This window comes from Thamnophis elegans, chromosome 3 (assembly GCF_009769535.1).
Source record: "Thamnophis elegans isolate rThaEle1 chromosome 3, rThaEle1.pri, whole genome shotgun sequence".
NCBI lineage: Eukaryota > Metazoa > Chordata > Lepidosauria > Squamata > Colubridae > Thamnophis > Thamnophis elegans.
Genome location: NC_045543.1, coordinates 96749569 through 96893747, shown reverse-complemented (window position 1 = coordinate 96893747; position 144179 = coordinate 96749569). Strand labels below are relative to the sequence as shown.

At 38.5% G+C, this 144179-nt stretch overlaps 3 protein-coding genes across 3 annotated transcripts; all 3 read left to right on the top strand.

Annotated features, from left to right (window-relative positions):
• The first annotated feature begins 383 nt into the window (after window positions 1-383).
• LVRN (laeverin) lies at window positions 384-56257 on the top strand. Its single transcript, XM_032212738.1, has 20 exons — window positions 384-1454; window positions 8415-8557; window positions 10296-10471; window positions 13388-13514; window positions 15732-15880; window positions 19514-19627; window positions 20827-20964; window positions 21575-21640; window positions 21735-21800; window positions 25838-25998; window positions 27659-27732; window positions 31191-31330; window positions 32346-32401; window positions 37750-37903; window positions 38729-38823; window positions 41541-41648; window positions 49352-49522; window positions 51913-52053; window positions 52682-52736; window positions 55868-56257. Exons 1-20 carry the CDS (start codon window positions 826-828, stop codon window positions 55970-55972), a joined length of 2868 nt encoding a protein of 955 aa, XP_032068629.1. The 5' UTR covers window positions 384-825; the 3' UTR covers window positions 55973-56257.
• Window positions 56258-65902: 9645 nt separating this feature from the next.
• ARL14EPL (ADP ribosylation factor like GTPase 14 effector protein like) lies at window positions 65903-72782 on the top strand. The gene is made up of 4 exons (XM_032213861.1): window positions 65903-66016; window positions 67049-67099; window positions 70264-70406; window positions 72566-72782. The coding sequence occupies exons 1-4, from the start codon at window positions 65903-65905 to the stop codon at window positions 72780-72782; spliced, it is 525 nt and encodes a 174-aa protein (XP_032069752.1).
• Window positions 72783-81756: 8974 nt separating this feature from the next.
• Window positions 81757-143368, top strand: COMMD10 (COMM domain containing 10). The gene is made up of 7 exons (XM_032214337.1): window positions 81757-81867; window positions 83893-83983; window positions 86815-86925; window positions 88133-88288; window positions 96296-96406; window positions 141016-141075; window positions 141696-143368. Exons 1-7 carry the CDS (start codon window positions 81833-81835, stop codon window positions 141732-141734), a joined length of 603 nt encoding a protein of 200 aa, XP_032070228.1. The 5' UTR covers window positions 81757-81832; the 3' UTR covers window positions 141735-143368.
• Window positions 143369-144179: the final 811 nt, after the last annotated feature.

Sequence of the window (144179 nt, the reverse complement as noted above, 5' to 3'; positions counted from 1 at the left end):
CTTCTCTTGCAGTTATGAAGCATTTTTTGAAAATACTTCACCTCTTCTTGATAAGCTTTCTTCATTCAAAGTTTTTGGATTTTTGTTTTACCACTGCTACCCCCATAAAGCAGAAGTTCTCAAATGTTTGGGTTACAGAAGCTGTCTTATGTGCCGAAGAGCTGGTTTAGTTTAGACCTCCATGGACCAAAACTTCTCCAGCATCTCTTTCTCTTTCTGTGAAGACTCCCAGCTGACCCGTTAAGTACATTCTCTACTCGCGTCCGCCCACTTCGCCCTCCAGTTTAGGGCGTCGTTCTTCCAAAGGAAAGGAAGGATGGCCGATGACAAGCCTCCCCCGCCGCTGCTGGGTCACAAGCCGAGGAAAGCAATCCCAAGGCTTCCCCGGTCTTCCGGAGAAATAGGATAGCCGGGGACCGGGGGTGGGGGGAGGGTTGGTACTACAGAGAGGTTGGGATGGGACTATGGGCGCGGCAGGACTTGGGGCGTTGAGCGCTTAGCCAAGAGCGCCCTGCTTCCAGCGGATCTCGGGCTTGAAGCGGGATGCAGCCTTTCGGCTGGCCATTTCGGGAGTCCGCTTACGTCTTGAACTGCACCGAACTGGATACTTTATTAGCCCAAGTGTGATCGCCGATACCTTCGGTCCTGAGTTACTAAAGAGGCCCCGAGGCGCCCGTCCCACTTCTCGGCTGTTTCGCAAACGGGGCGCCCCACCTCTACCCCTCTTCCTTCCCCCTCCCGCTTTTATTTAGCCCTCCACCCCAGTCTTCAGGAGCAGCTCTTCGCCCCCTCCCCCTTTCGCGGAGAGGAAAGCCGGGCATCGATATGAGCGCCAAATTGCGCTCGGGCTTCTACCTGGGCAAGAAATCCGCGCTGCTGCTGGCGCTGCTCCCAGCCGCCTTGCTGCTGGCGCTCGTGGTGCTGGCGATCCTCTACGGGCGTTGCGCGCGGGGACCGAAAGAATCCGAGCGGCTGACTCCAAGTGTTGCGACGACGCCCTGGGCCAACGTCAGCGCGGAGCCCACTGCGCGGCCCCCGGGACCTTGGGACCAGCAACGCTTGCCCCGGCAGGTCGCGCCCATCCACTACTCGCTCCTGCTCTGGCCTCACCTGGCGCCCGGCCTGCCCGAGCCCCGCACGCACTCGGGACAGGTGAACATCACGGTGCGCTGCCGGGAAGCCACGTCCGTGGTGCTCCTGCACAGCGCCGAGATGACTTACCAGGGCGCTTCAGTATGGGGCCCGCTGGAGGAGGCGGACAACTCCATCCGCAGCATCCCGCTGGGGGAGGTGTGGACGGCCCCTGGGAACCAGTACCTGGTGCTCGAACTGCTGGAGAACCTGACAGCGGGCAGCCTCTATGAGCTGCGGTTCGCCTTCCAAGGGAAGATTCAGCCGGGGCCGGACTACTTCGGGCTCTTCCTGAATACCTACAAGGACGAAGGCGAGAACAGGTAGGTTTTGTTCTCAAGGATGCCGCTTGGCACCCTTATTAGGGCTGATGATGATAGGACTTAATAGGGATGATGAGAAGTCACTACGTGGAATCCTATCCGAGGAAAGAAAGGCACAATGCACATCTAGGGAGCTATTTTAAGGCCACCATACCATTATCATCATGCAGATAAATATAAGATAAAAAGGATGCTCTGCTTCCAAAATAGAAGGAAATGAATTTCGGTGACAGTGCATCCAGCTGATTGACCCAGATTATTACATGTTTTTAAATTATAAAGGGTATTAAGTAACACTTCTGTGATCAGCTGATACTCCCTGGAGTTGCCCAAGATCTTTTATAACTGCTGCACAGTTGGTTACTTTTTGTTCCTTCCTGGGAGAAAAAGATACAGGATGGGACAATGGTGCAGCTTGATCATGCGGGCCCTGAATTTAATGTGTGTGTGGTTCCAGCCAGTTGTATTGATTTTGCTGTGAAGCACCCAATTTAGAATGTAGAGAACATAGAATAATAGAGTTTGAAGGGACCTCAAGGGTCTTCTAGTTTGACTCCCTGTTCCAGCCGGAGACTCTATATCATTTCAGACAAATAGTTGTCTCATTTCTTTTTGAAAGCCTTTAATGATGGAGCACCCACAACTTCTGAAGGCAAGCTATTGCACTGGTGGTTTGGTCTCACCCTTAGGAAATTTCTCCTTAGTCCTAGGTTCTTTCTTTGGTTAGTTAACATGCATTGTTTTTTGTTGTGTATTTTGGTGCTTTGGAAAATAGGTTGACTCCTTCATTTTTGTAGGAGCCCCTCAAGTATTTTATTGTGAGTTGTGATTGTTAGTTGGGGAGATGTTTGTCAAAATTGATTAAACGGAAAAATGGGCCTGCTTGAATTTGCTTTTTAAATCCTGTCAGTACTTCTCTACATAAAAAGTGAAAGATCATCAAAAAGGCCATCAGTATTGTAGAGCTGGGGCAATTTTTGCACTGTCAGTTTGAAACAACCTCAAAATTTCCAATGGGAAGAGCCCACCAAAGAGGCATGGATGACTTTCCTACCTTTCTGTAGTTGACTAGGTTGCCAGTAGGATGAAAGGTGGATGTCTCAGCTCTCTTCTCCCTGAGATCCTCAGCTTTTTGCACCCTGGTGTCCCCACCTTTCTGTCCTTATGTAGCTGCTTACTGATTTCTGCTGCCATTGCCTGTCAGTCGCATGTATGAATTTACCTGATGTTTTCCCACATAACCCTGGCATGTGAGACAGGTACAAATTTTACAGGCTATGCCATTGTTGAAGAATAAACCAAAAAGTAGAGAAAAATAAAGTGGATAAAAATGAAATAAATTCAGTAGTGTAAGGCATGTGACAAGGCAGTCAGCACTCCTTCTCCTTCATTCTCACAAATAATTTATTTATTTTGTTAGATTTTTATCCTGTCTTCATTACTTTATAAGGAACTCAAGGTGAAGAACTTATCTAATATTCCTTCCTCCTCTTAGTTTCCCCACAACCACAATCTAAGAAGTGGTTTGTGCTGAGAGAGAGAGAGAGACTGGTCACTCAGCCACTTTTGCAAGCCAGAATGGGACTACTCTCTTGGTTTCTAGGTCCACACCTTAACCACTACTTTGTTTAAAAAGGAGGAAGGAATGTCAAAATCACTTGTAAGAATTGCATGCAAAAACAGGGCTGGAGGAAACAAACTTGTAAGGCTGCAAACATTGCAGATAACGAACGTTTCAGAATAATCTCCCATAGAATGTTTCAAAAGACAAGAGATGTTGTAGCAAATTATAATCTGGGATGGACCTGTTAGTAGGAAAGGAGACCAGAATAAGTGGTAACACTTTGCAAGATGCACCAAATCTGTAGTCAAGTTGTTTGTTATTTTTTGCACAAGCCGAGCATTTTTTTTATTTGAAAACTTGTTGAAATTAAAATAAATTGGCTTTCTTGTTCTGTAATGCCCTTGACAATCCATGTTGTTTTATCTTCTGAACAAGTGAGACCTAAGGTCAACTCCTCTCCTCATTTGGCAGTATGTTTGCTGTTCAAATAGCAGCGTGTTTTGAAACATGCTAATAATGAATCCACTCTTTCCTATCCTGGCGCTCTCTCTGACTTGTGTGGCTATTCTTTCCTGGAATTGTCATCTGGCACATCTGGAAAACACTAGGTTGGACCAGACTCATCCTTTACTTCCTTGAACAAATAGAAATTGTGAAGTATTATAGGTGGGGCTCATATATTCTGCTAAGTACTAATGCATTGAGCATGGTGTGTTGACTAATCTGCAGTTGACTGGATTCCTATGTACCATAGTGCTAATACATAAAATAGAACTGAGTAACTTTTTTGCAACCAAAGGTAGTACAGGTACTCTCTATTTAACAACTGTCCTGTTTGTCCTGTTTGACAACTGCTTGTGATGGTGCTGAAAAAGTTACAATTGTTGCAGCATTCCTATAGTGATTGAGCTTTGAATACTTCACAGCTGGCAGGCATTTAGCACCATTGCAGCATCTTGCAGTTATGATTGCCATTTGGGACCTTCACAGCTTCTCAGAAGCAAAATCAATGAAGATGCTGTCAGTAAAATTGCAAGTTATGTTCATGCAATGTTTCACTTAAGAATCATGTCACCAAGCAATGGACTTGCTGGTCCCAAATGTGGCAGTTAAGGGAGGACTACCTGCACTAATATTTTCCCCCCTGAAACTGAGAATCACAATGTAGTTCAAATAACACTGCATATAGTACGTGGAAAAGGAGTTGGTGTTTTGAAGGAACTTTTGGGAATTCCTTAGAAAGAAAGAAGGAAGAGGGGACAAAGAAGAAGAGGGAGGGAGGGGAAGGGAGGGAGGGGAAGGGAGGGAGGGAGGGGAAGGGAGGGAGGGGAAGGGAGGGAGGGGAAGGGAGGGAGGGAGAGAGGGAAGGAGAGAATATGAATGAGCCTGTCTACACCACAGTTTGATGATGTTGCCTACCTCAAGATGGTGGGAAATTGTACCTTTACTTTTCAACAGTCAGAGTAGGATGGGTTGTGGTGGTTTCTAGGGCTACAGCTTACCCACTCCTCTCATAAATCATGGTTTACCAACTACACTTTCTGGGTTTATACAATGTTACACCAAAATCAAACACAGCATGGGAGTTTCCTGCCTGGGAACATTCAGCATAATATTTATAGCATAATACTTATAAACTTAAAGCTGCTCTGAAAAGAGCTTAACCATGTAAAATATAATCGTCATGGTGTGTGGCATGTAAAATATGATTTATAGTTCATTGACATGTATTTTCTACTGTAATTTAATCAGTGAACCCCCCATGCATTACTACGTAAAGCTTCAGAACTCCACATGAATACAAGTAACTTCCTACATGCGAAATTGTCAGGCAGCCCATTAAAGTACATTTAAAACTGGGTAAGTTGCAACTATAGCACGAACCATAAGGCATGTGGAATATATTGTAGTGGACAAATAATGAATTGAGGCTACAAATTCTCTCTCCCTCCCCCCTGGCTTTCCCACTTGCACAGATAAAATAAGATCAGTTTGAGTGCTGCAAGAACAGTGAAGTTTCTGCTGCCCCCAAATCCCTTTTAATGCTGTTGCAGCAAAAACCATGAGGAAGCCCTAATCTCTTCACATACAGATTGGTGTGTGTGTGGGGGGGGGCAGCCTCAATGAGAAAACTTTCTTAATAAATTGAGAAACCACAGGCATTCCGTGCTAATCCAGCACTCCAGTTGCCTGCTTATCTTCATGTTCCATCCTCCTCTTTAACAATGGAACCCTCAGCTGGTCTGTCTTGTTGTGAGGTGTGGTCTTGGTTTTACAATAGCAAAATAACTTTTTTTTAACTTCGTTTAACATGAAGCTTCTCCAAATCTTGTTCATGAATCAGATCCCTTAGATTTCCCACCTCTCAACCCCAAAGAATCTTTTTTATTGGTCGGTGGTGGTGGTGGAAAGAATAAAGAGTTGCAATCGGTGTACACCTTTCTTTGGCAAATTTCCACAATAACTTTACCCATAAATTTGTGTGTGTGTGTGTGTGTGTGTGTGTGTGTGTGTAATTTATGACTAAAGAGAAAGTAAAAATAAGAATGAAAAACTGGGGCAAGTTTAAAAGACTGAATATGTATATATATATATATATATATATTTAAAAACTTTTGTCCTTGATTACATTTTCCCATTTTTTGTATTGGAATTAAGATTGAAAACTGAGGATTTGGACCTAAACAAAACAAAGAGGTATTTTTAGCCTGAATCCATATGCTTTAAAGCACCTCAGATTTCCATTCATCTAAAGAGAAGTAGCATTTCTGAAACCAAGAAGGATTCTTCATTTCTTTAGAAGAATTTTACTTACGCGAGGAGCTAACAAATATGCTTTGAAAAATAGCATTCATAATGCCAAATACAATGGCATGTGCATTGTATGTTATAGTGTTTTAGCATCCTGGATGGTAACTGCCCTGGGACTTTACTTGCATAATGTTTCATGCCATCTGCCATTAGAGTCTTCAAAATTATGGAGTATGAAACCTTTGTATGGAACATGTTCATTTCTTTGGGTGGTAAATTAGACTTGAAGTGGCAAGTCGGGGGAGAAGGTGCATTCACATCTCCAACCAGGACAGAATAGAACAGACTGAAGCTGAGTGCCAAGTTAGATGCACTGTTTGACCACCAGTTTTCTCCATCAATTCCTATGAGATTTCCTACTCTAGATAGGCAGAAAGAGAAGCAGGAAAGCAGCACCCCTGAAGGAATAGAGTTATGATTTGAGGGTCTTTGTGGATTCATGGTTTCTGATACAACAGGTAAAAGTCTATATAAAAGGACCTTTGTTTTGTATAACATTTAAATCAGTGGTGGGATTCACTTACCTTTCCTACCTGTTCACAAATGTAAGAGTGCGCTCACACTTGCTTCACTTGTACGCACTGTGACTGCACATGCACAGTGCCTTCTTCGCATGCACAGAGCTCATGCATTATGTCGGGGTGGATTGGTGCCTCCTGCAGCCGCCACTACCAGTTCGCCCAAACCGGAGAGAACTGGCTGAATACACCTCTGATTTAAACCTTACCTGGTTCCCATCATTGAAATATATTGTACCTATACTATTGCCCTGTGTTTATAGTTATTTATAGTTTTGACCAATAAACTATACTTACACAACTACCTGCTCCATCCTGAATCGCTCCAAGGTACTGGATCATATATGAATAAATACTTCTAGTGGCCACCATTCATCAATCAATGAAATCCCAGAGGAAGATATAGATAATGGAGCTGATTCAAAGAAATTTTAACCTGCTCAGGGCCATGTTGTTTTATTTATTTTTTCTTATTTCACTGTTATAAAGTTTTGTTTTATGTTTTTAAATTTATCGTGGCTCTTTCAAATTTTCTACTGTGTAAGCCTCAGACAGTGGCATTATTTGTAGCAGTGAAGAAATGCATTCCATAATTATTAGAATAATCTAATATTGCTTTCTTTCATACCTCAAAAGATCTTAAGTATATGTGTATCTTATTTTGGGGGATTGTAGGAGAAGAGCTATATTGGTCTAGGATGACAAAAATTTGGAAATCCAGTAGCATCATTTCTGACTAATGCTTTCTATTAAAAAGGCATAAGCTTTTGTGACCTGCTGTTCACTTCATCACATACACAGAATAGCTAGATTAGGATTCATTTGAGGTGAAGTGGGGAATTAAGGGAACAGAAGGGAAAATAGGTTGGTTAAGCATATGCAGGGTACATGCGAGACAGATTACAAATACCTTATCAATTAATAATTGTGTAAAAATATCCATTGTGTTTGTTGAGACCTTCTGAGATATCCTGAACTCCCATACCTTTTGAATTTCTTGCTTAACAATATTGTTAAAGACTCACTTTTCTAGACTTTGAGATCTGCTATGAAGTATCCTGGAAAGTTGAAATATTCCAATTTTTCTTTCATTAGATCTTTTGTGCAAAATCTGGTCTGTTTGTCTTATGTTGAATCTAGAGGAACATTGCTGGCAGATGATAGCAATGTATCACATTGGAGGAAGAAAATATGAAGGAACCTCTAACCTTGTGTATATGGTTGCTGGGACTGTGATTATGCTGTTGGTGTAGATATAGGGGCAAATTAGATATCTGGGTTTCTTGCAGTCTTTGGTTCCCACCCTAGTATCATTCTCCTGTTGTTCCTTGTTGCTTCTGAGATTCTGCTTCAAGCACGGTCCTGCCACCCATTGCCTAAGAAAGCTGTCAGTATTGCCTGTAGCTTAATCATGCACTTCAATGCCTGGAGTTATAATCAGTGGTGTTTTGCTGTTCTGTTTCTTTGATCTGTCTTTTAATATCAAGGTTGACTCAGCCTCCCATCCTTCCAAGGTTGGTGAAATGAGGGTCCAGATTGTTGGGGACAATATCCTGATTCTGCAAAAACCGCTTAGAGAAGGTTGTAAAGCTCTATGAAGTGGTATATAAGTCTAAGTGCTATTGCTATTGCTATCTCCTCCCTGGGAATGATCTGGCTTGATTGTTTTGTCTATTGGAATTGATGGTGGGTGACTTGGTCTATTGAATGCTTGATTTAATTTCATCACTGATCATCTGGGTTAAGTGATTCAGAACAAATGTGGTTGTAGTGTAAAGGCTGATTATAGATGGTAGATTAGGTGATTTGTGCTGAATGGAAGGTGGAAGTAAGTAGGTATGGATGGCAATCTGTAAGTTTCTTGCATATTGTGATGTTAATGTCCCATGTATCATTTTAAGATCATTTTAAAATCATTTAAGATTTAAGGCTATGTCTTTATAACTTCATTGGCTATTGTGTTGGATTAGAGCAGCATCACCTTGAAGGTATCTATGTAAATGTCTGGTTTTGCTTGTACGACTGTTTTAAAATGATTCAAATGATTTCTATTTGTATTCAAATTAGGTGGATTATTGTTTCACAGCTACAACCAACAGCCGCAAGACATGTTTACCCGTGTTTTGATGAACCTGCAATGAAAGCTACTTTTAATATCAGCATTATTCACCATCCCAGCTACATTGCACTTTCCAATATGCCAGTTTTAGGTAAGTAAAGATTTAATATAAATAAAGTCTTATTTGAAACTGCTGCTGGTTTCATGAACATACAATTTTGTAGCTTTCTTAGTAGCAATAGGGAAGTGGTAACACTGTACAGTAATTCTTCTCCTTAATGTTTTTTCCACTTCCAGGTTTGGACTATAGTTATGGAAAATCCTGATCATCTCCCATCCAAGTACTAATCAAGCCCATCCCTGTTTAGCTTCCGAAGCCTAACTATTATGTTACCCAGGTTGTAGCAACAACAGTACCATAGCTGAACAGTAAGATGTTCTGGATATAGAATAGAATAACAGAGTTGGAAGGGACCTTGAAGGTCTTCTAGTCCAACCCTCTGCTTAGGCAGAAAACCCTACACCACTTCAGACATATGTAAAATCTGAATGGCAGCACATTGAAAACTGAACTCTTTGCTCAGCTTTGATCTCCCCCCCTTTTTTTCCATTTGTTTTGCTTGGCCATTGTTTAACAGCAATCACATGTGGAGCAAATTCTGTCTCAATGAGTTCAGCTACAAATACCAAAGAAACTGTGTGGCTTGATAATCAAATAGCACCAGATTGGAAAATTAAATATCCTTCCAACTTGATGTTGCTTATAACAAGTGTTTCCTGCTGCTATGCTAGAAATATAAATTGATAAGTGCAATAATATTTATTCTCTTTTGGTGGAAAATAGAAGCTAGATTCACACACTACCTACAACACAGGAAGCACTTTCATATATGATTTTGAATTCACTCACATCTTTTGCAGATGCTTCAAGTTGTCTGGGTATTCCAGAAAACTTTGCCCCCCCCCCCCAGAAGATGAAAGTTGATTTCATGAGAGATGGAGATAGGGGAGTCTGCTTTCATGTTCTCACCACGTCAACCATGAGGTTGGGCATAATAAGAAGAGTGATTGATCCAGAATCACCTGAAGTTCCATGGCTGATGGTGGATTGCAATGTTACTACCTATGTAACCTTTATATCACAGTGGCTATCTTGGAGAAATGTGTTTATGAAGAAGATTATGATTTGCATGGCAGAGTTTGAAGAGGCTATGAATTATCCTAAGGAGTGGATTTCAATTTTAAATCTTCTCTGCTCTGAAAAAAAGAATATTGATGTATTATTGGTAGAAGCAAATATATTGTGCCTATCTTTCCCATCAATATGCAGTATGATAGAAGCAAACCAGTTTTGTAGTTGCATTACAGGACTTTTGAAATTTTAAGGTATTTCAGGCTTAGCTCATTACTTTTGACTGACTTTATTTTAAAAAGATGATGTTTTATTTGCCCCCTCCCATAACATTTGAAAATCTCTGTTGCTGAACTTGATAACTATAATTGTTAGAAGTGGAGACTTGACATGGGCTATAGATTCCACAATTCTGCAATGTAATATGAAGTATATGGAAAGTAATAAACTACACCATTTAGTTATGAAGTACAGTATTTTATGTATGGTATGTAGCTAACATAAGAATCACTTTGGCGTAAAGATTGACATCAGATTCTAAACTAAAAGACAAATTCTAGATGTACAACCAGCTGGCTAACTTTGGGTGAGTTACTTTTTTTCAGCCCTGAGAAGAAGGCAATGGTAAACCATTTCTGAAAAACCTTGCAAAGTAGTTGGGGACTTATGCAGGCAATCACCAAAATCAAAAAGTGACTGGAAGGTACCAAAACAAAAAGCTAACATATATTTGGGTTGCTTCTTTATTTTTAAATAGATGTATCTGAGTATAAAGATGTGAATGACAGTGCACTGAGTGCTCTGATGAATGAAACAACACCAATTAACTGGACTATCACAACATTTGAAACAACCCTGAAAATGTCTACGTATATCACTGCTTTTGTGGTCTGTAATTTTGATTATGTCACCACAACTGAAAGAGGCAAACAGGTAAATAAAGTTCTTGAAATTATATTATACTATCAGTGTGTATTTGCATTTGTGATTAGGTTTTGTGTTACAGCAGACATTCCTAAATTTAATGGATTAGTAACATTAGTGTGTTTGTTTGTGTGTGTGTGTGTGTATGTTTGTGTGTGTGTGTTTTGTGTCACAACCCCTGGTATGCCCAAATATGGGAGGAAGCATACTGCTTCCTTTCTCTGTCTATTGGCTCGTCACAAGAGACCATCCAGACAGAAAGCCATTATTTTTACTTTTGCCTTTGTTATCTTTGTGTTGCATTTTGTGCTGATAAATAAATAAAGGGAGACTAGTATAGATCTATTTCAAGCTATTTAGCTCTCATCAGCTAGCCATAGCCTTACTGGAATTTGAACCTGTGTTGTATTACATATTAGGTAGTTGTGTTAGCCACTCAGCCACAGGTGATCTCCTCCTTGATCAGCTGGGCCAGGGAAATAGGTATGTGTTTTGTGTCACAATCCCTGATATTCCCAAATATGGGAGGAAGCATACTGCTCATCACAAGAGACCATCCAGACAGAAAGCCATTATTTTTACTGTTGCCTTTGTTACACCCCCATGCAAATGTATACACGAAAGTATTCCTGAGATTTCCCTTTTATACAAAACATTATAGTAAATGAATAGGTAGATAACATGTTGTAAAACAAAGCCCCAGCCCCTAATTGGGGTTTGGTAACTATGGCAGTTTCATGACTTGTGGATTTCAACTCCCAGAATTCCTAAACCAGCCAAAAGTCCACAGATTGTAAAATTGCCATAGTTGCCCACCCCTGCTCTAAATTCATCTTTATTTACAGCAATTACTTTGATGCCTAGAAAAGTTTCACTTGAGTGATAGAATTCTGAATAGTTTACCTGTGATAAACAAATTTGCATGTTTGCTTTGGGCTCAGCCATGTCTCAGATTAAGACCAGATGATGCCCTAATCCAGTGGCTCAACAATGTTGCCCCTTTAAGCCAAGAGATGGAAACAAATGTATGATCAGACAACACCTTCAAAACAAGTGTTTAAACTTTTCTTTATTCCCTGGGTGAAGGAAATATTTTATAACAATGCAGATTAAGGTTGCACACAGCAGATAAGGACAATTACCAGTACATTTTTTAAAAACTGAACTTGAATGTGACAGTGAAAGAGTTAATAATATCATAGCCAGAGGAAAAACTGTAATGCCTCCCCTTCCCTTGGTGCTCTGAGCAAGTGCTTATTTTTCTTAATGATTAATTCAGGGTTGTCTTGCCAGTTTAAATATGATTGGATGCAAACTTGATTTTTACTTATGCTTAAACTAGAATCATACTTTGTGTTAAACTAACATTTAGTTTGATACAATTGCCCTATCTCCAGGATCATGTTTTTACAGTTTTATAAAGAAAAAGTGCGCTTCCTGGGTCCTGTAAGATGACTCAGTTTAATGAATGGCACTTGCAGTTCACCTATCTCATTTGATTGTACTAGGTGGGAAAAACAGTTGAAGTAGGCCTTACACCAGGCCTTACACCATGAAGAACTGTTGTTGTATTTCAACCCTTTGTAAAAGGTCTTTATGGTTCAGAGAGTTGGCTGGCAGCCACTACTGCCGGTTTGCTCAGGGGTGCACCTTGCGCATGCACACACGCACACTTGATATTTGCTTGATACATGCGCAGAAGAAAAAAACAAGATGGCGGTGCCTATGGCGCCAATGGGAAAACCAGTTCAGGGATGTGGCAGGCCTGGGTTGCTGCCAGTTCCAGTGACCCAGGCTGCCAAGTTACTACCGGTTCGGCCAAACCGGTCTGAACCGGTAGGAACCCACCTCTGGGCTGAACCCACTTTCTTATAGTTCATTCAGTAAATATAATTACTTATGCCTTAGTCACAATTCAGTTGGGCTACTGCAATTTGCTATACTTGAGATTGTGTTTGAAGAATCTGTTAGAAGCTGTAGTTGGTCCAAATGGAACAGCCTGAGTAGTTAATTAGAAATGCCTCTTGGTTTCACTGAATGAGACCATCATCCCATTGGTTGTCATTTAGTTTCCAGTGCAATTCAAGCAGCATCAGAGCTTATCTTAAAAGCCCTACATTGTTTGAGACCTACTGTATATACTTGCAAGACTGCTGTCTCCTAGGAGTTTCTTTCTATGCAATAAAGTCTAGTGGAAAGAGCACTTTTTGAACCCCATCGATGTGGGGTTGCCATCACCAAGGACCATGAGGTCATACCTTTTCTGTTGCTGTCCTCTTCTTTGGAAGAGTGAAGGTAAGCTCCAAACTAATTGGCATTCAGGAAAACCACTAAGGCCTGATTGTTCCAGAATGCTTTGGGGTTTGATAGTTTAGTAAATCTCTCTGTAGAAGGCAGTAATAGTTGTTACTGATTTGGGGATATTTTATTTAAATTTCCTTGTTATTATTTTTGTATTATTTGTGAGCCACTAAGAACTTTTTTGCAATTGAGCAACATAAAATCACAGTCGACATAATCAGCTACATATCGTTCAAGCTAAAATTGAGTATCCTAATTTTAAATTAAATACTGCATGAAGTCAGCTATTGTGGTTTGCAAACCTTAATATGTAACTTCCTATGTTATGTGAAACCTATCAACGGTTGTCTTTATTCATTTACATTTGTATATTTATCAAATTTGCATGCTTTCTGACTCCCAACAATTCTGGGTACCTCACAATAGTTAAGGAAACTGCAATGCTAACCAAATAATAATAATAGGTTGATAAAAATGCTAAATCCATTCTGTATGACTGTATGACAAAGCTAAAAGGTATTATAAGACATGTGTACACTATAAAACAGACAGATACACTACAGATGAGCTAATTATGGACTTGATTCTGACTATCTGAAATAATACTTCCGTTTTTTCTAATAGATACGTATTTGGGCTCGGAAGGATTCAATTAAAAAAGGATTGGCTAATTATGCTTTAAATATCACAGGGCCAATATTTTCATATATGGAAGACTTACTAAACATCAGTTATCCTCTTTCAAAAACAGGTATGCTAGCTTGTTAATGTTTTAAAAGACTATTATGACTTGCAAACACAGTAGCTTCAAAATACTGTTGTATCTTATTTCTGGTCTTAGTTTAATAATTTGTAATGTAACTATTAAAAGCCTGCATTACTATTGTTCAGAAAGTCATTGGTTCTCTTTGACAATTAACATTTTGATGCATATCATATATTTATTATATTGTATTTGGAATATTTATTACCTTGCTTTTCTGTTTAAAAAATGGCTAGAATGACTTACAATAGATCATACTTTTTTTTTCAAACAGACAGTACACAATTGTCTATGGCAATTGTCTTTGACAATTGTCCCCAACCCCAGTCTGTGGCTCATTTCCAGGGTGCAGCCTGTTGGGAACTGGGCTGTAGAAGTGGTGGGTGGGCTAGTGCATACATTAGCTGCATTTGTGAAAGCGGTACATGTGCGAAACCATCCCCACCCCCACACCTCTACCACTCCACTGAACCAGAAAGGTTGGAGACTGCTGACCTATAGGGTATCACCAAATTTGTGGGAGTTTTATATTTCTGGATTATCAGAATGTTTAAAAGATGGCCAGGTGGAGCAGCAACTATTGTTCTGCTCATCAAGAAAGTCCCTGATGAAAGATGGGGGTGAAATTCCAGGCCTTCCTGTAGTTGTCTCCATTTCATGGAGTACTGTACTCTTATCCAGGGTTTCCAATGTTGGCAATTTTAAGATGCATGGACTTTTAACTTCCAGAATTTCCCAGCCAGCCTCCATGCAGCTCTCATTTTGCTACAATTACTGTTACATTTCAATGCAGTTTAGTTCCAGCTGATTGAATGTTAACACCTTTCTTAGACTTTATTTGGGGATTTTAAAAATACTGCTTTGGATTTAGTTATTTATTATTAAGGGAATATTTTGTTTGGTTTTTGTTCGATATTGCAAACTGTCCAGAATCCTTTGGGGTTGGGTTATAAATAAAACAAGCAAGCAAACAAGCAAGCAAACAAGCAAGCAAGCAAGCAAACAAGCAAGCAAACAAATTGCCCATTTTGGGGGGGATTCATGTTGTCGATGTCTTTAGGGGTTTACGGAAACTCATGATAATACATATCAAATTATTACATGAAGCTTCTTGTAGGTGCTATATATTGTTTATAATATCAGCCCTTTGAGCTAAGCTACGTCAAGAAAAATACACAACAGGATTTCAGGAATCTAGTAAGGTAGAATAAAAGAAGTTTGTAAGTTTGTCCCATTTTATACAAAACAAAATCAAGGCATTATTTTTGGTGTCTTTCTCATGCTTTCCTGTTTCTTAGAGCTGTAAACCTTTTTGAAAGTTGCCTCTTAATGGTTTTCTAATTAGCACTTAGCAGTAGCACTAGCACTTAGACTTACATATATTGCTCCATGGTGCTTTGCAGCACTCTCTAAGCAGTTTAACATGTCAGCATATTGCCCTCAACAATTTGGATCCTCATTTTACTGACCTTGGAAGGATGGAAGGCTGAGTCAACCTTGAGCCAGTCAGGACCAGACTCCTGGCAATGGGCAGAGTTAGCCTTCAATCCTGCATTCTAACCACTGCACCACCACGGCTATTCTCTTTTCTTATCCATAAAGTCAGCTCTGTATTTCTTCCCATAGATTTACTGCCTGAATTTGTACTATGAGAAGATTCTGAATTTGGTATTCCCTGTATTCATTCAACAGGGGTCATTTTAGATCGTCATGAACGAATAATTCTCTATTATCAGATGTAGAGCTTTATATACTTTATATACTGTATATACTTTATGGATATGTAAGTTTCAATCCCAGATTGAATCTTTGGCAACCCTGAAAAGGCCTGGGGAGGTTTTGGGTTGAAACACTGTTGAGAGAATCAGTAATTTCAGGCTCTTGTGTGAATGCATGTAAGACATTCGTCTAAGTTCCTGTGTAATTCTTAATGTGACTATGTGTGTGAACCTAGCATTGTGGTTTATAAATCTTTCTTTGTGGTTTATCTCTATGTCTGATGAGCCCTCGAGACATTGTTGAACAACTCACTCATACTCACTTAGCATAATATGAGAATCTGGCCAGAGATAATAAAATAAACATATTTGAAATACCCTGTTTTCCCAAAAATAAGACCTCTCCGTATAACAAGCCCAATTGGGCTTTTGAGTGCATGCACTAAAATAATTGTTAAAGTGATTCATTTTATTAAAATTCCATTAGATTTGGTTGCGGTACCTCTTATGGATCATGGTGCAATGGAAAACTGGGGACTAATGACTTTCCATGAAACATCTTTATTGAATGAGCCAGAGGATTATATATCTAAAATGCAGATTTGCCAAGTTGTTGCTCATGAGGTAGCACACCAGGTATGCAGTAAAATATCTTGTATAGTATTTTCATTTATCATTACAATCTAAATGCTACTTCCTAATTACAGGCCTGCCTTGATTTACAGCTATTCATTTAGTGACTGTTTGAAGTTACAACAGCACCGAAAAAAGTGGCATGACTGTTTCCCCCCACATTTATCGTTGTTGCAGCATCCCCATGCTTGCATGATCAAAACTTGGGTGCTTGGCAACTGGCATGTATTTATGTCAGTTACATTGTCCTGGAGTCATGTGATCACCATATGTAACCTTCCCAGAGGGCTTCTGATAAGCAAACTCAATGGGGGAAGCTTAAGATCAACTGATTCACTTAACTGTTAAGTGATTTATTTAACAACTGGGGGGGGGGAGGAATCGTTGAATGCAGATCACTTACCGCATTTTTTGGAGTATAAGACACACCAAGGTTTTGAAGAGGCAAATTAAAAAAAAGTAAGTAGGTAGATGGAGGGAGGGGGGGGGAGAGAGAGAGAGAGAGAGAGAAATACAATAGGTACTGTAGGTAGGGAGAGAGAGTAGTTAGGTAGTTAGATAGATAAAGGATAGAGAGAGAGAGAAAGAGAGAGAGAGAAATAGAGTAGGTAGGGAGGGATTGACTCAGCCTTCCATCCTTCCGAGGTGGGTAAAATGAGGGCCCAGATTGTTGGGGGCAATATGCTGACTCTCTGTAAACCGCTTAGAGAGGGCTGAAAGCCCTATGAAGCGGTATATAAGTCTACTGCTATTGCTATATATATATATATATATATATATATATATATATATATATATATATATATATATATATATATATATATATATATATATATATATATATATAGTGGGTAGGAAGAGAGAGAGAGTAGGTAGGTTGGTAGATAGAGGGATAGAGAGAGAGAGAAAGAGAGAAATACAGTAGATAGGTAGGGAGAAAGAGAGTGAGTAGGTAGATAGGTACGTAGGTAGATAGAGGGGAAAGATAGAGAAATACAGTAGAGATGGAGGGAGAGAGAGAGTAGGTAGGTAGTTAGATGTTTCCAGGTATATTTATCCATGTGCTGGAGAAGGAAATCACTGTATAATCTGCAGCATCTAAGACTTTGTTTCTGCTAGCACAGCACTTGATCAATCTAATTGTCATCAATCATTCTACTAAAGAGCTTTCCGAAAGGAGAAAAAAAAAGTTTTTGCACTCTGCAAACCTCCCCAAAACAAGCTGTTTTTTGTGAAAATTAGCCCATTTTTTTTAAAAAAAGGCATGAATAGCCTTAGGGGGGCTTACAGAGTGCTCCTGGGGGGGGGGGACAAACATGAGGAAAAAAACAGCCTGTTTTTCGTGAAAACGGGCCCATATTTTTGTCAAGAAAATTCCATGGATAGCCTTATGGAGGCTTATAGAATGCTCCTGGGGGCTGGGGGGGGGGGAAGAGAAATTGAGCAAAAAACACCCTGTTTTTTGCTCATTTCTGTCCTCCCCAGCCCCCAGGAGCTCCTACAACCTATGCAGGGCCATTTTGATGAACAGACGGGGCTTCAGGAGGCAAAAAATGCTGTATTTGATGTATAAGACGCATCCAGATTCTCAGCCTCTTTTTTGAGGGAAAAAGGTTTGTCTTATACTCTGAAAAATATGGTAACTGCTGTGTTCCTTAGCAACAGAAATTTTGGGTGCAACAGATCTGGAGCAAGCATGAAATCCGCTTACCTTCACTACCAGTTCAAAGCTGAGAGTGTGCACACTCGCTTCGCTCACGCATGGCACTTCTGCGCATGCTCAGAGAGTTTGTGATGATGTCTGGGCAGGTAGGCAGAGCCTCCCACTGCCACCGCTACCGGTTTGCTTGAACTGGCAGAATACCACCTTTGATCTGGAGAGTAACAAATTGGGAATGTTGATCAAGCGCTGTAAACTAGTGTTTCGCCTCTTCAGCAATTTTTCGATGTGTGGATGCCCTGATTTTCTAGTATGCTGGGGAATCCTGGGAGTTGAAGTCCACATGTCTTAAAAGTGGCTCACATTAAGAAAGTGAGCCTTAAACATTAATCAGGAAAAAAACAAACATTATGCTTGAAGTAGAGAAGAATTCTACAAGAATGAGAGAAGCAGTTTCAAAGCTAGTTTTAAAAATATTTGCTTGTATTAACAGCCTCATAATAAATTGTATTACCTATTATGTATCATACAATGAAGGTTCAAAGTATATTAAATGAGAGGCCAGAACAGAAAGAAATATAATATTAACCTTCAAAATAATAATATAAAACTAAAATAAAAGAAATAAAAAAACTGATTGTCAGTAAATAATTGAAAAATACCTCCACATGATTATTATTGCATAGAATTAATGAAACTACAAGCAATGTATTGTCTTGATACAGATACACCAAATGAAATAGTCTGGTATTTTCAGTGAGATAATTTTGACATTCTTTATTGTTTCCTGGAAAAGGATCATTGATATGTGGTAAATTACAGTAAACAAAATTTTGCTGTCTGTGAAGCACAGAAAATTAGTATGTAGGCAACAATCATTAGAAAAGTGGAAGGTCTGTTTACATTAAAAGAGGGAGTCTTTGTTCCTTTGGTGACTTCTTCATCCCAAACTCATTAAGAAGCTGTAGCAAGTACAGGGTACTAAAATGAATCTGATTTTTAAAAAGCTATATAATTGAATGATATATGAAATAGATCACCACTGCTTTTGTAGGACCAAAAGAATGAAACATTACCATATGGAAATTAAGTCTTAAATCTTAAGAAATTAGTGTCTTTCTTCAAGAAAATAATAACTAAAATAATCACTAAAAATAATTAATATATAAATTCTAATCTTATTATTATATAAAAAAACCAAAATAATTTCCAGTTCTTTCAGATTAAGCAAACAAGATCTTGGATAAAATTAAATACAGGATTAATTCCTTGAGTTCTGTTAATGTATGTCTGTGTGTGTGTGTGTGTGTGTATGTGTGTGTGTACACAAAGACACACACAGCACCTGGAGTAGCATTTGAAGAGCTTTATATAGGATTATAGAAACAGCAACTTGAGTGGCGTGGTGGCCTAATGGTGACGTCACTTGCCTTCTATCCAGAAGGTTGACAGTTCAATCCTCAGTAGCAAAGAAAAAAAAATGTGCTGAGAGCATCATGTGATATCAGGAAATGCTCAGCTCCATCCGGTCACCCTGATTCTATCCTGAATTAACAGATTACAGGGCCCTAAAAGGGAGACTTGGAATAGCAGCTTGGGGAAGATGGGGAAGCAATTTTTGCCCTGACTGTAATTAAATTTATCTTGTCAGTCATGGTTTAGAAACTGATAATTACATTACAGAAAATGAGCATATTCATTGACACCCTAGTTTTGCATTTATGGGACCCTTTAAAATAGTTACATTGGATTATGTAATAAAAACCTAGTTTCTTTTCCTTTAACTCCCTATTTTAATCCTTGTGGCATATTTAATGTATTTTCTAAAACTCCTATCAACCTATAGATATTGCACTCCTTTGTGACACATTGTGCCCATTAAGTAAAATCGTGAACTGCTCTCTTGCCAGATGAATGAGAACAGCAATTGAAAGAATTCATTTAAACACTCTCCCCCGCTCCTTTCCTATTTTAAGTGGTTTGGAAACCTAGTTACCATGGATTGGTGGAACGACCTATGGCTTAATGAGGGATTTGCAACTTACTTTGGACATCTAGGTCTAAACTACATTGAACATATTATGCCACTGGTAAGTGTAAATTAAACCAACCTTTCCTGTGTATCTTTCATTCAAACTCTGCTTTTACTTTTAAGTGCTTTTAAGTTAAGGAAAACTATGTAATAGAGGCTCTAAGCTCGGAGAGATCTCGGTATTCAGGCTACTTTATTTACTATGATATGAAATGATGAATTCTTCCTCATGAGAAGTTTTCAAACAGCAGCTGGATGGTCATCATTTATATCTATATTGATCAGAGAATTGGATTAACTTCCTTCCAACTTTATAATTCTGTAAGTATGAGCTTTGTCTCCCTGCTTCTGTCATTGCTGAGTTGCTAGTGTTGTGTGTGACTTTATCTGCAGCCTGGTACAATTCAAATATAAGTTTACTATGCCTAATCTAGTTTTGTAAACTTTACCAATTTGCACATGCATTTTTGCATCAAGTACCATAATTGATTGCTTATTGAGTAATTTATAGTCATGGTGTTTTCCTACTCCTCCTTGTCTTAAATCACATATATTCTTTCTGTATACACTGCTATTTATTAAGTGCTGTAAAGAGGCACTTAATAGTTTAGAACTAATGTATGCTTCTTATTACAGGTGAATATGAAGTCTTTACTAGATTGTATAATAGGTTAGGAACATGGTGGCTCAGCAGCTAAGACGCTGAGCTTCTTGATAAGAAAGTTCTGCAGTTCGGTGGTTCAAATCCTAGTGCCGCATAATGGAGTGAGTTTCCGTTACTTGTCCCAGCTTCTGCCAACCTAGCAGTTCGAAAGCATGTAAAAATGCAAGTGGAAAAAATAGGAACCACCTTTGGTGGGAAGGTAACAGCATTTTGTGTGCCTTCGGCGTTTAGTCATGCCGGCCACATGACCACGGAGAAGTCTTCAGTCAATACTGGCTTTTCGGCTTTGAAACAGAGATAAGCACCGCCCCGAGAGTCAGGAATGACTAGCACATGCATGCGAGGGGAACCTCTACCTTTACCTGTAATAGCGTCAGTGAATAAGTGGATTGATTGAGATAGATAGAATTAACATTTAAGCTTCCTTTCTGTGTAGATTTTCAGTTTAAGCAAGTTTTTTTGAGTTTGATATGAACAAGATTAATGATGTTAGAAAGGAATGCGGAAAGAAGTAAATACATTTATAAATATTACCATTGAATTGTAAATTTGAGTTTGCATGAGTAAAATTAACATTTTATGTTTATTTGCAGGATAAACTCATTGGCGAGCAGCTTACACTACCTACGTTGGCTAAAGATAATCCAGGATTAAATCAGTCTCTATCAAATACAGAAACCCGTCAAACAGATTCAATATTAGAACTGTTCAATACAATCACTTACCATAAGGTAAATCATATATTATTGTAAATTTCATATATGATTCATAAATAGATGTGATTGAAGAATATTTTTATAGTGCATGAGAAAATTAAATTATTCTCTCGATGTTATAAGACAGAGTTCCCCAACCTTTCTGGGTTGGTAGCCCGGGGGGGGGGGAGAGGGGATTATTTTGTGGGAGAGGCAAATGCATGTGCACATGCACATGAAAGCACTCATGACAGTCATGGTGAGGTGTGCGTGAGTGGGGCTGCGAGCGTTCATGATGAGACTTACACAAGTGGGCCATGAACATCCGTAATGAGACTCAGGAGAGTTGGGCTGTGGGCGCTCATGACGTTTGCATGAGTGGAAATGTGCATGGACGAAATGGCATATGCACTGGCCAGCCATTCACATGGCCCGGTGGCAATTAGCCCGTGGCCCGGTAGTGGGCTGTGGCCCACAAGTGGGGGACCCATCTTATCAGATCTCATAATCTGTATGAAAGTGAAACAATTTTGAATTTAATACATACCATTTTCATTCAGTGTATGTATTTAAAATATTCTGAATGTAATGGAAATAAACATCTTCCTAAATTTATTAATCTTTCCTCTCTGTATGTCTATTTTAGGGGGCTGTTGTCATCCGGATGCTTTCCAACTTTATGACTGAGGGATTATTTTTCAAAGCATTGAATGTAAGTTTAGAAAATATTATAAATACCTTACAATACATTACATTATATTGAAAATTTACAACTAACCAGTACTTATATTCTTGTTTTACTACAGTCATATCTGAGTGCATTTTCCTTTTCCAATGCTGCCCAAGATGATCTGTGGACTCACATTCAAAAGGTGGTTAAATTTACAATGCATTTGCTAGACTTTTGATTTTAATAAATTGGGAATTGTTGACTGTAAGTAAAAGGGGTATAAATTTCAGTCGTGACCATTGGATGCTCTATTCTCTGAAGTCAGCATCACCAATTGTTGCTGACAATTCTCCTTGAATCCCTTGGTTTTCAGATCTGACCTAATGTCTGGACAGTTGTTGTTTGTGGTCTTTTTAATGTGGCAATTAATGTATACCTAACTTAAAACAAGTTTGTCAGTATTTGTATATTTTAACACATTTATTTCTCTTTGGAATAATCCCCACCTTCTGTAGGCAACCATGTGCTCCATCCAGAAAGCAAAAGTACATTATAAAAAATGTATGAAGTACATATCAACCCTGTGGCAGATTTCTTCTATAACTTAAGATATAGGAGATAAAATACCTATAGGAAGAAAAATGCTCATTTGCACCAGATATTAGTTGCTATGCCCATGTGACTGAAAATAGATACATAACTTTTGCTACCTAACATGGATAGGACAAAAATGGTATTAGAGAAAATTAGAAGTACCTTAATAATATCTGGGGAAGTTAATTCTGTCAGGGTGTAATGAAAAGTTTAGTCCCACAGAGGAAACCTGTGACTCTAAGAGCCAACATTGGCTCATTATTGATAATCACATTATCCAGACTCAACGCCTCTCCCCAATGAGGAGAGGGGGAGATTATGGCTGATTTTAGTAGGGCTTTGTAGAAAGCAAAATTTGAATTTGAACTTGAATAGATTTGTATGCCGCCCAATCCCGAAGGATTCCGGGCGGCTTACATAAAAGCAATTAAAATATTAAAAAGATTAAAAACACAAAACAATACAGTTTAAAACAGAAAAAAAAACACACAACATGCACTCAGTTATAATGGGGCTGAAGTTCAATCAAGCTCAACAGCCCCAGGCCTGCCAAAACAGCCAGGTCTTAACAGACTTACGGAAGGCCAGGAGAGTGGGGAGGATCCGGATCTCAGGGGGTAGCTCGTTCCAGAGGGCTGGGGCAGCAACAGAGAAAGCTCACCCCCGGGGAACCACCAGATGGCATTGTGTGGCTGACGGCACCCGGAGAAGGCCCGCCCTGTGTGATCTTATTGGATGCTGGGAGGTATGTTGCAGGAAGCGGTCATGAAGATATCCAGGTCCTAGGCCATGTAGGGCTTTATAGATAATGACCAGCACCTTGAAGTGTGTCTGGAGACCGATGGGAAGCCAGTGCAGCTCACAGAGGATAGGTGTAACATGGGTGTACCTAGGTACACCCAGTATCGCTCACGCGGCTGCATTCTGGACCAGTTGTAGTCTCCGAACATTCTTCAGGGGCAGCCCCATGTAGAGCGCGTTACAGTAGTCAAGCCTTGAGGTGACAAGGGCATGAGTGATCATTTGGAGTGCCTCCCGGTCCAGGTAGGGCTGCAACTGGTGCACCAGGCGAACCTGTGCAAAAGCTCCACTGGTCACAGCCGACAAGTGATGTTCTAATGTCAGCTGTGGATCCAGGAGAACGCCCAAGTTGCAGGCCCTCTCTGAGGGGTGTAAGATTTCACCCCCCAGGATTAAAGGTGGAATATCTGGACTATTTTTTGGGGGGGCAACATCCAAAGCCACTCAGTCTTGTCAGGGTTGAGCGCAAGCTTGTTCACCCCCATCCACACCCTGACAGCTTCCAGGCACTGGCACATTACTTCCACCGCTTCACTGAGTTGGCACGGGGCGGACAGATACAGAAACAAAAGTTTCTGGATTTCCTTCTTAGCCATTTCTTCATCTTCTAAGTCCCAGATGAATTTTAGAAAAATGGTCCTTCAAGCTTAATTTTCTCTGACTTTTATATACTGCCTCTCAGATTGTATTAATTCTAGTTTCCATTTAGCCTCTTGTTAAAATGGTCCCTTTTGTAAGAGTAAGAAACACATGTCTGTTGTGTGGCAGTAAGATTTATGTTCCTCCTTATGATGGGCAGTGCCATGTATTCATTGTTGGGTTAGTATGGGGACTGGAGCAAATTATACTGACTTTATCCATGTTTTGCTCTCCCAGCCTTAATATTGCACACATATTAGCACTTGGAGTGTTTCTATTGTATTGGATATGAACAATAACATGGAAAGCTTTTTAAGTTTTGAGGCTCACAAAAATCCTTAATCATTTTTCTAGGATTTCTTACGTTGGTGTAGCAATAAAGGAGAATATTTGTAGGTTGGGGTTAAAATGAGGGATTGCTTGGTAGTCTCTGAGCTTGGTTGTTTTGTTACAGACATTTCATTACTCAAACTAAGTAACATTATCAGTGTTTCATCACAAGAAAGCAATCAAGCTCAGAGAGCACCAAGGACCCCACATTTTGTAGGTGTAGCAGATAGGGAAATGCACATAATTTTGATAAGTTGAATAATGTTCTAAATGGAAGAGTTAAAGTATTTAATAGAGCATAAATATACCTTTGACCTGCACAACAATGACTGAAAATTTATAGAGCTTGAATAGTGTTTGAGAGTGGTTTGTCATTGGATTAATCCTTGTTTCTGATTAGTGGTTAGTAACTATAATAATATTTTTCTATAGTGACTACAAGGAACAACTTTAATCTGAAACACAGGTTAAACATAGTAACTTTAAACTGAGTTACATAAATATTCCATTAGTTTATTCATGTTTAACTGATTTGTATACTGCTTTTCGAAGTGTCAGAATCCTTTCCCAAATATCTGTCCTAACACTATCAACCTTATGTTGTAGCCTGAGTAGACAGAAGGTGCTACATCACCCAATGATTTCTGCAACTAAGTATAGAATTTAATCGGTTCACCGACAAAACCGCGAAGCCCTTTTCCGCAATGACATAACCGCGGAGGGCAAATCCGCGCCTTCGGAAGCGCTCAGCACCCTAACCCTAACCCTAAACCTAACCCTAAACCTAACCCTAAACCTAACCCTAAACCTAACCCTAAACCTAACCCTAAACCTAACCCTAAACCTAACCCTAAACCTAACCCTAAACCTAACCCTAAACCTAACCCTAAACCTAACCCTAAACCTAACCCTAAACCTAACCCTAAACCTAACCCTAAACCTAACCCTAAACCTAACCCTAAACCTAACCCTAAACCTAACCCTAACCTAACCCTAAACCTAACCCTAAACCTAACCCTAAACCTAACCCTAACCCTAACCCTAACCCTTACCTTAATTTAAATCGGCTTTCTGTCGTTGCACTGTTTTAAAGAGCCCTTCTGTCGCCGCGCTGTTGTCGCTGCGGTGATGATGTCGCGGTAATGACGTTGCAGTTTTAGCGACACGGTTTTGTCGGTGCGCTTTTGTCGTGCGTACTTTTGTCGGGTCATGAATTTAACCCCACACAATACAGTCATACTGAAGCATATAATTTGGCTGCATCGCAGCCAAATATACCCTTTTATATACCTTTTTGTTCCACTAATAAATTGGTACCAGTTCATTTGACTGGTACCAAATGAAGAATATGCCTTTGTAACTATGCATTACAATTAACACAGAGCTTGGCTTTTTATTAAACAAGATAGAAGTCTGAGTCATAATGGAATTTCAGTACCTTGGATAGTTCCAATAATCAACTATCCTCTGATAATCTATTGAGCTGATTTAGATTACCGTATCAAGATTATGTTCCTTTTTTGAAGATCAAAGTGTTGATCTTCTAATATGGAGATTAGCCTTTTATCAATTTTCCAACAGTATCTTGTTGATGTTGCAGTTCTGCAGAAAGTCTGAATCTCTACAAGTATTTAAGGAGATTCTTGCTTAAGGGTGCTTTCTTTGACCAAAATCCAACTCACAGCCATTGATTCAGCATCTATTTCAACACTTTCACTGCTTTCATATTGCAGGAGACATGGTTGATGAAAATTGATTTACAACATGGACTTGATCTCAAAACTGCTGGGATCTGAATGATTCATGTTTCTTGAAAATTTCTGTATATGTATTTAACATAAAAACTATATTTTAATCCTGAACATTTTTTGGAAGGTAATAGATGAGCAAAATGACTTCCAGTTGCCAACATCAGTAAAAACAATAATGGATTCTTGGACCTGCCAGAAGGGCTATCCACTCCTGACAGTAGATTTCTCAACTGGCAATATTAGCCAGATACCAGCTTTTGCTGAAAAGGGAGAACACAACTCAGAGTACGTGTTTTTTTTAAAGTAATAATAAGACCAATGTAAAGACTTTAAATAGAGATTGAGTGAATGTGTAAAAATAGGGCACAAATACCAGTTGATGTGTTTGGTGCCATTCCCAAAAAATTGGAAAATTATTTGAACACAATAGGAATGGATAGAATCTCAGTTCTCATCAGTTACAAAGGTTGCATTACTTGAAACAGTGGGCACGGGGTGTGTGTGTGCATGAGTGCATGTGTGTGTGTAGGCAGGCAGGCAGGCAGACAGACAGACAGACAGACAGACAGACAGACAGACATTAACTTTCGTAGATCCTTAAGAAAGATTCAGTAGTCAAAATTAATAAATCAGCTATAACTGTGTGGTAAACCATATGTAAATACAGATGATTGTAATAAGTTTTGTGTGATTTTTTAAAATATATAATCTGCAGATTTTCAACAATAGAAATAAGTTCAGTTGGCACACTTTCCCAATACAAACTATTTTTTCTTTGAACATAATTTGTTATTTTCTGCAATTCCCAAATCTGCAAACTATGATTTTGGAAATTTGTTTCTCAGACATTACTTATAAATGCCAAAATGAATCTTATATTGCATCTGAGCAGGAATATGGGATATTTGGCCATTCAGCTGATTTTTTAAATTGTACAAACCATAAATTTGAGAATCACCCAAACTGAGTTGATTCATTATGCTTTAATCTGTATTAAATTGTTAGAGGGAATGTGAATTAGAAATAAAGTAAACAATGGAATTAAGAGCCAGGACTTAATCTGAGGCTAATAGTGTCTATAGTACCATTTTTTAAAAAAGAAATGTAAGTGTAAATATACTTCAGCTGTTAGGCCATGTTCTGGAATGTGTATTACTACCACAGTCCTTATTTTCAGCAGCTTGCATTGAATGTGTAAATATTTATATGAGAATGAAATCAAATACCAGTCATTGACTATGCTAGATGCCCTTAAGGAAATTACAAAAGAAGCTTTCTAACATTCTAGCTGAAAATATACATTTTTAAACAAACACACTACAGAAATATAAAGCAGCTTATGCTGTTAGGTTGAAACCTGGAAAAAGCTGCCATTAATAGATTTGTTTCAGCTGTGTCATTGGAATGCAGCATGTACTCATCTGAACAAGAGTTAAAATTACATAGTAGAACTTTCTTATCTTTGTAATGGGCCTGTTCCATGAGAACAGGTTCTGTTGAATCAGGACTATTTATTTCCATACAAGGAGTATGACTTAGAAAATAAACTTTTGAAAAGAGAAATCTATGAGTATAATTGTGCATTCAATTGTCAGGTATAGAAAGTGAAGGTTTTTTATACACTTATAGATATTACCTTACTAAAGGTAAGAAAGCCTCATGCATATGTATTTACATTATATGGGCTTAAATGTAGATGAAATCCATTGAATTCAAGTACACACAAAAGTTCTAGTTCACAATTGCACAGTGGAGTGTGAGTTATGCAGCTTTTAGGTATAAACAGAAATTGCATTGCACATTTGAACTATAAAATCCCCCCCCCCCCCGCAAAAGAGAGGTTTTTTTTTCTCAGAATTTTTTTTCTTAATTTATGTAATAGCATTTGAATGGTATTTTACTTTGGTTTGTGGATTAATGATCAATTGTTATTTTTATTAAATAGCACATGGATTATTCCTATTTCTTGGATACGAAATGGAACATTACAACCTTTAGTATGGCTTGATAAACGTAGTAGTAAGTATGTTTTCCTAAATTTAAGAAAGTCTTTACTGTCTGGAATATATGATTCTGAACTTTTTAAAAAAGCAAATTACAGCCAAAATATCGATCATGAGTTATTGTACTTATCTCTGCTTTCCGCTGCCTCCACTGAGTCGCGCCCAGCCGCCCTGTTCAGGATAAATAGGAGGGATACGGATGATCCTTTGCAGGGCAGGGCTGAGGATTACGTCCAATTCCTCGCGGATAAAGTTGCTCGGTTTCGGGCGGACCTGGACTCCAATCCTGCAGAACCAGCCGAGGCACTAAGGGATAATCTGGTAGGTCATCACTGGATTGATTTTCAAGCTGTTACCCCTGAGGACATGGACAAGGCTATGAGAGCTGTAGGTGCCTCCACATGTGTGCTGGACCCGTGCCCCTCCTGGCTGGTTGTTAACAGCAGGGAGGTGACACAGGGCTGGATCCAGGCGGTTGTTGCCGCCTCCCTACGGGAGGGGGTCTTTCCCCCCGCTTTAAAGGCGGCAGTGGTGAGACCCCTCCTGAAGAAACCATCTTTGGATCCAGCCGTTCTAAACAACTATCGTCCAGTCTCCAACCTCCCCTTTGTGGGGAAGGTTGTTGAGAAGGTGGTGGCCTTTCAGCTCCAGCGGTCCTTGGAGGAAGCCAGTTATCTTGATCCATTCCAGTCAGGCTTCAGGCCTGGCTACAGCACAGAAACCGCTTTGGTCGCATTGACCGATGATCTCTGGAGAGCCAGGGATGGAGGCCATGCCTCCATCCTGGTACTCCTTGACCTCTCTGCGGCTTTCGATACCATCGACCATGGTATCCTTCTGCGACGACTGCGGGAGGTGGGGGTGGGAGCCCCTGTCTTACGGTGGTTCTCCTCTTACATCTCGGACAGGTCGCAGTCGGTGTTAGTCGGAGGGCAGAGATTAACCCCTAGGCCCCTAACATATGGGGTGCCGCAGGGTTCGGTCCTGTCCCCCCTTCTTTTTAATATCTACATGAAACCGCTGGGCGAGATCATTCGACGGCATGGGATAAAATACCACCAGTATGCGGACGATACACAGTTGTATCTGTCCGCCCCGTGCCAACTCAATGAAGCGATGGACATGATGAGCCAGGGCCTTGAAGCTGTTAGAGACTGGATGGGGGTTAACAAGCTTGTTCTCAATCCAGATAAGACCGAGTGGCTGCTGTGCTTCCCTCCCACTAATTGGCCAAGTGTTCCATCTCTCAGGCTGGGGGGTCAAATACTACGCCCCTCAGATAGGGTACGCAACTTGGGAGTCCTCCTGGACCCACAGCTGACTTTTGAACATCATTTGTCAGCTGTGACCAGGGGGGCATTTGCCCAGGTTCGCCTGGTGCACCAGTTGCGTCCCTACCTGAGCCGGGAGGCTCTCACAACAGTCACTCGTGCCCTTGTGACCTCTAGGCTGGAGTACTGCAATGTGCTCTACATGGGGCTGCCCTTGAAGAGTATTCGGCGGCTTCAGCTGGTCCAGAATGCAGCTGCGCGAGCGATCGTGGGTGCACCTCGTTTCACCCACGTAACACCTATCCTCCGCGAGCTGCATGGCTGCCTGTTGATCTCCGGGTGCGCTTCAAGGTGCTAGTTGTCACCTACAAAGCCCTTCATGGTATTGGATCTGGGTACTTGAGAGACCGCCTACTACCAATTACCTCCACTAGGCCAATAAGATCCCATAGATTAGGCCTCCTCCGAATCCCATCAGCCGGCCAATGTCGACTGGCAACTACCCGGAGGAGAGCCTTCTCGGTGGCTGCTCCGACCCTTTGGAATGAACTCCCCGTGGAGATTCGTACCCTCACCACCCTCCAGAACTTCCGCGTAGCCCTTAAAACCTGGCTGTCCCGACAGGCCTGGGGCTAAAGACTTCAACCCCACTCGAATAGTATGACTGTTGCGCTTTTTAACGATGTATTGTCTTCATGTTCGTAACTTGTTTGTCCTTCCCTCCCCTTGAATTGTGAGCCGCCCTGAGTCCCCTCAGGGAAAAGGGCGGCATACAAATAAAGTAATCTAATCTAATCTAATCTAATTTCCACACAGGTTCTTTAACAGAAGAATTGGGGAGGGGGGGCAGGGAGAGCAGGAATAATGAACAATATGGGCATGTTTGAGAATGGCAACAAGAGTTTGAGACTCCTGGGAGAAAAGAAACTGGAAAGCAACTGAAAAGAGAATTAAATTGGTTATTAAAATTTAATTTTAATATTTTTAATATTAAAATATTAAATTGGCAACTGAGCTGTGGTGGCGCAATGGTTAGAGTGCAGAACTGTAGGCTACTTTTGCTGCACCGGCTGCAAGCAGTTTGGCAGTTAAATCCCACCAGGCTCAAGGTCGAGTCAGCCTTCCATCCTTCTGAGGGTTCCACCACAAAACCACGCTCGATTAAACCGTGCCCGACTAAACCACGTCGCTGACATCATCAACAGGGCGACAACAGCGCGGAGACAGAAGCACGCTGTAAACCCTAAACCTAAAATTAACCCCTAAACCTAAACCTAACCCCCTAAACCTAATCCTAAACCTAACCCTAAACCTAACCCTAAACCTAACCCTTAACCTAACCCTAAACCTAACCCTTAACCTAACCCTAAACCTAATCCTAACCCTTAACCTAACCCTAACCCTTAACCTAACCCTAAAGCTAACCCTAAACCTAACCCTAAACCTAACCCTTACCTTAAGTTGAATCGGCTTGCTTTCAAAGCGCTATTTAAAGCGCCCTTCTTTCTCCGCGCTGGCTCTTGTCACCCTGTTGATGATGTCAGCGATGCGGTTTAATCGGGCGTGGTTTAGTCGAGCGCGGTTTTGACGGGTCACGCTTCTGAGGTGGGTAAAATGAGGACCCAGATTGTTGAGGACAATATGCTGACTCTGTAAATCGCTTAGAGAGGACTGTAAAGCACTGTAAAGTGATGTATATGCCTAAGTGCTATTGCTATTAGAAAGGTACTTTAAGAGAGTAAAGCTTAGTTTAGGACAGATATAGTGAATCTCTGTCCTATGGTGTTGGTATAACCAAGGAACTGTGCCAGTTCTGCCCTTCTCTTACCAAAAGCCAATTCTACTATCTTTGGCTAGGAAAAGGGAAAATGGGAAAAATGGATGCTGCAATAAAGCAATCCATTTATTACACTTTTACATCTTTCAAAAGATGGAAAAAGAATTCCAATATTCTAAACAGATCCAAATATTTTAATGTGATATGATTATGAAAAAAAATCCTACCAATGACTTTCATCAATGTTATGGTTTTGAGAACTATACAGTACATGTGTGGGCAATGTGATAAGATGCACTCGGTCTATTTGCTTCTTTTTCTTATATTAGAAATTATGCAACATGTTATTATGAGCATACATACATTTTCACAAGGGCAGTATTAAAAATATATATACTAAGTTTTCTTCCTTTCATGTGCTTACAGAAATATTTCCTGAAATGAAAATATCAGATTCAGCACAAGATTGGATTGTTTTAAATGTGAATATAAGTGCTTACTATAGAATCAACTATGATCAAAACTATTGTAGAAAATTGGCCAAAGTGCTTGAAGATGATCCAAAGGTATGATAGTTTTTAATCATGAGTATGTAGATGATTATTATAAGAATGATTATGCTATTCTACAGTACAGCATTTTCTCAAGGCACATTAGATCATGATTTTCCTTCATGGTGTTCCATCCATAACGAGGTTTTAAAAAAGTAATTGGACAACCACTTGTCTGAATAAGAATAGGGTCTCTTGCTTGAGTAGGGGGTTGGACTAGAAGACCTGCAAGGTCCTTTCCAATTTTGGTATTCTGTTATTGGCTGATTCTGGTTATAGAGAAAGCCATATTTCTAAAGTAGATGAGCCTAGGGATAATTCTTGGAATGTCTGGGAATTTTAGCAGTCAAAGAACTCAAACATTTGCAAGGTTTAAGGTATCGATTTTACTCTTAGTCTCCATTCCGACACAAAAATGTCAACTTTTGGTATGTATTAAATCTATATTCTAAAAGGCAATAAAGAATATAATCTCTTCCAAAATGTCTTAAGTGAAAGGAAAGTTCAGAAGGATGTAGTCCTGATAAAGCTCACTGAATATAATTTAGAGATTAAGGACATGAATGAAACTAGTATATTGTTTTACATAACCATGGATTTGGCTTCCTACATGTCTATGGGAGGAAGGAAACAGAAATGAATCAGGAAAAAAAAACCATACAAATATACTGATGGGTTTAATACACCTATTTTAATTACATTGTTCTAGCAGGCATGTCAAGGTCTCAGCAGTCTGGCACGTTTATCATACAGGAATGAGGAAATGGGTAGCCTATATTCTTTGTGCATGTATGTAATTTAGAGAGTCCATCAATTGGTAAAGTTTAGGAGATATTTGTGAATGACTAGCAATATTACAATTTCAAATTGGGACATGTCGCATATTTTTTTTTAAATTCACATTGAATTGCAGATCCATATAATAAATGTTTTAGGAATCTGAAATATTGCAGATACTTTGAACTACTACTGTATAAAGACTTGAAGATAACAATTTTAAATAAACTATAATACATGGGTATCTTTACAGGTTATTCCTTCTGTCAGCAGATTACAGTTAATAGCAGATGCCACTCATTTGACTTGGTAAGTTATACACTATAGTTGTTTTTTCTGCATTTATAATTGAGTTCTGGATTCATTCTGCATCTGATCTCCTTTTTTAAAAAAAAATTGATAATTTTTTTCCTACAGTTTCTTTTTGCATCATCTCTGAATTTCACGTGCAGGTAGCACAATGTACCACATTCCATGGATCCTTTGATCAACTGGATTAATCAACAAGAGTTTAAGAAAGAAATAGGCATGGATTTTGAACTAATGGATCTCTAATACATATTGCAGTGTCCATAACACTTTTGAAATACCTTTCCTAGCCTTGGTGACTAGAGAACTCAGCACTATGAAAGGATCTCTTGATCCATGCACTTTCCCTTAACTTAGTCCCTGAACCAGTGTGAATCCACAATCAGAAGGGATGCGTGGTAATGTGAACCAACTTCTGTAGCCATATGAGATTTCTTTCTTACTGTTCTGACCTAGGCTTCGCCAAAAAGCACAAGGCTGAGTCCTGATACTGACAAAATCCCTTTTATTAAATGAATGTGAATTCCTCTCATTCACATTCAGCAAGGCCTGGTAAGCAGTCTTTCAAAGGAATATTTATGACTACAGACCTTATCTATTTTGGAAAGCTGCCATGTAAATATTTTCCAAATGAGGTGCTGTGCAAGGAAAGACTGGGCACAGAGTCTCTGAGATTCACTCAGAGATCTTCACATTCCTGAAACTAATCTAATGACCGAATGAACGAATTGTTTCCTGCAAAAGCTCACTCCCCTTTCGCTCCTCTTTTATTTCCTATGGTAGGGGCTAATCATCTTCCACCTGTGACTTTACTGTCAAGTCTACCCCAATTTCTGAGTTATTCTTTTCTTCTGGCAGTTCTGCACATGCATACACTGGGAATAGGCTCTAGCTGTTCCTCTGCCTCACAGCTGGCTACCTCCGTAGCAGGGGTGGGTTTCAAAAATTGTTCGAACCTACTCTGTGGGCGTGGCCTCCTTTGTGGGAGTGGCTTGCTGCCCATGTGACCGGATGGGAGTGGCCTGCCACCCAAGTGACCTGGTGGTAGTGGCCAAGACGATGTTATTACTAGATATTACTAATTACTAGATATTATTAACTAATTACTAGATCATTATTAATGCATAGATAACTGTGGGACATTACACACCCACCCACACCCACAAACTATGACAGTGCTAGGAAAACACCAAAAAAAATAAAAATCCCCCCCCCCCCAAAAAAAAGACTGCCAATGAAACCAGTTTTTTTTCCTAAGCCTAAGAACAGGAAAGACAAAGTCACTGGAATAAAAACCATCAAGGCAATGTGGAAAATTATAAAGGACAGGCGCTCACAGAACCATCAACCACCTCAGAATTACCTAAACAAGGAGGGTGAAACACACTGCCTTGCAACAAACCTGGCCTGCCCATAGAAAAGCAGCCACTTTGAGACACATAAACCTGGTCTAAACACTTAAAAGCAACATATTGCATCACAAATAAAACATCTGCAAAAAGGAATAACATTTCTTGTAATAAACATTCTATAAACAATAAATAAATAAAAATTCCCTAAACTAATTAAAAACTACCACGTTCAGAGAACACCAAAGGACCCCACAGTCCTCTCCCTCCTTATCTTTTTCTTTTTTGTCCTAACTTTCTCCTCCTTCCCCCCAACCCCACTCCCTTCTAGCACTGATGATGTTACCAAACTAGGAGTGCTGGAGAGGAGCTCTCACAGGGCGAAGAGCTTCCCGCTACAGGCATAATCTATCTGCAGCCGTAAATGACTGCAAGCAGCAGCTTCAGGCACCTGCTCGCAGCTGACAGTTGCGTTTGGGAGCGGAGGTGGTGGCAGCAGAAGTGGGCACAGACGGGATGTCCCCGCTTGCTGAGTAGAACGAGGCGGCGGGGATGCGTTGTTTCAGGGTGCCCCAAGCGCCGGCTCCTCTGAGTGTAGCCCATTCCCCCTCCCAAGAAGACTGTTTTCTTTTTAAAAATGCCTCTGCAGACGATCTTGAAAACCTGCGAGGCATTCCCCCACCCCATTCCTGATTGCCTGTAGCCTTGGAAGCTTCCGAAACTTCACAGTAAAAGCAATTAAGAACTTCTCTCACTCGTGAGATTTTCTTTATTGTGCAAACGCTTGCTTTAAGACTGCAGGCACCCAGGGAGGGGGGCAGGGGGAATATGCCTATCTGTCCCCTTCCAAAGCAACCTTGCAGGTTTTCAAGATCATCCGGAGAGGCTTTTTAAAAAAGAATATCCTGAAAAGCCACAAGATTTGGAGAGATGGGAAGCTGGTCTTTTTTTGGGGGGGGGATCCCCAGAACTAGGAGCGCAGCACATTCCCCCTCCCAAGAAGACTGTTTTCTTTTTAAAAACGCCTCTGCAGACGATCTTGAAAACCTGCGAGGCATTCCCCCACCCCATTCCTGATTGCCTGTAGCCTTGGAAGCTTCCGAAACTTCACAGTAAAAGCAATTAAGAACTTCTCTCACTCGTGAGATTTTCTTTATTGTGCAAACGCTTGCTTTAAGGCTGCAGGAACCCAGGGAGGGGGGCAGGGGGAAATGCTGCCTATCTGTCCCCTTCCAAAGCAACCTTACAGGTTTTCAAGATCATCCGGGGAGGCGTTTTTTTTAAAAGAAAAACCCTGCAGGCACCCAGCGACAGGGGCTAGGAGCTAGGAACCCGGAAGTTAATTACTTCCGGGTTCACTGACGAACAGGTTCGCAAGAACCGGTGCGAGCCGGGAGGAACCCACCCCTGCTCCGTAGGCACCTGATCACTGCCAGACGGCCTCGGCCCCGTCTGACACAGAGCCCTTGTCTGAGCCTTCCCCACCCTCCAGGACTGGCCCATGCTCCGCCCCAACCTCCTCACTGTGTGACTCTGCTGCCAGCTCTGCTGGCTGCTGGCAGGCCACAACACTTTCCACTTAGGAGATTGCACCTGTGCACAGAAAAGGTGGGCATTCTTTGGAAGCTGAGCAACTCCTATAGAATTTTCTGAAAGCAACACAAATCAAGATGATGTATAGGGCTACTCTACAGCACTTATTCACAAAAAAAACAAAACATTTTTGTACAAATATTATGAATGCATAGGAGAAAGGAAAAAAGAAATCTTTAACAAGGTTGCTGGGAACAAGGAAAGTTTATTACTATCCCTTTACCCACTTTTCTGCTACATAGTACAGTTTTTTCCTCCACTATAAATGGGTAGCAAGAGCCTGTAGTTGAAAATAGGTCACAAGCCTTGGGGAAAGTACAGAACTGCTACAGTTCCTAGGCGGAAGTGGGTTGCTCCCAGTTTGGCCTGGATCGGCCGAACTGTTAGTGGCAGCAGTGGGAGGCTCCGCCCACCCGGCTGGCCACTTCTGCGCGTGCACAGAAGCAGCATGCGCAGGCACGAGTATGCACACCACATGAGCGAATCGGTAGCGTCGGGATTTGAAACCCACCTCTGTTCCTTGGGCAGCAGAAAGAGTAATAAATAGCAATGGGTTAGCCAGTTATCTTCACCTTTACATTGAATGGCCTCTTGCCTGATCACACCCAATGTACATGTTCACAGTACATTCCAGGTTGTTTATTGTAGGAACAGATCCCTCATAATTCAGTCGCTTTACTCTTCAGCCTGTGTGGAGTTGATGTTGTGTAATGCAGTCCTAAGTATTTATACTCAGATGTAAATCTCATTTAGGACTTCCTACTAAAAGTATTTAAGACTGCAGCCTTAGCCATGCACATGTCTCTCCTGCCAATCTTTCTTACTGGCATTTTTGAATCTGCATTCCAAATGTGTACTTTCTATCCTGCCTCTATCCTGTTTCTTGCTCCTGCTCCTTTTCTGCTCCAGCTCTGACCCCAGACCACCTGCCTTCTCTGGCCTCAGCCTGCTTCCTGATCCAAATCAAGTTCTCACCATTCATAAGCTTTTGAACTGTGAGTATATCTTGAATTCTGCTAGTGTTTTCTTCTATATGGCTATTGACTCAGAAGCAAAGTAAAGATGAAGTTAGGAGGTATTTCCAGATGGACAACTCCTGAACTAATAAAATACATTGTGTTCTTTTGCTGTCTTTTCTTCTCTAATGGCTTTTATGTTGAATGTCTCAACTTGGAAAAAGTTATGATAGATAATGATACCTGGAATCTCTAAGCTCTGTGTCATTACGGTTTTGAAGAAAGACAATTTAAACCATTTCAGATGCAATGCATATATGAAGTGGTGCTCTGTATAGCATTCTGATGTTGACTGCAATCAAGTAAAGTGCGAAGGTGCATTGCAGAATTTCTTACTTGATTTTATTTACAAAAGATTATTGTGTCAGTAGTAAGGTTATAAACTACAAGCAGTTGTTTTATTTCTGCAATCCCTATATTTTTCATTTGTGCTTTTGTTTTCCTTATTCCAGTGCTGCTGATTTACCCCCAGGTCTTCATCAAATATTTCTATATATCTTCGTGTTTGCAGATCAATAATCTGATTCATCCCAGAAGTTTTCTAATGTAGCAAGCACTGAAAAAACATGTAGAATGGGACAAAATCAATCCCAAAATTGTCAGACCTGTTAGTTTTACAATTCCTTTCCTTTTAAAATATAGTTCTCTGGTATAGGTTTTGATGCAGTGGTGGGACTCAACATTTTTTTTACTACTGGTTCTGTAGGCGTGGCTGGGTGGGCATGGCATGGCTTAGTGGGCATGGCTTGGTGGGTGTGGCAGGGAAGGTTACTGCAAAATCCCCATTTCCTCCCGATCAACTGGGACTCAGGAGGCAGAGAATAGATGGGGGCAGGGCCAGTCAGAGGTGGTATTTACCGATTGTCCAAACTATTCAAAATTTCCTCTACCGGTTCCCCAGAACTGGTCAGCACCTGCTGAATGCCACCTCTCTTTTGATGGCTTTAAAAGTCATGCCCCAGTAAAATCATTCATTTCAGCTTCTTTCAGTTAACATTGCATGGAAAGTTAGCTTTGTATGTGTTTGTGTGTTTTAAAACCTTTTTTCTCAAATGCCATTTCTTTGGTTGATCATAATATTGTTGAAGCTAATTACAAATGCACTATTTTTCAGGATTTAGAAACTCTCCTAAGCTATGGTAGGACTGGCAAATTACTAAAACTTCAGAAAGTACAAATGCTGATACCTTCTAAAGTGAACTATATATATGTTACTCCTACCAAACACCTTTTTGAAATGTCACTGCTCTTATTTATATATTCTTGCATATATATGTATGGATTCTGTTTTACAAACTTTATAAGGCTTTATAATTCGTCTAAAAGAATATTGAGATTTATTGAAAAGTGTTTGAGAACCACACAGTTAAATATGACTTGTTTTAAATAGGTCGAATCACACTGGATATGAAGCTCCGCTGTATTTAACTAAATACCTTGCAAAAGAAGATGACCCAACAGTGTGGACAATGGCTTTGGATGCACTGGGCATTTTAAACAGGGTTTTTCTTCTGAGAGATCCTGAATTATTTCCAGTTGTAAAGGTAACTGAAATGGATACTGAAATTAACTATATTCATTCTAATTATTCTCAACATACTAAGAGAAGAAAGAAACTAAGTAGCAATCTGTGCTGTTCTGGGGCATTTTGCAAAATGTTACAAACTAATATTCAGATTTTGATAAAAATTATACAATCAGAAACTCTGTGTGTGTTTGTGTGTGTGTGTTCTGTCTCTCTCTCTCTCTCTCTCTCTCTCTCTCTCTCTCTCTCTCTCTCTCTCTGTGCGTCTTTCTTTTTTAAAATGACGCTGTAATTCCTTAGTCAGGGCCACTGAGTGAGCTGAGCATTTACTGGTTGGATTCCCTTCCTGATTCCTATGTGGAGATTGCAGCAAGTATGTTTCTTTGTGCCCTAAGAGAGAAACATCTGCCACTACCTAGGATTGAACTCTCAACCTTCTGAATGGGAGACAAGCATCTTCACCACTAGGCTACTCCCTCAACACAAATATTCTCCTTAATTCAAGTACAGGGAAATGGAGGCACATTTGGAGAATATATTGGAGGTGGCGACCTTTTGAGAACTGTATACAACTAAATTTCATTTTTAATGTATGCCAATTCAAAGTGAAAATTAAGTTTATTCTATTCTATTCTATTAGAATAATTTTTATTTCAGAGGAATAGAATAGGAAAATGTCTATATAATAAGAAATATCAAACCTACAGTTGGGTGATAAGTTTAATAGGACTGATCATAATTCCTCAAAAAATGTATTCTTTCCATATTTTAGGATTTGATTTGCCACTGGTTAAGTGTCTTTTCCCAATTATAAAATAATTATGTCTTCTTATTTTCTTTAAAGCAATATTTATTACCACGAATAAGACCGATATTTCATTACTATGCAAATCTTTTTCGCGAGAGCCCTGAAGCATTGCAGATGAACCCATACATCAAGTAAGGTCTTAAATATGATTAAAATGTCCAAAATCTTGTTGTTAAATACAAAGTAATAATGAGTTTCAGTGATATCAATAAAATTATTTTCCATGTTCAAATAAATATAATTTATATACTACATACTATATATTATCTACACACTGTTCTCTCTCTCTCCCCTCCCTCTCTCCCTCTCTCCCTCCCTTCCCCCTTTCCCTCCCTCCCCTCCCCCACTCTCTCTTTAAGAAAATATCCACATAGGGTTGTCATCAAATTGTCTTCAAAAATGTTTTTATTTCTTGGAAAATGTTGCTTAGATCAGGGATTAGCATTTCTTTTATTTACTTATATTTTAGTGCTTTTAAAATAACAATAGAAAAAGAAAAGGAATAAAACACAAAAATAATTATAATGCGAACATTCTCAAAAAAGAAAAAGTGCAGAAAAATCACTTTTAAAAAAAGAAAGAAAAAAATACAACAGAAAAAAACCTGATGTATAATATGTCATTATAACAGTTACAGTTCTATATATTCTTATCTAATGTAGGCATCAGGGGTGGTTTCCGGCTGGCTTTACTGCCGGTTTGCTCGTGCGAGCACTTTGCACGCTCACTGCGCCCATGTGTCCACCCTGGATGCAAGCTGCGCACACATGCACACTTCAATTAAAATTGTTCTGCGCATGTGCAGAACTTAAAAAACAAGATAGTGGCGTCAATGGTGCCGACCGGGGAACCGGTTTGGGGGTGTGGCAGGCCTGGGTCATTCAGCTAGTAGGAACCCACCTCTGGTAGGCATTATTTAAGTACATGTATATTTATTTCTAAAACATTAGCATAAACTATCGTTTGTGTTTAAACTATTGCACTTGTGTAAATGAGTTCCAGATTTTATTATATAAATAAAGTTATCTCTACATTTATAGGCAATCCACTCAGAGATGGCAAGTGTAATCATGTCTTCAATCCACTGCGTAAATGGGGCCATACATTTATCATTCAAATGTTGCAATATCAGTTTTTTGACCATGTAAGGCACAGAGAATCCATTTACATTATACATTATTGTCCAATTATACATAATATGTACAGTATGTAATTGAAGAGAATATTTCTTCTGAAAAATTTAACTTATGTCAGGGTCATATTTATATAATCCACTACTTTCTCCCCAAATGTAGTAAGTGTAAAACATTGTAAAAACATGTACCATATTTTTTTTCGGACTATAAGATGCACTGGAGTATAAGACGCACCAAGGTTTTGAAGAGGCAAATTTAAATAAAAAAGTTTTTGCACTCTGCAAACCTCCCCAAAATGACCTATTTTCCGCTAAAACAGGCCCATTTCCCCCCCCAAAGGGGCATGAATAGCTCTTAGGAGGCTTGTAGAGTGCTTCGGGGGGGGGGGGGGGGCGGAATGAGCAAAAAAATGGCCCATTTTTTGCTCATTTCTGCCCTCCCCAGCCCCCAGGAGCTCTCTGAAAGTCTCCTACAAGCTATGCACAGCCATTTTGGTGAAGGCGACAGGGTTTTGGGTGGCAAAAAATGCTGTATTCAATGTATAAGATGCACCCTGATTTTCAGGCTCTTTTTTGAGGGAAAAGGTGTGTCTTATATTCCAAAAAATACGGTATTTTTAAAAAGCATTGTTCATATAACATTTCCAACAAACCTGTCTATCCAAGTGTAATGGGGTTAATAGTTTTTTGATGGACAGAGGGTCTGACACATTTTTTTTTTTAAAAAATCAGAATTGTACACATTGGTAGAATCTGTAATTTATAGTTCCCCACTTTCCAGGTTTTTGGTGTATGTTTTTTTTTCTTTTTAATTTTGCAGGGTTAGCGGTATTCTTGTTTTTCTTTTTAACCAAACATATCCTTGTGTCAAAATGGCAGGAAATTATATTTGCCAGTAATGGTTGGAGAGAGGTTCAGGGAGAGAGCAAAGAACATTTAGGTTTCGGGCCACCCACTGTTTATATCTTACAGCTGTGTGTATATGTGTGTTGACTGTGTGTAATAGTATATTGCAATGTTGTAGGGGCGCGGTGGGTCAGTGGCTAAGACGCTGAGTTTGTCATTTAGAAAGGTTGGCAGTTTAGTGGTTCGACTCCCTAGCGCCACATAACGGAGTGAGCTCCTGTTACTTCTCCTAGTTTCTGCCAACCTAGCAGTTTGAAAGCATGTAAAAAATGCAAGTAGAAAAATGCAAGTTCCCTTTGGTGGGAAGGTAACAGCATTCCATGCACCTCAGGCGTTTAGTCATGCCGGCCATGTGACCACGGAGACGTCTTCGGACAGAAAAGTAAATGAAGAAAGAAAGTGAAATGTTTTATTTATTTTGTATTGCTTTGAAAATGACAAAAAAGAAAAGAAAAACAAAACACAAAGATAATTATGATAAAACATTTCTTTACTTTTTTCAAAAAGCACTTTCTCTGTATTTTTCCTTTCCTTGACACTGTCTTTATTTTTGTCTATTTTAATAAAAAGTTAATGAAGGAGGAGAAAAACCTATAAAATTCATCTTCATGATGAAAGGCAAAAATATTAACTCATCAATTTTCCAAGTTATTTATTTGATCAAGACCAGAGGAGATGGACTACACAATATGACCTTGCAAAGAAGTTCCGGTGCTAGAAATATGCATTAAATAGTATTGATTTTTGATGTAATGCATTCAATTTAATATATTTCTCTTTGTTTCTCACTTTTATTTTTCTTTGGAGACATGATATAGAGGGAATTCTTAGAACAGCATGCTGGTTTGGACTTCGCGACTGTTTAGACCTAGCTTCTGAATTCTTCAACAAGTGGATGAACAATTCCAAACATGAGTGAATACAATTTATATCCTTATTTTTATTATAAAATGTGCTCTTTTTCCACAAAACAAGTTCTAAAGCTGTGCAAATACCAGACAATTATTGTAAAATTAAGCACAAAATGTTCAGAGTAGGAAAAAAACAACAACAAAGCATTGGGACAGAACAGAAGTAATAAATCCTAAATGAAATCCTAATTAAACCATTGGATAGAAGCCGAAAAACAACACTGCATGCTTTAGGGAGTCTATCATTTACACCACACAGGGACAGAAAATGCAACTTATAATGCATATCCGTGCAAATTTATTTTGTGCCAGAAGGGTCTAATTGCGTATGGTAGAGACGACTACTGTAGGAATAACTGAAAATATGTATTTGTGAAAAAGACCATTGGCTTACCTGAAGGGTCCTTCTCTGTGCACCGCGGGAGAGTCCAAGTATGGGTTATTACAGTCTGCTTGCCCTGGACTGAGAAGTTTTTTCCCTGGCCACGCCCCCTTGCGTGGCCACGTCCTCCAGAAAAAATAGAATAGTCAAGGATCAAGTCCGTGAGGATGTCACAGGAAGATCAAGATCAAGTCCGTGAGGATGTCAAGTCATCAGATGATGCCACCACCAATCCTGGGACAACTGGGCAGGTTGGACTCTCCCGCGGTGCACAGAGAAGGACCCTTCAGGTTAGCCAATGGTCTTTCTCCTGTGCACCGCTTGGAGAGTCCAAGTATGGGACATACCCAAGTTACTGTCCATCGGGGTGGGCAGAACGATTGTCCCGGGGCTCATTCACATGAACAACTACCTGGAGCACTCTTCTGCCGAAGGCCGCCTCAGCAGAGACAAAGGCATCAAGCTTGTAGTGTCTGACAAAAGGAGAAGGTGAAGACCACGCTGCCACCCGACAGATCTCCTCAATCGAAGCCTGTGAGGTGGTGGCGCTCCTTGTCGAGTGGGCAGTGATGTTACGAGGAACCGCCCGAGCCTGACTTTCGTAGGCGGAGGCAATGCAAGCCCTCAGCCATCTTCCCACAGTGGCGTTTTTTTGCCCAGGGAACCAGGCTAGAAAGATATGAACAATGCCTCGGACTGTCGACATTCTGAGGTTCGGTGAAGGTAAGCCTTCAGGGCTCGCCGAACGTCCAGTGTGTGCCACGAGCGCTCATGCGCATGAGAAGGATGCGAGCAGAAGCTTGGTAAGATGACTTCCTGCGCTGTATGAAAACGGGTGTTAACCTTCGGAATGAAGGACGGATCGAGCCGCAGAACGACCCTGTCGGGATGAACAATGCAAAGGTCCTGATGCACCGACAGGGCCGCCAGCTCGGAGATACGGCGAGCGGAGGTGATGGCTATCAGGAAGGCCGTCTTCAGCGTGAGATGGCGAAGGGAAATGGAACGTAGTGGCTTGAAAGGTGGAGTGGTGAGGTGGGATATCAATGGATGGTGGGCGGGTGTAGATTTGAGGCGCCCTTCAGGAAAACGTGCACTCCAGGAACCTTGCTGAGAGGGAGGGAAGGGTCTCCAGTAGTTAGTAGCCAGTAGTGGCTGTTGTGTTTCCCTCCCAAAAATCTGGTTAGTGTTTCATCACTCAGGCTGGGGGGTGAAATTTTACGCCCCTCAGACAGGGCTCGCAACTTGGGAGTCCTCCTGGACCCATAGCTGACTTTAGAACATAATTTGTCGGCTGTGACCAGGGGGGCATTTGCCCAGGTTTGCCTGGTGCACCAGTTGCATCCCTACCTGAACCGGGAGGCACTCGCAACAGTCACTCACGCCCTCGTGACCTCAAGACTGGACTACTGCAATGCACTCTACATAGGGCAGCCCTTGAAGAGCATTCGGAGACTTCAACTTGTCCAGAATGCAGCTGCGTGAGCAATTGTGGGTGTACCTCGATACACCCACGTTACACCTATCCTCCGCGAGCTGCACTGGCTTCCAATCGGTCTCCAGATACGCTTCAAGGTGCTTGTTATTACTTATAAAGCCCTTCATGGTATTGGACCTGGGTACTTGAGAGACCGCCTGCTGCCAATTACCTCCCAAAGACCCATTAGATCGCACAGGGTCGGCATCCTCTGGGTTCCATCCACCAGCCAATGCCATCTGGCTACGACCCGGGGGAGGGCCTTCTCTGTGGCAGCTCCGGCCCTTTGGAACGAACTCCCCGCGGAGATTTGGACCCTCACCTCTCTCCCGGCTTTCCGAAAAGCCGTTAAAACCTGGCTATGTCGGCAGGCCTGGGGTTGATGAGCTCCCTTCCCCTCTCGACAGGTGTGGTTGTTGGTCATTTTAAATGTCTGTCTTGTATTTGTATGTGCCCCTTCCCATTTGAGTTGTTCACCGCCCTGAGTCCCTTTAGAGAACAGGGCGGGATATAAATAAAATAAAACTTCAAACTTCAAACTTCAAACTTAAAGCGGCCACCTGGTGACACAAGGTATTGGGGGACAACCCCTTCTCAAGGCCCCCTTGCAAGAAGTCCAAGACGTGGCCCACGGGTGCAGTGACAGGATCCAACAGCCGTTCCTCACACCACCTGGCAAAGGAGGCCCACGTGGCATCGTAAATTCTCGTCGTGGAAGGGCGACGAGCAGCTTGCATGGTACGTACCACTTCCTCCGAGAAACCCTCGCTCCTACACAGGTCCTCTTCAAATGCCAATGCAGCCACTGCAACCACCAGGGGTCCGGATGGACAAACTGCCTCCTAGCGAAGAGAGACCTGACTCGGAGGGATCCGCCATGGAGGGGACACCGACAGGCTGACCAGGTCGGCGAACCACGATCTCCGGGGGCCAATGAGGAAGCCACGAGGATCTCCTCCGCCATGATCTGGCGATGAATTGCGGCAGAGAGGAAGCGGAGGAAAAGCGTAGAGAGCAGACCCCGTGGCCACGGGCACCGCAAAGCGTCCGTACCTTCTGCTCCCGGGGGTCTGGAATAGGGAGAGGAACCTCTTCAGTTGTGCGGTTCCTCCCTGGTGGCGAACAGGTCCATCAGAGGTAGGCCGAATTTGAAGGTCGGCGGCGGAGAAGGGTCGGGTTGAGTTGCACTCAGCGGGGTTGATGGTAGTCCTGCTGAGCCAGTCTGCACGGGTGTTGTCTACCGCCCGAGATGTGGTCTGAGCGGATTGGACTCCAGATGACGCTCTGCCCAGCGCCCGAGGGCTTCTGCTTCCCGCCATCAGGCGCTTGGATCTGGTGCCCCACCCTGGCGGTTGATGTGCACCTAGGTGGCCACTTTGTCCGTCATCAGAAGGATGTGCCGTCGACAAACCGTCAGAATGGAAGTGACGGAGGGCCAACCTCGCCGCCTCTCAGCTCCAGGAGGTTGATACTGCAGCGGGATTCTGACGCGGACCACTTTCCTTGACCACGAGGTGGCCCAGGTGCGCTCCCCAGCCGGAGGAGACTGGCGTCGGTGGTGACGACCACCCTGTTGGGCTCCTTGAGAGGTGACCCTTGAGTATCGCTGGCGACGTCCACCATAGGAGAACCTCTTCACAGACGGAGGACCGGTGATCAGCATGCTTGAGTTGCTCCTGTTGGCCCCTCTGGGTGGGCAGAAGTAGCCACTGCAGGGCCCTTGAGTGCAGCCTGGCCAGGAACAATCGACAGGCACGAGATCATCTTCCTCAGTAACTGCGACAGAGGATCACCTGAGTCTGCCTTACACGGATCACCTTGTGTGTCAAGGAACGGAGAGCCTCTACCCTGTCTGGGGATAGGAAAACCCTGCAAGAGGATGAAATCTATCACCGCCCCCAGGTGGTTGATTCTGGTGGAAGGGGGAAAGGTGGCTCTTCTCCAGGTTTAGAGAACCCGTGGTTCCTGAGGGTCCTCATGGTGATGCGCAGATCCTGCACGGCCTTCGTGAAGGTTCTGGGGGCCGATGACAGGCCGAATGGGGAGGGCCCGAGTATTGGAAGTGTCGGCCGACATAAAAAAAAACCGCAGAAACCTCATGTGCTGCGGGACGGATGGGGATATGGAGATACGCCTCCTTTAGATCTATAGACGTCAGGAAGTCCCCCTGGCGGACCCCCCGCCAGGATGGATTGGAGGGACTGCTCTTGAACTTCTGGCAGGCAATGAACCAATTGAGGTTCTTGAGTTCCAAGATGGCCCGCCACCCCCCCGAGCTCTTGGGCACCAGAAAGAGGATGGAGCAGTAAACCCCTCCCTTCCTGCCCGGGGGCAACTGTTTCGATAGCGTTTATCTCAGGAGATGAAGGACCTCCAGGTCCATCTGCTCCTTTTTTACGGGGCCAGAGGGAGTTGGGCACCTGATGAAGTTCCTGGGGGGAGGGGAAAGAAACTCAGTGAGAGGCCCTCCCTGATGGTCTGAAGTACTGCCAAGCATCCTCCGCTGTTGTGCCCAATGGGAGGCAAACAGCTGGAGTCGGCCCCCTATGGGAGATGACATCGGGGAGTCACTTGGACTTGCGAACAAGGCCTATTGGAGGCCCCACACGGTTGAACTTGCGGAACCCGTATTGCTGCCCCCCCCCTGTCGCAAAAGGAGGATCTCTCCTGTGGCCCTTCTCCCCTGACTGGCCCAAGGACCTGTTGGAAGGGTTGAAGGCGGTAGAAGTGGAGGGCTCTGAGGCATGAAAGGACTGCCTCCTATGATAGCGGAAGGGCTTGCGGTCCTGCTTCTTGGAAGTTGAGGGCAAAACTTTCCTCTTGTCCTTAGACTCCTATGAGGAAGGGGTCCAACACCTCCCCAAATAACTTGGCACCCTTGAAGGGAGGCACAGCTAACTTCCACTAGTTTTTTGATCCGCCGGCCAGTGCGGAGCCAAATAAGGCGACGGGATGTAACGTTCGAGCTAGGGCCCTGGACGCAACTTGGTAGCATTAAGTGAGGCGTCCGCAGCATACTGGCGGCCGAATAGTCTTAGACCACGTCCTGGTGAAGACGGCGTTTTCAACCGGAAGCTTACGTTGGAGTTCCCTCAGCCAGATCACGACAGCCCGATTAAAAAAGGAGGAGGAGGAGGCCGCTCGAATGGCCCAGGCTGCCGCAAGATGTGTCTTGTGGCAGGCCTTCTCCGCCTTTTTGTCCTCTGCTTTGAGACCCTCTAAGAGGTCTGCGGGGAAGGGTGTGTTAAGGTCAGAGCCGTGATAGGAGGATCCACCTCTGGCAGGATCAGGAGGTTCTCCAGGGCAGGCTCCATCATATAAATTGTTATCCACCCTACTGGGGGAGGAAAAAGGTGATGGCTGATCCCATTAATGGCTGTATAAGGTCAAGGAAGAGTTCGGGAATTGGTACCAACTGCTGGTGAGAGGGAGGGAGCTTGAACATGGCTGCATTGGGATTCACCGGGCGGCCCCTGCAGGGGCAGGGACTGGAGTGGGTTTAAACCCCCTCTCCGGTAGCCACTTTCACCTTTTGTAGGACCGATTAAAAAGGCTAGGGCTGAAAAGCCCCGAAAATGACGGGGCGTCAGAAGTGAGATCCTCATCATCAGACAATTGAAAAAGATCCTGGCCAGGGTCCTCAAGAGCAGAGGTCTCACTGACCAAGAAGACTCAAGTGAAGGTTGGCGCACACGCTTTGGCGGTGGCGGACCAGCCTGGGCGAGCTGAGGGGGATCTGAGGACAGAAGCTCACACTTCCACATGGCAGCCTTGACAGCCTTAGCATGGCCCTGTCCATCACCCTTTGCATGCTAGGGGAAAGCTCGGCAATCAAAGTCAGAATCCGAATCCATATCCAGATCAGCAGGATCCCCCTTGGAGAGAAGGGAGCTTGCAGGGGGAATAGATCCGAAGGTCCCACAGGGTCCTGTCTCTGGTCATAGGACCAGGAGGGGGTAGGTGAAGATGGAGCCAAGGATTTGCCAGGAGATAGTTCCTGCGATCCAACCTCCTCGGCCAACAAGGCTGCGGGATCCTCCCTGGAAGGGAGCGGGGCTGAGGATCCCCCAGGGTAGAGGAGAGGGGAACATCCCTCTCCGCCAGGCGCCTGGCCCTCTCAAACTGCTTGTCAAGGGCCCTCTGGCGCCTTTCAGCGTCCCTAGCCTCGGCCACAGAGGGGGTCGTAGGGTGTTTACCCTGGCTGACCACCCGAAACCTGCCTGAACCTTCCTTCACAGCGGGGGTGTGACCCTCGCTTGAAACCTGCGGGGTACCCTGTCTACCAGGGAAGGAACCTGAATTAGAGGGATCCATGGTGAAGGAGCCCACAAGGCAGATCAGGCAATAGGCAGGATAACAGACAACTCTGACTGGCAACTCTGCAAATGAAAGACAGACAGAAACTGTAAGTTGAGGTACTTATGTCCAAAAAAACAACAATAAATATGAATTCATGGAGACAGAGATAGAGTGCCAGAGACAGAGTAGATAGGGAGGAAGCCAAGGACTCTGCTGTATAACAGCTAGCCTTATCGGGAAAACCAGAGAGATACCCAGAGCCTGCGAAACAAAAAATTGAGGGGATTCAGACATGCCAATCATGCAGGCCCTGGGCCTCTCCATGCCAGGGTGCAGGCCGCAGGCAGACACTGGCGCTAGCGCCGCTTAATGATCAAGAAGGATGGCAGAGAGGCAGTTGAGGGATGGTAGAAGCCCCTGCTGCGCCCCCTGTTCACCCAGCGGCTGCCCGATGCGACGGAGCTGAAGCGGTGGGCCTGGGTTTGAAAGGGCACGAAAGGCCTATTGCCCAAAATGGCCACCGCAACAGCATGGAGGGAAGGGAGAGCGAGCGTGGAGCCAAGGTGGCAAAAACCATCAGCTTCGCTCGTCTCCACGGCAGGCAGAACCTCCCCTGGGGCCAGAAACAAAAAAACTGCGTAAAAACAAGAAAAAATGGCAAGTGCAGTCTTGCTGCGCTTCCTAAGAGCCTTGCCGATCGCTGGGCCTTCAAAGGCAAGCGGCGGGCCTCCGAAGCCGGCTGCAAACACGCAGCCTGGAGAGCCCTCCCCCACTCACCCGTCTGCCTCCCAGCCTCTGAGAGGCTTAAATGCAGCAATTCAGGCTGCTCTGAGACGAGGAAGAAGAAAGGAAGAAAGGCAAAGTAGTTTAAATGGGGAAAAGACCAGAATTGGAGAGTCCAAGCCAAGGGAAAAAAAAACAACCCAAAGCTGGAGCTCACAGAATTCAATCTGATCGGGCTGGACTGAGAATTTCTTCTGGAGGACGTGGCCATGCAAGGGGGCGTGGCCAGGGAAAAGACTTCTCAGTCCAGGGCAAGCAGACTGTAATAACCCATACTTGGACTCTCCAAGCAGTGCACAGGAGAATACAATACAAATACAATTTATCTCCTTATTTTTATTATAAAATGTGCTCTTTTTCCACAAAACAAGTTCTAAAGCCGTGCAAATACCAGACAATTATTGTAAAATTAAGCACAAAATGTTCAGAGTAGAAAAAAAACCCAAAGCATTGGGACAGAATAGAAGTAATAAATCCTAAATATAATCCTAATTAAACCATTGGATAGAAGCCGAAAAACAACACTGCATGCTTTAGGGAGTCTATCATTTACACCACACAGGGACAGAAAATGCAACTTATAATGCATATCCGTGCAAATTTATTTTGTGCCAGAATGGTCTAATTGCGTATGGTAGAGACGACTACTGTAGGAATAACTGAAAATATGTATTTGTGAAAACATGCTCTCTGTTTAGGACCTTGTTGATCACAATGATCAATTTCATCTTTTTATATTAATGGGTTGTTTTATTTATAATTGCAGGGCTCCTGTTTGTTTTAGCTCAACTATTTGTTGCTATGGTGTTTCATTGGGGAATGAGGAAGAATGGGAATTTTTATGGAACATTTTTCAAAAGAATGAGACTGAAGATGAGTACAAAACCAATATATTATTTGCCTTGAGTTGCACTCGCATTCCATGGTTACTTCAAAGGTGATTTAATTAATTCTTGTACTGACTGAAAAAATAATTAATGATTTCAGAAGCCAAAGGCAATAACAACGTTACATAGTTCATTCACTTCTTGCTAGATATGGACTTAGTGATTCCTTAAGTTTTGATCGTATAATTATCTATTCTTTTTTTAAAAAAAATAGTTGTAAACATGAATGTCTGCTTAATAGTTGAATGGTGTCTATGCTAACATTTCTTTCTTTTGATAAAACATAAAACCACAAAAAATGCTGCACGTTAAAGCTGCAGTTCAATTTTTCAAATTCCTTTGTTTATTTCTTTGATAGTAACATCACTTTTCTGAATAAAGTTACTTTATGCATACCTGGAAATTCTCACTTTGGCACATTCTTCAAGAATTTATTTTTAAAATCATGTCTCCAAGATAAATGTAACAAAAATGAACAAATTCATGTAACAAATGTCACCATTGGTCTTATCTGCATCCTCCTGTGCATGTCTTTGATTGTCCTTACAGAAAACTTCATCTTATTGTTTGACTGAAAATAGAAATCTGACTATAGCAGTATTTTTCAACCTTGGGAGCTTTAAGGATGCTGACTGGAGGATTCTGGGAATTGAAGTCCATACATCTTAAAATTGCCAAGGTTGAGAAACACTAGAGCAGTGATGGCGAACCTTTTAAAGACCGAGTGCCCAAACACCAACCCAAAAACCACTTATTTATCACAGAGTGCCAACACAGCAATTTAGCCTGAATAATGAGGTTTTACTACCTAAAATAATGATAAACAATGCAGAGTTCAGCTAATTGTTCTAAGAAAAATGTGATAAATGCACTTTTATGCCCCTTCAATTTTTTTTCTGTTTTTGAAATATTCTATTTAGCAACAATAAAAAAGAAAAACTTTTGTAATATAATTTCTTTTTCCCTCCCCTTCTCTTCCCCTCTCTCTTCCCCTCCCTCCCACTCTCCCTCTGTTTCTCTTTCTCTCTCTCTCCCTCCCTCTCTTTCTTTCTGTTTTTCCCTCTCTACCTCCTTCTCCCTCTCTCTGCCTCTCTCTGTTTCTTTCTCTCTTTCCCCCCTCCCTCTCTTTATATCTCTCTGTCTTCTATCTATATCTATCTATCTATCTATCTATCTATCTATCTATCTATCTATCTATCTATCTATCTATCTATCCATGCTCTCCTGTCCAGCTTCATGTGTCATGTGAATCCAACCACTTGGGCTGTGGAGGGGAGTGGAGGCTGGCAAGTAAAGCCAATCATTAGACACAACTTCAACCTGGATCCTGTTGGGAATATGCCACCTTCCTTCTCTCTCTCTCCCCCATGGCGGGGGCCCAGGCAGCCAGAGTGCAGTTTCCTCCCTGAAAACAACCGGCAAGTAAACAAGCAAACATGGCACTCTGGCTGGGAGATGGTGGCGTGGAACCCCATCTCTTGCCAGCAAGAGCTAAGCAAGCAGGGTGCGCACCTTCCCCGTCGCTGCTGCAGCTCTGGCGCTGGCTGGAAGGGATGCGCAAGCCGAATATTTGGAGCCATGCATGGCAGAGTTTGCAAGGAGGCTTGGTGGGGCTGCTTAGTGGGGTCACCCTGGCCCATTTGGTTTGCTGCAGCACAAAGTGGGAACGCAGAAAGCATTGCAGGTGGGAACACAAAAGGCAAAGGAAATCCAAAAGACTCCTTTGGGGCAACTTTTTCTGCGTTTGAAACATGTTTAGCAACAATAAAAAAGAAAAAAACCTTTTGGAATATCATTTCTCTTTCCCTCCCTCTCTCTTTTCCCTCCCTCCCTCTCTCTGTGCCTCCCTCTCTTTCTTTCTCTTTCCCCTCACAGGGGATGGGAAGGAACCCCTGAACTGGTGCTGGGTGGTGGGAATGAGATCTGAAGACCAAGGAGCCCAGGAGCAGCGCGCCCACGCTCAGTCAGCTCTGCAGGACAAGAAATTGCTTTTTTTGCCGAGCTGAGCCGATGCAGGGTCTCATTGTGGCTCCACATCGTAATGGGCTTCAGGAGGAGGATGGGATCCTGTTTCCCCCATTGTGAAGCGTGCGAGTGAAAAAGGTCACTCAATCAATTCCAACTTCATGAGATCTTTTTCTTTCACATGAAGTTGGAATTGATTGAGTGAAACGCGATTGCAGTTGGGCTGGGGTAATTGCGCACATGCCCATAGAGAGAGATCGACATGCCATGTCTGGCACTCATGCCATAGGTTCGCCATCATGGCACTAGATTATAAACTGTAATTCCTATAACAATGGTAATTTGGTAGATCCCCCCTTACACACACATTCTTTCCGTTATTTTTAACTAATCCCTATTATAATTGTATGTTTAGTAGCGTTTAGAAATGAATTTTCTTCTTACAAATGTTTATTGTGATTAAATCTCTGTGCAGATACCTACATTCTATCCACAACTATAAGACGAATGAACCATTTGTTGTACTCAGAGCAATTCACTATGTGGTCAACAGTGAGATTGGATTTTGGACAGCGTGGACATTTATGTCAGAAAATTGGTCAGATCTGTCCTTTGGGTAATGACAATCAAGTTTCATGTCTTGGGGGAGAACATTTGTCCTGAAATATTTTATTTCATTATGCATGATCAACAGAAATAGACATCAACATTTAGGAACAAAAATCCTGTTTGTTTGTCTATTTATTTATTTATGAAAATCTAAAGAGCTACATTATAGGCAGCAACACTGTGGTATGAATCCAGAAAAATTATTCTATACTTCCATTCATACTGGGACTGTAAACTCATAGAAAGCTGGGAAGTAATTTTTATTAATCTCTTTTCTATGCAACCTGAATCAATTCTAAACTGAGTGCATTATTCTTTTCTTCTCCTATTAGCATTCCATGAGCTGAAATCTAGATGTGCTTAGGCGCACTAGATTTATTCAAAGCTACATGGGCTGAGAAAGAATCGGATCAAGTGCAGTGTGAACTTTCCTTACAGATGTTTATTTATTTTAAAAAACTTATATAGCTGCCCATCTTAAGTACATAGCCCTAAATCAACCTGTTTTGACACTTCAGTTTTATTCTTTCAAAGTAAGTTTGAGTAAAAATTGAAAGGTGAAAATATTACAGCATAAACTTTTTTTTTCAAAATATACTTTTCCTTTATAAAAGTAACAATGCTCTTGGTTACAGGCTCACAATGGAGGGTCTCATGACCACTATCACTACTGACATTCAAATCCAAATGGTAAGTGGAATAAGAAAATGTAGTGTAACTAAAAGTATTTGCCCTGAAATGGAAGAGTCCAATTATTTTTATACCAAATGCTGCACTTAGCATTTGAATGGCATGCTGGGGCCGTATTGCTCTAAGAATTGGAAACCCCTGCCCTAAAATACAAGCCAGCTTAGTTTAGTGGTTAAGCTGTTGGTGTAGAAACCAGGAGATAGTGAATTGTAGATATCCCTTAGACATGAAAGCCAATTGGGTGACTTTGGATCACACACTATCTCTCAGTCCAAGCCACCTTACAGGGGTTGTTATTGTGGGGAAAATAGGAAGGACTATTACTGTATGTTTGCTGCAGTGGTGGGATTCAAATAAATTAACAACCAGTTCTCTGCCCTAATGACCAGCTGAGTAGGTGTGGCTCAGTAGTCATGTAGACTGGGTGGGCATGGCCAACTCAACATCACTCACGTTGATGGGTGCTTCACTTTAGCTGTTACAATGTCATAAGGGTTAACCAGAGAGGCAGTTTCTATAAAGATTAGGCTAGGAGCAACACCAGAATGTTTCCCTCCTGCCTTCCTTATAGGATTAGCCCTGTAAAGTGGAAAAACACAAAAGGAGATTTCTTTCAACAACCGGTTCTCCGAATTGCTTAGAAAGTTACCAACCGGTTCTCCTGAATAGGTGCAAACTGGCTGAATCCCACCACTGGTTTGCTGACATAAAATAAAAGTAGGATAAAGATCTAATGATCAATAAATAAACCACACTAATAACAACTTAGAGATTGAAGTGTTGTTAGAAGTCAACTACGCAACACTATACTCAGGGCAGGATTTGCATTTGAAATAAAAATAGAATAACAGAGATGGAAGGGAACTTGGAGGTCTTCTAGTCCAACCCCCTCCTTAGGTAGGAAACCCTATACCACTTCAGACAAATGGTTATCCAATCTCCTCTTAAAATCTTCCAGTGTTGGAGCATTTACAACTTCTGTAGGCAAGTTGTTCCACTGATTAATTATTCTAACTGTCAGGGAATTTCTCCTTAGTTCTAGGCTGCTTCTCTCCTTGATTAGTTTCCATCCATCGCTTCTTGTCTTGCCCTCAGGTGCTCTGGAGAATAGCTTCACCCCCCATTCTTTGTGGCAGTGCCTGAGATATTGGAACACTGCTGTCATGACACCCATAGTCCCTCTTTTAATCAAACTAGACATACCCAATTCAAACAACTGTTCTTTATATGTTTTAGCATCCAATCCCGTAATCTTCATTGATCTTTTCTGCACTCTTTCTAGAGTCTCTATATCTTTTTTACTTTGTGGCTACCAAAACTGGATGCAGTATTCCAAGTGTGGCCTTACTAAGGCATTATAAAGTGGTATTAGCACTTCACGTGATCTTGATTCTATCCCTCTGTTTATGCAGCCTAGAACTGTGTTGGCTTTTTTGGCAGCTGCAGTACACTGCTGGCTTATATTTAAATGGTTGTCCATAGGACTTCAAGATTCCTCTCACAGTTACTATTGTTACTGTATAGCTGGCTACCATGCTTCAGTTGGAAGATCTCCACTGAAAATAAACATACAACTTTGTAAGGCAAGTTATTTCAATGGCTGACTCTTAATGTCAATAAATTTCCATCTGTGATCTTAAATAAATCTACTTTCCTGTAGCTTTAGCCCATTGGTTGTGGTCCTGATATCTGGGCTAACATATAAGTCAGTTATCTTCCCTGTATCTGAAGTCAATCTTTATCTGCCCCAGCTTCTTGCAGTTGTGTTAATTGGTCATCATTGTTTCCAGCCCCCTTATTATCTTGGGAGTGCTCCTCTGAACTTGTTCTAATTTGCTAGTATTCTTCACACTGCAATGTCCACAACAGGACTCAATATTTCATATGGGAATTAACCAGGACAGAATAAAATGGGTCAATTACTTTCTGAAATCTGGTTCTACTCCCAATTCTTAAATAGCAATAAGAAACTTATCGTATGTTAAGCTTCCACTCTACTGCTATACTGACAGTTTATGTATATCAGCTTTTCATCCTGCCTTTATTTTTTATAAATAATTCAAGATGGCAAATATACATAATACTCTTTTCCCCACAATCACAATCCTCTGAGGTGGTTTGGGTTGAGAGAGAATGACCTGTCCTAAGGTCATTCAGATGGTTTTTCATGCCTAAGGAAGGGTGATAGTTACTAGCCTGGTGCCTTAACCACTAGCCCAACACCTGGTGTATAAATCTGGGATGCCTGAACTTGCACCTAATATTTAAAGGAGTTACTTTCTGTGGTCAACTTTTATTTTATAAGAGAATCCCATTTGAGTTTCTCTCTAACTTACTATGTGGAGTCCCATTCCTTATACTTTGTGTGGCATTTAGAAAGAATTTTGGGCTGCTGGAGAAGGAGAAGATGGAAAGCAAGCTTGTTAGATTTTTTTTCCCAGTGAAAAGTTTTATCTCCACTTTTGTTCCAAAATTACTAAGAACAGAGGTTAAGCCATTTCCATTATATTTTTATTTCATTTGTATAATCACTTGTCTCACAAGAAATGGCTTTGAGTGGGATGATGATGATGATGATGATGATGATGATGATGATGATGATGATGATGATGATGATATCATCCATTCAGTCACGTCTGATTTTTGGTGATCTTATGGGCCAGGTCTCTCCACATCTTCCAATCTTTCACTACTTCTTTGAGTGTTTCCAGCCAAAGCATAGAAAAAGAATACAATAATCAAATAAAAACTATTATGTAAAACAATGATTATAAAATATAAAATTTTTATATTATTATATTAATACATAATGTATATTATACATTATTAAAAATTTCAGGATATTAAAAAATATTCAAACCAGAGGCATGGTGAGAATGAATAGTGTACCTATCTTAAGATGTTGTCGGTTTCCTGGGAACCAAGCTTGATGATATAACCAGGTCTGCAAGGGCTTTTGGAACATTGATAAGGATGGCAGTAACTTGACTTTCCATTTATCTGTACACAATTCCTTCTATATTGTAAAGGATTATGTGTATCTGATATACATTATATTATGTTAAATTTTGTCAAAATACACTGTTGAGATGAACACTTGCCCTTATTAATCTTAGTCTGCTTTATTTTAGGTACAAGTATTTCTTAATAACACCCTTGGACCTGAAGAAAAGATAGAGGCTACAGAAACAATGATGAAAGAAAAATATGAAAATGAAAAAATAAAAAAATCTTAACTAGAATGGTCATGTGGTTAAAGGAAATATGGACAATTAATAGCTGAGCCATTTCTTTTTTTAAAAAAGATATCTTCATAAAATTTCCCGGATTAAAAAGATGTTACTTTGGTTATTCATACAATTGTTTTTCTGTGCAATCAATAAGCCACCATTCAGGGCAAACCAAACTACTTGTATTAAATACATTGTTTTCTCCTAGGACCAATATCTACAAAAACATTTGCATATTTTGTGAAATTCTTCCTCTGTAAGAATGCATTTCCAGATGCTATGTAAAAGGAACTTCAAGATAGATATATATATATATAATAATATATATACTGTCCTTGAACAAAGGACACTTTTATTTTTTGAATGAACTGGAAGCTAGAAGACTTTTTGTTCTCTAATGTACCTTAGGAAATGGGACTTGAACATTTTCAGAACTATAGTTTTTTATTTTTAAATGAAAATGATGACAATAAAATATAAGAATTTCATTATAAGAATGTATCAGCTGAAAATGTCTTTTACTGTAGTGAGCTATAAAAGGTATATGTTTTATATTAATAATATTTATATATATATATTATAAATACTATATAATATTTTTTTTCAAATAAACATTGTAAACATTGTTTTTGCAAATTTTCTGAAAGTTTAGTTTTGGAGCTTAACCTTTGTTGAATTTAGTAAAAGAGTCAAAGAACAAAGAAAGGGCTCTAATGAAGGTAAAATAAGATGTTTAAATAAAGACAGTTATACTACAGTGCATAAGCCACATCATTTTCTTTCTCAAATTCTCTTGTTACTGTTCTAGTGGGACTAAGAGCAGGACACCCTCCATATTCACAGGGAAAAACTAAATGGAATGGATAAACATGGAAACAGAGTGGCCTGAAAGAGTCTGGCTGCGTCTGTTAATATGAACAGTTCACATTTATATTTGCTGGTGTGGCCTTAAATCGTCTTGCTGTACTGCTCACCTAATCCAGGGAAAGTATCACAAGCTGGAGATCAGAAAAGATCAGTTGATTTTGCTACTCATTCAAGAGATATCAGTCAGAAATAATATCAGTCAACATCAGTAGAGCATTGGAATGTATTCATGTTGTCCAGAGGAAATTTACTTTGTGCCTAATTTTGAGTTTTCAGGTCATAAATATATGGATGGTATTTGTACCAACTTCTTTTTAAACATTGCCATTTTAGATGTCTGTTTGGTTTCCCTTTTAAATGGCCAATTTATATTAATGGCAAGTATAGATTAAATGAATTTGAAATGTTTTAAAACTATGTTTTTTTTAAAAAAAGTAATGATTATGGTGCTATGTGGGTCCAGGCTTTTAAGAAGGGACTGGACAACCATTAGCAAAAATGGTTATAGGGTCTCCTGCTTGAACAAGAGGTTGGACTAGAAGACCTCCAAAGTCTCTTCCAACTCTGTTGTTCTGTTATATGTTTAGGACTCCTTCTTCCTTAGCAAATGTACTTTCAGAAATCCTTTACAGCTGAGGCAGGAACATTTTGTCCTTAAAATCCCCAGGAAAGCCAGACTATGTGTGCCAAGAAAAACTGTGTGAGTTTAACTGTCTTCATCCAAATCTCTCGCAGGGTGTAGACAGAAATACAATTATAGTCAGTGAGCTTTTTCGCAAATAAGCAGCACAGCCTGCAAATCTAACAGTGCAAAGGTAAGGTAAAGTTTCCCTCACACATGCTAGTGTTCCGACTCTAGGGGGGTGGTGCTCATCTGTTTCAAAGCCAAAAAGCCAGTGTTGTCGAAGACATCTCCGTGGTCATGTGGCAGCATGACTAAACACCAAAGGCACATAGAATGCGTTACCTTCCCACCAAAGGTGGTTCTTATTTTTCTACTTGCATTTTTACATGCTTTCGAACTATTAGGTTGGCGAATTTGGGACAAGTAAGGGGACTCACTCGGTTAAAATGGTGTAGGGATTTGAACCGCCGAACTGCCGACCTTTCTGATCGACAAGCTCAGTCTCTAATGTGTTGATCATTTGAATTTGAATTTACTTGTATTGTATGCCGCCCTTTTCCCTGAAAGGGACTCAGGGCGGCTCACAATTCAAGGGAGGGGAAAAAACAACAAAATTACAAAATATAAAGACATACACAGTTAAAAAACACAACAATCATACCATTCGGAGTGGGGCTGCAAGTCTTTAGCCCCAGGCCTGACGGAACAGCCAGGTCTTAAGGGCTATGCGGAAGGCCTGGAGGGTGGTGAGGGTACGAATCTCCACGGGGAGCTCGTTCCACAGGGTCGGAGCAGCCACAGAGAAGGCCCTCCTCCGGGTAGTCGCCATAATATACCCAATTATATTCTTTAGGTATAATTTACTTTGAAGTTGGTAAATCTAGGAGTGCAGTGTACATAGGGTGTGTTTTTCTTCTCTGAAATGTGAGAAATTCATTAATCTACTGAAATTCCACTAGATAGAAGGTGGAAACCTAAAATGTTGAAATGAAGCTTAGTTCCTAGGAAGTTCTGGTTGTCTGGCCAGTATTTAGGGATACTGAGAGTTATAGTTCTGTAACAGCTGGAAGAAAAAGCTGGACAAAAACAAATTCCAATTGCTTGCCTTTAGTGAAGAGAATAACCTGCTTAAATGATTTTGATTTTTTAAAAAAAATATTTTGATTATACTAGATTTTAAAAATCAAATGGATAGATGACCATTGTGCTCCTTTTCTTTTATGCCACCACTAAAATATCCATTAAAAATATGCCAATTAGAATTAGTTAATGGCTGACAATAGCCATTTCAGTCAAATGCAAAATGTGAAGCTATTTGGTTTTTTTATGCTTATAAAGAATCCCAAGTTCAGGAAATTTGTTTGTAAATATGGATTAACTTTACAAATAAACAAATAGAAAGCCGAACACTTCCCTACTGTATTTCTCCGAAAATAAGACAGGGCTTTATCTTATTTGACCCTCGAAATAAGTGCTTGGCCTTATTTTTGGGGAGGTCTTATTATTTTTGAGATGCAGGAGGTGGCGAGTGTGGTCACCTCATGGCTGCTGCTGTGTTGTAATATTTTTGAGGAGGGCTTATTTGGGGGGGGGGTTATTTTAGGCCCATATACTCTAAGCCCCTGATTGAGGCTTACTTATCTGGCGAGGACATTTTCAGGGAAACGGATAGAAGATAGCCACGTTACAAAAGTCTATTTATAATGTGTCTAAAAGTTGAACCATAGCAACTGGATTAACTTTGTTAATCCCGAGACCTTTTGTTGTTCATCCAAGCAACTTCATCAATCAAAGCAAAATTAGTTAGGCTGAAGATTAGAGAGTCTATTGGAATGTACCAACTCTTGCATACCAGCTGCAGGGTTCCCTTCCCCCCCCCCCAATGCATTGCAATATGTCAGTGAATACTCAATCTTATTTTTCAGGAGTTTCTCAACAATATACAAAACTCTCCATTATTGTAAGAATATCTTGGAATTATAAGGAAGGTAAAGCTAACTATATCTAGGTTTTCCACACACCCCACAACTCCGAGTTAAATAGTTAATTCAATGATGGCTTTGATTGTGTTGTGCATCATTTACCAAGGTATATCAGAAAAAATTCATCTGGATCAGAAAATCAAATAAAAACTTAAATCATAGTGCTAAAAGTCTTATTATTCATCTTCTGGATGAATGTATGGTAATGATAAAAATTTGAACATTGTAAAATGCAATTCTTGATTTTAAAGGTTTTTTTTTTTTAAATGAAGTGATGCTGTTCTTCTCATGTTGCCTGCAGAATCCCTGGTTAAATGTGACTCAGGTGCACTAGAAGGTACCACTAATTAGCGCAATCACATTGCCCATTGTTCCCAATTACATTTGTGAGCAAACAAGTAGCATTGCTACTGAGAGACAATTAGCAGGATTTCAGATCATGTACCACTACTAACAGTTGAATTTATGCGGTGTCTACCTCTAACAGAAATTCTCTGTCAAATTGTTTATTGCACTTTAACAATCTTGTTAGGTAAGTTTTGAAAAAAGAATCTTGACGTAATAAGAATTGCTAAATTGATCAATAATTATCTGAAAGAGAACATTAAAGTGGTGTTTCATTTGTTGTAATTTTTTTTTGGGGGGGGAAATGTGAATCAGCATTTTGATTCTTAATTTTACACCTCAAAAGAGACCTGTAAGATGATGCTAATTTTAGTAATGATCATTTACTATCTGTCATTGAATTCACGGAATTCAACATTTATTTCATGCTTATTTATATTAACTATTGTGTATTTTCCTCTGTAGAGCCGGGTAAACAGAAAATAATTAGCTGAAAAATAGACACTGTAGGTTAGCATAAGAAAGATTTTGAATTCTAACATTGGTGTAATTTTAATACATTCTTTGTCCAAAAATATTATACAATAGAATAATCAGATTTAGATTTAGATTTATTTTATTTGTATGCCGCCCTTCTCCGGGAGGGACCCAGGGCAGTGAACAACTCAAAGGGGGAAAAGGGGGACATAGAACACAATACAAGTAGTTAAAATAGCCAAGAATCACACAACCACTTAGGTCGATATTCCATCATTGTGGAATATGTGAAAAATAATTTAAGAATCAATTTTTATTTTTTATAAAGGCTGAAAAGATGTTATAAAAAAGACCTCCGTTTTCTATATATTACATGGAAGTTGAATTTTAAGTTTTAATTTTTACAGTAAACCACATGATACAAAATTATAACAATTTTAAGATGGATTAACTCACCTATCCAAAGATTTTATTGTAAATATTTGCAACTACCGGTATTTGATACAATCTTCTTTTGAAATAGTTGCTCTATGAAATAACATAGTGGCTGTTTCATGTGAAATGATTCTGATCTGAATACTTGCATATGTTGTAAAATATGGAAAGAAATTGCAGTCAAACTAGATTTATTTGTCTAGCGTTGCTAGAAGCTTGATGCTTTAGGGACATTGCCTGTTGGTTTCAGTCTTTGGGGAATAGGAGATGAAATGTTAACCAAATTACTCCAACCACAGAAACTGTATTTCCTGACTTCAATCACAATGGAGAGAGTTTTATTTTTCCAATCAGCAATTTATCACAAAATACGTCATTAAAGCCATGTAAATTAAAATGCAGCCGAATCCTTTATCTCTGAAATAAAGAATAGTAACAAATCATCTAAGGATAAATATAAATACAGATGCTGCATATAGCTATAATACTTAAAGTCATATCTGCAATATTTTAAATGCAAATATAACAATAACATTATATATAATGACCAGACTAATTTAAAAGAATAATAGGTTAATGAAATAATAAATAAGTTATCCCATTTTGGAATGAATATCTTTATATGTTGCAAGATAGGGAGATCACAAAAAGCAAATTGATGTCTGTGACCATGTAATTGAAATTGCAATCTTTTTTTTTTTTTTTTAAGTCACACACACATACTGACATTTCAGGGTCCATGTCTTGAATGCTAATCTTGTTGCTAGCCTAGGAATTATGGTGGATGTTTGTTTTTGAGTTTTAGTGGACTTCTGGAAACATAATAATTTGTATTAATACAATAAAATAGCTGTACACAGTTACCAGTTTGCTTTAAATCAGTGTTTCCTAATGTGCTTTCCAGATGTGTTGAGTTACAGCTCTAAAAATTTGTAGCCAGCGTGACTGTCTGCTTTTCACATTTTGGGACGGCAACTGTCTGGGCAGATTGCTTTAAGTTCATTAATCCATGTTGGGAAGAAGTTGTTTTGATGCATCGTCAATCAATATGATTATCTGTATTAGAAGCAAGTTAGCTCAATTCATCAAATCTTGAACATCATAAATAAATCACTAGGTCCCGATGGCTTCCAACCAAGGGTTACTAAAGAATTTAAAGCTGGAACTGCGGACCGCCTAACTAAACACATGCAACCAATTTCTACGTAGCTGAAATGAAAAGCAGGACAGCATACGATCCTCTTCTACAATGTGAATGGAACAACCTGTAGATGAGGAGGATGTATTCAACAAACAAGTCAGGGGATTCTCCTGTCAGTAATACAAAAGTGATTTGCTGTTACTTTCTTCTGGGATATTTTGTCTGAAGTCCTACTGTAATACACAAATCTGGAATTATCTGGTAGTTTCAAACCCCTTCAACTCCAAGTGGTAGACTAATGGGAACCCGATCATTTAGTCCATGCAAAATGAAACATGTAAAAAATTGGTTAACTCTGGTGGGGTTCAACTCCATAGAACAACACTGACACCTAACGGTGGATTTCTTTTACTATTTCCTGCATTTCTAACTGCAAATGCTGAATGGTCCCCCCCCCCCCTTGCAGAACTAATGTGTGGGTTTTTTATTTGTTTATGTTTGTGAAATTCCTTTTGGTGAAAGTTGATGAAATGTGTATTTCCTTACACGTGAAATGCTCCCCAAGAAATAAGGTTCCATTTTTTTTTAAAAGTGAGAGAAGTCATAACAAGTTCCACAAAATTGGAAGTGGTTCCTGAGGTTAGTCCTGCTGATAGAAAGAAAAATCGAATTTTGCTTAACAGATTTTGGAGCACTGTTTAAAAGGTAACAAATTGCTATTTCAAAATATTCCTGAGCCTTTTTTTTAAGGCAGGACCTTTGTCCACAGCAATTTGCAGAGAAACAACTTACTCCACTAAAGCCAGAGCTTTCATGTTTGTGTGTATTTTTGTTACAATCAGTAAGTGGCTACCTGCATAGGGTACGGAGATCAATTGGTTTTTCTATCACTTAAAAATAAAACACTGTTTGCCTTGGGGTGCCTCAGGGAGAATGGGATTTGCTGGTATTTCAATGGATACATAAATCTTAGACTCAAAATCATCACCTACAATAATAGCAATAGCACTTATACTTACCCTGTTTCCCTGAAAATAAGACCTCCCTGGATAATAAGCCCAATCGGGCTTTTAAGCGCATGCGCTGGAATAAGCCCTCTCTTGAAAATAAGCCCTTCCCGAAAATATTGCAACACAGCAGCAGCCATGAGGTGACCATGCTCACCTTAAAAATAATAAGCCCTCCCCCAAAATAAGGCCAAGTGCTTATTTCGGGGGTCAAAAGAAAATAAGACCCTGTCTTATTTTCAGGGAAACACAGTATATACCACTTCCTAGTGCTTTACAACCCCCTCTAAGCAGTTTACAGAGTCAGCATATTGCCCCCAACAATCGGGCTCCTCATTTTACTGACTTCAGAAGGATGTAAGTCTGAATCAATCTTGAGCTGCTCAGAATCAAACTCCTGGCAGCAAACAGTGAGTTAGCCTATAATACTGCATTCTACCACTGCACCATCACATTTCCTGGTGCCAATTTTTGTCAATTTTTTTACTACTGTTTTGGTGCACTTGCATGCAACACTTCTGCACATGTGCAGAAGCATCCGGTGGGTGGGTGGTGCCTCCTGCCGCTGTTACTACTGGTTTGGCTGATCCGGGCCAAACCGAGAGCAACCCATCTCTGACCTTGTGGCATTATGTTCCTTTACTCAACAGAAAGAAACCCTAAAGCTTAAGGGAAATCAACCAAAAGAAAAAATAGACTGAAAAAAAATGTAAAGTCAAACATTTTATGAAACCAATCTGGAAGATTCCCTCTCTTTCTCCAAAAAGGAGAGAGAGAGAGAGAGAGAGAGAGAGAGAGGGAGGGAGGGAGGGAGGGAGGGAGAGGGAGGGAGAGGGAGAGAAATGTACATGTGCAAGCATAGATATACATGCGTGAACACACACACACACATACATTCTCCCACATTCTCCCTCTGCTTATTGGTTGAGTTAGAAATAAAACCCAGTCCCATAAATCCATGCTCTTGGTTTTTAGCCTTTATTTAATATTAATTTTATTTATTTATCTTAATTTTAATGCTTTGAATGTTTTTATATTTATAATTTTATACCATTGTAAGCCACCCAGAGTCACTTTGGTAGTGAGGCGAGCAGCATAATATATAAAATATCAGTTGATACATGTACACCAGGAGTGGGTTCCTGCCAGTTCTAACCTCTTCTATAGAAGAGGTTCCACAAATCTACCGTGCTGTTTAGAACCGTTCCAGCTCCCTCCCCCGGCCCGTTCGCACATCATCAAGATGAAGAGCGGGAGGAGGAATTCTGGGAGGTGAAGTCCACAAGTTTTAAAGCTGTCAAGTTTGAACACGCCTTGGTTTTTTTCCTAAAGGGATAGGGGTGCAAGGGTCTTGTAACTTGACAGCTTTAAGACTTGCGTGCTTCAATGCCAGAGTTTCTGAGCCAACATTTTGGTTGCTAAGCAAGAGTGTTGTTAAGTGAGTTTCACCACATTTTACAAGTTGGCCACACCCACCCAGTCACATGGCTGGCAAGCCACTCCCACCCAGTCACATGGCCACCAAGCCACTCCCACAAAGCAGGCCACACCCACAGAAGAGGTTCTAAAAATTTTTGAAACCCACTACTGATGTACACTGATGTCCAGAAACTATATTTGAAAACAGGATAGGGCAGATCAAAATAACAAAATAATTGAATTAAGAACTATGGATCAATATTGTTGCCTGTAAAGTAAGGCATTCTATTATAAAATTGACCAGTGTAATTATAAGGAAGAGAAGAGAAGGGGGGCAGCCTTGCCCATTTGTTAACATAAATAAGCAGGCCAAAGATTGAGGCTGTAACCGGAATGAAGCATCTGAACAAGATCTTATGGTTGCCACAGTTCTTTTGACTTTTGACACATGCCCCCTGGCTGTGAATAGACTTGGCATTTAATTTATATGCAAATTTCAGTTTCAAATTTGACACCTGTCTTTTTTAAAATCAAGCCTCAGTTGCACATGTCAGAGGATGGTGTTGGAGTTCAGGACTTTAAAATCCATTTAAAGCTACTTGTGTGTAAATGTAATCGTGGGGCATTTTATTCCACTGTATAATGTCTTCGTTTCTTTCTTTCCAAATCAATGTACATGTGCATATTCCCAGTCATGTTTTACATTCAAAGAGCCTGAATGGGATAAAGAATAATGACAGCAAAATACAACAGTATACTATAGCTATACAACAGTAAAAAAAAAATCGTAACAAATGCCAGCGATCAAAGCTGAATCTCATAATGTGTGGTTCTTGGGCAAAGGTATTGGTGAACAGCTTTGCATTGCTGTCTAAAATAGAAAGCCAAGGAACCTTTTAAAAATGTATAAAGACAGCAGATTCCATTAAAGAAAGGGGTGAGGAACTGTTGGTATACAGGTAGTCCTCAACTGACAACAGTTTGTTTAATGACTGTTCAATGTTACAACAGCACTGAAAAAAGGGACTTATGGCCATTTTTCATACTTACAACTGTTGCAGCATCCCTGTGATCACAAGATCAAAATTCAGACGTTTGGCAACTGAGTTCATGTTTTATGACAGTTGCAATGTCCTGGGGTCATGTAAATCACCTTTTGCGACCTTCTGATAAGCAAAGTCAATGGGGAAGCCAGATTCATTTATCCACTGTGTTACTAATTTAACAGCTGCAGTGATTCACTCAACAACTGTGGCAAGAAAGGGCATAAAATGGGGAAAAATTCACGTAGCAAATAGCTCGCTTAGCAATAGAAGTTTTGCTCTCAATTGCAGTCGTAAATTGAGGACTACCTATACCAGTTATTATTAGACTACAATTCCAGACATCCCAGCTACTGGACACACTGTAGCAGAACCTACATGCTTCAGAATGTAACAACTGCTTTAAGGTCAGAGAGCCACACCTCTGCCTTAAAACCAAGCTGAAGTTTGGGGACTGAAACTGGGTGAGTGCTTCACCTATGGATATTATCATGGTGTTTAATTCACCAGTCCAAGACCCTGGCATTTTCCCTGACAAAGTTCTATGTCCATGAGTTGTGGATTTCTCATTGCAGGTTTTTGCATACTTTTAAAAATGGGTGATTGCTTGGAAGGCCCCTGTCCTTCAGGGGGCCCGTCTGCAGCAGGGGAATTGGCAGGCGGAAGCAGCGTATGCACTAAAGAGATGACCTTGGAGCAAAAACAACAGGTACAACTTCAGAATTCTCCAAAGTATTTATAACTTTCAGGAAATGTTTTATAATTCACTTTTAAAGATAAAAAAATAGGTCTTGCTTTTGATTCATATGTTATCCTTTTCTGTTATGAATCTCTAGACATTTCTTTTCTTGGAATTTCATACTGATATAAATATATTGGATGCCTAAGGTAACCCTAAAGTTAGAAATGTATCCGATTCAAACAAAGGATTTATTTGATAAGTCAGAGGGCTTAAATGAGAACACAGAATATAATCTAGGAATCTGCTTAAACGTTGTGGGTTCTTGTCATGGATCCCTTTCTGCCAAAAAGGGGCAGCTCATGTTGATGGATACTGCCTTTTTCTATTTGTTAAATATCTTTTAACATATATGCAACTCACAAAAGATCTAAAATAAAAATCAGAAAAACAGAGACCATCCTAGCTTCCTTCGTGCAGTTAGAAAAATAAAAAGCAACAAAACAACAACAACAACAACAACACAACACTATTTGGGGATGGTAATGCAAATATGAACTAGAGTACCATTCAACATCGCAATCTCCTTATTTATCCTTAACGTTTGCTCCTGTGTCTTCAGCAGCAGCACCACAATGTTCTTTTTTTGCAGCTACTACCAATTTCAAAAGGTATTGAAAAGCAGCCTTTTTCTGTAGATATGTCACATTGACGTGAGATAAATTAATACAATTCTTCTCTCTGCATACACCTTGATTCAGCCCCATCCATGGAATGACATAAATTTCTTTTAGTCCTTCTGGTCTATTGGCTGACTGTAGTGCAAGACAAAGACAAACACTATTTCTTTTTCTTTTGTCCACTCCCTCCCTCCCTCCCTCCCTCCCTCCCCAAAGAGTGTCTTAGAATGACCCAAATAATCTCATTCTTATCTTGCTCTCCATTCAAGGCCCATGTAATTATTTTGTCCAGCTTATAGCATTCATAAAATGAGAGTGCCATTTCCTGAGCACTTAGTAGCTTTAATTTATATGAGTATTTTGAAAACCTTTGACTGGGAAGCTACTGTTTGCACCATTCCAAATGCATGCAAATAAATCCAGAAAGAAAGTAGTTTCTGGCTCCCAGGTCTGGGTTTTTTGTGGCTGATCCTGTTCAGGTTATTTTTGTTTTAGCTTTTCTTTTCCCTGATGCTCAGCCTTCTGTTCTGCTTTCTCTTTACTAGCTTTCCCCCTGCAGGCAAAATCTAGCTGGGCAGCACTTTAAACTGGTGCAGCATAAACCCATTTGAGCAAATGGCAGGATGACGTAGAAATCCCAAGCTAGACAGACAGACAGGCAAGCAGACAAACAGACAGATCAATATTGGTATGTGCCCAATAAATTCCCAGAGAGCCCAAGTCACAGCCACCTTTGGTCCAATAGTACTTATTGAGATGTTTGCATACTCAGGGAATGGCCTGGGTACCACATATACTACCTGTCATGGCTGCCGCCACCAAATCATGCACTTTTTCCTATGCCACTTTCAAAATCTGATTCAACCAATGTTTATCAACTTTGGCAACTAAGATACATGGTTGAGAAACACTGGGTTAAAACATTCTATGGCACCCTCTCTATTAATACCCCTACTTTAGCATCTACTATCTTCTGATATGCTTATGATAACAACCTAAATAATCTACTGCTCTTGAGTCTCTCTTTCATTTCTCTAAAACCATTGACAGTCGACAAACATTCAGACAGCATTTCTTTCCTCACAAAATATCAACCAATGTCCCAATATCTCCAAATGATACCTCCTATTCAGAAAGCTGGACAGAATGGGATTGATGTTCTCCTGGCACCTGCACAATTTCCTTGAAACAGCCATAATATTTCTGTAACTTAGATTTACACAAATGACTTGATCTGTAAGAACTGTAACTTTTAAAGCAAGTTACCTTGAAAATTGAATAATTAATAGAAGGCATTAATATATTTATACTCCAAATGAACATGGTTGGAGGAAAACATAGTAAGGTGTAGTATACACATTTACTCAATCTCACTATTTAACAAAGACAAGTTGCCTCTATTTTTCTAAGATATCCCATCTAATGTTGAATAAATGCACAATTAATTTATGGGTTGCATGATCCCACTATCCCAATGATTTATTAACAAGGGAGGCAACATGACAAGATAACTAGGATCATGTTTACAAGCTGTGTTTGTCTGGAATACAGCTAAAAGAGAATGAGCAAGAGTTGCTTAAGAGCCACAGATAAAACATAACATTCCAAACAAAATACAGAGGTAGGAAAAATTCCCTCTGTTTATTATGCATATCAATCCATAGCAAACCCCACTAGTTTTTCCCCAGCTTTAAAATTTGTTGGTTAAGCATTATTCCATAGAGAACACTTTGCCACTCAATCGTAATAATTGAGTTCTGTCACCATATTAAGCCCCACACAAGCAATTCATATTATTGTCAGCTTTCCCAGGTAGGCTAGACAGAAAGCACAAGCAGATGAGCTAATTCCATTGTAAAGGTACATTAACCAAGTCTTGTAATCCTGCTGATACAAATCTCCTGCTGTTTCTTTTATAGCCTGAGAGGTTAAGGAGGTTCTTTTCCGAATTTCCTTCTCTGGGCCACTATGCAGCTGGAGGCTACGCCCTTTGTTATCTGATTATTTCCTAGGCAACATTGCTTCACCCCTTTTCCCAAGATCATTCCCACATACCGTTACAATTATGGATTAGCACACCATGTGCAGTACTACTTGTAAAGTTTCTGAAATGTCTTCCTATATAAGTTCCAAGGGCAGGGCTTTCAGTCCTTACCTAGTAGGTAGAATAATAATTTCTCTAGTCAGGCTTCATTTTTACCAGGAGACAATAAGCACTCTACGTTTGAGTAATGCTATATATTAGACTAATACGTGAGCATAGAAAAACTTCTGCCAGAATGCTTTGAGGTTTATTGTGCAATCATGCAATGCTGGGTGCATAAATTGCCTGAGGCAACTTCATTTTATTTCTGGTTTGTTTTTGAAGTCTCAAACACGAACAGGTAAATGTGTCCCAAGACCTGAATAACTGTGATGCAGTTTGATCTCCTACGTGCTGTATAAACCTGCTCAGACCATGGAGGTTTTCTCTAAGTAATTAGATAGCAAATATTTAGCCACAGCAGGACAACTAGACATGCCAGGTAGAGAAGCAGGCCTCCTCTCCTGTGGTGTCTGCCTTCTAGAACAAAATCCCCACCGTCCCTACCCTGACCTTATTTAAATGAGTCAATAATATCTGGTTCTTCCTACAGGCCTTGGGCTGGAGTGGATGGCAGATCCCTTGTGCCAGGGCTGTCACAGCCCGCAGACTGGATGCATCACGTGCTGGCCACACTCACGCCCGGTTTAGCGAAGGGGGAAAAAGTCACGATACATCACGTGATGATCCTGTGGCAAATGCAAGTTTGACACCCCATCACTGGTTTGCTAGAAACGGTGATGTTTTTCTCCTGAAGTTTGGTTTTATTTGTACACATTAATTTGAAACAAAACAATAAAACCAAACTTTGTGACACCCCCCCCCTCAGTTTTTAGTAAACCAGAATATATATGTTAGGACACTCTGTGAAGTTTCTGAAATGTCTATCTTATATAAATTCCAAGGACAGGTGCTGATCTTGGAATTTCACAACAAAGATAACCATTTCTAAGGATCACATAATTGTAACATTGCTTGCTTCATCCCCAGTTTGCTACAGGAGCAGCTTAAAGTTGTTTTTGGTTGTTCTTCTATCAAAGTGATGTTTTGTCTTTTCTCCCAACATAAATCTGGCTGATGAATTCTGGAAGTTGAAGTCCACAAACCTTAAAGTTGCCAAAGTTGGAGACTCCTGATCTACAGTTCCTCAGAAATGAGCCTGGCAACTAAATGGTCGGGGGGGAGGGGGGGGGAGGCCTCTGTTCAACTGCTGACTTCTGCTGTGAACTTTCCCTCTTTTTAGCCTATCATTGGGTGTTTAGCCTGCACTATACAAGCCTCCTAAAGGCTATGCCTGGCCTTTTTTTGACAAAAAAAACCAGGCCTGTTTTCACTAAACATGGGCTGTTTTGGGAGGTCTGTAGAGTGCAATTTTTAAAAAAAAATTTGCCTCATCAAAATCTTGGTGCGTCTTATGCTCCGGTGGGTCTTATACTCCAAAAAATACGGTAATACTGAATTCCTAAATGTAACTGTGAACATTTTATCATAACCACTAGTGTGTTTGTTGACAGCAACAAATTGAACGACAGCTAAAATGCTTGGCATTTCAAAATCCAGGACCTCTGCTGGCAGATTTCAACCCAGAAACTCGGGAACAACAAAAGAAAGTCTGTATGTCAATGATAAATCAGGATTGTTTTAATACGACAAAGAAGTAAGATGATGTATTCAAGTTCTTCCTATATTTTAAATTAGCTTTGGAAATAGAAATGCCCAGGGTTGTTTAATCACCATCAGATGCTTAAGGCTCCAGACTAATGGATGCCTTCTTGAAAGGTCTACTTCAGTTAGCGGGGAGTGGGGTAATCTATTCATAATTACCATGATTGCTGCAATCATGGCTATTGTTCCTTAAAAATCTCTTATTTAAGTATTTAAGAATAAATCTGCTCAGAATTTAATTATAAGTCATTTAGAATATTAAGGGTTACAATTGATTTTGGGCTGAAGGCTTCATTTGAGAATAATGTGTATCATACTACAAGTAGGTGGAGCCAAGACAAATACAAATATTGGTTTAAATTTAATGTATTGTGCAAACACATACATATATACATTCACAAAATATTAAATGAAATACAATTAACATTCATGATGTGCAAAGTTTTCTGGCTTTCAAATTTCAAGGCTGAAACGTTATTTCATATTCAGAATGTCTCTTCTAAATTCCAGAATGTCTCTTCTAAATTTCAGTCTTTCATTAGAACATTTAAGGGGCAAGAATAAATTAGGAGTGTTATTTCAAGTGCTACATATAATACTTTTTTCTAGTCCTCATGCATTTTATTTAGTGTTTCTAAGAAACTACAGAAAGAACATCCAGCAATGTAGGGTGATATTCAGTATGTTGATTGATAGTTTTATTTAGTTTTGCATCTAAATGGGAATCTTAAAAGGTTTCAGAACCCTAATAAGTGGATAAACACAAGAAGTAATCCACTGTAAAAAATATCAGAATAAGAATTATATTATTTTGACAAACAGAAGCAATAGCCTATATTTTTTCACACACACATATGCATTTGTGTTTGTGTATACACACTCTCATGCATATACATACATTTTATATATATATATATATATATATATATATATATATATATATATATATATATATATATATATATATATATATATTTATTTATTTATTCGGGTTTTCTCCCACATAAAATTGGAGAAAACCCGAATAACTAGAGACCTACATACTAACACCCGCGAAAACCTCAGAAAACATACACACACACACACACACATATATATATATACACACGCACACGCACATATACATACATACATACATACATACATACATACATACACACACACACACACACATATATATATATATATAACAGTCCTTGATTTTGGGTAGAAATCATTATGGTAATAAGTCAAGACACCCATGTGACTGAACCTGAATTTACAATATTTTTTGCAGTGGTTGTTAAATGAAAATGTGTTTGTTAAGTAAATGCCATGCTTGTAAATGAGAACCCATTCTTCTGAATGAGTGCTCTTTTGCCAGAGACCAGAAAAAAAGGATACAAATCATGGCCAAGTGATCACAGGATGCTACAAGCTAGTTGCCCAGTGTTAAAAATGTGGTCATGTGATATTGGGGGTGAGGTGGGGTGGGAGGAAGGAGGTGGAATGACATTTTATGATGGCCAGAAGTGACACCCATTTTGGGCCTGTCATACATTTGAATGGTTGTTAAAGGACCAGTCATAAGTCAAGAACTACCTGCAGCTTCCACAAAATATTGTCACATGTCAGATTTTATCTCTAGTTAGTTTGCATGAGTATTAAATTCTCTATCCAGTCTATGTGGCTGGCTGTTTTCCACATTAGCAATTTGGCAGTCCTCTACTTAATTGGAATTTAATTTGCTGCTCTGCATGCCCTACTTTTAAGACTTATGTAGCTGATCAGAATCCTAATATTTCTCTTTTCCACTGGGAATATCGTTTTCATATATTTAAAAAAAAGTGCATATCCTAACAGGACACAATCTGGCATACCACGGCTGCCATTTATAGTTTACCTGACTTAAAAAAAATTCCCATGCGAAGCAGTCCTGAGGAACCATCTGTCAAAGCAATTTTCTTCCTCCTCTTTTAAATAGGTCTCTGGTAATGCTGCATTCCATTCTGAGGCAAAGATTAAAGTGTTCTTTATTTGTACATTAAAATAGTATCAGAGGGGAAGTCTGGAGATTTTTTTTTTTTGCTTTACAATGCATTTTTCATTTTTTTTTTTTTGGCTTCATATTCTAACAATCTAACAAGGTTCCTCTGCCTGCTATTTTTATAGGACTGTGAAGAAATATGACAAACACGGCCATCTGATTTCCAATAAAGCAGATTTGTGTGATTGTCTAGAGAAGAACTGCCTGGGCTGCTTTTACCCTTGTCCTAAGTGTAATTCAACCAAGTGTGGAGCAGAATGTCGCTGCAACCGGAAATGGGTATATGAGCAAATTCAGGTGGAGGCTGGCCAAACCATCCGATTTCCATTTCGAAACAACTAGATCAAATTATGTTTCCTGATATTATTTTTCTCCCCTTTGTAAAGAAAAACAGTGTATTTTATTTTATTTAACAAATAAAGACAGGGTTGTTATTGTGGATTAGTCACTAAGTCATTTCTGACTCTTCGCAACCCCATTGACTACAACATGCCACTCTCTTCTACTGTTACCCGGAATTTGCCCAAATTCATGTTCATTGTGTTGACCACACTATCTAACCATCTCATCCTCTGCTGTTTCCTCCTCCTTTTGTCCTCCACTTTTCCTAGCATCGGGGTCTTTTCCAACGAGTCCCCATGTCTCATTAGCTGCCAAAGTATTTGAGCTTCAGCTTCAGTATCTGTCCTTCCAAAGAACAGTTGTGGCTCTTTTTCTTTAGGAAACTGCAGGGTTGCCATACTATTTGATGGAAGGAAAATAAATAGCTTAAATGACACAAGGAAACTTGGAAAAGTGTATGTCTTGAGGGGAAAATAGCATAACAGAACCATGATTGCAGGGGAGGGAGAATATAGTTTGATAACGAAAGCATCAGGAGAATCTGGACAGAATTGGAGAAAAGGTTCTTCATGTTTGTCTAGCTTTGTTTCTCCATTACAAATCAGTGCCTCCCCCATGTGCTTTATATAGCCCACTGGAAGTGCATGAAATGGATGGTTTGTTCATTTTGAAGATCTTGGAAAACATGTGATTAAAAGACATTTTGCATGGTAGTGTTGGAAGAAATGTCCTTCTGGGTTCGGCTCCAAGTGTGGAAAAAGACACTGGAGACATGGAGGCTGCTTGGAAAGGTGGACAGGACCACATGGCTTGAGTCCTGAACAGAAAAGGTGATCACATGCTTCAAGTTTGGGTGGAGAAGAAGAGAAGCGCCCGAACAGCTGAAAGTTTCTGGCTTTATACTCTCTGTTTGGCCCCATCTCTCTGTTTCCTGTTCCTGTGTAAGAAATGTATTCTGACTGGTTGTCAGACTCCCATGGGGCCAACTTTGAGTTTGAGAGCAACTTTTGCCCTAAGCACCAAAAACTGGTTCAATGATTGTGGGATTACTGTGCTTGATTGGCCTCCATTCTTCCTCCATACTCTGGGTCCTTGGTTTCCAAATGAGATGCAAAAGTTGCTCTCATCAGAAAAGAGGACTTTGGACCACTGTGCTTCATTAAGACCAGGGTCAATGCAGCCGTCTACCAGGAGATTTTGGAGCACTTCATGCTTCCTTCTGCAGACGAGCTTTATGGGGATGCTGACCATTTTCCAGCTGCCCACCCTGCCAAAAGCACCAAAACCTGGTTCCATGACCATGGGATTACTGTGCTTGATTGGCCAATTTGTCTGACCTGAACCCCATAGAGAATCTATGGGGCATTGCCAAGAAAAAGATGAGAGACATGAGACCAAACAATGGAAAAGAGCTGAAGGCCGCTATTGAAGCATCCTGGTCTTCCATAACACCTCAGCAGTGCTACAGGCTGATAGCTTCCATGCCATGCCACATTGAGGGCACAATTGCTGCAAAAGGGGCCCAAACCAAGTACTGAGTACATATGCATGCTTATACTTTTCAGAGGTCCAATATTGTTCTATGTATAATCCTTGTTTTATTAATTGCATGTAATATTGTAATTTTCTGAGATGGTGGATTTGGGGTTTTCATGAGCTGTACGCCATAATCATCACAATTATGACAAATCACGGCTTGAGCTATCTTGCTTTGCATGCAATGAGTCTTATCTCATATATTAGTTTCCCGTTTTCAGTTGCATTATTGAAATAAATGAACTTTTGCATGATATTCTAATTTTTTGTGTTTCACCTGTACTATTTTTCTCCCTCTTCCTTTGAACAGCTGCCGTGATCTTTAGCAAATGGGTATTAGAATTTCATCTTAGGTTATTGGAATGTAGTGTGTAGCAGCCTGTGAGTTTCTTTAGTTAGAAAATGTTAGCATTAAGCCTTCTTCACTTTGGTAGCTTCCAGATGCGCTGGGAAGACTGTAATTTCAGAGACTAAGCTGACTGGGAAATCTTGGAAGTTACAGCTGTAAAACATTTGGAGTACCTCCAGGCTTATCTAGACTCTATGGAATTGACTGAATATTCCTCCACCGCTAGGGTCATGTAGAAGGGGACATGCGGTTTAAATCCTTTTAGTTCAGTAGAATCAGCCAAGAATAATGAATTTAAAACCAGCTGAGTAAATTGGAAAAAAAAGGGGACCCCAGTTGCTCATTATTTCTTGAATTGGTCTATGCATGCATTATACAATCAATCCTTGGTGCTGCTCAGAAAAAAGAAAAAAAAGTTATGCTTATGAAAGCATAACTTGCCCACTACTGTCAGACATAAACCTTCTATATGCTGTTCAGCTGGATGGAAAATAGCTCAAATGATATGGCTAATGACACCCAAATCAGCAGGGATTAACACCAGACAAACCATCAAGCAGAAAACAACACTCTATTGAAGGTAATACCAAGGAGAAAGTTATACCTTCTCTAACACTGGCAGGGCAAGCTACTATATGTAAACAGAGAACAAACCCTTCACTCACTAACACTGATGATGCCACTTAGCTGGGTAATGAAATGTCTGCAAGCAAACAGTTGAGCCCATGGCTTGATAAAACGTATAAATCCAATATTATTCTTGAAAATCTGTTTATTAAATGATGGACAACTGCTTCATTTTCTATGTTAGAACTGTTGTAGATATCTAGAAAAAATATTTGACATAGATCAGAACCCTGTGCTGCTATATACTTGACATATAATTCCAAATTCTAAAACTGTTTTGCATGTTGGTTTTGTTTGTATAATATGACACTATTGATCCAGATAACAGTATTAAGCAGTCTTCTACAAATGAGCACAAATGGTCTGAGCAGGTTTATCGTTCCTGTCCTGTCCTCAACTTACAACAGTTCATTTAGTGTCCATTCAAAGTTACAACAGCATGAAAAAGTGACTTATGACCATTTTTCACACTTAGGACTGTTGTAGAAACTCCATCATCATCATCTTTTAATGACCCCATAATTCCTTGCAGAGTGGAGTCTAGGCAACTGAATGGAGCTAGGAGAGTGTTTAATGGCCGGATGCCCTTCCTGTGCCAATATGGAGTTTTGTTCAGCAGATACATTCTCATTGTGCTGAGAGAGAAATATCTGCCTCTACCGAGGATCGAACTCACAGCCTCCTGATTGTGAGGTGAAAGCCCCACCTCTAGGCCACCACACCACTCCTGCAGCATTTCCATAATCATGTGATCAAAATGCAGATGCTTGGCAACTGGCATGTATTTATGACCTGGGATCATGCAGTGCCTTGGGATCATGTCATCCCCTTTTGCCAGTCAATGTCGACTGGCGACCACACGGAGGAGAGCCTTTTCTGTTGCTGCCCCGACCCTATGGAACGAGCTCCCCATGGAGATCCGCACCCTCACCACGATCCAGACCTTCCGCGCAGCCCTCAAGATCTGGCTCTCCCAGCAGGCCTGGGGATAGGCTTCCAATTACCCGCCCGAGTGTTTGATTGCTGAATGAAAGTTGTGTTTTATTATTTTTCTTTTGTTCACAAAGTGTTTGTTTTGACCTTGCACTTCCCCTCCCCTGTGGTTGTAAGCCGCCCTGAGTCCCCTCAGGGAAAAGGGCGGCATATAAATCCCAATAAAACCTCAAAAAAACCTTTTGCGACCTTATGACAAGCCAAGTCAATGGGGAAGCCAGATTCACTTAACAACCCTGTAACTAACTTAACCACTATGGTGATTCACTTAACAACTGTGGCACAAAATGCTATAAAATAGGGCAAAATTCACTTAACAAATGTTTCACTTAGCAACAATAATTTGCAACATCTGTGAATCATATTAGTGAGCACTTTATGGAACACGATTTTTTCCATTATGTGAATGCACTACATAGGACCTACTCAAGGTTGTGCCTCAACAGGAAGGGAAAGAAGGAGTGGCCAGAAAGTAGGCTTTTTTGACCTTGCTTCCACATTATAGAATATGTTGTCTACAGAAGTAGGTTTGGCTTTTGTTATATATTAGTTCAGGGGTGTCAAACTCGATTTCATTGAGGGCCGCATCAGGGTTGTGTTTGACCTTGGGGGCCTGGGGTGGGTGTGGCCAAGATGGACATGGCCAGCTCGACGTCACTCGGGGGGGGGGGCGCCTGTGGTGAACTGAGCGCTCTGCCAGCTGCAACGGCGTCCTGCAACCCTCTGCCAACGAAAATGGAGCTCTGTTTTTGTTGGCAGAGGCACCATGGGGCGGTTCTTCACTGTTTCCAGAGTGGCCCTACAGGCCAGATCTAAGCACCCCGTGGGTTGGATCCGGCCCACAGGCCTTGAGTTTGATACCCTTGTTTTAGTTTGTACAACGCCCTGAATTGCATAATATAAAAATTATTGTAAAAACATTAAAAATTATGTTACAGGTAGCTCTCAACTTACAACCATTCTTTTCAAAGTTACAATAGATTGAAATAAGTGACTTATGACTGTTTTTCACACAAGCATTGCAACCTCTCCATGGTCCCATGATCAAAGTTTGAATGCTTGGCAACTGGCTCATATTTATGACAGTTGCAGTATCCTGGGGTCAGACCTTTTGCGACTTTCTGATAAGCAAAGTCAAGGGGGAAACAGGATTCACTTAGCAACCATTACTAACCACTGGTTTGCCTAACTGTGGTGAAAAAGATTGTAAAATGGGGCAAAACTCAACTGTCTTGCTTACCAACAGAAATTTTGAGCTCACTTGTGGTCATAAATTGAGGACTACCTGTATTAAAGAGTGTGAGGCCAAAGGGCGGTCTTTTAGCCAGAATGCTTCCTGCTGTTCGTGGGGTGTCAGTTCACTATTCCTCACTGGAAGCAAATCCATTTGGTTGACCTTTTCTAAGAGAAGCATTTATATGAACAATGGTTGGAATCATTGCAGTGGGGAAACTTCTGAGCTCATCTAAGCCAAATTTGTATTATTTTTATGACATTAGGTCTCTTTGACACATAGAATGCCCAGAAATACTGTGATATTGGCACATAATCATTGTGGCATAACCCTAACCATCACAATGTAATCCTACACATTTATGGAAAGCATAATCCATTATATCATATTTGCAATATTTTAGAAAGATGAGCTATTACAGCAGACTGGCCTATGACTCCAAGTTGTCTAGTACAGTAGTTTGTATACCAGATTTTGACTAGTAAGCTATTCTTCTGGGTTTAAGTGACAGATTCTGATTTTCTTGGGCAGAATGCCAAATGTTTCCACTTCATTATTTGACCGGAAATAAGTCTAGCCTGCCCTACTGTTTACAACACTTACCCATCAACAATCAAGAAGGAAAAGCTCTTTATATTTTAAATTCACCACTCTCTGCTTGCACAATTATAAAGTGAAATGAGAATATTGACCCTATAAACACAACAGGAATCTCAAACCTAGTAGATGTGAAGGTTTTACCATGTGATTAATGGACAGTAGGTTACCCTGCTGAAGTTTAGAGTCCCAAGAAATAATAGATTTATAGTGTAGGCAAAGCTTTATTCAGGGATTATTTAACAAAAGAGCAATTACTGCAAAAGTTATCCTGCTAACATGAGAAGGATGGCCAAGAAAGTCATAGTGGTAGATGCTCATCTTTAGGTTTCCTCACTCATACGTTGATTCTTTGCTTTCAATGGAAAACACCAAAACAATTATCCTAAAAAGCTTTTCTTAGCCTGAAAAACTCAAGATTTCATAAGCCCCAAAGCCAGCATAACTAAAGGCTGTTGATAACACTCTAGGACAGTGATGGTGAAGCTTTTTTGGCTGCCGTGCCAAAAGCAGGGGGAGGACAGGGGCTGGCATGCACCAGCCTGCCACACCCATAATGCCAAGCGCGCGACCCCCCCCCCCCGCGTGTGCATGCACGTGACCAGCGCCTTTGGCTTTTGCCGCAGTTTTTTCACCCTCCCCAGGCTCCAGAGGCTTTCTAGAGGCCTGGAGAGGGTGAAAATAGCCTCCCACGCCCCCCGGAAGCCTCAGGAGCTTCTCTGAAGCCTTTGGAGGATGAAAAATGGACCTACAGGGAACCTGGAAGTTTGGGAATGGTGACTTTCGGTTTGTCCCTAGGGCTGATTTTCGACCTCCGAAGACTTCAGGGAAGCCTCCTGAAAGCTCTGGAGGGTGAAAAACTGTCCTAAAAGAAAACCGGAATCTGTCCCCGAACTTCCGGTTTGCGCGTAGGGCCAGTTTTTTGTGCTCCGGAGGCTCCGGAGCACAAAAAACCAGCTCCAAAAGAAGGTCGAAGTCAGTTGGCCAGTGCGCGCATGAACACTGGCCAGCTCACAGGGCAACCTCTCGCATGCCCTGATAAATGCTCCACATGCCACCTGTGACACCCATGCCATAGGTTTGCCATTATGGCTGTAGGAGGAACTGGACTTTCCTATGCTAGTATTTACTCAAAAATCATTTTCATTTATTGACTAAATTTTATTTTATGATAGTTCTACTACCACTTGCTAGTGTTACTTTATTGCACTTTGTGCGTTCCATTTTAACATATTTGAGAGATGGATATTAAAAACCATTTTAAACAATTCCACAAGATGAACAGATCCAAGAAATACTATCTTCTATGACAGGATTGGGGAACTAATGACCCCCAAATGTTGCCAAGCTACAACACCCAAGATCCCTAACCACTGGTCATGCTAGTTGTTGTTGCTTCAAGTCAGAGTGGAGTTCAGCTGGAGAGCTGATCCTTTACCTAGGGAATGTAATTAGATAATAAGAACACACACACAGAACAAAATAATTTGGTCAGTGTTCTCTGCTTAAAAAAAACAGGATTGGGACTTGTTTTCCTCACTTGTTTCTCTATAACCCACAGTGTAACCCTCACCACTGGAAATACTAAAACTGCTAGAAATTACAGTCAACAACATCTGGAGAACCTCAGATTACCTTTGATCTAGGGCAATTTTACACTCCTAAACAAATTTACTTAGATAAACTCCATTAAGATAAATTGGGGTTACAGTTAGATATACATGTTTAAGATTGAGGACTTCCACACTGACCTGGCATTAATCTGAAATTATCAGATAAATTTTATCTGGAATTATTTATTACTGAATAGCCACAAACAGAGTGGCAGTTGGAGTTAAATGCTTTTATTGGGCAGGTATAACATTTCTGCCGTTCAGCTAAATAGTGGAAGCAAAGGAAAAAAAGAAAAAGAGATTGCCCAAGGCTTCCAGTATTAAAGACACAGAACTCAAGAGAAAGAGACAGGCAGAGAAAAGAGAACAAACAATTTGAACAGCTTTGACCCTAGTTTATAATCATAAAGGCACTTTGAAAAATTGATACAAGAACTATTTCCCCCTTTTTTTCCTGCCCATCTCTTTCCCTTGAGTTTCATATCTTTGAAACTGTAAGGCTTGAGCCATCACTTTTTCATGGTTAACATTTGTGATTGTACAGTTATACAAACTGAATATCAAAACTTGCTCTCTTTGCACAAGTGTTTTGCAGAGGTATGTTCAAAGGGAGCCTGATTACCAGCTGATAGTTAGGATGCTGATGTATATGATGTCAGCCATATTTTGGAACAGCTGTAGCCTTGTGTCCAATTTAAATACACCTTTACAAAACACTTGCATTTGTACAAACTCATGAGTTTGACACGTAGCTAAATCTGCTTCTCCCCATTGTGCAAAGGATTCTATATTAAGGAGAGTGATTAGTGGATGTTTCCTGTCAGCTAATGACACTTGGACTAGGGAGAGAAAAAGAAGTCTGGAGGATTGAGAATTCCCTTCCTTAAGTGCTCTGCAAATTTATATAAGCATCATTTACAACTTCGTGTCTGGAAATCCCATAGAAACCTGAGGTAACAAAAAATGTTATGTTGGCATAGTTTTCTATAGACTCAAAGATATAGCTCAGCATTTTAGCTCAGTCAAGGAGAGCTTTGTTCTTAAGAGAAAAAGACCAATCTGGAAAAAAGAAATAGAGGCAAGAGAGGGGCAAAAATGGAGATGACATATTTTATGCCAATGTGCAGGGTATTGGACTACAGTTCATTATTAAGTTAGTGAATAAAACTTGATTCACAATCAGTTCTGATTCAAAGGTTTATAGTGCCTCTAGGCCAATCTGATGACATCACTTCTTGCCAATGTGAATATTTCATTTTTAGAATAGTTTGTCTTTTGAAGGGGGTGGGGTGGGGGCATGGACACCTAGGACAGTGCTTGTTGTTCCTTAGCCCAAAACTGCGAAACCTTGTTCACAGCACACACATATATAAAATAAAAACCATTTTAATCATTCCTTTTTGACAAAGAAAGAGTTCAGCGACAAAATGCAACCAATCTGTTAGTTAGCAATTGGTAATTACAAAAAAAATAAATCTGATTTTTGTTTTTGCAAGAACCAAAGTATCTTTTGCAGTTTCTGACCTGTTCCAGCATCTGAAGATTGGCACTTAAAAGAGAATCTGCACAGGGGCGTCGCTGCAGGGCAAGTTCAAATTTGTCCTGATTTGCTGTGAATATTCCTGCCAAAAATCTCATGTTCTGTATGACACTTAAAGCAGGGGTCTCCAATCGTGGCAAGCTGGCTAAGGAATTCTGGGAGTTGAAGTCCACAAATCTTAAAAGTTGCCAAGGTTGGAGACCCCTGCACTAAAGTATGAGTGAGCAGTCGCGTACCTCGGAAATACATAAACACTAATCTTTTGGGCAATGACCCAGGATTATGATACTCAGCCAATGGAACGACAGACAAGAATTCGAAAAAGGCAGCGCTTCTACGCGCATGCTCCGCCGTGTACTACTCGCCGGCAGTAGCAGCAGCCCCACGCTATGCACTCCTTCCTGGCGCTCCCTGGCGATAAATACCCGGAGAAGGCTTAGCAACCGAAAGGCGGGACTTGCCTGACTCGCACCGCTGGGAGTAGCTTTTCCGGGACCAAGCTTTTTGAGCTTCTGATTGGCTTTCCAGGGAAAGGGGATGGTATGATTGACGGCGCTCAAAATGGCGGCGCCCATGGTTATTCCTGATACCGAAAGGTAAGGGCGAGACTGTTCTGGTGTTTTCCCTCTTACATACCCTCTTGCGGGTTAATATCATGCCGGTTGCATGATATTAAAGGTGACGTCCTTTACAAATAATGCAAAAAAGTGATGCAGGCTAAAATGCAGACGGGAGTGGAGGGGGAGAGCTTCTCTTTCAATGTTAACGCTTGGACCAAGGAGCAAAGCGAAAATGCTGCAGCAGCCGAGGCTGCAAAGGGAGAATAAGGAGCCAAGGGTCACACACGCAAAATCATTCCTGACTTTCTAAGAAGGGGTTTCCTGGCCTTATTTTCTGAGCGCAGCATTTTTCAGCTTTTGCAACTTTGAAATATGTGGACTTTAAATCCCAGAATTGTGGAACTCGAAGTCTGCAGAGCTTCACAGTTGCTAAGGTTTAAATGTCTATGGAGATTCTCAGTCATGGTTGTCCCAAAGATGCTTTTTTTCCCAAGAGACAACTGGACTTTGTTTTTTCTTAGAAGATTTTTCACTTCTCATCCAAGAAGCTTCTTCAGCTCTGACTGGATGGTGGAGAATGGAAGGATTTATACTTCTTGCAGAAACTGGTCATTTGCATTCTTTTAGCGAGTTGTTGAGGCCACCTGGAAGTTTATCTGTGTCCTCAGGGTTACCTGAGTAGTGCTAATGGGGCTGGAGCCTTCTTGGAACTGTTGAAAGGACTGTATTGCAAACTGGAGATAGATGATATTGTATCCATCCCTCTTTACTGAGAAAGGGCTGTTCAATTTTGATACAGTTTCTTTACCAGCTGTTACTAAGGTTGAGAAACACTGGCTTAGCAGTTGGCTCTGCTGAGTTCCATCCGACTTCTAAAGAAACTTGTGCTACGTTTTATAGTTTTCCCTCTGGTCTGTTGACTAGGGGGTGCTGTCCTCGCTCCTGATTGGTTACCTGTTTGACAGCCGGCCTATATAAAGAGCTGTCAAACAGGGCTCAGCATTGCCAGTTAGCTGAGATGCGTGTATTGCGAAGTGCTGCGTTTGGCAACCTGTTAGCATTAAAACTGTTAACATTTTGAAGTCCTGGCTCGCCTCCGTTTGTCCGCCCACGTTCTCTCTAGCTAGAACATTGGCAACAAGGGTGGGATGCTGAGGCGGAGCTCAGGCAGAACTGATAAGAGTCACTATCACAAAGCTGAGTCACGAGAACTGAATTCCCTCAGAGGAATCACTCAACGAAAGGTTGAGTGAAGTCACAAAACCTACGAGGACTGCGGTCTGATTATCAACTGAGCCAACAAATTACCTCAGAATGGGTTCAATGAACACATTAGCAGTTTTTAACAGGGTTACAGAGACCTGGGACTCATATATTTCCCGATTTGAATGTTTTTTAGAAGCCAATGACTACACCGGGCTATCTGAAAACCAAAAAAAGTCATGTTTTCTAAATTTGTGTGGTACGGAGATGTTTAATATTACGGGGACGCTAGTGGCTCTCCAATCCGTACACACTGTTTCATAGGATGTGTTAATGGCGAAACTAAGGAATCATTACGCTCCAACACCATCCCGCACAGCTTGCCAGCATGCCTTTCATAGGAGAAGCCAGTGCGAGGGAGAAACAATTAATGAGTATGTGGCTGCTTTAAGAGCCGCTGCTTTACATTGCAATTTCAGATATTTAGATGATGTCCTTCTGGACCAAATTGTCGGTGTTGTGCGAGACCTCCATATACAGCGCCGCCTCCTGCTCAAACCTGAATTAGAATTTAAACCCGAATTTAGTTAAAATAAGTCATTGCCCTTGTTTTTTCTTTGCAAGACCAATAAGGGAGGTTGGAATCACTTGACTTCTGTTTCCTGGAGACTGGCTGGAGAATTTCAGATTGCCTTAAAATGCAGTCAGTTTACTTCATTTAATATTAAATTGCTATTTGACAACTTGGTAAAAGCTGAGAAGGAGATAAATTCAAAATCTGTTATTTTAGATCGCTACCTATCTAAAAAAGTGGTTCTTTAATGTGGCGCTTTTAAATTTTTCATTCTTTTTTTTAAGAGTTCGAAAAGCTGTGACCTTGATCAATGCTCTGGATACAGGCAGATTCTCCCGCCTTCTCTCCCGCATTCTTCAGAAGCTTCACATAAAGGTTGGTATAGAAAGTGAAAATGACCCCAAATCATTCAATGTTATCTGGGCAGCTTTCAAATATATGAACTTCAGTTGCCAGAATCCTATAAGTAGCCATGCGGGCCAATAAATTCTGGGCATAGTTTATACCTCTGGATCTCTGATAAGGGAATGAGGCTGTAAAATGATTATAACCATGAATTCTATTTCAGAGTAGGGTTGACATTCTTTTAATCTATTTTTCATTAAAAAAGGACAAAAATGAAAATAACCTTGTTCAAACATCAAATCAACTTCTCTCTCATTAAAATAGGGAGACTAATAATTTAATTATATCCTGCCTGACTTTCAGTGACTGTGGACAGTTTATAAACTATTTAACATATTAAAAGCAAGAAAAAAAGAAGGGTAAAGCTGGTAGAATGACAAGAACAGATGGGAACAAAGGAAAAGAATTAAAGGAAGCCTTTGGCCATCCTTGTTTATGGCCTGGGTGAAGAGTCAGGTCTTCCAGGTCATTCAAAAGCTCAGCAAGGTGGAGGCTGTTGGCATCTTGAAGGAACCTCATTCTAGAGGGCAAGTGCTGCTACAGAAAAGGTACTGTATGTTTCCAGGGTCATGATAGGTGGCTTTGTTTAATTGATGGTTCCCACAAATGCACTAACCCTTCCAGATTGAATTGGCTGGACATATACTGTGGGAGATAAAAGATAGGTATTTCCTCAACCCATGTGATTCATATATTCCATAGTATGGTACAATAGTTCTAAAACTAAAAATGATATATCAGGTAATAAGGATTTAATAGCTGCCAGCTGATGAAAGTTTGTAAACTGTAATCAGTAATCTGATGCAATGTAAGGCAAGGCTGATGCTATGAGGATGATTCATTGCAGCTATGGTATAACTCTCCTAAGACTGATTGGAGGTCCACATAAGTCTATATAAACAGGTGGTCATTAAAGGGCGTTTCTCTCTCTCATTGTGTGTTTCATTTCTCTCCTGGTGTTTGTAGCTGAGTGGTAAGAGATTATTTAGCTCCATGTTTATGTCTATATATTTTGTATATAAAGCACTAATAGTTATCTAAAAACGCTGTGTGCTGCATTTTACTCATAATAATAGTCACACTGCCAAAACTCTGACATGATACCGTGTTTCCCCCAAAATACGACATGTCCTCATAATACAGCCATGCCACATTTTTCTGGTAGGAAAAAATATAAGCCCGCCCGCATATGAGCCCCCAGGACAACCCCCCACCTCCGGCCAGGCAGAGCACCGCTCAACAACCTAACAGTATCCCGAAGGTGCCAAGCCGCTGGAACCTGGGGGGGAGGCAAAGGTGATCGCATTGCTTGGCACCTTTGGAATACCGTTAGGTTGGTGAGCAGCGCTGTGCCCAGCTGAAGAGGAGGGTTGCCGGGCAGCTGCTCTCTTGTGAGTGGGCTCTGAAAGTGCCGGGCACAGCCTCATGGGCGAATGGCTGTGTTGCGCTGTCGCAGCAGCGCAACACAACAGCCATGAAGCGATCACGCTTACGAGCAGCCACCCGGCAAACCCCCTTTGCAGCCGGGCACAGTGCCATTCACTGACCTAGGGGTACCGCCAAGCCGTGTGAGCACCTGTTCGCCACCGCCCAGCTCCCATGGCTTGGCGCCTTCCAAATGCCAGTGAATGGCACTCTGCATGGCTGGAGAGGGGGGATTGCGTGAGCGGCTGTTCCGCTCTCTCTCACCCACCTCCCAATGCATGGCCCAGCTCTCATTACGGAGCCAGGGCAACTCCACTGCCGCCGCCATCCCAGCCTGGCCTTTTCCATGGCTTCCAACCCGAGTCTTTCGGCAGTGGCCGCTCTGGGCGCACACTCTATGGTTGTATGCTCTGCAAGCAGCTGGCCCACAACCATAGAGTATGCGCCCAGAGTGGCCACTGCCAAAAGACTCGGGTTGGAAATCGCAAAAAAAGGATCCCTGGCTCCGTAATGAGAGTTGGGCCATGCATAGGGAGGCTGGGAGGCAGGTGAGCGAAAGCGGAACAGCCGCTCGTGCAACCCCCCTCTCCAGCCATGCAGAGCACCATTCACTGGCATTTGGAAGGCGCCAAGCCGTGGGAGCCGGGCAGCAGCGAAGAGGTGCTCACACAGCTTGGCGATACCCCTAGGTCAGTGAATGGCGCTGTGCCCGGCTGCAAAGGGGGTTTGCCGGGTGGCTTTGCTTCATGGCTGTTGTGTTGCGCTGCTGCGACAGCGCAACACAGCCATTCGCCCATGAGGCTGTGCCCGGCTCTTTGAGAGCCTGCTCACAAGAGAGCAGCCGCCTTGCAACCCCAAAACAATAAACCTTCCCCCCATAATAAAGCCCAAGCCATATTTGTAGGTAAAAAGAAAATAAGACCCTGTCGTTTTTGGTTTTTCCACATTTGAATGGCACTTTTAGCAGTGTTTAGCTATCATGATCATGTGGCTCAGAAGGCTGCAGAAAACACATATAAATAAAGAATACATATAGTCAACAATATTTTAATCAAGGAAGTTAGATATTATAGAAGATAAATTTGGAGACTTCCTTATCTACAAAGAATCTAATTGGCACAAATGAAATTCATGTAAAACGTTCTGTTCTCCTTGGGTCTGTCTGTTTATTTATGAACTTTAGAGAACAAACCTTTTCCCCCTAGTGACTTTGAATGAAAATTTGATAGCTAAGGAAATTTATTTATATTTTCAGGTAAACTCTTTCCCTTTGTATTTAAGTTTGAATTTGATTGTAGGGAATGGGGCATGGTGCAATCATTTAAACAATTTCCTTATTTAAAAAAAATTAAACTGGGAGTTTTTACAAATTTCAGACAGAGAGTACTTTCACAGAAGAAGAGGAAGAAAAACTTCAAGCTGCATTCTCAATAGAAAAACAAGACCTTCATCTTGTACTTGAAACCATAACATTCATTTTGGAACAGGTATTCACTTTTTAATGTTACAATTTTGATATGTTTGTAAATATTTAACTTGACAGAGATAATTTTTTTCTCCAAAGTTTTACTTTAAAAGATAGTGCTCCAAATGGCTAGTTGTTTTTTAATGGATATCTTGATGCCTTGGAAGAAAGTAGAGATTGTCACTATGCATTAAAGAATTATTGCTGCAGTCCTAAACTTTATTATATAAAGAAGTGTATTGTTCACAATTGAACTTCTAAGAAAATATTATTTGGATTGAACTGTACATTAAAATGATATATGGTTGAAATTCATAGCTATGCAAGAACCCAAGCTTCTTGTTTCTTAGATTTCTGACATAATTCTGTATGTGTCAGACTAGCCATGATTAGCTGAATTCATGCAACATGATAAGCCAGAAGCAGAGAAAAGTCATTAAATGTGTGAATCCACCCACTGTTGTTTCAACTATTTCTTTAAGGCTTAAGATATAAAGCAAACGTACAACTGTGGTGTCTTAAAACATGGTTTAATATAGATCATAGATATAGTGTACATGAGATTCAAGCAAAGAAAAATCAAAGAAAAATCTCTTGGAATCATTGGAATCTCTTTGAATTATTTGAAGAGATGTACAAGTCACATAATCCTTGGTTTTATATGTCATGTTTTAGTAATAATAATTTTCAATAATTTTCAGACTGCTATATACAGCAATAGCATTTAGACTTATATACCGCTTCATAGTGCTTTACAGCCCTCTCTAAGTGGTTTACAGTCAGCATATTGCCCCCAACAATCTGGGTCCTCATTTTACCCACCTCAGAAGGATGGAAGGCTGAGTCAACCTTGAGTCTAGTGAGATTCGAACTGCCAAATTGTAGGCAACCGGCAGGCAATAGAAGTAGCTTACAGTACTGCATTCTAACTACTGCGCCATCTGTGGTTATATATGATATACAAATCATTTCGTCCTCACAGAATCAATTTTTTTTTTTTTTTTTTTTTTTAAAATAGCTTTTCTGTTTCAGGGATATTATTTTATGGTCATTTTATTAATGAACAATTTCCATTTTTCAATCCTATGCTTCTATTGTTACTGGAAATCCTAAATCACATATGCACAGTAGATACTACTTGTTCGGTATTCCCTGGGTTCTTCATAATTGTCATTTAAAATAACATTTATAAAAGTATGTACAATACATTGGATATCTTTTTTTTCCAGGCCATATATCACAACTTGAAACAGACTGTTTTGCAACAGCAGCTGCAGCATTCTAACTTGAGTCATGATAAAATAGAAGTATTTGTTACCACATGGGCAGTTGCAGGTCCAGAAATTGTGGAAAAGTTTAGACAAAGAATTTTGTCACCACATAAGGTAATTATGATTGAAATTTGTGCAATACATTAAATAATCAGGAAAATAGATACGAGTTTTTTCTAAGCACAGACAAGATTGGGCAGAATTGTAGAAAGGGAGCATCATTTCCGCCAATAACTATATGTACCAAAATTTCTGTTGGAAAAAAAGCCTGTATTTTATTAATAAAAGCCAAGCAACATAAAAATATCTATGGATATACATACATTGCCCATAAATCAGCTTTATGAATTTTAAATTCATATTATGCTTAAAAGAAACCATTGTGAACAATATTTGTGATATTGAAGAGGTTCCCATTATTTTATTTATAGCAGATTTTTCTATTGAATCCTCTCCTAATATAAATATAACCTTATATTAATCAAGCAAGACATTGAAACAATTTCTGTAAAGGGATGGTTTTTGCACGTTGTTTTGAATAGCTTAGTTTCTGGTTGAACATCTAACAGAGGATATAATTTGGATATAATGCTAAATCATTATTTAGCTTAGTTTTTCCGTTGGTCTGACATACTTGATCATAGCTTAAGGCAAACTATGGTTTGAAACTGGGTTTAAAAATTTCCCAGAATTTATTTAAATCAAAGTTTGGACCATATATAATGAAAAATCAACTTTCTTCGATGCGAAAAAGTAAACTGTTTGAATGCACCCTGATGAACTATTATTTGCTTTAAAACTGGAAGTGTGATATACAATTAGAGTGAGGCATGCTGTGCAGTGTGAACTGGTGAATGGTTTCTCTTTTATTGCTGAGGACCTTATTCTCCATTGTGTCTTATCTTATTTTAATTAGTTGTTACTGTTTGAAGGTTTAGAGTTTTTTTTAATGTCTATTTAAAAAGTGTGCACATGAGAAGAATACATTAAAGAGATGGCAGAAATTAGAATGTACTCAGTTAAAAAAAACTTACATTCTAAAAAAAGAAACTCTGCTGCAGTTAAAGTGTAATTAGGATGGTAAATGAGCTGAGTTGGAAAGGTGGGAGCAAAATGAAAGGTACCTAATCATTGTCTTTCCATGTAATGCATACTTATATACCATACCCTTCTGTATTTTGGTATTCCCTATATTTGTTGGACCAGAGTTCCCATGAGGCTCACACTGGCTGAGGTTTTTGGAAGTGAAAGTATTTAAAATATGTACAGCACTGTTTTTCAATTTGGCAACTTTAAGATGTATGAACTTCTACATAGTTGCTGGGGAATTATTGAAGTCCACACAACTTAAAATTGTCAAGTTTAAAAACTCTGATCCAAAGGAACTATGCTCAGTAACTGGCAAGTGAAGGCATGAAGCATGAAGTGTGAAGAAGTAATAAAGGCATCCCACCAAAGTCATGGCTGGAAACCCAGCTGTAGAAAATTGTGTGGAAAAATTGCTGCAAGGAAGAACAATTGGTTGCATAGCTTCTGCTAATATCTTTTTCCAGATTGGAAGATACTGTGAATGAATCCATCATACAATATTAAGGATCTTGGAGCTTTGCTTTTTCTTCTTTGGTAATCTGAGCACTGAGCATTCTTGCAGTTTGTATCTTTGAAGAGGGTGGGGGAGGATGGGTAGTTCTGTTAGTAATTGACATCAAATGTTTGTGGCTGCAATATATAACATTTTTAATATTTCTGTCAAGTAGAGAGAATTCTGGAAGTCATGTTAATAGGTGCCTTGAAATTAATTGGAAGAAATCCAGGGCATTAATCTTCATATTGACACCTTAATTAGAGCACTGTTAATGTCAGGAGTGTCAGAACTACTAGAAATAGCTCCTGATATGAGCCAAGATCTAACAAGTAAAGTTTTTTTTCTTTTTACCATTTTATTTAAGTGCAGAAGTGACATCATCTGGGACTAGAATGGGCTGACTCATAATGTATTATGAGATACTCTAATTATTATTGTGCCATAAACAACTTTTGCTTGTGGTTGTTTCACTTCAGTGTTGTAAAATACTGCATTAGGAAACCCTTTTCTAAAGCCAATTATTTATTTGTTGTAAAAGATAGATTTAATTTATAATTTCTTTTTTTTCTACTGGCAAGAATCTTCTCATCACACTGAATAAAAATCTTCAAAGTAAATATGTAATATTTTGAATTCTGTTGATTTTTAAAAATCTTAATAGGGCATGTTTCCCCCCTTCCCCCTTGCTTGATGTATATATAAGCAACCAGGTATTAAGACATAGGAGTTCGTTCTTGCTTACCGAGTGCCTGTTTAGTGACTGTTCAAAGTAACAAGGTTAAACATCCCAGCTTTGTGTCCAAAGTACAATTGCAAGTCAGAGTCATGAGTTCTCTGTTCCTTAATGACCAAATAGGAAGTGATATAGGTCTGTCGTAGTACATAGTTTTCACTTTATGATAGCATTGCCTGTTCCAACCATGGTCATGAAGTGAGCTCTAGATATACTGTATGGTCCAAAGGCTGGGAGAATTTATTTATTTTTTGACACCACCAATTCTGAAAAAATAATTGTGCTTGCTTAGATAAAATGCAGAACTTTTTAGTAATAGCATAAAATATATGACTGATATATTATTTCACCTTCCAAATATATGAGGCTGAATTTATTGAACTGCTTTCTGCATAACATAGTAAAAGTTTCAAATATTGTGTCATAAATAACCCTATCTTGATTCTTCTGGGAAATATAAAAAAGAGAAGAACTGAAGAAGCTTCTTGGATGGGAAGTGAAAGGTAATTCAAAGAAAAAAACCCCAAAGTCCAGTTGCTTTTTGAAAAACACCTTTGGGAGAACCTTGAGCAGAATTATTGAGAATCTCTCGTAGACATAAAAAAAAGAAAAGCATAGATAAATAGTAAACTTAGCAGAGAAGTAGTTATTATCTGAGAACGAATCTTCCATCAAAAAAGGAAATGCCAATAAGTTTGATTCTGTGCAAGTGAGTATAGCAATAAATAGTGCTCAGTACATTAATTTGTTAATTTAGGGACATAAGAGTTATTCATATTAACTGAAGATTTAAGGCCCATTCTGAATATTTTATATTACATTTTTCAGAAATTATACAGATATAATGTTACATTATTCCTTTTGGGAGGCATCTTTTTCTTGAGAAGGCACGATGTTTACTGGAGTCAGAACGTTACTGGTCTGACTTCCCCCCCCCCCCCTTCTTCCCTGGCAATGTGATCTTAGGGCTTCATGGAGCTTCAAAGGAATAATTGGATCAAAGTATTCCCTTAAACTGATTTGAGATATCAAATGTAATCATGTGGCTTCGAGTTGGAGCAATTTGTAGATGATTTCAAGCTTTGAAGACTTTCAGTACTTCTAATTTAATCCCTCGGATTATTGTCCTATGTTCAGCGACTGTTTGAAACTGATGGGGCTGAACGAGTACCATGATGCGTCTTTGATGTTCTGGCCATTATAGCATCCTCATAGTCATGTGATTTAGCTGTTTTTTCACCAGACCTCATTATTCCTTACCAGTTACAGTATGCCACAGCCATGATCTTCTGCTCTGTGCAAACTGCCTCTACTTAAACTCCCCTTGCCCACCTATCTTTTCCCCACCTCTGCCTTTCTGGCACCCTGCTCTCCTCTACCTCCTCCTGCCATGGCAGCCACCAGTTAATTTTGCTGTCTTCTTCCCTTTCCTGTGGACCTGTGTTCTGGGCATTGGCTAAAGTTACAATTCAATGACTGCTTGGTGAATTTGGTGAGATGATGGGGGTGGGGAACCTTGCCTGCTAAAAGCAATTTGCCGGACCTGGCCAGAAGTGATAGCCCACAGGCCATGGAGAGCACAATGGGATGTTGAGGTACAATATGCTCATCATGTTATCTGGTGTTCTCCAAGAGTCTGACCGCAGAATTGGACAAAGTGGAGGGACAAGTGTTCTTGGAGGTGCAATGTATGCTCTGCGATTTATTTTGGAAGTGCTTCTGGAGAATTGGCCTTGGGGGGGTGGGGGCTTTTAGCAAAGGGTGGAGCACCAACAGAGGCAATCCAGAGCAAGGGCTATCCAGAGCAAAGGGGGTTCAGCAAAAGATAGAACCAACAGAGGCTATCCAGAGGCCATCTGTTCACTTGACCCAGCCATTCTCCTACAAAGCCTTCCCCTGTTCAGCAGTACTTGCCGCATATATTGCAGGGATGGTCCCTTGATCATTGCCTGAATCCTGAAGAAGGAAGAAGATGACTTTCAGTTGGGGGCTTTGGTGGTGGCAGCAGGGTTAGGTGGTGGAATACTGTCAAAACAGAAATGCGAGATAGGCACATGGAGAGAGTTGAAGCAGAAGTAGTTCATGCAGGGCAAAAAAAACGTGGGTCCCTAATGACCATGTGTTCCTGGCCTAACAACTACAATCTGATTTTCTGGGACTGCCATCACTAAGCAGTATGGTCACATGTTTTGCTTAACAACTGCTTGCTTAAAATTCTGATCCCAATTAGGGTCATAACCAAAGGACTACTATTTAGGCCAATCTAAGAAGAGTGTAGGGCCTGAATGGTAAGATTGATTCTCCAGTAATTTAAAGTAATTGCTTGATTAATTTTATCAGCACCATATCTTGTACAGTGGTTTGTTCTGCTTTTGGGTTTTTGGGGTGGGTTTTTTTTTTGTTTTGTTTTGTATGTGAGCCTCTGCCTTACATATTTTTTTATCCTTATCCTTGCCACAATTATTTTTTAATATTTTCTGTTCTCTATCTGCATGTGTCTTGATTTAGTTCTGAGTTTTCTTCAAGGCATGAATTGTTATGAGAAGTACACCTGCTGTTAGACTAATGCAGATTATTTATTTCCATTATGGTATATTGAATAAACAATAATGATGCTACGTAAACTGCTCAGGTTTTTTTTAGTTAGTTACACATTTAGTTGCACAGGCAGAATATAATGTATCATTGCCAATTAATCATGCCGTTAAATCATTTGGCCCAGAAAAATAAGTAGTCAGAAAACATAGATTCTACAGCTTTAATAAATCATTACTTTTTAATTCAACTTTTAAAGCTGATTTTTATTATTTTAAAATTGGAATTGGATATGATCTGCATGTTCTATAAGATGATTCTGAAGTTATCAAGTTTACTTAAAGCCTTATAGAAAATTTTTCAGAGAGACAAGATTTGAACTTCCTGATTCATAGTTCATCCTACTGTACTATATTGCTTAATTTGTTTTTGTTAGAGACAAGCCATTCTTTGCTAAATATAAGAAAATACTAGAGCAATTAAAATGTTAGGGCTTGGGAGAAGTGATGTTTGTTTTGCTATCATTTATTTTTATGACTACCCACAAGTTTATTTATAAGTGACAATATGTTTCATAATCCCCCAGATACTAAGATTCTATGCTACTTTCTCATTTATTTCTTGTGGAGCATTGTTCATAGTACATACATTCATAGATACATAAACAGACAGACAAACTGCATACATACTTTATGGCCTAATACTTTATGCCTTAGCACACCACTTACATTTTAAGAAAACAAATAACTAAACAATAAATAAAGTGTATACACACTACTATTTTTAACCAGTGGTGCAGTATGCAGATTCTTTAAAGGAGGAAAAAACATATGCTTCTTAAAGTTAAACTCTTCCATTCTATATTATCAAGTACTCATTTCTGGAAAGCAATTGATGTTTTGTAATTATACTTAGAAGGAGAAATAATACATTTCTAAAAAAACTTACCTTTCAAACTTGATTCTGATAAGTAGTTAGTACATATGTCAATTTATGATTGTTATCTAAGAAAACACTTCTTATTTGGGAGGCTTAATTCTTTGCATTTTTTTTTTTGCTACCCCTTGTCCCATTTTACTGTGGCCATATATCTTGAACCTTAAGTGGTCTGAATTGGTCTATTATATTCAATTTTCCCTTCAATAAAATAAATAGATAACCCATTCTATCTACCTCAGGTTGCAAAGGGTTCATTAATCAAAGATTCTGAAAGCATAGCTTAGTTCCAGAACCCGGTGCGGGAGGTTGGGATGTGTGGGAAGCAAGCATTAAAAAGTAAGACTATTAAATTTCTGAAAGCCTTTTCTCTGACTGCTTAATCAGTTATGTAATTGTTCCAGTACTTTTTCAGTTCAGTATGAATTAAATATAAATGTTGTATATTATTTGTTCTCAGCTAAAAGAAATGATGAAATAATCTATCATAAAGAATATTCAGCTGTGAGGGAAATAATAGCAAACTATTTCAGCATGACATGGATTAAGCAGATAGCTTGGAAAGTGATGTTCCAGTATGGTTATAAGCAAATTAATGTATTTTAGCTTGTACAAATTATATACTATCTGCCATCAGTATCTATTTAGCTATGGATTAAAATGATATTTTAAATTTTTATATCAACAGGTACAAGACTGCATTAGTAATTCACTGAGAAATGTAAATGCAGCATTAGAAATATGTTGAAAATATATATGAAAAAATAGAAATAACTTGCTTTTCAATATTGCACAAAATTAAGATTTTTTTAAAAAAAAACTGATGCTGGATTTTCTGATTATGAAGATTATTTGTGCAGAAGTTGGTAAAATGAAATATTCTCTGATGTTAAACTGTGCTCTCTTATCCATTATGCTGTTCAGTTGCTATGCAAAACTGATGGAATTGCTCATCTGGGTCTTTGGAAACCTTATCACACATAGTTTTTTGCTATCCTATGTTAAGGAAGTAAATAATGTTGTCAAACATGGTATTAGATTAGCTAGATAGAACATTTGTTTTCTGTGCAAATGGATATGATTCTAATTTATTTATTCATCTCAGTCATAGTCTGCCCAAATATTTGGGTTGTATATTAAAGAGGGAGTGACCTAAAATCTGGACTTCTCAAGTTTTTAGAATAACCATTTTTAAAAGAAATATCATAGCACTGAAAAAGTGGAATTTGTCTAAAAAATTTTTTGACTGTGGAAAGTTTTCTGGTCTGCTTCATCATTAGCAGCAATTCAGTTGTGTCTGACCCTTTGGCCCATTCTATGTATCAGCACATTTATCCATGCCATGCTTACATGTTGTATTCTATGTATTGATATCTTTAAAAACATATGGAAAGGCCAATTGATGTAAAATGCAGTGTATGTTTTGCTAATTTTGAAAGACTTGTTGGAAACTTGTTCTAGGCATAATATCAGATTAACTTTTAAAGTCTTAGGGTTCAACTGACAAAGAGGACTGCCTGTCCAAATACGAAGTTGCACTGTCCCTTCTGTAATGCAAAATGGTTAGGAAAATGTCTTCTTCTGTATTACTCCTAATATTTTCAAAAGCTTTTGCTCTGTCTTTTGAAGATACGTCAAGATGCATTTCTTTCACTAGGCTTTTCACAGCTGTTGATTTTAGCGTTAGTTTATAACATGTCTTTCTTTCCTGTTTATTATAAATTGTGTATTCTTGTAATTGCTTAAAAAATTCAGTTTATCAGAAGAAGTGATTCAGATCATACAATAGTAATGAATGTTTTTGAGATGTTAGCTTCTAAAAATACTTCTAAAAATATTTCAATATAATCTGCATAATACAAAGGTCCAACTCTGTTTTAGGGCTAAGAAATCACACCCCTTTCTATTTATTTAATACTGTCACAAATCGGCAAGGAACAGGAGCACTGTTAAAAAACAAAATCTACTGATTTAATAAGATCATTCTTTATTCAGCAAAAGCTTCACTCTAGTCACATTTTATGGTCTTGGGAGTTAATATCAGTGGTAACTGGGATTTTAAGAAATATTTGTGGTTTGTGGGTTTTAATAACAATGAGAATTGTAGTTTACTTAATTCTGGGGTTGTTATCACAACCATAAGTAATATTTATTCTTTAACCTAATTGTAAAAGTACCCTGGCAGATGGTATAGATAAATGAAGAAAGATGGTAGAATTCTTTTTCTTTCAGTCTCTGTGCTTCATATTGGCTGACAATTGTTCCTAAGCAGTGTTGATACCCCCATACTTTATTTACCAAATTAGTAATCAATATGATATATGTTTTGTAGCTTGAGACAGTTGGATGGCAACTTAACCTTCAGATGGGTCAGTCCATGCAGGCAAAACAGAAATCTCCTCAAGCTGTATTAGAACTTGGAGTAAGCAGCGAAGATTCAAAGGTAAGAGCTCTTTGTCATGTTTTCCCCCCCAGTTGTGTTCTAGCAGCTTTGCAGATAACGAATGATTTAAGGATCGAGCACTGCACCTGAGGGAACATACATGTCTGTTGTTTGTAGATGGTTGCTTAGTTGTTGCATTCATGAGTCTCTGAATTTTAACATTCTGGCCAGGGGACACTCAAACAGCAAAGCCCAGAACAGGAAGTTGGATCAAGCAATCAGCATGCAAGATGCGCATCTCTACACAACGTGCATTTGGGATATGGGAGGTGTTTTCATCAGCCAGTCTGTGGCCATCTGCAACCTTTGCTTACCCATCAACCCTTTTTCAGTATAGTGTTTGTTTCTCAGCTAGAGGTGGTTGTGGGCAACACTAAGTCAGCCTTTATGCTTCAGGTATTAGAAACAAGATGTAAATTTAAATGGGACATTGAATGATGGACAGCTGAGGGTACTTCTAAACAAAAGATTTACACTATTTGGTCTAATCTTAGATGTTGGTTCATTTTGGGAAGCTAAGATGATTTATTTCTGATTCATTGGAAATTATATCAAAGGTGGTGTTTTCTTTTGAAGTGTTTCTTTCTTTGCACAATTTTGTGTGGTCTTTTTTCTCATTGGTAGAACTTTCCTCTCATTTTGTCTCCTTGTCCCTGGATTTACGCTACTCATTTGGTCCCCTCTTTTAACTCCTCACCACACTGAAATTCAGTGTCTTTTTCCTGAAACTGGTCTGTTATCCATTGTTTTGCCACCTTAGTAACTTGCAATACTGTATTGAGAAATTTATATCCATGCCCGTCTGGGATGCCACCATACGGTGTTACAAGTTTTTATTATATTTGTTAATAAAATTGCTGACATGCTTTATTTTACTTTCATAAACCTTTGGAGTTTTTAAATACAATGAAATTCTGACTGGAAAATTTTAAAACTTCCCTTTCTCTTTTGCTAACTCCCCCCCCCCCACGCTATTAGAAAAATATATAATGGAAACCATATATACTGCTAGGAATTGATTTGCCTTTTGTGTACAGTAGGGATGAAAGATTGTGGGTAAAGTAACATTTATTTGCACTCACTTATTAGCATGTGAGTGTTGATAAGCTCATCATATTCTCTTTTGTGTTTTGGGTGATATGAGGTCAGCAGAAATGAGAATGATTGTGGATCAGCTTCATATTTTTTGACAGATTGGAGATGGAAACAGTGATTTATAAAAAGTGCCCACAATTAATCTTGTCATTGTAAAGATGGATTTCATTGTACAATTTCCCCCAATTTTCTCCCCTCTTTTTTAAGAGCAGGCAACAATTGTTCAGAATATTAGTAAAATTATATAACATAATGAAGATTATTTTGTACTGTTCCACCCTATTGAGTGTTGAGTTGAGAATTCAGTGCTTTAGGAAAGTAATTTGATTTAAACTTTGAAGTTTATGCAAAAAAAAAAAAGAAATCTGGAGATGTAGCAATAAGCAATGGCATTTAGATTTACATATCACTTCAAAGTGCTTTACAGTCGTCTAAGCCGTTTACAGAGTCAGCATATTTTCCCCAACAATCTGGATCCTCATTTTACTGATCTTGGAACGATGAGTCAACCTTGAACTAGTCAAAATTGAACTCCTTGCAGTTGGCAGAATTAGCTGATGTAGAGGAACCCGTAAGAACACCTGCTCCATATTTACCTATTTGAATTTGGCACACAGCTAAATCGAGAATCTGACTATTATAATAAGGGTATGGCTGCAGTTGGTCTTAAAGGTAATCGAAGAATTTAGAAGTGACTCAATATCAAAGTGTTATATGTAGTCCAAATTTTTAAAAGCTTTGTAAGTGAAAGCATTTTAGATTATGCCTGTGACAGGCAGAAACTTGTGCCAATAGTGGATCGATGGCATAATGGTCCCTATACCGTTTAGCTATTTGAAGAAATGAACAATTGTGTTATGGAGCTTATTGGAAATTACAAAGAACAGCTCCACATGTGCCTTCTTACTATATTGTAGGGTTTTTCCTCATAGGTTGGAAGAAATTGCACTTATATGTGGCTACTATTGTAACTTGAACATATAAAACATCTGTGGATTAAAAAACATCTGTGGATTAAGAATCTGATAACCAATGGCATGATGCAACCGTGCAGGTACTAAAGATTAATGATACATATAGAAAGAAATCAATCACAGCAAAAGCTGTTAGTGCATATCCTAAACTCCTGACTGAAGGTCTAATAGTGAAGATGGAGAGCTTTATTTGTTATTGTGATTGATTGATTAGATAAATAATTTGATTTTGGGATTGTTTATTGAGATTGATTTATACTTCCAGAATCAAGAGGCTGAGGTAGTAGAGAAATTGTGCAAATGGAGATATTGTATTCAGGGGAAAATATTTTGTTTTTACTAACTTGTACTATGGAAATATCTCCAGGCAAAATCTTAAGATAAATGGACAGTGATAGCAATTTTGGTCTAAACCCTAAAGCAGATTTCTTCATTATGCATCCTTGGACCAAAAGATGGTGTTTATATTATAGGCTGTGACTTTGCTTAGTTGATGTATGCCTTATTGACACAGATGCTGATGATAAGCAAATAGAAGTGCTTCGTTTTGAACTCACATATTGGCTACTTGAAAGGAACTCTGCAAATACCAATTTTTTTAAAAATGATGAGGTACTTTGTATTGAAAAGTAAAGTATAAACATCCTAAATAAGTGGATTTATCAGCATTGACAAATCTTCCCTTTCCCTAAGGGTGTCACTTACTGCAAGCATTTTGTTTGCAAGTGTTAGTAGCACTTCATGTAAATTTGCAGCTTAAATTATAAGAAGACGAACTGGAACAAAATTGTACAGTAGAAAGCTTTTTGCAAAAGTATGTTGCTTTTTGGAATAAAGAGATGATTCCCTTTGGAAATAAATTCTTTTTTTGATTTTATTCTTGCCTTTCTCTAATTAAGATTAATTCTAGCTCAAGGATATATTATGAATTCTAAAAGGCATGGGTTAACTAACTAACTTTTGTTTCAATACTCCTTGACCTAAATTCATTGCATTGGCTCACTAGAGGGCGATAGAGCTCTTTAAAGTTTCTTTGATGTTGTGGGTGTGTTCCCCCCCCAATAATATTGACTCAGTTGTGGATTTAAGTAGCTGAGGGAAACTGTGTTTACTTTTGTAATCTGCATAAAATAGAACAGTTGATACTATTCAGATCTAATGTCTTTAGTTTACATGAAATTAAAATAGTAAATATTGGTTCAATTTTTATTTGTATTTGAAATCTAATAAATACTTCAAGAGATATTTAAAATTAATGTCTGAAAGGCAAAAGCATTTTAGTGTGTGAATTATATTTGTAAAAGGAATTAACTCTCTAACTGAAGGAATATCAAGAGATTGCAAATTTACAAATGTTTTTATTAGCTTAGATTTCTTCTTTTAAAAAATGTCATAGTTAATCCAATAAAACCATTTTAGATTATTATTGCTGGATGGGAATGAAAGGAAGGACCGTGCATCAGGCAAAGACAGTGAGTACTCTAAATCTTTGTACTGTGCCCTTTTGGCCTCTGTGTTTCCAGGTTAGGAGGGATAAGCTATTCTCATCCTAAGATACTTCGATCTTTTGAAAATCAACATTTTTGAAAATGTTAGTGAGCAACATTTTATTAAATCACATCAGTGGAGCAGAATTTTTGGGATGTGATGGTTGTAGTTCACAGTATTTATATATGATTGAGCCGTGATGACGCAGTGGTTAGAATGCAGTACTTCAGGCTACTTTTGCTAATCACCAGCTGCCAGCAGTTTGGCAGATCGAATCTCACCAGGCTTAAGGTTGATTCAGCCTTCCAAGGTCGGTAAAATAGCAATAGCAATAGCAGTTAGACTTATATACCACTTCATAGGGCTTTCAGCCCTCTCTAAGCGGTTTACAGAGTCAGCATATCGCCCCCACAGTCTGGGTCCTCATTTGATGAGGACCCAGATTGTTGGGGACAATATGCTGACTGTAAAGCTCTTAGAGAGGGCTATAAAGCACTGTGAAGCGATGTATAAGTTTAAGTGCTACTGCTATTGTTTGTTTTGGTATCTTTTCTATTCCATTAGTGGGCTGCTACTAAAATGAATAGTCTGATTTCAGAGTTTTCTCCTCAGATGTTTAATAATAATAATAGTAATAGTAGTAATACTAATACTAATACTAATAATAATAGTATGGTTCATTGACATTGCAATACCTGGAGATGCACGAATTGAAGATAAACAGCAAGAAAAAATCACAAAGTACTGGGACTTGCAAATTGAAGTTGAGCGACTGTGGAAAAAGAAATTGTGTGTTGTCCCGATTGTAATTGGAGCCCTTGGAGCAATATATAAACAGCTACCTCGTTATTTGGAAATTTTAAATTTATCACACTTGAACATTCTGGTTCTATAAAAAAAGCCACCCTACTTGGGACAGCTTATATCCTCCGACGTTACCTTAACAGTTCCTAAGTCCTTGGTTAGGACTCAAGCTGTTGAGCTACCAACCAGCCCCAAAGGCTGTGAATCTCACCAAATATTAACCACATAATGATGATGATGATGATGATGATAATACATCAGGAATACATCAGGAGGGTCCACAACAATACATCAGGAGGGTCCGCAAAATATTAAAATCAAAGCTGAATGCTGGAAATATAATAAAAGCCATTAATACATGGGCAGTTCCAGTGATACGCTACTCAACTGGAATCATCAACTGGACTCTGGTTGAACTGGAAAACTTGGACCGGAAAACACGCAAACTTTTGAATATGTACCACGCTTTACATCCACGAAGTGACATCGACAGGTTGTAACTGCCAAGAAAAATACGGGGCAGGGGGCTATTGCAAATGCATCAAACTGTAGAAAAATGAAGTTTGAGTGATTATGTGAACCAAAGTACAGAAAAATTGCTACAGGCTGTGAAAACGGAGAACAGCATAAAAACAACAGAAACAAAGGCAGAATATAAGGAAAAACAGCTGGATGACAGATTAAATAGATGGAAAACCAAAGTTTGCATGGACAGCACTTGAAAAACATTGAAGGAAAATGTGATGACAACTTGACATGGACATGGCTTAAGATGGGAACTATCAAGAAGGAAACGGAAGGTTTAATACTGGCTGCTCAAGAACAAGCACTACAAACTAATTCCATGAAAACGAAGATAGAAAAATCCACTGACAAACCAAACTGCTGACTTTGCAATAACAAAGTCGATACTGTTTCACATTTAATATGTAAATGCAGCAAAATTACACAAACTGATTACAAAGCTAGACATGACCGAGTTGATAAATTAATCCACTGGTCATTATGTAAAAATATGATTTACCTGTATCCAGAAAGTCATGGGAACATAAAGTGTAAAAAGTTATCGAAAATGAGAAGGTGAAGATCTTGTGGGACTTCCGAATACAAACGGATCGTCATTTGGAGCACAACACGCCAGATATCATGGTTGTAGAGGGCCGAAGTGTACAGTTTATTGATATCACTGTTGCTGGAGATCCCAGAGTCGAAGAAAAAGAACTAGAAAAAATAAAAAAATATCGCGACCTGGCCATCGAAACTACACGGCTATGGATGAAGCATGTAACAATGATGCCCATTGTCATCAGGGCACTTGGCACCATGTCCAAGAATTTTACAAGATACATCAACAACATGCAGCTTCCTGCAATAACATCAGCAGAACTGCAAAAAACAGTCCCTCGGGAATAGGGCGGCATACAAGTTGAATAAACAAACAACTGTGTTATTCGGAACATCTTATATTTTAAGAAGGTACTTGGTTGATACCTAGGACGCTGGCAGCAAACCGTATCAACCATTAGCACCAGTCACTGGTATTTGTAATGCATTTTTGAATGTTCAGTTGGCTGAGTTTCATGTTTAATGAATAAAGTATATAATTATAATAATAATATTCTAAAATCCAGCATTGTCTCTTCATGGCCCCCCTGTCAATAATCTTCCTGTTTAGAAAACATGAATTTGAATAGTTGTGTGACAATCTATCATGACTCTATTGGTAATAATTATTAATAGGGATCCAAATGAGGAAACTAACTCCATGGTGGCTTGTCTCTCCTGGTGTTCCACTTCACATTATGACCACAAAAGTAGAAACTAACTATGGGGGGGCTTTAGGCCAGTGTTGAGCCTGGGTGACTGCCTGCAGTTTTCTTGGCAAGATTTTGGAAGTGCTTTACCATTTCCTGCTTCTTAGAGTTGAGAGAGTGATTGGCCTAGGTTATCCTACTGGCTTTGTATCTAAGTCAGGACTAGAACACATAGTTTCCTTGGCTTCTAGTTTGATGCTTCCATCATTACACCAAACTGACCCATAGTTAAACTCCTAAAATTGGCCTTTTTATTTAAAATGGGATTGGTTGAAAATAGAAATAATAACCCTTACTGTGATGTGGGAATTTGCTACGTTTTGATACATTCTACTAGTGGAAAATAATGATCTTTAAAAAAAAAAAAAAAACAGAAATTGACTGATTGAGCGGCAGTTATGAAAGAACTGGTTTAGTTGATTAGCACTAATACAATAATATAATCAGATATATATTGGACTGTAGTTCTTTGCCAACATGATCCTCTCCAGGAGTTTGTTTGTACGTATCTGGAGCTTAATATTGTCAGTATTATTATATTTGTGTCACAAGGCCAGAATCCATGTAAAAATTAACTGTAAAACTAGCACTGATGAAATGATGAATAGCAATTTAAATTCAGATCTAATACCTTCTGGTAGAAATAAACATGATAAAATGTTCTATTTTGTATTTAATCTACCTTTCCCCAAGATGCTTCCATGAAATCATCTTAATGACAAAATATAATTTAGTTTTCTGAAAGTTGTATTAAATAATGATATTACAGGAGTCTTTATTTGTGGGAAGAATTTTAAACAGAAGACAAACTAGGTCACTATAAGGTTTTCCAGAACAGAAAGCCAGGATGTGGAACAAATAAATAAAAGAATAAATAATCAGTTTTCTGTGTTCAGGATTGTTGTTTTCATCTGCATAGCTTCTAGTTTTTTTTTTTATATTTCTTTATTTTTAATGTAAAAGTATTGTTAACTTCCAGTTCAATTATAGATATGTTTACTTGGAATCTCTCTGTATCAAATTTAAAGTAAATGGACATGACTTTATTAATATAATTTGTATGTTATGAAATGAAATTCTATTTTAGCAAACTTTGGAATAATTTGGTAATAGACATGTGCAAACAATTTATATACATTTTGAATTACAGAACACTATTTTTTAGTTTGAAATGAAAATTGGAGAATGAGTCCTATTTGTATTACTTTGGAAATGTTTCAAGGTCAAAAGAGTTTCAAGATAATTGAAAAACTTGTTTCACAATTGTTGGACCATGCTGTAATGCCGCAATGACAGTGGATGTCTAACAATGATGTTATTCCTCCATTGATTCCAAAGCCCTGATATCATGGTATTTTTGTATTTCAACCATATTGAACAATGAAAACATGCTTTTAAATGTAAATCATGACCAAATTAAATTTATCATTGAAGTACATGTTTTTCCCCTCTTAACCTCATTTCATTTCTGTTGGGTTCTGTTGATGTTTCATTACTCAACTAGGTAACGTCAGTATACAGCAATTACTGTGCCTAATTGGTAATAAAATGTCTGCAAGCAAACATTCAAGCTCAGAGACCATCAAGACCTCCACAGTTCATTCCTGAGCTATAGATAATCTCTTCTAATGGGATCACTTCAGTTCTTCAGAAAATGTGAAAAGTAGTAAATATGTGCCACAAAAGAGATGTGCTCTGGTTAGTTGAAGTTAAAAACTCAAGTTTTAGTCAAAAATTTCAAAGTCCTATATAGCTTCATTTGATACATTCTCTGGCTTATAATTCTGAATAAAATTTGAAAATAGAGAGTATTATTTCATTGAAGTTTTATATATTTCATTTTTCACCTCTAATAATTGAATCATTGTCCTATATTTCTTTTGTTTTAAGCAATTAGCCAAAAAAATTACAAGGTCTTTTGCTTTTCTCCCAATGCCTCTGTCATAAACATGTTGGCATAACTTTTGTTGCTGAGATATTATAGTAGTTAATTGTAATCAATACTGACTCTGGGTGGCTGGTCAAAATTAAAAACTCAAGAAAGCAACTAAAATAATAATGACTACACATCCAGAAGCAGCTGAAGACAATAATAGTCACATCACAAGCCCCATCTCATGGATCCCATTGATCTGACTGCCTTTATTTGTACTTGATAATATGTGCTAGAAGGTTAAATCCATTATGCTAAGTAATTTGATTTATTTCAGTGGAATTGATACAAGATTCCTTTATCTGAATGATAAAGAGAGTAACAATATGTTACTAGACAGAGAATTGCAATGCAAAATGAACAACTCATTAAAGATCAGCTAAATATGTTATATAGTCTTCTGGATGGTTTTGATTAAAATAAAATCAAATAAAATCAGATAATATTACAGTGTAAATACAAAGAAGCAGTATGTTTGGTCGGTTTTTTTTTTAAGTTATTGCCTGATAAAATCTAAATAATCATATTTACCAGAAATTAAAATTTATAAATAGCTTACCTTTAAAACACATTTTATAATCAATGAGAATATGGCCCACATTTTGGTGGGAGATTGCTGTAAATTTATTGTCATTTTCTCTACTGATAAATATTTCATTTTAAATAGCCAAAAAACTATTTGAAGTAGTAGTAATGTAGTAATGATTTATAAGATTAAACACTAGCTGAATTTGATAAGAAACAAGTCAATGATATTTTAAATGAAAATTATGTTTCCCTAAGTTTGTAACTCCTTTTATCGTCTTTGTATCAGTTACTGAGAAGTTTAATGAGACTTTGTAATTTTGACCTAGAGAGCCTTGTGTAGCTTAGGTTCAGAGCCAACTCCCTTGTGCTTGTGAATACAATAAGGAGGGCTTATGGTCCCAATGAGAAATAAAAGAGATATATGCCCAAAGGCAATTTTTCTCTGTAAGGCGGTCTACGATATGCAACGCCTGACAACATCTTTTTTATTGATCTTATGTAAGACAGTAAAGATACTATTTTATTTTTAGTTGCTTTACTTTTAAAAGTAGTTACAGTACTTTGGAAAGGCTGAGGTTCTGATTGGATGGCCATATTTATTTATTTATTTCAATATTTATTGGGTCTATTTTTTATAATAATTTTTATTTCAAGTTTAAAAATACAAAGTACAAAATTAATACAAAATGTGAAATATATAAAAGTAAGGAAAAGTAAAAATACCGAGATAAAAATTAAAAGGGAAAGAGGGAAAATATATTAAAGAAAAATATAGAAAGAAAAGACTTCCCTTTTCATCAAGACAAGTACAAACATTTTCAATAACTTAACACCTCTAATATTTCATCCAGAAATCTTTTCATTCTGTATCTCATCTTTTATCTATTAGCAAATAAGATAGGCTCATCATTCAGTGTTATTCAGCAAAAATCCATTAAGAGTTATCAGAACGAATATATTAACTTCAAATAAGTACAATAATTTCATATTTCTTTCCATTATAGTTTCTTGTCACTTTTGCAAAGATACAAAGAACATTTTCCCATGTTTTATATCTTAAAATATTTTAACACATTTGTAAGGCTTTAGATGCAAGTGCTACAGAAATGTATAGTAGCAATCATTAGAGCTTATACCATGTTTTTCTGAAAATAAAACCTATCCCAAAAATAAGCCCTAGCCTGATTTTTAAGTCTATGCCTAATATAGGCAAAAATAAGCCCTAGTTAAGAGCCCACCCACCATATGTTTTTGTTTGCCTGTGGCCACAACCATCATAAGGCAAATGGCCATGTGGCACATCCAGCAGCCTTCTTTCCCCCATGCCAGATTGCTTCATCTTTAGAAGGGGAAAGCTGGCATGGCCACGGCTGGAGAGCTGGGAAGAGGCACAGGCTGCAAGGCAGGAGCCAGCAGATCATCCCCCCACTAGGTTGCAACAGGAGAGGCATCAGCCTTCGTGCATCAGATCAGCTGCAGTGGAGAGCAAGGATGACGCAGGATGAGCGGGTGGCAGGTGTGCATACAGACTCTGCTCTGGTTGTGGTGGTGGCTCTTTAGTGCCTAGCTGGCCAAGATGGCTCTGCTACTCCTGCAGTGGAAAAGAGGCAAGAAACACACTCAAGACTCCCAAGGTTCTATTTATTAATGCCAACTCAAGGAGAGGGGATTTATTCAGGGCAGCAAATTGCTGCAGCATTGCCACTGAATAATCAGGTGAGGTATGGGGCAGGGGCGTGTATTCCTTGCCTGATTGTTCGGTGGCAGCACTGCAGCATATTTACTGCCCTAAGGATTCGGTGCACCCTCCTGAAATCATCTGCAGAACAATCAATCCCCTCTTGTTGAGTTGGCATTTTGGCACAGCAATGGACAGAGTCTTAGAATCCTAACCCTAACTCTAACCCTAACCCTTGAATGAGTTTCTTGCCTCTTTCTCGCTGCAGCAGCGAATAAACATGGATGGGCAAAGCTAGACGAGTGCTGGAAGACGACGTAGGACCGCGAGGATGGAGCATGCAGTGACTGTGGCATAGCACTATCCCAGCCCTGCCTCCTGCTTCATCCTGTGGTGATGGCACCAGCCTGGTGGATGCTCTGTGCAGCTGCATGTGTGAAAAAAGACATTCCCCTCAAATATTTTAGGGCCCAAAAGAAAATAAGACTAGGTCTTATTTTGGGGGAAACATGATAGTTGATTTCTGACTAATGAAGAAAACTAAAGTATAAGACCAGAGTAATTAGAACAACAGTATAATAAATAGTTCAATAAAATGGGCCAATCCCATATTGCAGCAAGCAACGATTCGATTTGTTGGAGAAAATTATAAATTTAGAACAAACAAAATATTTGGTCTTTTGTCCTGGAATATGCAGAACTCAGAACAGCAACTATGTATTCATTCTGCTTTTCTCTAATTGTTGGTACATGGTCTTTGTGAGCTTGATATGCATAACCCTAAGCCACCAAATGATTTGTTTATGCTTAGCTTAGAATTATATCTGACTCCACCCCAAGAAAGAAGCAGGATTTATACATCACATTAACTTTAAAAAGTGTGCAAACACATATATAATATGTTATGGCCCTGTTTAGAATATTTCATTCTTTTTGTTTCAAATAGTTTATTTTTCTCTTCAATTGAAAGTCTTATTCCAGATAAATTAACAGATTTTTCTTATTAACATTATCATGCTAGTTTGATAACTAAAATTTAAGAATATCAGAAATCTAGCATGGGTTTCTTTTCAAATGAAATCCTATAATTCATGCAAAAGAATTCATTGTCTTACAAGCAAGCATATAATTACTGGCAATCGTAGGCATTTTCTTTGAAATAATACTTTTTCAAAAATATTATACAAAAATGTGTATAATAGGAGAACGTTATAAGAAAAAGAAATGTATATACAGAATTTTAAGTTGTTTAATGGTTCAATATATGATATTCTTAATGAGAAGAAAACCTGCAATGAGCATTGATTTCTGCAGAAATATGTGTAAAATGTTCTATTAATCTTATGTTTCTAATGAAAACAATTTGTTGTTTTAATTATTCAGATATTCTATCTGGATATCAAAGTGCTATATCAATAACACAGTAACTATTTCAAAACACACACACAGACACACACACAATCACTCACTCTATCTGGTTGCATCAAAGTTTATTCATTTCAGGCCATTTATGATAATCTCAAAGAACAAAGAAACTGCAGACACTTCTCATGGTAGATTTAATATGATGTGTGTTTTCTTTTAAAGCTCTGATTCTTAATAATGCAATTTCAAATCTCAACAATTTATATTGCATTGTGATTTATAGTGATAAAGTAAACAACAAAATGATTTCTCAGTAGTTGCTCTAGCAGTTTGAGAATTTCTGACACAAATATCAAACCTTAAAATGGTTGCTGGAGTACTAGGTGAAAGACTTCGCATTCTGAATAAAGGCCACATACATGAAGAATATAGTTTTTGTAGTCTAGAATTTATACATCTCTAGAAACCCTCTTATTTCTTATACCATTTCAAAACTTTTCTATTTCACTTACCAACTAACTAACTTAGTTTTTTCTTTAGGTAGATGTTCTGGCTTCAAGACTCACAATCTGTGTACAGGTCGTATATGAATATATTATACTCATGTCAACAGCAATAAATTTTTTCCAATCTGAAGCAGATAGCATTTACATGAACTTCTGTTTTCTTTTTCAAACTGATTAATATGGACTAATATATCCTCATGCATAACCACATTTTCCAAAGCAGCAAGTTCTTACATTTTTCATCAGCAGGACAGGTAATCTAAACAGCATGATGTTTAACTTGGGAAATAAGAAAATAAAATACCAATGTAGAGTGGAAAACTATAATGTGTGTCACATAATAGTTTAAACAGAGAAGGTTAAAACTTCACTATAAGGGCATTCTCTTTTAGTTTAGCTCATATGTGAATGGCATGAAAATTAAAGTTGATCTTGTTTAAAACTTTCTGAAGAATAGTATTCTTGTAGAAATAGGAGAAAAAACGTGTTACAGGACAAGAAGAATGTGGACAATCCAACTCAATCCACTCTAATTAATTCAGAGGATAAAATGGGCATGGAAATAATTTATTAAAGTAGGTCGAGGTTTTGCAACAATGTCTATGGGGAAAAATATACATTTTGTAGGCACATGGTAGGGCAGAAAGCATGGTGAACTGTGTGAAGTTATATATATGTTCCTCTGCACAACCTCCCAAAACTGCAGAGAAGCTTCAATTCGAAAAGCAAAAATTAGCATTCTTCTGTGCAAATTCTTCTCTGGGCGTGGCTACTTTCAGTGAAATGACTACTTCCATTATAGCCGATCTCCTTAAAATTGTGAATTGTGCTTGATGGCTTTAACCCATGGGTGTCAAACTCACTGCGTCACGTTGATGTCACATGACGTATCACAACATTTTTTGCCCTTGTGGAGCCTGGGTGGGTGTGCCCTATGTGTTACGCATCTGGCCCGCAGTTTGACATCCCTGCTTTAACACACAAAAGACAAGCTGAAACATTTTTAAACTATCAGGCTTTGCAGTGCCATCCACAGATAAATCTTAGAAAAGTGGGGACAGCCTTTTTCTTTCTTTCTTTATGAAGCTAACTGCTAGCCCCACTGCAGCTGCTTGGGAAATGATGCCCATTCTGGGATAAAACTCAGGAGCTCACATATACTGAAGGACAAAGTGGTAGAGGTGGGGTGGTAAACAGGAATAAGACCTGGGGGGTGGGTTGAGGGGAGAGTGGAGGGGATGGCCCTGTAGTGTCCCTGTGTTTGGTCATAAAGATAAATGATCATGAACAGTTTGCAGCTGCTGTAAGTTTGAAATAGGATTGTGTGTAACTTTTGGAAGCTGGGGTCTATCATAACTTTGAATAGATATTGTGACTGGTTATTTTTTGATAACTATCTGTATTCAGTTGTGACTCAACAATGGGGACAAGTACAGTATTTTGAAATATATTGGAGGGCAGAGAGAAAGAGAGAGAGAGATTGGATTTCATCATTTTGCTCTATGGGGTTGTTGATGGCATTAGAAATAAATGAGCAAACATGGACAAGTTTTCTGAGTGTTTCAAAATCATTTTCTGTGATAATTAGGCCAGCGGTCCTTTCTCAGTTGTGTCTAAAATAGTATCGTCTGAAATCATGATCATCCAGGGGGAAGACCTTGGATGCCTGCCTATTCATACAAAATCTCAACTGAAAAGTCATTTACGAGTGATAATCCTGCTATGAAATGTCTATGATTATAACTGCATTATGATCGCAACATTTATTACAGTATTGGACATAAAATTGCTATGTAAACAAAGGAGAATTATGTTGAATTATATGCTCAGATGAAGTTTGTATCCTGTTAGAATAGTGGGCCATTGTAACAATGTTTATTCTTTTGAAGCAGTTTTTCCTCCCTAAACACTTCCTTGCCCATTCACATTCATGGGAACTTGTTCTGCACTGCTTGAAATAAATAAGGTCCTTTTGTAAAGCATTTAAGTGATGACATAATGACCACCCAGGTAAAAAAATGTACTAAGAGGATAAATTCCATCAGGGGGCTTTTTAAAATGTAAAGAGTAGTTTTAATTAGGTTTGAATGTAAGCTAAACAAGCTTTTTTTTAAGGGAAGAAGATATCTTTCTATTTCTTTATCATCTTCTCTTAACTGATTTCAGATTCTAATTAAAAAGGAATTTTTAAAAAAGCTATCCCTGAGATATGATTTTGAAACTTTAAGAAGACATTTTTAAGCATTTTTAAAGCATTATATATTGTAATCATAGACTTTTATTAGATCAGTACTTGGCTTATTAATTAAACTCTCCATTAAAAACTATTGATCTTGGTCTTATCAGCTGTGACTTTTCAGACTGAATTGTATCTCTGGAAATCTGAGATAGATTACAAATTGAGGAGTATGTGGCTGATCTCTGAGTAGAAGGTTATACCCAGTGATGTTTTAGTTCCCCTAAATCCCAATCTCATAAAATAATTGTTTTGCCTTCAATGTTTAATTTAATACCGATTTGTTTATTCAAGGACAGGTTTAATTTCTAATATTGTTCTCTTTCATTAATTATTCAATAGGTACGTATAGCAACTTTTTTTTCCAGGAATGTAAATAAATTACCACAAGTAAAATCTTTTTCCTTGAGGCATTAAAGTAGCTGCATTCTTTGATTTTTTTCTGTGGCTAATTCTTAGCTCGTTGTTGACAGTTGGTGCACAAATACGCAACCATTTCACTTCTGACAATCCCAACATGTTGCTGTGTTAATACAAAGACAGCCAGGGATAGACTGGAAGCAGTCACCTAAGCATTCCAAAGGAGGTAGTTGCTTTAATGTCTCTGGATTCACAAATAAGCTTTGTGAAGGACCTTTTTGGATTCTTTTCATAGTTCTATTATATAGCGCTCAAATAGCGTTTCTCTAATATTTTCCACAACAATAACCTATAAATGTAGGTTAGGTTAGGAGATAGTGAGTGGCCAATATTATCCAGTGATCTTCCATGAATGAAATTCAAACCCAGTCTGCATCTTCCCAATCCTAGGCCAACATTTTAAGAACAGCCCCATGTATTCATTGACAATTTGTTTTAATAAGTGTATTCTCTTCTGTTTTTCAGTCCACATTATTTTAGGAGCAACTATGTTGTGATCAATATTTTTTTTATTAGTATTAATCATTAATATTAATAGTACTGCAAATTGGATCATGTGCAAATTGATCTTCAGGATCTGTGGGCTAACTCATTTCCAGAAACCAAGGATGACAGAGAGACTTCATGTAAAAAACAGATGGCTTGTTTACATGATCTGAACATCATTTACATGTTCAGTTTTAAATCTTGAACTGGATAAAATGAGGGCAATAATAATAATAATAATAATAATAATAATAATATTATGGGTCAACTCTATTAAAAATCAATTTTTACTTCAATTCCATGATTAAAAAGGGATTACATTACAGTAATTATTCCATTGTTCAACTAAATTTCTTCCTATTTAAATAATTTGTTAAGATGCACAATTTTGTTGAAAATGTTCAGATTCTTGAGAGATGCAATGATCTTATATAAATCTCAAGAAACATTAACCATCAGGACAGGATGCCAACTCTGTCCTCCATCACTTAACACCTATTGCTTTTTAGAGAATACATGTTGCTGTGCTATTAAATTGACACATTTGTAAAAATTATTTTTTCATTTCAGTTAATATAAAACTCAGCCTATAGATTTCAATGTTAATAGCCAAGAAAAGTTGTTTTCGCTTCTATAGTATGTCAATAGGAACTTTAATGCTTTTGTCAATTACCCTGTATTAGACATGATACAGGGTAATTTTCATAAGAATGTGCTTAAAAATGAATCATAGCCTAATTTATTAACAAAGTTGCATGTTTGTGGCTTTATGTTACCTTGATAATACACATATTCTTTAAAATATTCTTTTTAAAAGAAGACTTCAGCTTTCTAAACTAGACTTGTTAGTACTATTACTTAGCCCTTCTTACTTGAAAATTTGTCAACATCAATGTTCCCCTCTTTTTTCTGGATTTGTCTTTGAAAACTACTTAAAATCTTTAATTGGTGCAAATTCAACTCTTATTTCGGCAGGCAAGAGCTATTAAAGCAGTACTGCAGCAGTGCTACATCAATATTATGGGTATTTGATTGGTTGCCACTTTGGAGTAAAATTAAAAGTGTTGGTTTTTACCTATAAAACTTTATTCTCTCTTCCATTGAGTGATTGTGCTAACAAATCATTGTTGACTCTTAGGAACCATGCAGATAATCTCCATGATGTTTATTGAATTCCTGTACTGTGTTGCATTAAATTTGTATTGCTTTACAACAGGGTGAAGGAAATGATTGCAAAAATAAAGGAATTGTGCTTTGTTTGTAAGAAAAAAATTAAAATTAAAAATGTAAATTAACAATACATACAATTGTGTATATTATTTAGGTAACAAGCACTGTGAAAAACATCATTATAAGGATGTATGGAATTCTTTGTAAATTAGAGCCACAGTTAGATTTGTACAGTGATTAGAAGAATTCTCCAAAATGTTTCCCCACATTCAGATAAGTGGATTTTTGCAATATATGGGTTACAGAATTCTTCAGAAACAATTGGGTCATTCTGGACAAAGTCTACATATCTGCAGAGTATGCAGATGGGAAAAGCTCAGTCAGGGTGTTGAAATAGAAAAGGAAAGATGCAAATTAAAAATTTTAACTGGGCCAGGAAGCAACTGACCTCTATTTCTCAGTTTCAACTATCTCAAACAGCTGTTATGAAAGGAGAAAGAGTGCCATTCATGTATATAACCTTGAACTTTCAAAGAAAAGTGAACTTAAAAAAAAATAAGCTAAAGCTTTTCTTCGGTATCAAATGAGTTAGCATGTTAAGTCAGCATCATATTGGTCATTATGTAAGGATATATTTCAGTGTCTGATTTATAATGGTATAGATTTTACAACTTTGGCTTTTCAGTTTTGTTTTAAAATGTCCTTCTGAACCTTTTCTAATTGAATTGCTCATTACTGCCATTTCTGAGAGTCATGTTGGAACAACTAACCTTCTCCAACCAGTGACATCAGTGCTTTCATATTGTTCAAATAAGACATTATGTCTGGTCAACATTATTTATAATACTGAAGATAGTTTTTCACTCTAATAATTTCAGCCAAAGTAGGTCATTCAATAAATGTCAGTAAGGCAGAAAAATAAGTTAAATGTCACTTGAAAGAGCCATCTATGCATAAATTTGTGAGGTACTCTAAAAGCTTTTATAGGTAACGTGGCTAAAGATCTTTTTATTCCATTGGTTTTTAATGATGGATGAATGAATGATTGCATTAAATAATCTAGAGGTTTACTTTGTTGCCTACTTGCTTGTATTCAGAAATTTCATAATTATGAATACTGGAAGAAAAGAGGTGTCTTGTCTTTTTAAAAAGGTAACTAAATTTTCAAAGGTCTCCAGGTAGGTTATCATAATTCTTACTGGTTTATTAAATGCAATTCAATATTTAAGGGGTTTTGTTTTTGTTTTTTAATTCTTTCTGTATAAAGACTAACCAGTTTCACACTGTCATCTCTGAATTTGTGCCATATTCTTGTCATAATGTAAAAAAGTTTGGCTTTATTTCAATATGCACATATCTAATCAAATCTTGGGCATAAGTTTTATAAACAAACACTTGATACTTGAACTCCATCTCTCCTTCATACATATTTATTTGGAAAATATAACAAAGTATTTCTAGTGAAGAAAAAATGTTGCTATTTAGAAAATACATTGCTTTAAGTATAAAATGTATGATTCAGGTTGGCAATAATTTCATTTGCATATATCCTTTACTTACTAAGCTTGCATGAGGTGAGCTGAAAGAGAATTCTGCTTGGTTATGAATCCTAGGTCCCTCTTTCAGATCTTTCGATTGAATCCATGAAAGTTGTCAAGAGTAAGGATCAAAAAGAGGAAAGTACCAGAGAAAGGCTGACATCAATTTCATAGACATCTGTAGTTTTCTATGAATAGACTATGGTTTTCTATTTAGAATTTTGGACTAGGTCCATAATTTGGCATTTTAGATAGTATTTTAGCATTCACTAATATTAAAAATGTGCGCTGTTCAGGTTTTTGATAAACATTTTAACCAGCTTTTAGGTATCTAAACTGAGAATCTAGGAATTGTTCAAACAAAACTACTCCTTTTTCCATGGTATTGCTGTACCTTATTTCGCCTTAGTTATAGGTAACAAAATTTGAAATCCAAGATTTGAAGTTTGTAATATTTGCACAGCACCTGTTTTGATTAAGATGCAATAATTCAATGTATAGAAAGTGATAGGGAAAGGAATCACGGCTAAGACATTTGTTTTTGGACGATGAGAGCATGTTTTTTTTTATTTGACTTCTTCCCCTGCCACTTTGTTACTTTATAAGTTAAGTGTTATTCTATTTTTTTAATAAATAATTATAACATAAATATTAAATACTTTATGTTTATATTTTATATGCATCTTTATGAAATAAAATTTTATTTATAAAATATTTTATAAATTATAAAATACATATTTATTATATAGCTATACTTTATATTTAAATTAAAAAAATATTGTATAAGTTAAACATTGTAAATGTTAGGAGAATCCCACTGTAACTCCCATCAGTTTGTTAAGGGAAGCCATCAATTCCTATTTCTGACCCCTTGCCTCTTTAAGTCTTTATTGACACCATCTTCTCTTTATCGGTGGTGAAACAAAATAATTAAGAAATGTATATTCTCCTGGATACTATGCTACTGATTGTGGGAGTAAGATTTTCTCAATTACAAACCTTTTTTTAAATGATTCAGGACAAAAAAATGATAACAAAACACAGACCAATGGCGTTTGAATAAGTTTGATTATTACCCCTTTTCTCTTTTAACTTGGTATTCAGGCCTGTTCATTCATAGCAGAGTCTTGTAGCTCCCAGACGTCTTGATTAGATGCTTATGAAGACAAAGATTCTTTTAGCAGAAACTCAAGCAAAAATAGCGTGTTCCACCAGAGATGCTGTGTAACAGATTGGGTACCGTATAGCGCAAGATATATATGGCTATGTATTTTGTTAATGTTTATGCAAAACAACCTATTACCAATCGAAGGCTTAATGTATTTCTATATTAAGGAGCCATTACAATGTAAAACAAGTCTCTTGAGAACAGCTTTCTAAATATGCCTGATTGGAATAAATACATGAGAGATGCAAAAGTGTTACATCTGTGTTCTTGGATTGTCTCCACTTTTAATTAGTCTCCTTTAAAAATCCCTACTTACCCATAATTTAGAATGGAGTGCCTATCAAGCGATTAGTTTGGCTAGTTTCACGCATTATACCAAGCCATGATTTATTTTAAATATGGTTTGCTGAACAAGTCATAGTTGCATGGTCTGCATAAAATTAAGCTATAATTTACTTTAAATTACAGACTGCAGGGGCTGGATCAGTATATCATGCTAAGCCAAAAAAAAATTTTTTTTGCCTCCTAATGTTTTAAAACTCCTACTTTAGAAAAGTTATCTTTTCAATAGCATGTGCGAAAGATCAGATAATGGTGGTGTATGTTATAATTTTGGATAACTAAGTATTTTAAGTATTTTCAAGTTTTTTATACTTTGCTGAATAGACAGATAAACATTTTATTGACTGTCATGTAGTAAAATAAGCACATAGCTGTTGGAATAATAATAGCTGTAAAACAGTATATTACAAAGCATTATTTTAATGCTGCTTTGGGCACAGTGCAAAGAAACATTTTAGTCTTGCACAAGTACATACTCTCATCCAGTGGGATTTCAAAAGCAAATGGATCTTCCCCCTGCCCCAAATAGTCCTTTTTGTTTTCATTTCAAGCATTTTTTTTTGCAATCTGAGATGTGGGACAGCTGTTTACTAAACAGTTTTGGGCACATGGAAGTAATTGGATAGGTACCGTGTTTCCACGAAAATAAGACAAGGTCTTATTTTCTTTTGACCCCCCCAAAATATGGCTTGGGCTTTATTATTGGGGGAAGGCTTATTGTTTTGGGGTTGTTGGGTGGCTGCTGTCTTGCGAATGGGCTCCGGAAGAGCCGGGCACAGCCTCAGGGGTGAATAGCTGTGTTGCGCTGCTGCGACAGCAGCCATGAGTTGACCACGCTCCCGAATGCACCAAGCTGCAGGAGCGCCTGTTCCCCTCCCCCGGCTTGGCGCCTTCGGAATACCCCTAGATTAGTGAATGGAGTTCTGCATGCCTGGAGATGCTCTGCTCGCTGCTCGTGCGCCTCCCAGCGTCACCATGCCCTGGCCCTGCTCTCCCTGAAGGGCCAGGGCACCGCCGCTGCTGCCATCCCAGCATGGCTTTTTCTCCGGCTTCCAAACTCTGGATATCGGCTGCCGAGTCTTCTGGCAGTGGTCGCTCTGGGAGTGCTTGTTTGTGTTATGTTTGTGGGCCAGCAGTGGCAAGAGAGCAGCCGCCCGGCAACCCCCCCTCTCCATCTGGGCACAGTGCCACTCACCAACCTAGCGGTATCCTAAAGGCGCCAAGCAACACAAGTGACTTTACCCCTCCCCCTAGTTCCTGTGGCTTGGCACCTTTAGGATACCGCTAGGTCGATGAGTGGCACTCTGCCTGGCCAGAGGGGGGGTTGTCCAAGGAGCTTATTTTTGGGTTAGGGCTTATATTTTTGCCTACCTGAAAAATATGGCATGGTCTTATTTTCAGGACATACCATAATTTCATGGAAACACGGTAATTAGATCTTTGCTATTATGTAGAAAAGAATAGAGTTTATTTTGTCTTAAAAGAATTGTTGATCTTTGCTGTCAAATAATTTACATTTCTAACTTTTTCTTAAAGAAAACAAGGAAAATGTTTTGGAACCAAAGAATTAGTTTCAGCTGAAATAAATTCATGATGCCCTATGTTGGTATGTCTGGTGCCTATAATATTTCAAAACATGAAAGCCAAGAAGATACAGTAGGATAGCAATACACAGGAGCCCAAGCAAGGTGCAGTAAGATAAAGAAACTGTTGAGTTGAGCTTGAGTCATGATGATTACTTCAATGCAGTTTTTTGATAACCTGTCAGAAATGATTGTTATTCCCTTTGGTGACTTTTTTGGGGTTTTCTAGTTCAACCAATTACCCTAGCACTCACATTCAATTCCGAACCTGAGCTGATTCTTCTTGACTCATAGATCCACCAAAATTAGCTGGGTGCTGCCCTTTTCTGAAATGAAAGCCATTGAGGCTAAATAAATGCTTAATAAAAATAAAAGTTATAATTCAAAATTATTAGCCCCCTAATATTTATAACTTAACATATTGTAACCCAAGCTTCAAAGTGAAATATTAGGCTTAAGGAAAATCAAAATATGTTGTTTCTTTTTATACTGTGGACCTAAATGGATTTACTGTATCTGTGTGCTATACTGTTAAATTCTTAGGCTAGGAACCAGGAAATTCGTTCTCTATTGTTAGGTTAGCTACTGTTCACTCACCGAGATTTATACAAATTATTACAAAGAAAAATATGTAAGCATAGTGGTTTATGCTCCTGAAACAAAGGTGGAAAATACCATTGAGTGTGTTTGTGTGCGCGCGTGTGTGTGTGTATATAGTTAGATAGATAGATAGATAGATAGATAGATAGATAGATAGATGTAGATGTAGATGTAGTTGTAGATAGATAGATAGATAGATAGATAGATAGATAGATGATAGATAGATAGATAGATAGATAGATAGATAGATAGATAGATAGATAGATAGATAGATCTGATATGTCCTAGATCGGCATCGTATACATATACAATATATGCACACAAACACTAAACATATACATATATACACATACACATACATACCACTAATGGGATTCGATCTTTTTTACTACCGGTACTGTGGGCATGGCTTGGTGAGCATGGCAGGGGAAGGATATTGTAAAATCCCCATTTCCTCCTGATCAGCTGGGACTCGGGAGGCAAAGAATAGATGGAGGCGGGGCCAGTCAGAGATGGTATCTACTGGTTCTCCAAACTACTCAAAATTTCCACTACCGGTTCTCCAGAACTGGTCAGGACCTGCTGAATACCACCTCTGACACACACACACATGCTCACGTGCGTTCACACACACACACACACACACACACACACACACACAAGATGCACCTCTAGGCTATATCAAATACTATCTTGCTAATCTCTGTAGGATAGTGACATTTGAGATTTATCCATTCCTATTTCTCCATTTGCTGCAAGTGGGCCAGGGCTGGGGATGGTTGCTACTGGCTATAGGAGAGTCTGCATGGGGCCTGCGAGGAGGAAATGAGTGCAGCAGGGGTGGGGTGGTTGTTGAAATATGGAGAAGACTGCAAGTGACTTATCAAGGTGACTTGCAACTTCCCCTGTCAACTTCCCCACTGAGTTTGCTTGTGGAAAACTAGCAGGACATGTTTCAAATGGTGATCATGTAAGCACGGGACACTGCATTCATTATAAGTGCAACCTGATTGCCAAGACCCAGATCACAATCACATAAATATGGAGATGTTGAGATGGCCAGAACTTTGAGAAATGGTCTTAAGTACCTCATGTTTGGCACCTTCCTAACTTTTGAACAGTTGCTGAATGAGTGGCTGTTGAACAAAGACTATCTCTACCTCCATTCTATTCCTGTCAAAGATAATCTAAAAGTGTGACCAATATTGTTTTAGTCCCATACCCAGGCCTGAAAAGGACTATTTCAATCAGGATCATTTGAAACAGTTGTACAATCATCTCCTCCACAAACATCCCTAAAATGGGAATGTTGGATACTGTACAAAAATTGTCTGGTATGATTGAGTCTTGTGGTTAGTCTAATAATGGCTTCTTGAAGAGAAGGCTGACCAACACCTCTTTAAGGGAAAATGGAACTCGTCCCTCTCTTTAAGAATAATTTACCATTGTCAAAACCCAACCACCCAGGAAACCTTCACCAGCTAGGAGTGGAATGGATTTAAGCATGTGGCCAACCTCACAGTCACAAGTTTCATGTCCATTTCCTCAGGTCCAAAGAGTTCAAACTCATTTTTTTAAAATACATATCTGTTTATAACCTTAGAGGAAATTATGCCACACTGGCAAAGAAAGGAACTGATAAATCTGTAATAAAACAGTAATAAATGCAAAAATGTCCCCCATGTGTGTTTCACATCTAAGTAAAAATGTTTTTACAAATATTATTGCAGATATTCTTCAATATCTCTTAAACATTAAGGAATCTGCAATGGAAAGTTTAAGAATGCTGCATCCTGCTGAGCAGCTAGCGATTACTATATTTTGTACTTATTTCTTGGTTGGGTGACTTCTAATTGACAAATCTATGAAAACAGGAAAAGCATGTCTTTAAGCTATACAGCAACTTGGCATACATTTTTAAATCTCCTTTTTTCAGGCCGTGCTTCCTAGGTCCTAGAGAAAGAGAGAGAAGATGACTTGATTTGATAAGAGCCAGTGTGGTCTAGTGGTTAAGGCTGGGTTAAGGCTGGGAAGCAGAAGAGTGTGAGTTCAAGATTTGCCTTAGCCATAAGAATCAGTTGAGTGATTCCTGCCACTCTCTCTCAGCCCAACTCCCCTCACAAGATTATTGTTGTGGGAAAATAGGAGGAAGAGGATGTGTGGAATATGTTTGCTGCCTTGATGTAATAAAAGCAGAATACAAAATAAATGTATCTGTCACACTGAGATTCTAATAATGACAAGCACGATGATAATATCATGATGAGCCTAGTATTACTTGATTTTTAATAATGTTAGACAGCATAGGCTTATTTAATTACAGTTGGTCTGGAATCTAGCTTTGTGCTACATTTGTTTGATACTATTTTATGCAACCATTTTTGAAGAAACGATGGCACTCTGTTCCTTTACAGTTAGTGGTTGTTCAAAAGGGGCATTGTGTTAAACGTATATATATATATAAAACATTTCAATGTGTGTAATGGCTTATTTAAAGTTCTATTTAAATCAATTTAATCTGATCAGCTAAACTTACTAATATTGGTACCTTGAAATAGCTCACTAAATAGTATAAAAATAGAAGAGAAAGATAACATTTGCTTAAGGAGCTGAGGAGAAATGTCACAACCCTTGTCAACATTATTTTGTAAAAACAAATATTATATTGCTTCCATTCTGTACTTTCCTGAAGGCATAGATAGAAGGGATTTATGTGTGGAGTATTAAATGTTTAATGTCTACGTTTTTTTTAAAAAAAAAAATCTTTTGAGACAAAGGGTGATAACAATCCACCACTATGCTTGTTAGCAGAAAAAATTATACAAGTAATCCTTGACTTACAACACTTTATTTAACAACAGTTCAAAATTACAATGGCTTTGGAAAAAGTGACTTATGACCCCTCCTCATTATGATCATTGCACCTTACCTGTGATCACACTTGGCACACTTGGCAACCAGCTCGTATGTCATGCCACATTGGAACCCAGTTTGGAAGAGGAAGAATTGAAAGCAAGACCATTCGATAGGGATTGCATGTCTCCTTTGGAATGTTTGGAGAGGCCAGTGGTTAAGGAAGATGCTGTCCCAGACTCCTCAGGCATTGGGGGAGGTGATCGACCGAGAAGGTCACAAATCATCACATGACCACAAGATGCAGCAACTATCAGAAATGTGACGTTATGACCCTTATCAAGGCAGGCATCGATAAGTGTCCTTTACTGCTCTGATTAAAGGGCACAACAAATGGCCCTATAATGGCCGGTAAAGGCTCAACTCCACAATACCCTGAAGGCAGCCACCCCCAGTCCCCCAAACAAAAGTCAGTAAGGCATAAAGAACTCCAAACAGAGTAGGGCCATTTGTTGTATCCTTTAATCAGAGCAGTAAAGGACACTTATCAATGCCTGCCTTGATAAGAGTCATAACGTCGCATTTATGATAGTTGCTGCATCTCGTGATCATGTGATGATTTGTGACCTTCCCAGATGTATTGCCACAAGGAAAGTCAATTAGGGAAGCTGGAGTCATTTAACAATTGCATGGTCATAAAATCAGATGTACTTGCCATAAAATGGTCATAAAATCAGATGTACTTGCTTTAGGACCATATCAACTTGAGAAATTCCAGTCCTAGTTGTGGCAGTAAATCGAGGACTACCTGTATTGAACTATTAGTGCAATTCCTTCACAAACAAACAAAACAAGCAAACAAAGGAACTTTCTTACAATGGTAGTCTGTTTGTTAGAAAAGTTAGCATCCAGTTCCATAAGCAGATGGGATTCCCTCCTCCTTCCCCCAAAAAACTATGAAAGTGGTCAAAATAAACTAACTTTTCAAGGACACTTCCAGCAGACTTCTGTGCCATCTGCAATTGTTTATTGAACACATATTTATCCTGCTTTTCAGCTTAGAGTGTCTCATGTTAGAGTATTTCTTGCCAGAAGATTTAATATGTGAATTATCAAATCAAAAGATAACCAGAATGGAGGAGGAAAGAAGCTTTAGGCATAACTTCTTAAAATTACAATGACTCACTGAGATGGAAACTTTTGAGAGGAAGCAAAGTCCAATATTTTCAGTCCCTAAAAGCTTTTGAAATCTGAATTTGATATATATTTTCTCCTTTTCTGTCTTCTCCCCTCCCCCATCCCCCATTTTGTGTGTGTATGTGTGTGTATTTTATTTTTTATGCCTTTAAATCCCTGTTGACTCCTGGTGACTGCCTTGACAAGTCTCTGCAACTTTCTCAGCAAGCTTTATAGGAGTGTTTGGCTATTGATTCCTTCCCTGGGCTGATAGAGAGTGACTGGCCCAAAGTTAGCCATCACAGTCTCCAGGTTATACCAAACTGAGTATCTTTCTCTTTTTGTTACAAATACTGTTGCTTGTGAAAAGGAAAGTTAGACTTATTGGTTTCAGTGATTTTTATGAGTTTATAAATATAATAAGCATAGTGCAAAGATGCAGCACCACATAAAAATGCTATTCTGAAATATGTGGATAGGAAAACCAAAGATTTCTAACTAACCTTGGTTAATCTGAAAAAGGTAACAAGGTCAGACCTCATTAGTACCCATTTGTTAGACAACCAATAACTTCTAAAGCTGTAGGAATTTTTTAAAAAAAATATAATTGTGGAAGAAGATGAAAACCAGCAATAGATTTTTGCCCTCCTCCAAAGCCCCTACTGAGACATATCCATACAGAAACTAAGAACCATTCTTTAACTGAAACATACATACATACATACATACATACATACAAGCAAAATGTTCATATGGACATTTTACTGAATTCAGTTCCCAGTGATAAAGCTTCTCATAAATACTGTAAAACAAACTATAGTTACATCATTGCACTTTATTTTTAAAGGCAAATTATTAAATCTAAAGCAAGTTATTTCAAATCGTTCTCCTCCTTGCTTTTACTATTTAAAACATATATTGCCTTTTTTAAAATTGTTCCCAAAGATCTACAAACTGAGATTTAGAACTATGAACTGAATTAGAGCTTATTTGCCTCCTTTTCTCAGCAGCAGCCTCGTGAAAATAGGACAGGGGATTATGAAAGAAGATATAAGTGGACTGTCTGAAGTGCCAATTCATACACAAGGCCATGTGCAGCTCTCCAATCTCCTTGTTTATGGCGGCTTCTCTGTAGTTGTTAAAAAATCTGCAGCAGATTTTTTTTTAATTTCCCCCATGCTTCCTGATTCCTTAAAACAATATATTATTTTCCCCAAGGTCCTCCTTTCACCTGCATCCCTTCTCTATCTTGAAGGCCATTTCTTTACAATAGCAGATGGAAGATTGGCATGGAGAAGGACAGTATGAGAGACAGTATTGTTTTCCAACAGCAGCTTGTCTGTATGTAAAGCTGCTCCCTATTTGACTCCGGTTTTTTTTGGTCTTCTGCTTTGTCAAGTGGGAGCCACATGATATTCCTCAAAAAAACATATTTGGCTTAGGCATTACCAACTTTTGATCTCTAAGTTATTGATTACTCTGCCTGGCAAAACTGCCTGTGTTTGTTGAAAATATTAGTGTAGTGTGTACATTTGTGTAATTTTGTATGTGCATTTACAAACATGGATGCTAATATAATATATAAGAAATAGTTTGATCTCAGGCTTTTATAGGCAAAAGTTAGCCCAATTTGTTTTAAAGTTGCTATTCCAAGTTATTAATTCCAGTTTTTACATTTTTTTAAACCTACCAGCAGAAACCTCAATATCAGAGCAGTAGGTAATTATTGTTTGGCTGATTTGAAATCTATTCAAGAGTTCATGCAGCTTCAAACTGTGGTCCTATATTCATAATGATGGAGTCCTGTGTGGAAAATAAAAGAATTAACTGTAGGAGTCCTTCCTAAGACATATTAGTGAATGTAAGCTCTTGCTGTGAGAATGAAATTCTAGGTATGTTCCTTTGTGCCATTAACTTATGTATCCAAACTAAATAATTAGTTCATCTTTTATACCTTTATCTTTTTTATTCCAAGACATGAATTATAATGATTTAAAAGCATTATTGAAACTTCTTCAACATTCTTTCCACCTGTTCAACTGGGAATTTTTAAAAAAGAAAATCCTTCAATATGCTATAAAAGTACAACAGAGAAAGACTTAAATTATTAGGAGATTTTTAACTGTACTGTTCTGCATATTGTTAATCTCAACTGATGTGTTAAAATATAATGTGCATTTGTCCAGTTCTCTGTATGAGATCATGAAGATGTGATATAGGTAACCTACTTAAAAGCACTATTGCTTATATTATAGCACTTTTTCTTCCCAGCCCACAGTAGGCTAGGGTTTTTAACTCTGTGTGGTTCCCTCTAGAAATCTAAGTTAATGTATGGGTGTAATTTTAATAGTATAGAGTCATTTTAGCAACTGGAAATACTAGAAGATACTGAAAGAGTCTTTATATGAAATACTTTGCAGGGAAAAATGGCTATAATGCTGGAACTGATAGTAGAATAATATAACAAGGTAGATGATACACTGTTTAGCCAAGGTCAGGTTTTGCAGTGTTCCTTTTTGGTCATGCTTGATGCTAAATTTAAATCAAAGCCATTTCCAAAGTCAAAAGGTAGTCCTTGACGTACAACAGCTCACTTAGTGACTATTTGAAGTTACAACAGCATTGAAAAAAGTGACTTATGACCATTTTTCACACTTACAACCATTGCAGCATCTCCATGGTCACATGAATAAAATTCAGATGTTTGGCAATTGACTCATATATATGATAGTTCCATTATTCCGGGGTCATGTGATCCCCTTTTGTGGCCTTCTGACAAGCAAAGTCAATGGGGAAACCAGTACGTACACTTTTTCTTCTTTTTTTCCTCTGGTTTGTCACTCAAGGCTTATCTACACATACACTATAATGACTTGATATGAACCTTAAGATGAAATATGTGGTTGCAGTTGTCTAGGAAGCTGGCTGGAAATGATGGAAGTTGTTTTTCATCTGCACCTGTGATGGTGAACCTCTGGCACAGGTATCACAGGTGGCATGGAGAGCCCTCTCTGTGGGCATAGCAATAGCAGTTAGACTTATATACTGCTTCATAGGGCTTTCAGCCCTCTCTAAGCGGTTTATAGAGGCAGCATATCGCCCCCACAGTCTGGGTCTTCATTTCACCCACCTCGGAAGGATGGAAGGCCGAGTCAACCTTGAGTCGGTGAGATTAGAACCGCTGAACTGCAGATAACAGTCAGCTGAAGTGGCCTGCAGTACTGCACCCTAACCACTGCGCCACCTCGGCCGGCCAGCTAGTTTTTGGGTCTCTGCCGTGCAAGCACATGGGTGGGGTACATGCATTTGCCTGCACGGGGGTGTGGGTTGTGTGTGGGCAGGCACAGGCGCATGTATGTGGGCCAGGGCGTGTGCAGGGGTCATGCACGGGGGGAGGGGCACATGCGGAGGGCACACACACATTCACGAGATAGGTGTGGGGGGGTCACGCTCACATGCACAGGGGTCGCACACGCATTGCATTGTGGGTGTGCCTGTGCACCCTTTTGGTACTTGGTGCTGAAAAGGTTAGCCCTCACTGATCTAGACACTGTATTTTTAAATGCTTCTGATCATAAAACAAAAGGGGGAGGTGGAACCCCGATTGAAATTGAAACACACGTGCATAATGACTGCATGCTTCCTGTGTGTTTGGGGATGTGAATACACACACTTTTATGATGATGATGCATACTTGTTGGCTAAGAGGTACAATAATTTGTTAGAAATGTAATTATGATGCAACTGAGGGTATGGATGGCTCTTCAAAATTAACACACTTAGGATCAAGATGGCTATCTTGTTTGGCAGGAAGCTGGAGAAAACAGTTGGAAGCTATATATACTTGGCAAAACAACAACAGCAACAATGTAAATAGATAAAATTTCTATATTCTTTTAGAATGTTTATTAAAGATTGGAAAATAGATGGAGAAATTTTCTTGGAGAAGGAATTTAGGTGTGCTTTGTTGATAAATGACCGTCATTTTTCTTTGTAATACACATAGTCCTCAATTTACAACAATTCATTTAGTGACTGTTCATGTTGACCCTGACAAAAGTGACTTACAACAGTTTTTCACATTTGCAACCATTGCAGCATCTCCATAGTCACGTGATCAAAATTCAGATGCTTGGCAACTAGTTCATATTTATGATGATTGCAGTGCCCTGGGGTCATATGATCACCTTTTGCGACGTTCTGACAGGAAAAGTCAGTGGGAACGCCTGATTCACTTAACAATCATGTTACTAACTTAACAACTGCAGGGATTCATTTAACAACTGGCAAGAACGGTCGTAAAATGGGGCAAAATTCACTTAACTCTCTGATTAGCAACATAAATTTTGGGTTCAATTGTGATCGTAAGTTGAGAAATATCTGTAATGAAATAACAAAGCTAGATGCAAAATTGGAAATAAAAATTTGAATGGTTAGTATTAGTATAATAACTTTAGTAGTTAACTCCGTAATGTGATATCTGCATTTGCCAGGTCCTTTGCTGCACATATTGATTTTATTTAGATTATTTTCATTTTAAATGCAGAATTGGCATGTTGAAAACAAAATTCCAGCTTCTAGCATTATTATTATTTGCAGGAATGGCTCCCTGAAACCATTTCAGAAATCTTAGAAAATAAAACTGGAAAGCCTAGGTTGGATGTGAGTGTTGTTGTTGTCTTGAAAGTTTATTCACCTGCTAAGAAAAGAGGCAAAGATAAGCTGGGGATGATAAGAAGCATCTTGCAGACTAGAAGAGGAGAAAACATTCCTCATCAGTTCACTTTCTTGTAAATGGAGGTTTGCAGCCTAGCTTTATAGCAGCCATTTTGTGAGAGTCTCTGGCACGATCCTATGAGTCAGTGGTGGGTTCCGGATCCCGTTCTAACTGTATCAGTTGGAACAGGCCCGGTGTTGTCCACTGCAATGTGCGTGCACACACGTGCAGTGCACGCATGTGTCTTACAGCTTCTGCATGCCTCCGCAATGCTCCAACAGGTCAGCGGAGTGTCGTGCAGGCGCTGTGCGCAGAAGTGCTGAAGACTTAAAAGACCAATAAGGAGCTCAGGTGGGTGGGCCCTCCAGAGCACCATACCGGAATGGTATCTGGTGCTCCAGGTAGGCTCCGGTGCACCTGTATTGGGGCGTACCGCCTGCAACATCACTGTTATGAGTCCACATATACCCAGTGACTCCAAAATATACAGACTACAATTATAGTATGTCATTTAAAGAACACTCTCCTTTCCTTTTTGATGATGTATAGTTACTTTTTCCCAGTATTTCCTTAGTAATACAGCAACAAACGCTCAGGCTTTTTATTTATGAAAAGTAAACATAATTTATCTGTGGATAAAGATTGTTCTAGTACTGATTTTATGTATTATACTAGGGGGGGTGTTTTGTTAGGAGGCACTCCTCCAAAAATTTATTTAAAACTTTTTTTTCCTGTTATCTCTGGGAGAAGTTTTTCTTATAAAACCTAACATTGTAGACCTGTGAAAGGCTTTCAAGGATGTTTAGAAGAAAAAAATGGCTTGAGCAATTGCTCACATTTTACCTGACCTTTTTAAAATGCCTTTGCATTTCTGTTGGTACAGGATTTTGGTATCACTATTCTTATCACAAATCCTAATAGATGAAACAGTGGCAAGTAAAGAATAAATGCCATTTTCATCAACAAACACTGTGTATTATTTTTATAGTTACTTGTGTGGCAGTATTTTGATTATAGTACTAAACTGCTGTTATTTTCACAGTACAGTAGAATGCAGTGGGGAGAAGGAGGCAGATGTAAGAGTAAACTTTGCGGTAGAGCCAGATGCATTTCATTAAATGCCTGTTAGATATTAGAGAAATCAACCCAGCAAACATTTCATAGAATTTTTGGTCATTTTAAAAAAAAGCCTCAGTTGGAAGAAGTAGTGCATTGCACAATTATACTGGATATATTTTTACTGTATCAGTTTAGACTTATAGTCTGAAATTGCCTTATTAGAGATAAATCTTAGTTAAGATTAAGTATATTGTAAAGTTCAATCAAATAACAATCAAAACCAGAAGCGATCCCAGGGCTGCATCTGAAAACAAGAGAATATGCAGAGAAGCCTATGAAATACTCTGGTTCATTTCTTGTCATGATATATTATGATTTATTGGGCTATCTGAAGCACTTGTATGTCTCCTCAGATGTGGAAGCCAATTATGTATTTTGAGCAGCAAGTGATTTATCACATATTCAAGGGGAAGTTCATTTTATCCTAGTTTTCTGTTTTGTATGTGTTAAAGGAGTAAGGGCTGAATAATAAATGCATACACTTTGTATAGTTGACTATTGGCATAGATTTAATGCTTGGATATCTGTATAAATATTTGTATAAGAGATTGCCCTTTAAAGAGGAGCATGAAGCCAAATTCCTTCACTAAATCAACCTCAAAGGAAAGTTTTTTTAACTTCTTGAGTTCAGTTGTGAAAGGGGAGGCTCAAAATGTCTTTCCTAAATTCAAAATCCATGATATAGTTTTTTCAGAGATCTTCCACTATTCCTCGTTTCTTTAATGTATTTTAATGTATTTTATGTTTATTTTGTTTAGAGATTTCCATTTTACCCTTTGGTTGTGAACGCCCTTTAGGAAGTTTGGAATGTTTAAAAAACGTGTTTACTGAACAATGTAAAAAGGAAGAATTAAAATTGTCTCCATATTAAAACCATCAAGGCAGCACAGAAAAGAAATATTGTTATAACAATCCGAATTCTTGGAGAAAATTTACTATTTACTATTTACTATTCGTCCAAAGACAAAAAGGCCTAAAGGAGGAACTTTTGCAATTTTGACATAACTGATTGATTTCTGTTTTTCATTCCCATTAGTTGTGCATGGAAGGGCAGATACAGAACATAGTCTCTGAAGGACAAAATAAAATGTATTGGTAATCTCTTGTGAAGGAAAAAACAATTCATAAAAATTTTGCATCAATCTATCTAGAGCACTTTCAACTCCCAGAATCTTCCAGCATGTTGGCTGGGGAATTCTGGGAGTTGAAGTACACACATTTTAAAATGGCAAAATTTGAAAAATATTGGTCTAGGATTTCATAGTTAGCACGGCTAATACTTTGAATGATGCCTTGAAATGAAATAGAAATACAGCTGGTCAGTCTTTACTGATCTTGAAAACCAAACAGAGCTGTACATACATGTAATTATTACTTAACAATTGGAACTGGACGTTCCGACACTAAATGATATGCTTGTTAAGTATGATACATATGACCATGTTGCTTGGTGATAGTTCCAACACTTCTTGTTGCTATTGTTAAGTTAACCATGCACATTAAGCATGATGTCATGTGGTCATCACCTGTGAGCCCCTTCCAGCTTCCCTATTGATTTTGCAAGTAGAAAGTTGGTGATCACATGTGTGACAGATGCTGCAGCCTCTAATTGCCGGCTTGTTATTTAGCATCCATATTTAGCATCCAAATTACAATCACGTGGATGTAGGAACATTGCAATAGCTGCAACTCTGAATACTTGTTGCAAATACCACTTATTCAGTGTTGTTGTAATTGCAAATGGTCACTGAACCTATGGTCATTAAGCAAGGACTACCTGTAGTTAGCATTTGGATAGGAACTGCAGTTTTCAGATTATTAGTTTAGAAAGTTTTTTAAAATGCCAAGAGAAGACATTAGCAAACCATTTTTGTATGGCTACTAAGGAAGCTATACAGATAGGTTGGTGAAGTCGTTGAAAAATAACTTTGACTTAAAAGATATGTTATTTTAGCACTAAACACTCAAAAGGCTCTAGAATCTTTCTTGTGTTTTTTTTAACAGGATATGTCATTACTACTTGTTGAAATTTAAAGTGCTAGTGAAGAAAGAAAAATGTTAATGAGGTCCAACCCATTTGAGATAGGCACCTTTTTCAAGAGCATACTGCAGATTGATTGCTCTGAAACCATTAAGTCATTTTGCTTAATACAGGTTTTCCCCTCTGGCTTTTGGGATGTCTTTTCTTCTCCCCTTTGCCTTCCTTTTCTTTGAAGACTAGAATACTCATCAGATATTTGTGGTGTTGCATATTTCATGGCAATTGCTGCATATGATTTAAATGCCCAAGAAAATAATACAGTATTTTTAGTATCTTTTTATTTTCCCATATTGCTAGGAAGACCTTTGATGTATTATAGCCTCAATGTATAAAATAATAGTAGTATAATCACAATTAATTTGAAATAATAATTTGAGCTGAGTTCATCTGAGGAAAATTCAAACAGACAGTTTGAAGAAAACGATTGGCAGCCCTTTTGTTTTATAAGTTTGCAATATCTTCTACAGAGAATATTAACATTATTTTTAATATCTGTTGTCTGATACTGGCCCATTTTGTTTAAAATATATATTGACTACGAAGTATCATAAGTGTTTTGATTAAAAAATTAATTTGAAATTATATATGCCTAACATATACTTTAATAAAGCTTATAGAATAAAGCTAACATCTTGTTTCCAAGAACTAGCTAAATGTATTGCATGAAATGCCAGTTTTCTTATTTTTATGTAGAGGAATTAATAGTTGGTCACTGAAATTAACTTTCTTAGAATGGACAGATGGGTTTGCTGATTTGACTCCATTTCTGAAAGGGAAAGAAAAAAATTCAAATAAGACTGTAGATTCTGCTTTAAAAATACTTTGAATTTTGAATTTGCTGTATGAAATATTCTGTTAGCCTTCATCTGCATTAAGTTTTGTGTCACATGTACTTTTAAAAATGTGTTAGCAATAGCAGTTAGACATATACTGCTTCATAGGGCTTTCAGCCCTCTCTAAGCGGTTTACAGAGTCAGCATATTGCCCCCAACAACAATCCGGGTCCTCATTTTACCCACTTCGGAAGGATGGAAGGCTGAGTCAACCCTGAGCCGGTGAGATTTGAACAGCAGAACTGCAGTCAGCTGAAGTAGCCTGCAGTGCTGCATTTAACCACTGTGCCACCCCGTGTTTTATACCTGGTGTTCCATACTGATAAAACAGGAAAACAGATTTAATAATTTTTATCCTGAAAGGTAATCATTACTTGAACTGTAAAAAAAAGTCATTTGATGATTAGGGATAACACTTATTTTCTCTTTGGTTTTTTTAACAGCATTTTGTTTTTTATTTATTTTAGGATGCAACAAAATAACACATGCATACCAAACTGTCATAGCATTTGTTCTAGTATCAGGTGTTATTAACACTTGTAGCATTAGGCTAGCTGTATCACATTAGTATGATGTCAAAATAATGTCATCAATGTAATTAAGAAAACTTCTTTGTTCACTTTTTATTTATAATAAAATTACAGTATCTTTTTCCTTTCTATAAACCTTATTGTGATTGTTATAGCAAAAATAAAAAGCTATGTTGAGGTTCAATATTGGCTTAGATTAAATATTTTTAATGTGTAAAAAAAATCCATGTACCAAATTTACCATAAATTCTACCCAGTCTCTCTATTCTATCCAAATACTAGCCAGAGCTATTTAGTTTCTGAATGTAAACATAATTCTGGCTAGTTTTTAAATAATATTTTACTTTGGCTTTTAATCTGTGATTACTTGATTGTACTATATTATTTTAATTTTACATCTATAGTTCTTTAAAAGACTTGGTAGACAGTGATGTATTTTATGAATGCTTAACATAAATAATATTTAATAGATTTTCTAATTTTTAGTAGATACATTCAGCCTTTGCAGCTTTTTCCATTTCTTGCTGTGAACATTGCAGCTAAGTTATCATTCCAGTGATAGCCTCTCTGATTCCATTTGCAGACTTCATGGCACACCTGCTCATTAGCCTTGCACTTAAGACTTTCAAGGATTCCATTAGTTCCTTAACCTAAGATGTATGCCATACTCCATGATTTACTAGAAATGATTCAAGAGACACAGTTGCTGATGCCAGAGTTTAGTTTGTCATCTATGTTTTCTTCTTTGGACTTTCTGTTTTTTTTTCATGTCAAGTCCCATTTAACTTCATAGATCTTGCTGCAACCAGTGGTTAAGACTTCATCAATTTGCATTTATTAGTCTTTCAATAGAGAAGATAGGTTACTGCCTTTAAAAAACAATGCAGTTATTCTGAACCTGTAAATGAAGTTCCATTTCTTTGAATAAATGCAATGTTACTTGAGTGTATAACTCTGTAACAGTGAGTAGATGAGTTTATGCCAACTTCATAGCAGCCACTGAACAAAGATGGTAAATACAATAACATATGCATCGCATGCCTGTTTCCACATTTGATCTATTTTTAACAAAGCTGTTGTAGAACAATGGAGCAGATGCAAGCGATTGTAGGAATTGCTTCCTCTTCTTCCTTCAAAGAGGGAAATTTAGATTGTTCAAAGGCTTTTCACTGCCAGAGCTGACAATCAGCATAGGTCAGTGTTTGACAGTGCTGCTACAATATAGAAAGATAAGGAAGAATCTGGAACCAGAACCAGGCACTGTGAAAAGCTGGTTAGTAAGGGCTTCTTTCAACCATGTCCTTTGGTCTCTGCTGGACTTGTCCAAACTTCTAGTGATGGGTCACATGGGACTTTCCCACTACGTTTGCCCATGGTCAGACTCTTGGGTTGTTTACAGTCTGACCAAATTATTCACCAGTAAATTGGGAATCCATTTGTGAATCATTATGATGATAACAACAACAACAATAATAATAATAATTCATGCTATCACTTCCTGACTCTGGTAAGCTTGAGGCATTTGGCCAGTGAACAAAAGACTTGCGTCCTTTTAAAAAGATGAAACAGAAATGGTAATCTTGTAATTGAAAAATTATAAGATTGTTTAAAAATTATACAGTTGAACGAAATACTATATTTAGCATTATATATCATAACATCATCTTAGACTATCAGTCTTCACAGAAGGTTATGGAAAAATTATGCACAGACCCACATGGGAAAGATTGACGTTCAAATAGCTTTGGTGCAATAAAGCATACAAAAATGAAGTTAGCACAAAGACAGTAAACTTATGATGCAAAGATCAGAGACATTAAAAATAACAGAATCCATGAATTGAACTAGCATACCTTAAAATAAAAAACCATGATAGCTTGCCTACCACTTTTTTTTTGTTTTTAACTTTAGAGGGGAGAGATTTCTCCAGTTCACTTCTCCAGCAATGCTTGACATGATATAACTGATGGTCATGTACTCCCACCTTCAATCAAAGTTTTGGGAGCATTTCTTCTTAATTTTTGGCTCTCTAGATATTTCTAGGTCATAAATTGACATTTATTGGTCCCACAGGTTAGCTTTGCCTTCATCACAGTTTACAAGGAGACTCCGCTGTTTAGATAGAGTTTTTGTTCTCCCATTTGAGCACTGCTTTGCCCCATGTTTTTCCTGGAAATTAAACTTTAGCTTCTTTTATTATTGCAGTCTTTTTGAGTGACATATTATTAGTGGCTACTTCCTAAAATTCCTGTTTGCGTCTAGCAATCTTGACTGCTGCTGTTTGAAAGAGTTTTGATTACTGGAAACTGCTCTTTTCTTCTGGAGCTGAAATAATATAAATTGAGTAAATAAATAGAACTGCATATTTTGTCTGAGTGAATACTTCTTTCACTGATTTTCAACTAATTTACAATGTTGTCATAACATTTTGAATTTTAATTCATAGGAGGCTTGCTGCCATATGATACATTTATTATATTGTTTCATTTGTTAGACACATACCTTTCATCAAAGAATCTGCTCCCACAGCAGTTTTCTTTTCAAATAATTTTAATAAAGAATTACAAATAAATAAAAACTAATCCAAACTACCAAAAACATAAAAAATAAAAATACAAAAGAAAGGAAAAAAAGAAAAGAAAGTTCCTCTTCATTCCAGCAAGTAAAAGCAGTTTAAATAGCTTATTGCCATCTCTAAATACAACATAAACTCTCTTCTCCCCATAACTCTTTTAACTAAAAAAAAAAAGTCCTCATCCATTATTCTTTATATTCAGCCAGGACCCAGTAAGAGAAAACAGATGTACTTAATTGTATTCCTTCCCTGAATTTTTAATAATCTTATTTCTTAACCCCTTGAAAGATAACAATAGTTTTGTGAGATGGCTTGAAGTAAGAGAACATGTCTGCCCCAAAAGCACCGATGTTCTTCTGTGGTTGAGGGTAGAGTTCCAGTCCAGCACCTTAATCAGTCCAGCACACAAAAAACACAACAGTGAAGAGCCTAGTAGACATGTCTCTTAAATATGATGAAATAACATGGGAAGTTTCTGATTCCACTTGGATACAGATCAAATCCAGTATCATCTAGTATTGTGCAATACCTTTCCTGGCAGTTTCCAAAAAGAGGTGAGCTGATCTATTTTAGTCCAAATTTTACATCAATTTCTGTCAGTGCTTTGGCAAATACTGTATTTTAAAGCTGAGTCACATACTTTCAATTGATTTTGATCTACACTTATTTTATGCCCTGCTTAGAAATAGGATATGCATTGATTTTTTTTGCCTAATTGACATCATCATGACTATTCCAAAGTAAGCTAACCTTGGACCCCTAGTTGTACTTTAGGGAGGCAGTATATTTATATTCAGTTTTCAAAATATCACATGAAGATTGAAGAGCATTTACAACATGATGGACAGAAATATTAGAACTGATAAATATTATTGATGTGGGCAACCTACAACTCACAATTCCCAAATGAAAATTTCTGGAATACAGTGTTATAATTTCATGCCAGTTAGAAATGAAGAAAATGAGACGTGGCCCAAGCTGCTTAACTAAACTAAACTAAACTAAACTGTATAGTGTATATATATGGATGGAAAGAGGGAGGGAGGGAGGGAGGGAGGGAGGGGGAGGGAGGATGGGAGGGAGGGAGAGAGAGAGAGAGAGAGAGAGAGAGAGAGAGAGAGAGAGAGTTAGTTTAGTTTAATATATATAATGACAACATTGTTGAAAAGCATTGTCTTGCCTTTTTACTATAAATTCCTTCATTACTCTAGAGTTTAAGCAGTAATGTCCTTTAAAAGATGAAGTGGTACCTTAATTCATTCTTCTAATTAAAATATTACTGTTCCAGACAAATAGAACATTGCTGAAGTAGGCAGTTTGCTGTTTGATTCCTTTCTCTCTCTCAGATTTCTAGGTAATGCAATTAAGTTTCCATGCTTTTATAGTTGATTCAAGATGCTTGGAGAGAGAAAAAAATACAGTCCATTAAAAAGTTCAGTTTTTAATCTGTAACATATCATTGGAGAAGATGAATGCTGATACAAGTATACTTGAATCACTTTTTTTTACTTAGTTGAAAGAATCAGTATTATAGAACAACGACAAGCCTTAATGAGTTTCAGAAGCAGTTCTAATCAATATATTTTACAGGATACCCACAGCTAAGCTTTTTCCTAGTGATTTTTAAAATGATATTGTTATATTTTGCTACTAATGAGTCTTTTATTCAAATTCAAATAAAGTAAGTAGTAACCTGATTTGTTCTTTGTGTTCTAAGAATATGAAAAGAAAGAAAGAAAAAGGATGCCATTTGAAGGGCCTGGTTAAAAAAGAAAGTAAATTGGCTCATTGTTTTGCTTTTGTTGAAAATATCTGTAAAATGTTCATGTATTCTGTTCACAGTATAAGATCCCATTTAGTAGTATTATAATCTTATAAACACAGTAATACTTATTTACTTAAACCTTAAGTATTTATTTACTTAAACCTTTGTACAGTTTCTCATAAAATCTCTTGTGGCAATTTATAATCATATTTGAAAACAATAAAATAGTTACTTTCAGAAATTGCATTAAAAGAAAACAGGAAAACATTTATTTCTACCCTTCACACAAAAAGGCCTGGATGAAAAGAATGATTTAATTTCGAAGTGTAGTAGTCGCCACTTGGAAACCCCTTCTGTAAGTGACTGCATGATGGTATTCACAACTTATGACAGTCATAGCAAGACCTCTCTGCACAATGTTTATGCCCTTTATAACAGAGAAAGCATTCTACTAGGCATCCCAATCTTATACATCTGCATACCAAGTTATTATTTCTTTGATATTTGACACATTCAGTGGAGTCATGGAACACCTGCATGATTTGCAATAGTGGCAAATACCTGTAGCTTGGGTGTAGGTTCTCTGAACCTTCACCCTCAACCTGGTTATGCACAAAGGAGTTTAACCCAGATATCTATGATCACATGGACAACAATTGGGGAAAAGTGCAATGTGTTCTTGAACACTTTGAAATAGCTATTTGATCCCTGTGTTCCTTCTGAATTTAAACAGAGAGCTCCTCCTCCTCTCCTCCTCCTCCCCCTCCCAGTTCTCCTCCCCCTCCTCCCTCCCATCCTCCTCTCCTGTAATTGTAGAGATTATGATAGAAGTCCTGGCTCATAATAATTTGAATCGTTTATCTTCAAAGTATGTTATGGACCAACTGGAAAAAAGAGATGGCACTAATTGAAGAAGTAGTGTAGATAAGAAGGTTTCACAAAATGCTAAATAAAAAAATTAGATCTACATGTTGCCCATATTCCTATGATGAAATGGATGCCTAAGAGATGCTGAAGTCGTCAACTTCATAGCTGAGTTGGGATTTCAGCTGAGATTTTTCTGCTTCAAGTCTGCACCTATTCTACAAAATCAGCCTTCCCAGCCGAGTGCTTTTTAAAATAAAGTCAATCAATCAGTCATTCAGAAAACTGAGTATGCAGTATGAATGAGTAATATGCAAAAGAGAAATCATTGAGTTAATTATTGCTAGATGAAACCTAGCTAAGCAGGTTATCTGAAGGAGCATCTTCTCCTGTATGTATCAACCTAGACCTTAAGGTCATCTAATGAGGCTCTCCTCTAGTCCCCAACAAAGGAGACAAGTTAAGACTCTACAAGGGAGAGAGCCTTTCTATCTGTTTAGGGCTTTATAGGTCAGACCAGCATTTTGAATTGGATCTGGAAATGGCCTGCCAGCCACTGCAAATGACAAAATACTGTCCTTATGCAGAGAATAAGGAAGATGATCTTGATTTTTCCATAATTAAGGTGATGATGAATGAAGTATAACTTAATGCACAATAGATGGATCATATTCAGAAAAGGCTTAGACAGATACTTTCCTATTTCACAGAAGTATAAAAAAGGTAAAGAGGTGCAGCACAATCAGACATTTAATATTCTGTTATTACAGCAACCTCAAACACACAACTGTTTCTTTAGAACATGGGTGTCAAACTCACCATGTCATGTTGCCATCACATGACATATAGTGACGGGTTTTCCTTTGCGGAGCTAGTGTGGGTGTGGCCTGCGTGTGACACATGTGGCCTGCGTGTGACACTTCTGGCCTGTGGACTGCCACAGTTTGACAACCCTGCTTTAGAATAATTGGAAATCTCTCTGACAAGCAGGGCACCACTCAACTGGATTGATATACTATCTACAAACAGTATTTCCATCTTGTCTAAATTAACTCTCCGCTTATTAGCCTTCACCCAGACCGTTCCCCAGCTGAAGCATTGACTTGGGACACCAATCATCTCACTTGTATTGGATTAGGAGGAGATATAGAGCTAGGTATCATCCTATTGATGACACCTAAGACCACTTCCAGATAACCTTTCCAGCAGCTTTATAGAGATGTACAGCAGAGGGAATAAAATGGAACCCTGAGGAACGCTATAACTGAGACAGAAAAATAATCTCCCAGCACTAGCTTTTGGAAATGGTCACCCAAGTAGAAAGTATGGAAGCATTATAGTACATTGTAGTATATTGTACCCTCATATCCCAACTCTGATAGTCTAACCTAGAGAGACCTACTTGATGGTATAGAAAGAGATCCACAAAGAGTAACAGGATGGTACTTTTCCATTTTTCTTCTGGCCCTGGTCATCCTCACACAACTTTCAGGATGGTTTCTGTTCCATAAGCACTCCTGAAACCAAATAGAAATGGATATAGAAAATCAATTTCATCCAAGAATGTTCTCCCCAATTCACTGTTGGATCAGCCAGATTTAGAGGCATGTATGAGAAATTTTAAATTTCTAATTGTCAGTGGATCCCACCTAATTTTAATTTGAAATATAAAGCAAATCTTTATGTTAGCCATTCAAATAATAGTATTTCTGTTGTATAAAAATGACTTGTCTGATATTTTTCTTTTCATTTATTAAATGTATAGATTCAAGTTATTTTCTTTTATAAAATTTTATATTTATAAACTCTCAACTTTTGGCAGTTTAGGAGCACATACTAATCCAGCACCAAAATTCAATTGACAGTTAAGCAAACTGGTTACTCTTTTATTGTGAATAAATAGCAATATTTCCCAAAGTAGAGGTGCAAGGGTTTTTTTTTTAATTAGATAAATATTTACTCAGATGGAGATGACAATCTATAGCATTGCACCACTAGTATTTTTTTAGAAATGTATTCCCCTTTCCTCCAAGTAGCACTTGTTAACTTATTTTGGGAATAAACGAACACTTTTTTATGTCGTAGTAGGCCAGCATAAACTTATTTTCATTTTGTGAGCTATCAGAACCTTTTACATTTTTCCTTTTCAAAAAACATTTTATGTACTTTATATAAAGAATCAGCAGGAGCCATTACAGACTGCAACTCTTTTCTAGCATTTTTATTTTTTATTCTGTACCCCATTTTAAGCATAATGCTTTATTTCCTTCCTTTATAGTAAGGCTAGATTCTCATATAGACATGTTTTCTTTAATTATTAGAATGGGACATTTTTCTACAGAAGAGAGGAGGAGACAGTGAGGTGAATGTGCTGGTCCTAGTGATTTTATGTTTCTTAATATCAATTTCAAAGTATATATTTTGTTTGCTTATCCCATTACCTGGAAATCATTGGTCTAGTGGCAGAACTGAATCCATAGAATCCATTTTATTTTCTTGCAATGAACAAAATGCCAACTAAAGGCATTGCTTTAGTTTCATCCTTCAGTCTTTCATATCTACACAATGCACTTGATATTTTAGTATTCTCAATTTACGACCTTTCATATACTCACTGTTCAAAGTTATGATGCTGCTGAAAAAAGTGATTTACCACTGGTCCAGAGGTGAGTTGCTGCCGGTTTGGCCCAGATTGGCTGAACTGGTAGTATTGGCAGTGGGAGGCTCCATCCACCCACCCAGACACTTCTGTGCAGGTGCAGAAGCATTGCATGTGCACAGGAGCGTGCCCGAACTGGTAATAAAAAAAAATTAGCAACCCACCTCTGCACTGATCCTTCATTAACAATTGTTGCAGCATTCCTGCAGTCACTTGAACGTAATTTGGGAGCTTGGCAACCAGCATGTATTTATGATGGTTGCAGCATCCCTCACATGATCATCATTTGTGACTTTCCAGATGCTTCCAAAAAGCAAAGTCAATGAGAGTAGGTAGATTTAATTAACAACCCTGGCAAGTTGTAAAATTTGGTGCAAGTTACTTAACAATCTTCTTGGCTTAGCAACAAAAGTTCTGCTCCCAATGTTGGTCATAATTTGAGGATTATGTGTAGTTCTAAGTTCCTAATCTTTTTACAAACCTTGGAATAAAGGTTATGTGAATAGACATTTTAGGCTGATTGAATGAAGTGACCCTTAACATACCCAAACTTCAAAGTAAAATCAAAATCCATAAAACTGTACAATTAAAATGAAAAATGAACATATTTAAGGAAATAAAAAATAAAAAATAAATTGGAAAAAGTTGAAGTAATATCAGAAGTATAAGATTAACAGATGTCCAAAAGGCTACTTGACCAGGAAAACTTGACTAACAAAAAATACGTTAGGAATAGGAGATCTAACTTTATATAAAGTTAAGAGTGTTGGATCTGAGTAAGAGGACATATGGCTACTGTACGAATTCAGATAAATTACTATCTAACCTACTGATGGAGTTTTTGAGATACTAAGATAGGAGTGCTTTAGATATTCCTGAGCAGTTATGAAGAGTATTGTATAGTTAGTACAGAATTACTGTGTTCATAGAAACATAGTAATTTGAAACATTCTTCTTCATCTCAAGTGAAATATGACATAGGCAAAGGATATAGAAAATAAAATAAATACAGATTTAGAAATGCAAAACACAGTGTTTGCGTAGCCATTAGCCAGCAAATCAGGAAAGATTTATTGTTGTAGAAAGTTATTATCTACCATTTGCCTCATCCACCGTGTTTCTCATCATGAGCTGCTTTTGTCTTTAATATTTAAAAATAGTTTTAAAGAACCTTTTTGTGTTAAACTTTGGTTTGGAGGTCTGGGCAAATGTCTACCGAGATTTCAGCATGATAAGATACTAACAGTTAAATCAAGGTGAAATGTTAAGTCAATGCTTGCATACCACCGAAATGAATCAGTGAGTTCAGTCACATGCACAGCCTCTTGTTATAATGACATTTACTGATTGTCAGAGAACATCTGGCAGAGATGCAAGTATCATTTTATTTAGATGTTCCTCAAAAAAGATAATAAAGTTATTTTTTCTCCAGCCATTTATTTTGTTACAACATAGAGGATAATTTACAAAGAAACAGGTAAAAAGTCCAGTCCTTTTTTTTTTTGTAATCATATATATATATATATATATATATATATATATATATATATATATATATATATATATATATATATATATATATATATATAGTGTTTGGAAAAAAGTTGCTATTTTTACATATTCTATGAAGATTAAATTAACCCTTAAAGGGAATTACATAATTACAGTAATGGTTTGCCATAAGCTGAAGGCACAGACAGCACTATATTATGTGGACTAATTTATTACTCATCTTTTTGTCTTTCACAGAATGTGGAGAAAATATTTGTGGAATTCAATCATAAAGAACTGTTTGAGTTCTATAACAAGGTCTGTATTGGTGTTTTAATAGATTTTTCCAGCATTTGATAACATTTCCTTTCCTTTAGGTAGACTTTATTTAATCAACTCGATAGTTCTGACTTGTTCTTGCTTGTAAACACACAATGTCTTCCTCCCCCGAAGCAAAGCTCTTCTGGATTATATCTTGTATATACAGGGTTTACATTTAATGTTTCAAATGGCTTTGAACAAAGTGGTATTTGCTATAACTTGAACCAGCAAGTTCTAACAAGAACCAAAAATACAAGAAATTCTGAAAAGCTTAAATCTATAAACATACTTATTTACATTATATAGGTGATGAATTCATCCACTCATATCCATATGTTTCCAACTTGCAAACATATATCAATAAAACATTTATTTACATTATGCAAGTGATGAATTCACCCATAGGTTTCCAAATTGAAAACATATATCTATAGATTATAAGTGGTCACTGACATTTTTTAAACAGTTAGCTTTAATAATTGTGGAAATTAGGTTTTTTCCTTTATTAATGAATTATCTCATCAGTGTGTGGCTATATTTAATTTGCATATTTTTTATTATTTCTCTTCCATTTTTATGTTCCTAAATACCTTTTTTGTTTTATTTTGATCAAATAGTTAGAAACAATACAAATGCAGCTGGATTCGCTGACATGATACTATCTGAAGACTAATTTCTCCATTACATTCCAACTGTTTTGATACTGAAGATAAAATGGCTGAATATATTTGCTGAAATACTCAATGGATGGTTCTCAATAAATGATTTAAGTTTCTTTGATCATTCACATTAGGTAAATGAAATAACTGTTAAGAAAGTTTTGGCTACATGGTATCCAACTTTAAGTGAAGCAATGTACTATATTATTGTGCAGACTTTTGAATTATGAAGTCTGCAGTTTTTGTTTTGCATTTGCATTGTGGATGGCAGTTTATGTAATACTATAGCATAATAAACTGCATGTAATCATTATCCAAAGTATGCTTAAACAGTAAAAAATATAATTAAATTGCTAAAACATTGGCTCCAATACTGATGTATTTTACCTATAAAAACAACACTACAAATACTCTTAACTTTGGACTATTTTAGTTTATTACTTAATGCTTTTATATTTGCTGCCAGATTTTCCAACTATGACAAATAGCAAGGTCTTCTTGTTTTTGAATGCTTCAGTGATGCTAAAACACTTTAAAGGACAATTGCCCTCTCATGCATCAAAAAGAGAATAATGAGAATTTCTTAACAAATTCAGTTGTTTACTGGATGAACATTTTACCACCAAGGTTTGATTTTATAGATTCCCTGCTGGAAAGAAATTAAAATTAAATTAAAATAAAAAAACAAGGCCCTTTTTAGTCAATCCAAAGCAGCAAGGACAAGGTCCAGTGCTGCAATGACGGCGGAAATGGTTGTCGATGCAGGTTGTTGATGTGCTTTTTAGGGTACCTTAATGGTAAGAAGCCGATGAGTTATAATGCACACATTACATTACTAATTGGAAAAACTATGGATAATCTTTTACGTTTCCTAGCTTTCCCTAGGTCTCGTTTTCATTCAAAAACTACCTGCTGGGTGCACAAATAAGTGCATTTAACAATGCCAATTAACCTGGCAGAAGGTTAAAAGTCTCTGCCAAGTGTCCTTGTGTAATAATTAATTGACTTTGCTGTGGTACATCTGGGATAACATACTTCGAATAGGATTGAGCAAGTCTCAGAAATAATATGGAAATATATTGGGCCTCAGGTGAACACAGCAGCACTTTTCTGGTATTCATTTAGGGGACTCACTTTTTCAAGCATCCCTTAACTAAACCAGTAAAAGGAAAATGCTTTAAAAAAAATTTTTTACCCACAAACTCAAGTAGTTTATTATGGTTGTGCAGTTTACTTGGAGAGATGCTTAATTGAACAATGCCAGAAACAAAATGCCATTCCAGTATAAAGTGGACCCAACAGAAGGATTAACTTCACCTCTTTGTTACAAAAGCCATCATGTGGAGGAAACTCCCTCCAGATCAGTGACAGAGTGATGGTAACAAATACAGCAGAATGCTTTGTACTAGGAATTGAAGGCTCTCCCTGTGAACAAGGAGCTTTGGCATACACACAAGCGGACAATCAAAGCCAGTGGAGAAGCTTCCCAGCTGCAGTGATCAGGCTTCTAGCACAAGAACAAGGGGTCATGAAAGCTAAGAAGTATTTTTTCTCTTCAGTGCAGTGAGCTATTTTCTTCTGGTCCTTTCTTTAGCCATCACAGTACATGGCAGAGCCCATTGGACAGAGAGTAGCAACATAGAGAAACTACATAGATTTCAGAGTGACACATCTATCTTTGTTTTAAAGTTTGCAATCATTATATTAGTGAAGGATAGGCAAGTTGAGGCAGCAGATGTCTTAATTATATTTTAGGGCAGGTGTCCTTCTCTTGACAAAGGGTTCAGAAGGGTCTGAGGCCAAGGTTTGAAACAGTTCTGATCTTTCATCCAGGTGGCCTTCCAGACAGGGCCATGCAGACAGATAGTAACTGATGGACTAAGGTGGATGATTTCTGCCACAGAAATCTTCCAGCTTTTTTCAACCCTGCAAGGAGATTATAAGTGGTTCGGTAAGTGAATCTCATGCTTCCTGTTATTGTTATGGTGAATGGAAAATTATGGATCATGGACTTGAACCTTGTCTGAAGAGGGAGCCTAACAATGTGGACCCAAAGGAAAATGACGTCTTCAACTCTAAGAGAATGAAGCAGCAACCTCTTCACCACCACTGTCTTAGGTGTTTATATATACACAGTTGATATGGGAAGATCATAAAAGAGGCAGCACAAAACTGGGCAGAAGTGGCTATATTGATGCTTAAGTGAGCAGTACTTCCCTAATGGCATAGCCATGATTGACATTGCCTGTGGATGATTTAGCCATTTGTACAAAACTGGAAAGGCTTTTGGGACATAAATGCCTTTGGTCCTATTAATAGATAGGAGGGCAATTGAATTAACCCCAAAATTTTATTTTATTTTGCAAATTTATTCTATAAATAAACATAATATAGGTCAGTGTAAAGCAATGTATGGTAATTGAAATATGTTTACATTCTAAA

Bases quoted from the DNA above. Each gene is read 5' to 3' on its own strand.
- LVRN (XM_032212738.1), top strand. From the start codon at position 826: ATGAGCGCCAAATTGCGCTCGGGCTTCTACCTGGGCAAGAAATCCGCG. The intron at 21,801-25,837 runs GTGGTTAAATTT...ATTTTTTGGAAG, and splicing joins TGTGGACTCACATTCAAAAG to GTAATAGATGAGCAAAATGA. The intron at 32,402-37,749 runs GTAAGTTATACA...TGTTTTAAATAG, and splicing joins GATGCCACTCATTTGACTTG to GTCGAATCACACTGGATATG.
- ARL14EPL (XM_032213861.1), top strand. From the start codon at position 65,903: ATGGGTGATTGCTTGGAAGGCCCCTGTCCTTCAGGGGGCCCGTCTGCA. The intron at 67,100-70,263 runs GTTTCTGGCTCC...GTTTGTTGACAG, and splicing joins ATAAATCCAGAAAGAAAGTA to CAACAAATTGAACGACAGCT. The intron at 70,407-72,565 runs GTAAGATGATGT...CTATTTTTATAG, and splicing joins TGTTTTAATACGACAAAGAA to GACTGTGAAGAAATATGACA.
- COMMD10 (XM_032214337.1), top strand. From the start codon at position 81,833: ATGGCGGCGCCCATGGTTATTCCTGATACCGAAAG. The intron at 81,868-83,892 runs GTAAGGGCGAGA...CTTTTTTTTAAG, and splicing joins GTTATTCCTGATACCGAAAG to AGTTCGAAAAGCTGTGACCT. The intron at 86,926-88,132 runs GTATTCACTTTT...TTTTTTTTCCAG, and splicing joins TAACATTCATTTTGGAACAG to GCCATATATCACAACTTGAA.